Source organism: Mytilus edulis, chromosome 10, assembly GCF_963676685.1.
Source record: "Mytilus edulis chromosome 10, xbMytEdul2.2, whole genome shotgun sequence".
In the NCBI taxonomy this organism is placed as follows: Eukaryota; Metazoa; Mollusca; class Bivalvia; order Mytilida; family Mytilidae; genus Mytilus; species Mytilus edulis.
Genome location: NC_092353.1, coordinates 24,537,889 through 24,682,067, shown reverse-complemented (window position 1 = coordinate 24,682,067; position 144,179 = coordinate 24,537,889). Strand labels below are relative to the sequence as shown.

General features: G+C 32.7%; 3 protein-coding genes and 1 long non-coding RNA gene across 6 annotated transcripts; 1 reads left to right on the top strand and 3 right to left on the bottom strand.

Moving 5' to 3' along the window:
- The first annotated feature begins 40,037 nt into the window (after positions 1 to 40,037).
- On the top strand, positions 40,038 to 43,611 carry LOC139490701 (uncharacterized). Its single transcript, XR_011656378.1, has 3 exons — positions 40,038 to 40,277; positions 42,020 to 42,181; positions 42,687 to 43,611. It is a non-coding gene; the product is annotated as an uncharacterized lncRNA (long non-coding RNA).
- A 3,876-nt stretch (positions 43,612 to 47,487) lies between these two features.
- On the bottom strand, positions 47,488 to 65,839 carry LOC139490700 (organic cation transporter protein-like). Its single transcript, XM_071277627.1, has 9 exons — positions 65,222 to 65,839; positions 60,743 to 60,846; positions 59,347 to 59,501; positions 57,525 to 57,693; positions 53,904 to 54,131; positions 51,774 to 51,982; positions 50,982 to 51,090; positions 49,180 to 49,393; positions 47,488 to 47,806 (listed from the first exon to the last, which is right to left on the bottom strand). The coding sequence occupies exons 1-8, from the start codon at positions 65,609 to 65,611 to the stop codon at positions 49,225 to 49,227; spliced, it is 1,533 nt and encodes a 510-aa protein (XP_071133728.1). The 5' UTR covers positions 65,612 to 65,839; the 3' UTR covers positions 47,488 to 47,806; positions 49,180 to 49,224.
- Positions 65,840 to 91,001: 25,162 nt separating this feature from the next.
- On the bottom strand, positions 91,002 to 101,769 carry LOC139490699 (organic cation transporter protein-like). The gene is made up of 10 exons (XM_071277626.1): positions 101,644 to 101,769; positions 99,425 to 99,861; positions 98,251 to 98,354; positions 97,693 to 97,847; positions 96,953 to 97,121; positions 95,862 to 96,095; positions 95,344 to 95,552; positions 93,706 to 93,814; positions 91,951 to 92,163; positions 91,002 to 91,272 (listed from the first exon to the last, which is right to left on the bottom strand). Exons 2-10 carry the CDS (start codon positions 99,812 to 99,814, stop codon positions 91,230 to 91,232), a joined length of 1,626 nt encoding a protein of 541 aa, XP_071133727.1. The 5' UTR covers positions 99,815 to 99,861; positions 101,644 to 101,769; the 3' UTR covers positions 91,002 to 91,229.
- Positions 101,770 to 106,849: 5,080 nt separating this feature from the next.
- Positions 106,850 to 131,852, bottom strand: LOC139490697 (organic cation transporter protein-like). Of its 3 annotated transcripts, none has more exons than XM_071277623.1 (11): positions 131,771 to 131,852; positions 121,982 to 122,411; positions 118,421 to 118,524; positions 117,801 to 117,955; positions 116,780 to 116,948; positions 115,680 to 115,913; positions 113,694 to 113,902; positions 111,284 to 111,392; positions 109,606 to 109,818; positions 108,589 to 108,682; positions 106,850 to 107,268 (listed from the first exon to the last, which is right to left on the bottom strand). In XM_071277623.1, exons 1-10 carry the CDS (start codon positions 131,776 to 131,778, stop codon positions 108,601 to 108,603), a joined length of 1,713 nt encoding a protein of 570 aa, XP_071133724.1. In that variant the 5' UTR covers positions 131,779 to 131,852; the 3' UTR covers positions 106,850 to 107,268; positions 108,589 to 108,600. The 3 variants fall into 3 exon arrangements, with proteins under 3 accessions (XP_071133724.1, XP_071133725.1, XP_071133726.1); XM_071277624.1 differs by lacking the exon at positions 131,771 to 131,852 and adding an exon at positions 126,910 to 127,024; XM_071277625.1 differs by lacking the exon at positions 131,771 to 131,852 and adding an exon at positions 123,104 to 123,153.
- Positions 131,853 to 144,179: the final 12,327 nt, after the last annotated feature.

Genomic DNA, 144,179 nt, shown 5'->3' with positions numbered 1-144,179 from the left:
GCACAATCCTTCCGGTTAGGGGTTTAGTATCATACCATCATAACATATATGAGAAGAACATAACCCGTGTATTAATTCCCATATATATTACGCGTCTAGCGTACCAGATTAAGTCTGGTATCTTTCAAGAGCTTTGATGAGTTTCACAATGATATCACAACACACCTATACCCCGTCCAATACCTTCAATTTCACCCATTTAAATTATCTTTTCAAATCAGGTTTGGGTCTTTATTTTATTTTTGGGGAATTCTTGTTACCAATTTACTTCTATGTCTGATTTAGGGAACAACCAATAAAAATTAAAAAGTAGGAGGAAGAAATAAACCTGGTTTGAAGGTTAGTGGTACATGAAATTAGCTGTTCAGTGGGAAAAGGGATGAGTCGAGAACACTAGAACGTGTAACAATTAATGTGACAAATACTAGACTTTGGCCAAGTTGGAGGTCAAACTGATGAACGCTATTTTAAAACAATAATTATCTGTTGATCGTTGTTAGAAGAAATATCCATGCAAATACGTAATGTTTTATTCTTTGTAAACCGAGAAACATATATTCAACCCCCCTCTTTGTATATCTATATCTGAAACAAAACAAAAAAAACACATAAAAGATGTTAGTACATAATTTATTAGGTAGTGAACGTTCAAATGAAAATAATTTTTTTTACTATTTTAAAAGGAAATAATAACCATAGATGAAAGCTCTGTTATCATTTTTTGCTTTCATCATTGTTTTTACAAGAACTTTTATCAAATGAATATATATTTTTTTTTTACTTCTCACAATCGATTTATGACTTTCGAACAGGGGTATACTTCTGTTACCTTTATTTATTTAGAACGTGTCAAATATAAGAGATTTCCAATTCTATGCTGAAAAGAACGATATTTTGTCGCAGGATTTCCATTGGTTGGATTTGCTTATTCTATTTGTGCTTCAGTTTTGGCTTTCTTAGATAAGTATTTTAGTAAAAGGAGGGACGAAAGATACCAAAGGGACAGTCAAACTCATAAATCTTAAACAAACTGACAACGCCATGGCTAAAAATGAAAAAGACAAACAGAAAAACAATAGTACACATGACACAACATAGAAAACTAAAGAATGAACAACACGAACCCCACCAAAAACTAGGGGTGATCTCAGGTGCTCCGGAAGGGTAAGCAGATCCTGCTCCACATGTGGCACTCGTCGTGTTGCTTATGTGATTACAAATCCGGTAAATAGTCTAATTCGGTAGGTCACATTCATGAAAGGGAAGGGGATTGTAGTTACGACGTAAGGAAAATATCCGATATCATTTGTGAAACGGTTATTCCATAACGGTCAACCAACTCGTGATGGCGTCCGTAAAATTTACGAAGGGATGATTTCAACTTCACCATTTGGAACTTTTGGTTGAATAGCTTCCTTGTGAGCAGTAACCCTCTATCAAGAAAATCATGATAGGAAATGCAAGCACGGGAATATCGTATCAATTGGGAGATATATACCCCGTATGCAGGTGCTGCTGGAATGTTGCTACTTAGAAATGGAAAGTTCACAATTGGAAAGCTGAAATCATCTCTTTTGTCGTAAAGTTTTGTTTTCAACCGACCCTCATTGTCAATTTCTAGATGTAAGTCAATATATGAAGCCGGCTTAACTGTATCTGTTGTATCCTTTATCTCCAATTCGACGGGATAGATGCGTTCCACATAGTCATCAAATTTTGAATTGTTTAGTGAAAGAACGTCATCTATATAGCGGAAAGTAGAGTTAAAGGATATTGCTAACTTCTTATCTTTCTTCCTAAGAAGTTCCTGCATGAAGTCAGCCTTATAATAATAAAAAAACAAGTCGGCAAGTAGAGGGGCACAGTTTGTTCCCATTGGGATGCCGACAGTCTGTTGAAAAACACGTCCTCCGAACGTTACAAATATGTTGTCAATCAAGAAATCAAGCATCTTGATAATATCGGTTTCAGAGAATTTTTTGTTTGAATCAGAGTGATTCTTTACAAAGTATGATTTATCCCTCCCTAAGACAAGATACTTGTATCTACGTTGGCCATTCTTTTTTATGAAGCAAAGTAATACCAACTCGTTCAATTTGTCTTTTAGTTTGGAATGTGGAATACTTGTGTACAGAGTAGAAAAGTCAAATGTTTTAATACTGTTACAAGATGAAAGAGAGTTAGATTGTATGTACTCTAAAAGATCTTTGGAATTTTTAAGTATCCACATCTGATTCATGCCACCTCTAGAATAGGCAGTTTCACAATAACAGTAGTGTTTGGAATGTATTTCAATATGCCTGTGCTGTCATATATCATGTCTGCATGTTGTGTGTATTCATGTTGTGGTTATGTTATTTTTATATTCGGTAAAAAGCTCTTAAGAGCTTATGTTTGTGTTGTAATATGTGAACCGACTCAAAATCAAACTTTCGGAATTGTATTCGCATTCATTATGAATATTTATTTTTGATTTAAGGATACCCTTGTATATGAAGTGCAACGCAACGCAACTCACAACCGATTTATCAACTATTTAAACAATATTTACTTATAGTCTTCAAACATCACCTCATACTTAATGTCTGATTCACAAGATCAAAGTACATCCAGGGTACGTTCCCATGTTTGTGTGTTATGTCTTCTGATAATAATGACCTCCATTCGGTTACCGACAAGGGTTGTTGTGATTTTTGACATATTTGTTTGATACAATTATGATGAAAAAAAAACACTCCTGAGAGATTGAAAACATTTACAAATACATTTCAATGTCTCAAATGTTCTTTTAAGAGAATAACACGCACGCCAAATTGATTGGTACTCCAAAACTAAAGCCAACCAAACATGTATGAAAGTATCCCCACGTTACTAGTGCAACTTTTTTATAATAAAAAAAAACCGACTGCATGTGCATGAAAAAAACCTAAAAAATACCGATTATATCTTACATTGACAATTAGTAATACATAAAAAAAATGTAAAATGTCTTTTTATGATTAACAGAAATTAGTGACGTATCTATGCCAAAGTTTGTCATCTTATTTTAAATTAAATAGACGAGAAAATGCTTTATACTGAAAATAATGTAACATATAAACTTGTTAAATAACATACTTATTTTCTATATTGTTTTAATATCATAGTCTCCTACAATACTGTAGATATATATTTATATCACACTAAATATAATATTTTATTATTCATTATTAAGAGATGAAACTTAAATGAATATTGAACTGAATCGAATGAATTTGTCAATCAAATTAAAATATGTACAATATTAAATAAATCCGATATAAATAAACATGCACTTAACGATTCAAGGCATGCATCACTCATGTAACATGCATCTAAAAATAGTATTTGGGACTGTTTATCTATTATGATATAAATAATATTTATATTTTTCTATTTACCTGTATTATATGATCTACATTTATCATCACAAAATGTAAGTTGAAATGTTTATACTTTCAAACTCGTATAAATATAAATAATTTAAGAAACCTTCCATGTTTGGAATTTACTTGCAAGATGGAGTGAAAAAAACTCGAATGTCAGAGCTTTTCCAGGCATAGAATACCGTAGCTCTATTTGGCACAACTGTTTGGAATTTTGGGTCCTCAATGCTCTTTAACTTTGTACTTGTTTGGCTTCCAACAATATAACTATTTTGATCAGAGCGTCACTGATGAGTCTTATATAGACGAAACGTACGTCTGGCGTATTAAATTGAAAGTCTTGTACCTTTGATAAATGTTGACACCACTGGTTCGATGCCACTGCTGGTGGGTGTTTAGTCAACGAGGGTATCACCAGCCCAGTAGTTAGCACTTCGGTGTTGACATGACTATTTATTATATGGTCATGTTCATAAATTTCCTGTTTTTAACTGTTTGAAAATTGAGATGGTTTAAGAATCATACAAAACAGTCCCAAATTTATCATCTACTGTTGATTTCCTTATTTTCGTGGGTATCAATTTTCGTGGATTAAGAAAAATTTACATGTTCGTGGTTATCTTATTTCGTGGTTTCACTGAAGTCCGCATACAAGCTTATACGAAATGTGTTATTCGTTGGATATTTAATTTCGTGGTTCATCTATACCCCCGAAATCCACGAAAATTGGTATCCCACGAATAATTTTGAATTCATAGTATTTTATATTTGAATGTTCAAAACGCAATCAAATTCTTAATAAAGATGTTTCAAAACTGGTGTAAAGTTGTTTAGAAACTGACGACTCCGGGTGCGAGAATTTCTCGCTGCATTGAAGAACTGTTGGTGACCTTCTGCTGTTGTCTGTTCTATGGTCGAGTTGTTGTCTCTTTGACACATTCCCCATTGCCATTCTCAATTTTATGGTGTACAAAATGTTTCGAAACTGGTATAAAGTTGATATATAAATACCTGTTGATGTATATGATATAAAATTCAGAATGGAAATGGGGAATGTGCCAAAGAGACAACAACCTGACCATAGAAAAAAACAACAGCAGATGGTCACCAACAGGTCTTCAATGTAGCGAGAAATTCCCGCACCCGGAGGCGTCCTTCAGCTGGCCCCTAAACAAATATATACTAGTTCAGTGATAATGAACGCCATACTAATTTCCAAATTGTACACAAGAAACTAAAATTAAAATAACACAAGACTAACAAAGGCCAGAGGCTCCTGACTTGGGACAGGCGCAAAAATGCGGCGGGGTTAAACATGTTCATGAGATCTCAACCCCCCCCCTATACCTCTAGCCAATGTAGAAAAGTAAACGCATAACAATACGCACATTAAAATTCAGTCCAAGAGAAGTCCGAGTCTGATGTCAGAAGATGTAACCAAAGATAGTGTACTTGTTAATGGTCAATTTCTATCTGACGCAGCAGCTCACATGCAGATAGCATAGATATATTAAAAAATAACAATTATCTAAATGATGAAATGTCTTCTTTACAGCTGTAACATAACAGTTCCATCAACATCTATATAAAACAACGAAGAAAATAAATAGTGCATATACATGGATGAATAAATGTCATTGCTATAGTTGCCCATAGCGATAGTTGTATGAAAATGAGGAGGTGGGGTTATAATGATTATAAGTGAGACAATTGTCCCCAGAAGTAAAACGAAGTGTAAGTAATTAAATAAAGGTCATTATTTGATTAAAAAGAGGAGAAAGGGGAAGCAAAATGTAAAAGGAAGTTATTTTAGATAAATTAGCTTCCTTCATATGTCAACATTTATATATATATATAAATGTTGTAAACAATAACATCTTCATGCCTAATATATCATGTACTGTAGTACGCCGCTAGATTAAAACTGACGTGGAAAGGTAACACATGCCCACCGAAAGCTCTTTTTTTAGAGCCCAGGTGGTCGTGTGGTCTAGCGGGACGGCTGCAGTGCAGGCGATTTGGTGTTACGATATCACAGTAGCATGGGTTCGAATCCCGGCGAGGGAAGAACCAAAAATTTGCGAAAGCAAATTTACAGATCTAACATTGTTGGGTTGATGTTTAGACGAGTTGTATATACATTATGTACACAGCCATGTATCACCATCATTGATGGCGATCCGATGGATACATCTGTTGTAGGGTTGTCACTGACTCAGACGTATTTATGAATATAATTATTTTCTGTGACTGTATCTTACATTAATTTGTAGGATCCTTTACTATAGATAATTTAGCTGATCTGTAAACAATAACATCTTCATGCCTAATATATCATGTACTGTAGTACGCCGCTATATTAAAACTGACGTGGAAAGGTAACACATGCCCACCGAAAGCTCTTTTTTTAGAGCCCAGGTGGTCGTGTGGTCTAGCGGGACGGCTGCAGTGCAGGCGATTTGGTGTCACGATATCACAGTAGCATGGGTTCGAATCCCGGCGAGGGAAGAACCAAAAATTTGCGAAAGCAAATTTACAGATCTAACATTGTTGGGTTGATGTTTAGACGAGTTGTATATACATTATGTACACAGCCATGTATCACCATCATTGATGGCGATCCGATGGATACATCTGTTGTAGGGTTGTCACTGACTCAGACGTACTTATGAATATAATTATTTTCTGTGACTGTATCTTACATTAATTTGTAGGATCCTTTACTATAGATAATTTAGCTGATCTGTAAACAAAAACATCTTCATGCCTAATATATCATGTACTGTAGTACGCCGCTAGATTAAAACTGACGTGGAAAGGTAACACATGCCCACCGAAAGCTCTTTTTTTAGAGCCCAGGTGGTCGTGTGGTCTAGCGGGACGGCTGCAGTGCAGGAGATTTGGTGTCACGATATCACAGTAGCATGGGTTCGAATCCCGGCGAGGGAAGAACCAAAAATTTGCGAAAGCAAATTTACAGATCTAACATTGTTGGGTTGATGTTTAGACGAGTTGTATATATATATATATATATATATATATATATATATATATATATATATATATATATATATATATATATAAAGTCTCTGAATGATTGTATAATAAAAACTATAACACAAATTTCCATACGTTACGGCCTTCTTCGTTGGAATAAATCACAATATATATGAGCCCAGGTGGTCGTGTGGTCTAGCGGGACGGCTGCAGTGCAGGCGATTTGGTGTCACGATATCACAGTAGCATGGGTTCGAATCCCGGCGAGGGAAGAACCAAAAATTTGCGAAAGCAAATTTACAGATCTAACATTGTTGGGTTGATGTTTAGACGAGTTGTATATACATTATGTACACAGCCATGTATCACCATCATTGATGGCGATCCGATGGATACATCTGTTGTAGAGTGTCACTGTCTCAGACGTACTTATATATATACAAAAAAAGTGTTTTTTCAAGCGGTGTACAGAATTATATATTAAAAATCAAATACACAAAAAGAGTTTTAAAAGCAGCATTGTCTAGCTCTTTCATCCATCTTGGGACTTTTCAAGACTATGAACGTCGTTATTGGGAACACATTAGTATTGCGACGTAACGTCATTTTTCGTAACATATTAGTAGTATGACGCAACGTTATTGTTCATGTAACTACTAAGCATTAAGCTTGGCGTCAAACACTTTTATGAATTTTCTTTCTAGTTCTTTACGGTATGCTTCTGTTGGTTCCGTACATTTGAACAACGGGAAAAAATTGAATTTTCCTCCCGCACAAATGTCTAAATGTTCGCTCAATGGAATTTGTCTGTACTCGGGTTGCCGTATTTGCTGAGTAAATTTTCGATTTGCAAGTCATATTTGCGTTTACTGTAAATTTTTTACCGTTTTTGAAATATTTCGTATTGCCGATTTCTAAGTAATTATAATTGTCTCTGGAAAATACTCCACGAACGTGAATCGCCACAAATTTGTACGGATGATATGTTTTTCAACTATTTCAAATCGTGCTTTTGTAAGTTGGCGTTTCAAATTTTTCGCTTGTCTTCTACTATATATGATCGATTCTTCTTTTTACCAATTTTTGCATTGTTTCACTTTGATGTAAAATCGGAAAAATCGATTTTAGAAACTTGAAGGCATTTGGTAATGACGGATCATGAGTAGTCACAAACGGGAGGACATCATCATCGGTTGTCTGTTCCTTCGTTGTTCTAAGTTGATTTGTAGACATTTTATTTGTCCTCTCGATACTGTCATCCAGAAGTTTTAATGGATATTTACGTCATAATACTAATGTGTTCCCCATAACTACGTTCATAGTCTTGAAAAGTCCCAAGATGGATGAAAGCGTTAGACAATGATGCTTTTAAAACTCTTTTTGTGTATTTAATTTTTAATATATGTATATATATATGTGTGCACTAAAAATATAGATAAAGACGTTTAAAATCAAATTATTAAGAAACTATTATCAATGCAGCATTTTTTTGCTTTTTGATACTATGTCTTTTCATGTGAAAAATACGAAATATGGTTTTCCAAAGGACTTCGTTTATGAAAATGATTGCTAATTGATCGGACACTTTCGTTCTCTTTTCGGCCTGCTCAATATGGACAGTTGTTACTTTTATATAAAAAAGCACTTTTAAAATAAATATCTTTATCACCAAGTTCACTTAACTCGTCATTAAGAATACCACAGACAAATTAGTCTACTTTATACTTAAAATTGAGAAAGGAAATGGTGAATATGTCAAAGCGACAACCACCCGACCATAGAGTAAACAACAGCCGAAGGCAACCAATGGGTCTTCAATGTAGCGAGAATTCCCGCACCCGTAGGTGTCCTTCAGCTGGCCCCTAAAATATGCATAATAGTACAGTGATAATGGACGTCATACTAAACTCCGAATTATACACAAGAAACTAAAATTTAAAATCATACAAGACTAACAAAGGCCAGAGGCTCCTGACTTGGGACAGGCGCAAAATTGCGGCGGGGTTAAACATGTTTATGAGATCTCAACCCTCCCCCTATACCTCTAGCCAATGTAGAAAAGTAAAAGAATAACAATACGCACATTAAAATTCAGTTCAAGAGAAGTCCGAGTCTGATGTCAAAAGATGTAACAAAAGAAAATAAATAAAATGACAATAATACATAAATAACAACAGACTACTAGCAGTTAACTGACATGCCAGCTCCAGACCTCAATTAAACTGATTGAAAGATTATGTCTTTATCATATGAATATCAGGTACAATCCCTCCCGTTAGGGGTTTAGTATCATACTATCATAAAATATATGAGAAGAACATAACCTGTGTCATGCCAACAACTGTTTTTTTAAGAAATAAATGTGTTTAGTTCCGATGCAAAGACCCTATCAGTGAATCAATGTTAAAGCCAAAATATGCAATCTTTAATGACCTGACAACAGTATCGTAACTATATCCCCTTTTAATAAGTCTATTTAAAGGTTTTGTTAGTTTCTGAGGAGAATACTGACATTTTTGTGCTTTATAAAGAATATTTCCATAAAATTTTGGATGTGAAATACCTGAACGTATAAGATGTCTGCATGTTGAGTTATATTTACGAATTATTTCCTTATACCGGTGATAAAATTTAGTAAATGTTTTGACCAGTTTGTGATATCGAAAACCCTGGTGTAAATTTAGCCGTATACTTATTATCAATTTTAAAAAAAACCAACATTATATGTAAAAAAAAATGTAAGGATTTTATTTTTAATGACGAATTACCCTTTCAAGGGAGGTAACTTATTTCCATTGTTTAATCATGATATTTTTATGCACACCTCTGACAATTTTTTTCTCTCTGTCTGTTGTCTAAATTCTAACACATTTGACAATAAGTGACAATTTTAAATTGGTCCAAAACCAAATATGTGTGTGATGTCATAATCAAACAACATCAAAATAACGCCAATACAATTTTGATTTTAAAAGATATTAGCAAAACCTTTATAATTACTTCTGCAATGAAACACTTTTTGTTTCAGTATTTGAAACCTGGTTTGTTCTTGCAAGCTATGCAGTATTTGTTAGCACTTTTAATCATTATCACTATTTTGACAGTCATGGGCTTACGATGACTTTGTTCAATTTTCAAAATTTCTCATAGTGTCATTTTATCATGGTATATATGGCAATTTCGAAATAAACCTTCAAAATATATATAAACACGTAAGGAATATTACAAAAGGTTTACTTAGAGACATGCTGATACTTATTCATTTGTGTACTATGATACCAGCCAAACAACTGTCATCAAAATAAGCCAACATTATAGTTAGAGTACAGTATTATCACCTAACAATATATTTTTAGACCACATTAATCTAGTCGACAGCTACATGTAGCGATAACCTTGCATAAATTCATGCTTTGCATAAAGTACACCAGCATTTATTCTGTCCTTGTTATTTGAATAAGCGATAGTGGTTTATATACTTTAAAAAAAATGCAAACTCAGCAAAAGAAAACATTAAGCATGTTAACTTACTTTAAAACGCAAGTTGTCGCTCTTATACTAATTTTATTAACTTACAAAAGATAATCAAAATGCATTTTACAATAACATTGAAGTTACGAATTTTACTGTACCAGATGCTCCAGGCCAATATTTGATTAGACTAAATGAAGAGCTGATTAAACATATAATAACCCTAAAATTTCTTTTTTGAATGGTTTTACACTAGTCATTTAGGGGGCCTTTCATAGCTTGCTGTTCGGTGTGAGCCAATGCTCTGATTTGGAGAACGTACTTTGACCTATAATGGTTTATTTTTTACAATTTGTGACTTGGATGGAGAGATTTTTCATTGACGCTCATACACATTCTTTGTAAGGGTGCACTTTTAAGTTTCTTTGAAATTTATATCAACAATCAAGTAATGAGTTTGAAAACAAGTATCAATCGATTGTTTTTACAGCCTCGGAGTTATGTCCCTTTGAAGTAACATTTTTATGGAAAATTGAGCTGTGCCTTCATTTGTTGTCGAGATTTTATCAAACCTAATTTAATATGTTCAAGGGTATATATCAGTTACTGCCATTTCTTGGACGATTTTGATAATAATTGCTGATCAAATTCTTTTACAGTAATGACATATTTGAATTTGTGGTGGATAGTATCATACGCTGACGTTGGAATAATGATTTCTTCATATATTCATATATTTCTTATAATTGACTCTCTTTATTTCATATTTCCTGATATATCAAACAGTTTTTGTCAGTTTACTCCAATTTAAAATAACAAGAGTTGATTGTACATTATTTGCATTTTCTTCTTATAGATTCATCCGACATAACTCATGTTTGTCTACGTACTAATTAGTGACACGCAAATCAAAGAGAGATCAAATACCGTTGGAGAGCATTGAGTACCAGACAAATACCGAAAGGTATTGCGAAATTCAGCTATACAATATAATATGCTTTCTCATATTCAAGCCAATTAAAAATAAAATTACTGGATTCGCCCCTGACATCAATGATATTTTGTGTCAACACAGAAGTGCAGACTGTTTGGCTCGTGATACTTCAGTTTTAAAATTTCTAAATGACAAATAAAATATCTGTCAACATTTGAAGGAAGCAGCATATGACACATGGGGACATCAATGCCAGGTTTTACATTTTCATTTGTTTTATTTGCAAGTTTATATGAATTTAAAAAAAATTCAAGCAGTAATTGAATGGAGATTTCACTTCGTTACGAGACATACACATGGAAGAGGAATAACGTTCTAAATAAATTGACACACATTTGTCAAATGTTTAAATCCATGTTTTATTCCTTTATATCTCATACGATTTTCATTTGGAAAACATTTAAAAAAACATCTATTTATCATCCAATTTCTCAAAAACATACGTTTATCTTAAGATTTCTCGAAAACAAATGTTTATCATATCTTTTTCAAATGAAGTTCATGTCATCATAACATATCTTTATTATGAAGTTCATATTATAACAAACCATTTCTTATGATTTTTATGTCATAAAAACTATATGTTTTGATACAACCTGGACCTATCCATAAAGTTATCGAAGGAACCAGGATTATAATATGATACGCCATACGCGCGTTTCGACTTCATAAGTATCACCAGTGACGCTCAGAACAAAATAGTTAGAAAGTGAAACAAGTATGAGTTGAAGAACATTAAGGACCCACAATTCCAAAATGTTTTGCCAAATATGGTAATCTATGCCTGTGACAAGCAAATCCTTAGTATTTCAAAATACTCATCCTGTTGCAAACAGTTAATTTATGAAAAATGACCATATAATTAATATTCATGTCAGAGCCGAATTGCTGACTACTGGGCTGATGATACCCTCAGGGACGAAACGTCTAACAGCATGTCATCGACCATTGGTGTAAATAGTTATCAAAAGTAAATATATTCATAAGTGAGAGGTTTAGTGCTAAACAAACAGGTTCAATCCACCTTTTTCTACATTTGCAAATGCCTGTACCATGTCAGGAATATGACAGTTCTTGTCCATTCGTTTTTGGTGTGTTTTGTTATTTGATTTTGCCATGTGATTATGGACTTTTCGATTGGATTTTCCTACAAGTTCAGTATTTTTGTGATTTTACTTCTCTTTTAATAGTACAGGTAACATGCAGAAAAAAATTGAAAAGGAAAATATACGAAATATAGTTTTAAACATGAAATAATTCATTGATATCATTTAATATATCAGCAGAAGAATAGAAATTGCATCCAGCATATGTTTAGTTCAAATCTGATTCTCTTTGTTTCATTCAATTCTAAGATAATAGCAATAATCTAAAAAAAATTATATAAGTGGAATTGTATACTCAATCAATGATGTTTAGAAATCAGTTTAGACAATTCGTTAAATTCACATCGTATTTCATTGTCGGTCAATGAAATTGTCTTTATGTCGTCAATGTATGGTTTGTGATTTTCGCCTTTGTATGTACTCCATAATGTTTCAGTATAATTTGGAATTACTACTAATGAGGTGTTTTAATAGTCATTGATCATGGTGATAGACCATAACTTACCTGATCATTTTGTGTATATGTGAGCATTGGATTTGACAGATTATTTAAAACAATGTCCGCTTTCGACACTCTGGTACTGTCATATAAAATGTAATCTTTAATATATATGTATGCAATCCCTAACCTGACAAATCATATACCACAAATTTATCTATGTTAAAAATTAAAATCACAAAAAAACTAAACTCCGAGGAAAATTTAAACAGGAAAGTCCCTAATCAGATGGCAAAATCTAACGCTTAAACACATCAAACGAATGGACAACAACTGCCATATTCCATATTCATATGATGGATTAGACCTTTTTATAGCTAGCTGAACCTCTCAGATGTATGACAGTCGCATATAAATTCATTAAATTGACAAAGTTGTGTGAACAAATCAAACAGACACAATACAGAGTTTCCTGACATGAAGTATATTGACCATTGGTCCTTGAAAGTTTTGTTTTTGAAATTGGCCATACGTAACGATATTTTGAGGTATTTGTATGATATATTGACAATAGGTTTTCCTTGTAACATAATTGCTAATGTACTCTTACTATTTATAGATAAAAGAACTATGTATCTTGACAATTGAATTAAATGTATGTTAAAGGTACATTTTAGTTATATCTTTTAGACACATTTGATAACCTGAATAAATAGTTACCTTATCCATATTATTTAAAGATAAATGTTGTTTGGAGATTGTTTGGCCTTGGCCTCTGGTGACATTTCTTATGTTTAGACTTTGATGGTCCTGATTGCATTTTTTATTGTAAAAAGAAGGTTTAAAAACCTATTAACTTTTTTAGTTTTCATTATAAGGTTTTATCCCTTATCAAGTATATCGTATCGGATTTGAAAATTATTAATTTCTGTGTTTTCAGGTTTGTTGGACAAATTGAAGTTTTTGAATCCATGTGAAATTCACATGAAATCACAAAATTGTCAAATGTGTCTGAGGGAACTGCTAGTGAAATGCTGTTGTTTTAAATAAAAAGTCTAGTTATATCTCTCAATCTGCAATTCAACTCTTAGTAATACTGGGCGTATTGCCGTTTTTTTGTTTTGTTTCTATGGATAGAGGTATAGGGGGATGGTTGAGATCTCAAAATCATGGTTAACCTCGCCGCATTTTTGCGTCTTTCCCAAGTCAGGACCCTCTTGCCTTTGTTAGTCTTGTTTGATTTTGATTTTTAGTTTCTTTCATATACTTTGGAGTTTAATATGACGTCAAATATCACTTCACTACAGTAGTACATATTATTGTTTACTGGCCAGCTGAAGCACGGTTCCGGGTGCGTGATGTTTCTCGTTGAATTGAAGACCCATTGGTGGCCTTCAACGAATACAGAAAGTTGCTGTAAATTAAACAATATTTGAGTCATATTGGTACGCGTAGTAAATACAGTGAGGTTGTTACAATAATTTTAAAACCGATGAACAAGTGGTGCTTATATAAAAATATCAAGAAGTTCCACTTCTTTTGTCTTTTGTTTAAATTTTAAACTGTCATGAAGGAAAGTGTTATTTTGGCTTTCTAACTCTTTCCGCGAAAATAGCGAAAAATAAACCTGTATTTAAAACATCCATTTTTACGGTTACCTTAAGTGAACCAATATAGTTGACAGATATACTTTTAAGTACACCGGCCTTGATACTAGTATCATAGACCAAACATACAGATAGATAAAAATAGAATGAGTTAATACTATTTGTAAACATAATTGACTATTTATAAACCGTATAAATATGATCATCTTAAAAGATGACATCAATACAATTGCTCTCTGCAAAAGTTCAGACCATATAAAAATACAAAGATGTGGGTTGATTGTCAATAAAACAAGTAGAGTTTGTTTGTAATCAACCATGTACTTTACGACTTTCACTTATACAAAAAACACCTTCTAAATGTTAACAATTTTATGGCTATTTACTCGTGCTGACCGTTATTAAGCCAAAGAAACATAATTACACCTTTTATAAATATAAGAATGCTGGATTATGTTTGGCTGGTAACAAGTGTATTTTCGCATATTTTAACTTTTTTTCTCATTGCCATTTTTGATATTACTCTTTTTTACCCTTGCGCCTCTTCCCACCAAAATTCGGTTATGACGTTAAATAACTACAGCCATTACGCATATAATACAATTCCAGTGGAATAAAAATAGGTTCTACTTATTCACAAAAATATGCATAAACATGTTTGTAGATTACAGATTACTTGTAAAACTCACATATTTTCCTCTACCATTACAGAGAGAATCAAAATCTATTCGGTGTTATTAAACAGATATAACACAGATAGTCGACGTTCCAATTAAATCAAATTTGAATAGTTGATACAGTTCCCTGTTTAAGAAATATAACCTCATCGGTTCAAACAACAAAAATACACCAGGGATGAAACATCAAAAAGCTGAATCTTTTTTTTTTTTTTTATAAAAAATTGGTAGTATTTGGTGGATTACTATTTCAATAGAAAATGGGACCCAATTGTATAATTTAAGCGCACTTGTATATGTATTCATATGAAGAAAAATCTTTTCAAAGACCAAAATAGAATTTTGAAATATTCTTTTACTTCACCTTCAGATATATTGAGGATGAACGTTAACTCAATAACCTTCATTACTGTCAGTGCTTACAGTTTACATATCCGAGTTATCGTGAGATTGAAAATACTACCGAGATATCTACTTCATGTCTTCTTCGTGCCCTCGACATCGACAGAGATGATTTTTTCAATATGTTATATATAACAACTAAGTTTACTCCGCCTTTGTGTAAGTTAACTGAAGATGGTTATTTATTTTATGAAGCTATCATCCTATTCTATACTTTCCTCATTTGATAACCGTCATTGGCTGACCCTTGGCTATAAACACTCATAATGAAGAGAGAGTTATTAAGTGCGTGGACATTAAATAGAATATAAATGTTAAGAACCATTGCTTGGATCAGGGAAATTTATACCTCTTTCGTAGGACTGATTCCAAGATTATAACCTTTTTATCCATTGTACAAAATAAGTGAATAGATATTTTTTGTGTATAAAATAAAGGCAACAGTAGAATACCGCTGTTCGAAAGTCATAAATTGAATGAGAGAAACAAATCCGGGTTATAAACTAAAACTGAGGCAAACACATCAACTATTATAAGAAGAAAACAACGAAACAACAGAAACACTGAAGTGCAACAAAAAAACAAAAACGAACTATAAAATAACAACTGCCATTTTCCTGACTTGGTAAAGGACATTTTAAGAAAAAAACAAATCTCCTTATAACCTTTTCAAAAGTTAAAGTATGCGTCGGCAGATGTTCTTTTTTTTGGTTGTCTAGTTTAATCAGGAACGATTAAACTTTAATATTTTAAATTTCTTGTATACTTTAGGAGCAAAACTATAAGTAAAAGCTGTAGGGAGATCAAATAATGTGAAATAATATCCTTATCAAATTGGATGTTGATTCCGTTTTTTTTTCATTTCTTTAAAGCGTAATGATTTACTTAAATATTGGGAAACCTATCTTAATACAAACTCCAATACAATAAAACATATAAATATTGCCAAGAAATTTTTCATTTTCAAAGGCATTTATTTATTTCACGTCTAAAAGAAAGCAATATATCCAAAGGTATTAAACATTTTGGTACTAAAATGTACCTTATACTTAACAAAATGTTTTTTAAAAATACTTTATATGTTTGAATCTGATCATTTTCAAAGGTTCAACTCCCTCACTTAAATATGACCTTGGACGATTTTGGCTATGCTATTTATGTTCCTATAGGTCTTACATCTCCCAAATTTCACACGATCTCGTTTCTTTTGGAAATGATAGGATGCCCCAGTTTTGTTTGTTATCTTAGTATGGTTGTTTTTAGGAAAGCAACACTTGTTAAATACATTTATTTGTCCACCATAATCATTCACAAATTAACTGTATGCATTGACTCCACTTTGATATATGATTCAATTATCTTCATTTAGATTTTTGCCGTAAATATGCCGATATTGTTCTTTGTCTCTGACGAACATGTTTTGTATTGGAAGCGAGTGTTTCGCTAAAGACTTCCGCAATTTTTTCGTATAACGAATGTTTTCGATCATATATTTTAAATCCCATTCCACGTCGATACAGAGCTTTTGTTTTCATACCTTGAAATGCTTCTTTTTCACTCTTGTCGAAATTAATAACAAGTATTTTGCAAAGTGTTTTGTCTGTAAGCATGTCCCATGCTAATTTATATTCCATCCGTTTTGTAAACGATTTACTTTTATCTAAATCATACATGTCAGAAGACTGCAGTATAAGGCAGTATTTGCAATTTTGCAAATTGTTAATGATGTTTTGCTCCTTTGTTCTACCAGGCAAAGAATCTCTATCAGGAATATAAGTGCTTATTTTCTTCCTCCGAAAGAAGGATTCTAATATTTGTAACACAAACAATCTGACATCATCGTTGTCTTCGTCAAATGAAATATATACATCAATTTTCCATCTTCTTTGTATATTTTCGTCAATTTGTTGGAACTGACTTCTAATAATTTCAACGTCGTAACGACGATGTCGGAGTTTCCACATCAGAATAAGAGAAAGAATCAGGGGTATTAATGAATATAAAGGCAACAGAGAAACTTGTTTTGAATCACAGTCTGTTTTTAGACTTACAAAATCTTCTATGGAAACATTCTTATCATTCGAGCAATATAGAGGATACAGTGCCTTTTTGAACTTTCTCCATTCACCGATCCATCGATTATCACAATTACAAGGTATACCTTTTTGACCAAACACAAAGACATTAGGATCGAGAGATTGAACTGATCTAGGGAGTGAATCAAGTAAGTGGTCTGTAAGTTTTATTTCTACAGCATTTGTAAAATTTCCGATACTTTCGTCAAAACTCTGTACAGGATTTCCGGCTAAATTTAAAATTTTCACAGCATTAAAATAGTATTTTGAACTTACACTCTGTATTTGATTACCTGTCATTGATAAAACAATTTTATGTTCTGTCACTGGCACAACATGTGGAAGATCTGTGCAATTTTGGTTAGAACACTCTATTATAAGACTGTCTGTGCTTGGTTGGGATGTACAGACGCATTTACATCGTCCAATGTTTGGACATCCATCCTGAACGTCACATACCATAAGGTGATGCAGACTTTCGTTATAAAAAAGTTCTGTAACTGATATACCTCGTAAAGGCTCTGGATTCTGACAAGTACTTTTAAATAATAAAGCTCCGAACAATCGATTGAAGTCATTATATTTCAAAGGGAGAAATTCGGCAAATGTACAATCGCAGTCATAAGTTGCTCCATGGTACTCAAGTTTACCGCATTTTACAAACTTATACAGATCTACCGGGTTGGTAACTATTGTCATAAAAGGGTGAATATTTAACCTTACGTTGGAGAAATCAATGTCACCACATAAATAAGAGTTTGATTCTGCAAGATTAAAATGTTTACTATTGGAAATCTTAATCGGATGTTTGTTATCTTTGTAGCTTAACATGCAAAAAGTATTATTCGGAACAATAATATTTCCAATATCTAGCGTATGTAAATGATTTTCATCAAGATGAATATAAAGAATATTAGTTCTTGGATAATTCAGTATATTAAAGTCAAGTTTTGTGATCTTATTACCAGACAGATCAATATATCTCAGCTTTGGCATTTCTGCAAATGTCTTATTGGAAACAAAAGTGAGTCTATTCTTATTCATTTTCAGTGTATCTAAAATTCGTAAACAGGAAATATTTCCGATTTCTTCAAATAGATTATAACTTACATCAATAAATACAACATAAAACTGGCATATATTCCTGGGTAGTTTTGTAAGGTATCCATGTGCGTATTCAAATCTGAAATAAGTTGAATTGTTGAATGCTTGATCAGTCATTAACAGACTTTCTGTTCCAAATACGTTTTCCATTTCAACGTCTAAAGGAAGATATGTGACATTAGGCAGTGGAATTGCCCATTCCGGAATCGCTTCACATGCTAGACACTGGTTTATAAAGTAAAATCCGAACTTTGAATGGTAATTGGTGTAACAGCTACTAGTGTTTTTACACCACAAATTTTTCATTCCATCGGGACTGCAATATGTGTATGATCCGATAACATATTGGAACGACACATATAGCACAATTGCGGCATAGAAATATATATCCATTTTATTTTTATATAAACATATTTGAAACATTATGAAGTGTTTTCCATTCTTATATTGGTCAGGATCTATTCTTTTTTTCAATATGTAAAGGGGGAATTCAGTCTGACATATTTGTGATTGTACATTTTTTTGTCACTAGAAACATAGATTGAATTTTAGATAACAGTAAAGGAATATTAACGTAAATTCTATATTTATATCTGTTTTTTTTAAATGATTTATTAGTTTACATTGGTAATGATACAACGCTTCCTTAAGGCGGTTCTAAATTTGTTTTAAAAGGTTAGATTAGAAGCAAACTTTGGGTACATGTAACCAAAACGCAAGACGTAAGAAATAACCAAAAACATCTATTTTTTTACATCATTAGTCTGAAACAGTAGTCACGTTTCTGTACAATAAATCGACGAAATCGTAAAAAATGTACAAATGTTGTGAAGGAATTTTGAAAAACAGAAATCAACAATTATACACCTTTCTAAATCTATAATCAACAACCAAATACTCATGATACCTATCATATTGCCGAAACACACAAAACTGGGTTGCTATAGTGACGAAACAAAGTCGGTGACACCAAAATTTTTACTTTTTCCTAAATTCATGAAATACCTTCAGTCAAAATTTAAGAAAAAATCACTGGTAGTATAGACAATAAGTAGCTGTTTGGTCTTTAACAGTTTTGAAATAATTGAATAGTCCGTGATATCTTATGTTGTATATAACTAATAAATAAATCATCTCAATTAGACATTATGTTTAGTTATTATTTAACCAGAGAAATTTTTCAACGTCACGTTAGTTTCTACGGTTGACATAGATTCTCATAATCTTAGATCTTTGGATAGAAGAATAGTTGTTTGATCTGTGTTTTTACCGATTGTAACATTTTGATTGAGCGTGTACATGTTCTGGACCATATGAGTATATACTCGTTTAGTTATTAACGGGCCTGACCATATGAGTATAATTATACTCGTTTGGTTATTAACGGGCCTGACCATATGAGTATTTGGACCATACGCGTATGGTCATGACCATTTGCGTATACTCATATGGTCCGACCATACACGTTTGGTCTGACCGTATGGGTATTGTCGGACCACATGAGTATATACTCGTTTGGTTATGAACAGGCCGGACCATATGAGTATTTGGACCATACAGGTATTTTTTTTAATATGCTTTAGAAACGTTTCAATAATACAATAAGCTTTATTTTAAAAAAAAGATGATGGTTACATAGAAATGTACACATTTTGCTTGCGAATGAAAAGCTAGACTTCTTTTCAGCTGCGTGCAGTGATACCGAGGTCTCGGACCTTTTCGATTTGTCTATGGTGTTTTAAAGAATCTCTAGATCTCCAATATCGTAAAATGAATGCATCACACCATATTCACAGGACTACATAAATAAAACATGGTCCTTGTCGGTGATGTCATCTACTTTACACAACAAACGTGGTAAAACACCAGACGCCCAGTCAACCACCGGTTTACGTTATGTTACAAAACTTCCTTTTACAATATATGCATTTGATTTTGACACCTTCCTATTCGTACAAATAGTGATTAAAATTAACTGTGTGAAACTGCTTATTTTCATTCATTTAATCTTTTTTTATCAAAATGTAATGCAATACGTTTAATGACGTGACAACTAGAATGGTCATACCTTATGAAGAGTTCAAAAAGTATTTAAAGTAAACGTGTTAATTATCCCGACCACATCAGTATCTACCCATATTGTCATGACCATACGCGTATGGTCCAAGTACTCATATGGTCCGAAACATATATATGAGGTGGAAAATACATGCATAGCATTAGACACCAAACTTTTCAACGCTACCGGTCTCGATCCTTTTACGGTTAATGTCAGTTCTTTATATTTTGATTGTTACCATTTTTGATTTCTTCTTAGAAGTTATTTTAGATTTCATCAATGGTAAACTATTTTTGCCAAATTCAATATAAATACATTCATGACAAAACATGTGTTTAGTTGTGTGTATGAGAAAGAGAGAGTCGGAGATATTCAGCGAAGTTTGATTGGCCGCCTTATTTAATAGTTGTCTTCACCCCTTTGCATGGATAGATTTTAGCCAATCCGTCAACAGACATAATTATTAATTCCGGTTTGTCATTTAAATCTATAATAACATGATCATGATTGAGTTCTTTCAATCTACTTAAGTAAGTAAGTAGTTTGGCAGGTCGGTTACTTGAACTTTTTTTCTCACTAGTTACTTTGGCTTTTTTGTTTAAAGTTGAAGTTTTCCGTTTTTTATAAAATAAAAATGTGTCTGTATAGTTATTAAATCTGTTTCCCTTTCAATTTTAAATCTGGAGATGTGTGTTTGGACATCGATTAAATCTTCACCAAAAAAACTGATACCATTACGATGTTGCCTTTAATACGTGAACTAACTGTTTACATAATATATATATAACATAAATTACACCAGCCTTGACACTTTTATCGGATATCATATGTAGTTCACAGCAGTGCTGTCCTTGTATTTAATTGTTGTGTTTTTGTACTTCTCTTTTTTCTAGTTATATTACTTTTATTTGATTTCTGCTCTTGTTTCTGTCTAATTATTCAATCCTTCTCTCTATCGATTTCAATCCTCAATGTGTGTTCGGATACCGATAAAATCTGCACAAAACTGATACCACTTCGTCGTTACCTTAAATGAACTTACTTTTGGCGCATATACCCGTATGTGTCACATTAAGTATACCGGCCTTGACTCTTTTATCGAAGATCAAACATAGTGATGTCCTTGTATTAATGAATGGTACGATGTATGTTTATTTTCAAATTGAAAATGTTCAAGTTAAAACATTCATGGCCAGAAATAATTTGATATGGTGTTTGTTTTAGTTAGTGTATGTGACCGGGTCACAAGAGAGAGAGAAAAGACATGAAAGCGATACTCTTTTTTTCTCAGTATTGCAGTTACCTAATACGGATAATACATCGAACGAGCAGATATCATTATGATCTCATGTTTACTGTAAAATAAATAAGGATAAAGCCGCTAATATTAACCAGAGATTGACGATTATGAAATATCTGTTTTACAGATGATAGCAAATATGTTCCTTATGTGGTAAATACATTCTCGCTCCCTTTTTCCAAATGTGACCTAGCGCATTAGACGGAGTGTACTAACATTAGGAACACTACAGGTTTCACATGCGGGGATGAATCTGCTATCCCTTCTGGAGCACTTTGATTTTCTAAGTTACGTTTTGTTTACTTTTGTTTGTGTGTTTTTTTTTCTTTTCTTTTTTAGCCATGACTTCGTCAGATTTTTTCTACTTATGAGTTTGAATATCCCCAGTGGCGGATCCAGAGATTTTTGTAAGGGGTTCGCTCCAGTCACACTTCAGTGATTACCTATATAATCAACCAAATTTTTCCAACGAAAGGGGGGTGCCCGGACCCTCCGGGCCCCCTGGATCCGCCTTTGGTCACTTTGATGTATTTCGCTCTATCACTTTTTTTACCTAACATTATTAAAAACTGGTAACACTATCAGCGTCAGGCATTATTTAGTTTTTAATTATTTGTTTTAAAAATGAAGATAAAATATTTCGAAAGCTGCATAAATACTTGGTTTTCTAGCATTGACATGCAAAATTGGCTGATACATAGCTCAGAACCCCTTTAGTCAATACTGCCGATGCTCGTTCGTTTGCTTGTTACGAACATGGAGTGCTAAAAGTATTGATATGTATAGATTATCGGGTTTTCTACACACTGATATATTGTAAAATATCAGCCGCGAACCACAATGTTAACCTTTTTGGCGAGTGAGCGCAGATAACGAGCTAAAAAGTTTCACATTATATCGAGCGGTTGATATTTTACAATATCTGTAAGAAGAAAATCCGATTATCTTGTTATCGTTCTATTACTGGTCTTTTCTCTCATCCTTTTATCGTTCTATTACTGGTCTTTTCTCTCATCCTAGACAGTTTTACGCTTGACGCATTGTGACGTCGCTGATAACTTCTCCTCTTACATTGTGACGTCTCTAATAATGCCTGGTCTCGTTTTGAAGCCTAGATACGAGAATTACGGAGCGACAGAGCAGGGTGATATAGGCGTAGGGAAGGACGATAAATTTGTTGATCGTTTTCAAAAATCAATTTTTTTCAACTACATTGACTGTCCGTCTTTGTTCTTGTTCTTGTTCTTTTGGTTTATAATTTTTTTTTATAAGATAAAGTATGTTGAAGAGCATCTGAATACATGTATCCTTTATAAATTTAGAAATTCAGTCGATTAAAATATTGTTAAAAAAGGTAGAATTCAAATGAATGCAAGTCAAAATTGGTAATTGAGTTTTAATAATAATGTCTCATTGCAATACATATTTCCGTTTTCATAATGTCAAAACTTAACATGGTCACCGATTTTGTCTCGCTGTCTATATTATTAAGGTGTGAGTGATGTGTGACAACATAAAAATATAATTGACAGTATATGACGCCAGCCGTCTCGCCGTTATGCTTATTCTATTAATTCTACACTTTTTACAATGCTTATCGAGACCAATATGCTGACCCCATATAAACTCTTTGTAGCCAAACAGATATCTTTTATAGCAATTATAACGCCGGAAGATCAAATATATATGCACCAGCTACGTATTTCAACAGTAGGTGTCTTCGAAAATGTAACTCGATGCGAAATAATGGAATACCTAAACGTTTCATCACCAATTATGACAATAAGTTAAACCAAAGCCGGACAAGGAATCAGAGCTTTGCATGAGGGATATATATAATTCCTTAATTTCGAAATAATTAAAAAATTATAAAATAGAAAGCTTAAATAAGCGAATATCCGTATCCCCATGCCAATACCGAAGCACTACCGGCTAGTTGACTGATGAAACCTTCTAGCAATTAGCAGTTCACTAGCAGAGGTATCCACCCAGTGTTAGTAAAAACAGCCATGATCCCAATTTGTCTGCACCAGAAACGCATTTTCATGAGTGCAGCTTTGGATAGCGATTAATTGTAAATAAAAAACACTTAAAAAATAACGAGCATATTACTTGAAAAAAACCAACAAATACAAGTTTTTTTTTAAACATGATTATTTGAACTGTTCTTCATTTTAAATTTAAAAAAATAAACCTTTTGGTAGGTGCAATAAGAGATTTATGGTGTAAATTGATAATTTCAAAGTCGATATAGTACAAAGTGCTACATGTCTAAAAAAAATCTCGATATTCAGAGGCATCTCAAAGATTTCTAAATAAAATTTCCTACACAATTCATAAAAGTACTAACTTAAATATCATGAACCGTCGGAAATAAATTTGGAAGAGTGTCGCCGGATTATTAAAGATGCTCTTTTGTACTATTGTAAAAACTGAATTGTATCCTTGACATCATTTATGTATTTTTCGGCAATAAAAGTCATTGACAAATTATAGATATTCCTATGGACACCAATTGTGCCCCTTTAATAGCAGAATTGTTCGTCAACTGTTATGAATCACAATTTATTGCCAAACTCAGGAAAGAATAGTCAATTTCAGCTATTTGATAAATTCAACAACACTTACCGTTATCTTGATGATATTTGTTCGTTAAATTATCAAGAACTCTCTAGCTATACTGCCAAAAGAACTTACTGTGAATAAATCTAATACAAACAGCAATAACTACAAATGGACTACCCTTTCCTAATTTTAGATATTTCTGTAGTACACCAGAAACTCTACACAAACATGTAGGACAAAACTATCAAAAGAGATGATTTTTCTTTCCTTATTGTCAATATTTTGACTTTTTGGACGCTGGTATTCTTTTGGTACCGTCTAGCGGTGTTTGAATATCCCCACTTGTTCGATATTCTCGTGTTTGTAGTGACGTTTTGGATTTTAATGTGCGGAATCTATATATTTCTAGTAAATTCTTAATTTATTTGTATTGTAGTCCTGTCATCTAATGTTGTCATTTTAATGTTATATTTAAAATTGCCATAAATAAAGGCAACAGTAGTATATCGCTGATCGAAATTCATAAATCGATTGAGAAAAAAAAAACAATTACTACTGTTGCCTTTTTTTACTTAAGCCAAGGATTTCGTTACCACAAATAACTTTAAAAAAACTTTACTAAAGTATTTACTAAATTCTTCCATAGATATAACGTTTTGGTATTGAAGTTTGGTTGTACCTGAAGAAAACATATTTCGAACAGGATAGCGTATCCTCATTTTACGTAGATATTGTTAACGATCCTGGTTAACTTATCGATCCTTGAAATTAACTTATTCTAAAAGGTAACCAATTCCACACTGTAATTAATTCTTGGAATATTGTTTTAATTGTTGTAAATATTGATTTCGTTATCAGAAAAATTAAAACTATACTATATGTTACTCATATGTACTTTCACAGTACTACAATCTGTCGATACTTGTAGTTTGGCATTGCACAAGATCATGTTTTTCTTTGACTATTAAAAAATACATGATGTTTTTCATAAGTTGTAATTGGCTTTGAACAAGCCGTCAGTAATTGCGAGTACTCTTATATCTGTATTTTGCGTGTTTTTGTTTTTGGGATGTACACATACGAGTCGACATCCACTTTTGGTTTTTGTTAGATGTATTTCTATGTGCATCCATCTGATGAGTTGAGCCTTTTTCAACTGATTTTTATAGCGAGTTCTTATGTTGTACCGTTACATCAATGGCCCAGGTTAAGGTGGTGAGCGCTCACAAACATGTTAGCCCATCACATTCTTTATGTGCTGTCCCAAGTTAGGAGCTTATATTTCAGCGTTTGTCGTTGGTTCATGTTTGTCATATTGTGTAAATTATGTGTTATTGTAAATTAAAACATAGCCAACCACACGGTATGTTTTTTTCCTTATTGTTGAAAGCCGTATTGTTTCCTATAATTGCTAACTTCCACTTCAATTGATCTAAGAATTAACCACTTAAGAACACTAAGAGAATCAACTTATCAAAGAGTCATAATGTGGTATATGTGAAAACCACATATAGTAGAACTACATATATGCATTGAATGGAGCAGCCCACTACTCCCATGTCCTCAACTTAAAAATGGCGTTTGACACAATCTATCAAGCAACTTTTTAACATGTGCGGCATCACAATCACCAGGAGTTGGATAGGTCACATCCTGAGTGTGGATGCATGGATTGATTGTCGAATTGCCTTGTAGAAAGACAAAAGACAACTTGGAGATGAATGGTAGACAAAGAAGTAACATAATTTTGATGAAGGACATGGGGAGAAGCAAAACAACAAGCAGCAGACATACTAAGATGGAAGGCTTCCATTCGCGCTCTATGCGACACATGGCGCTTACGAGAGTTAATATTAATAATACATGAATTAAGTGTTTGCATAAACTGATGGTTAAATTTTTAAATGTGTAATCACAATTATATTACAAAACACTTAATTAAAATGTGTTTCCATAGTGAATACCAGATTCGAGCCTTGTTATAATCGATTATCATACGTGTTGATAGTAAACTCATTATAAACTTCAGGACAAAATTGTGTACGCCAGACTTATCCGTGACTCTCCAATCAAAAATGATAAAAAGTAATTATCAAAGAATACTTGCAGTAACATGTACAAGACTTGGTGCTTGATCTAATAATCTGTACATTATATACTAATTTGTTTTTCTAAGAACTGATCAATGGGTGTATGTGTTTGAAAGAAATATAAACTATTTGTTTACTTTTTAGTTAATCTTGATATATATTCATTTGTTGGTTCGCATTAGAAATGCTTTCCAAATTGTAGTGTCTTTTTCCAGTAAAGGCATAATAGAATGTATTTAAATTGTTATCGTGCAGCGTTTTTGTAAAAAGGCCTACCTTTTCAATTTTAAAATGACCATTACAAGGACGTTTTGTATATAAAATACACACTTAAAACATACGATACACTTTGACTGTGATAATGGACAAGAGAGCCGGGGTCATTGAATTCGGATGGAGGACATAGGAAGAAGCACAACAAGCAGAAGACAGACTTAGATGAAAGACTTACATTTGCACCCTACGCGACACATGGCCCTAAAGGGTGTTGTAAGTTGCAATTTGTAATATTAATAATAAATAAAGTGGTTTGTTTCCATGTACTGATGTTTTTGTAATGTGTAATCACAATTATATATAAAAAAAAACGCTTCATCAAAATGTGTGTCCATATTTAATACCTGATTTCAGGCTCGTGATTATTAAATATCATACGTGTTGATAGTAAACCCTTTTATAAATATTAGGACTAAAATTGTATACGCAAGACTTATTAGTGACTCGAGAATAAAAAAAAATAAAAAAAATCCCTTGATGTTTTTGCGTTAGAAATGTTTTCCAAATTGTAGTGTCTTTTTCGAGTAAAGACATGATAGAATGTAGTTAAATTGTTATCGTGCAGGTTTTTAGCACTTGTAAAAAGGCCTACCTTTTCAATTTTTAAAATGACCATTCAAAGGACGTTTCGTACATCAAATATACTCTAACAACATACGATACACTTTGACTGTGATAATGGACAAGAGAGCCGGGGTCATTGACCAGTATTAATACTGGACAAATCAAACAAGTGTTATTGTCCCCATTTTATTGAAACAATAATGTATAAATATATAATAATAACTCCAGTAACTTGAAAGAACTTTTGTGCAAAAAAAACAAGCCGACCAACCATGAAAAACGATGCCATAGAACAGGTCTTGATAAGAGTTATAAAATAGAGAAAATGTAGTTGGATATATCACATCTTGATGATGGACCAATGGAATTATTGTCGAATCCACTGCACGTGGACACCACCAGGAAAGAGAAATGTGGGAAGACCAAAGTAAACTTGTAGACGAATGGTAAATACAGAATTCGGATGGAGGACATGGGAAGAAGCACAACAAGCAGAAGACAGACTTAGATGAAAGACTTACATTTGCACCCTACGCGACACATGGCCCTAAAGGGTGTTGTAAGTTGCAAGTTGTAATATTAATAATAAATAAAGTGGTTTGTTTGCATGTACTGATGTTTTTGTAATGTGTAATCACAATTATATAAAAATAAAACGCTTCATCAAAATGCGTGTCCATATTTAATACCTGATTTCAGGCTCGTGATTATTAAATATCATACGTGTTGATAGTAAACTCATTATAAATATTAGGACTAAAATTTATACGTAAGACTTATTAGTGACTCGAGAATAAAAAAAAAATAAAAAAACATCCCTTGATGTTTTTGCGTTAGAAATGTTGTTTGCAAATTGTAGTGTCTTTTTCGAGTAAAGACATGATAGAATGTAGTTAAATTGTTATCGTACAGGTTTTTAGCACTTGTAAAAAGGCCTACCTTTTCAATTTTACAAGACCATTTCAAGGACGTTATGTACATCAAATATACTCTAACAACATACGATACACTTTGACTGTGTTAATGGACAAGAGAGGGTCATTGACCATCCGTAATATTGGACAAATCAAACAAGTGTAATTGTCCCCATTTTATTGAAACAATAATCTATAAATATATAACAATAAGTCAAGTTACAAATGAAAGAGCTTTTGTGCAAAACAAACAACCTGACCAAAAATGAAAAAAGATAACATATGACAGGGTCGTGAGAAAAGTGTCCACAAAATATAGAATAGGTAATGTTTGGTTGTTAAAATATAAACAATTACAAACTATGGGCAAACAAGGAAATAAGGAAAAGGTGGCATTAAAAATAAATAGACATGCAAAACAATCCCCCGCCCATAAAAGTAGACCAATAGGTAACCAGTTGCAAATTAAGATTCTAAATCTATAGCATGCTTCTATGAAGATGACAGTCAAGGAACCAATCCATCTCACTGTCTATCTGCGTTTGATATCAATGCTCCATTTGAATATTTGTCCTCTTGTTAAGTATATGTTTAATATTTACCATGAGAGAATCGGCATCCTTCAATCAATAAACGAAAATAGAACAAAGGTTAAATTGGGAATGGAAATGGGGAATGTGTCAGAGAGACAACAACCCGACCATAGAACAGGTAGTAAGTTTGACCCTAAAACATCTGAGTTCGCTCTGTGTTGATGGATATTTTGTGTTCCTAAATCTTCAGTTTGATGGTGTTTTGAATGTTAGTCCTTTTTGGGAGGAGGAAAAGGGGGAGGGGGGCATAGTGTTGTATGTTTTTCTTCCAATGATGGTGTTTATGTTGATGCCTTTGAACTTTTGCAATGAAGGTCGAATGAACTCTTGTTTTCTAATTTTTTTAATTCTGATGAGACCAGGAACAAACACAACGGCGGATCCATGCATGTTTTTTTTCTACAATTAGTAAAGAACGAAAGTAAAGAACAGACTATGAATGATCATCTGCGAGACAGATTTCCGTAAAGATTTAATTTATAATGATTGCTATCGGTAATAAAATATAGTTGGTTAACTCTCACAACGCTATCTTAGTTCACTTAGCTAGTACCATTAGGAACAATATTTCCCTGTAAACAGTGACACTCTTGGGTGAAATCCTGATCAGAGCGCAAACTTTAATATTTACTAACAGAGACAAATAGGCAAATGAATGTACAATTACTGCAATTATTAATTTGATCGTTAAATCAAACTTGGGCAGTACTTTAGAATCTAATCAAATGGACTATGTTTATGGTAAAAAAAAAACAGAAGAGTAAAACTCCGAGCAAAATTCAAAACGGAAAATCCCTAATCAAACGGCAACATCAAAAGCTCAAACAAATCAAACGAATGGATAACAACTGTGATATTCCTGACTTGGTACAGGCATTTCCGTATGTATACAATGGTGAATTAAACCTGGTTTATAGCTAGCTAAACCTATCACCGTTATGGCAGTAGCATCAAATTTCTGTATATTGACAAACAGATATAATAGGTGAAAATGTCAAAAATATTGGTATAGCCGTCAACAATGTGTAATAATCCTAATCACTATAAAAACAAACAACAATGTAACAAGAAGCACAAAAAGGCATATAGACAAGCACATTAGCAAAATTGAAAGACAAGAATACAAAAATTATCATAGAACAATAACACAATGACGAGATGTATAAGTACAGAGCCACGTCATATGTATGTACCAAAGAAACTCAAAAAAGCATATAGACAAAGCACATTAGCAAAAATGAAAGACATGAATACAATAATAATTATAGAACAATAACACAATGACAGAATGTATATGTACAGAGCTAAGTCATGTGTATGTACCAAAGAAACTCAAAAAAGCATATAGACAAAGCACATTAGCAAAAATGAAAGACATGAATACAATAATAATTATAGAACAATAACACAATGACAGAATGTATATGTACAGAGCCACGTCATATGTATGTACCAAAGAAACTCAAAAAAGCATATAGACAAAGCACATTAGCAAAAATGAAAGACATGAATACAATAATAATTATAGAACAATAACACAATGACAGAATGTATATGTACAGAGCTAAGTCATGTGTATCTAAGAAACACAAAAAGGCATATAGACAAAGCGCATTAGCTAAAATGAAAGACAGGAATACAAAAAATATTAGAACAATAACACGATGAGGGATAAATAAGTACATACAAGAATTTTTTTACTCATGCCGGATAATGGTCCACAAAATAGCTTTAAATGTACTTATATATAAGCTATGTATGAGTGCTAATATGTTTAAGACTAACGTATGTAGTCATGAAAATATTGAATCGATAAGAGAAATTTAACCAAAGACAATTTTTTTATTTCATTCAATTTATATGTAAAGAGGTTCACCAAAACAGTTCTGTACAAATTATAATTTCGAATTCTTCAACATATCAATTTGTATTAACAACATATATATATATATAACTCGTCTAAACATCAACCCAACAATGTAAGATCTGTAAATTTGCTTTCGCAAATTTTTGTTTCTTCCCTCGCTGGGATTCGAACCCATGCTACTGTGATTTCGTGACACCAAATCGTCTGCACTGCAGCCGTCCCGCTAGACCACACGACCACCTGGGCTCTTAAAAATAGAGCTTTTGCTGGCCGTGTGTTACTTTTCCACGTCAGTTTTAATCTAGCGGCGTACTGCAGTACATGATATATAAGGCATGAAGATGTTATTGCTACAGATCAGCTAAATTATCTATAGTAAAGGATCCTACAAATTAATGTAAGATACAGTCACAGAAAATAATTATATTTATAAGTACGTCTGAGTCAGTGACAACCCTACAACATGATGGTGATACATGGCTGTGTACATAATGTATATACAACTCGTCTAAACATCAACCCAACAATGTTAGATCTGTATATATATTGACTTTAAAGTTGTTAGCTCGTCTAGATCAACAGTACAAATTCCATTATAAGAGGAACAACAATACCTACTATTATATTTGAAGCATTTTGAATGATCTTATTTAGGTTGAATGATCTCCATTATTTGCATTTGTTTACGGAAAATTAAGTATTATTACTGTATTATATAGGGCAATGTTTAATCAATGAGATATGTAACTTTCCTATGAATTTATTATCTTAGAACATTTCCATTTCATTGTTAATACGAACGTCGTTCTTATACTTATATAAGATTAATACAGTTAATAAAATACCGTAACACTTAAAAATAACGTGATGGATAATATAACTCAGCTACATAAGAAAATGTGAGTACCAAGTCAGTAATATGACAGTTGTTATACATTCGTTTGGTGCGTTTGAGCTTTTGATTTTGCCATTGGATTAGGGACTTTCCTTTTTGAATTTTCCTCTGAGTTCAGTATTTTTGTGATTTTACTTTCTATCACCGCTCAAATGTTAACAACGCACAACTTCTCCTCTCTGGGAGATGTTGAAACTTCTGTTAAACTTGCTACTGTGCAAAAAATGTATGTTACTTCAGTGATGTCTTTCTCAGAATAAAGTGAACTCAAAGGAGATACGATATATAATCAAAAGGTTGGTCTAAATAGTAAATACCTGAATGTAAACATTAGTAACTATATAATATGACCAAAATGAGAAATAACAAAAATACCGATCTTCGAAGAAAATAAAAAAAAATGGAAAGTCCATAATTAAATGGCAAAATCAAACGCTCATCATACCCCTTTTTTGGACATTTTTATATCTATTACATGTATGTCTGTTTGTTTTGTTCATGTATTACTGGTTTTATAGCTAGCTAAACATGTCACAGTCGCATAAAAACAATTGACAACAATGCATGATAAAAACAAAATAAATTTGTCGTTCAAAGTATGAACAGAATATAGTCTATAGTTCTTTTAGGTATATCCTCTGTGGAATCTAAATCAAAAGTTCCCCTTGTCCTTCTTGCAGCTTTTCTATATGCTTATTGTGAATTTCTTCTTAAAAGGAGCCACGTCATTATGTTTTAAAGAAACACAAAAGGGCATATAGACAAAGCACATTAGCAGAAATGAAAGACAACAATACAAAAATTATCATAGAACAATAACACAATGGTGGGATGTATAAGCACAGAGCCACGTCATATGTATCAAAGTAACACAAAAAGTCGTATAGACAAAGCACATTACCAAAAAGGATGGATAGGAATACAAAAATTATAAAACAATAACACAATGACGGGATGCATAAAATCAGAGTCACGTCAAATTGATGTCACCAAAAACAGACCAAACAGTACACGTTATATTCTTAAAAACAAATAAAAGAATTCAATAACCCGTTATTAAGATGATAAACAACGTCAGTACGAAAAATCTATACTTCAAGACCATCGTGTATTATTTGTGATGATGACACAGAATATTTACCAACAAGATATTGGCACCTTCTACTGAACTTTTTTTTTAGAAAAAGGACGAGGCCGTTCTTTGATATACCTCTTGTTCATCAACGTTCTGTTCTGTTAATGGATACGTTTTACAAAGTCCGAATTGGAGCTGCAAGCTCTAGAATACCGAATAAGTTGGTAAATGTATATCCCATATGCAAGTGGAGTTGGTATATTGGTACTATGGTAGGGAAAATTGATAGTTACAAAATTAAAATCGTCTCGTTTGTCATAGATTTTGGTTCTGAAATGACTTTGTATGTCGAATTTGAGGTACAAGTCTAAAAAATTAGGCGGAGGAAGCCGTGTGTGTTGTTTCTTTAATTACTAGTTCTGGTAGATATATTAATGGAACCCAATCAGAAAAGGTCGGAGTTACTAAAAAGAACATCGTCAATATATCTGAAAGTGAAATTAAATAACCAGGCTTCTTTGATCTTCTTGTTTTTGACAAGTTTCTGAAGGAACTCTGATTCATATGAAAATAAGAAGAGGTCGGTGAGGTGAGCCGCACAGTTCGCTCCCATATGAATGTCGACAATTTGTTGAAAAAGGTCTACATAATTCAACAAATATGTTGTCAATACGAAACTCCAGCATACTGATCACTTGTTCCTCTGTGTAGCATATTTTATCCTTTTGTTCTCTATTAACAAAATTATACCTTATGGTATTACAAAGTAATAAATGTATAACGTATGCTACTAAATCTACTGAATGATAGCATTTGTCATTGGATTTTTCTTAATGAAGAATAAATTAAAATACTGATGGTATTTGTTTGTATCAGATTTTTGTGTGTGACTTTTGTTATTGTTTTAATTTCGGCAAATCGTCGTTCTTGTGTTTTCTTTACGTTAGTGATGGTACAGGGGCCGGTAACAAGAAGCATTCGTATGTCTTACGAACGTCTAAAGGGCGTCTTAAAATTTAAGAATGTAACAAGACCCTACCTCAGACTTATCTTAGAATGATTGACAGCCCTTAATGTTTTGAAAAAGTGCATGATTTAAGAACGACTCTTACGTCTTCCTTAAAGCATTCTTACTAATTCCGGTAACACAAAATCATTCTTAAATTTTGGTCGGTTATTAAGTGTTCTTAAAACAAACTTAGCAACTTAGGGGTGTACCAAGAACAATTCGCAATAGCTTCACTTGACATTTTTTGTAAGAGTGGTCCCGACTACTCTTAGCTGTACATTCACTTGTTAATATTAGAACAAATTCCTTTAAAAAGTTAATACGTCAACCTTAGAACTTTTGTATTCTATTTATTAATTCATCTAAATAGGAAGGTATATATCAGTGTTTTCTTGGCCATGTATGAGGAGGATGGTAGTTTCTCTTTTTTGTAAATCATTACAATTTTTGCTTGTTGAGAGAAGTGTTAAATATAAAGCAAGGAGAAATTTGTGACTATTTTCAATTTTAAACCAAGAGTTCCAAATGATGAATTTCAAATCATCACTTCTTAAATTTAACGGAAGCCATCATGAGTTGGTTGACCAATTATTTACCGGCTTTGTAATATAATGAGCAACACGATGGGCGCCACACGTGGAGCAGGATTTGCTCACCCTTCTGAATCATCTAAAATCATCTTCAGTTTTTAGAGGATTGGGTGTTGTTGCTGTATACCTTTTTTTTTTTTACATGCCAATTGTGTCTTTTTGTTCACGCATCGTTATCAATATCATGGAATTTGACAAGACTGTCATACAAGTGAGAGGTTCAACTCTTTAAACCAGGTTCAATCCATCATTTGTTTACACTTTGAAAATGCCGGCAACAAGTCAGGAATATGACAAGTGTCGTCCATTCGTTTGATGTGTTTAATCATTTGATTTTGCCATTTGGTTAAGGACTTATAATTTCCGTTTTGAGTTTTCCTCGGCGTTAAGTATTTTTGTGATTTTTAAAGAAGGCTTTTAAAATGTGAAAAAGAATATTGTTTAAAGTAAAAAAATATTAGAAGGTGTGGTATGAGTGCCAATGAGACAACTCTCCATCCAAATTACTTATTATAAAAGTAAACCATTATAACTTAGTGATTTGACCGAAATGTACGGTAGGATAGAGAAATAAGCCAACGTCATTTGAGACTCGTCATTTATAATCGATTCAAATCCTACCAATGGCCTGGTGAATAATAGGGCCCTCTAAAGGATTGTCCTGAGACAAGCATATTTTTATTAAAATAATAATGTTCTATAAGCAGTTACAATAATTTCATGTTTGAAGCGGTGCAAATTTTTTAATTCAATTTTACTTTTATCAAATAAAGGACCGGAAATAATAATGGTGGTCTGCGGCAAGAATTGCAATCGTAACTACTCGGCCATTCTCGCTATGCAGTACAATTTCTTCGTGCAACCAGAAAGGCCGAGTAGTTCCGATTGACAAGAATTGTTTCCCTTAGGTTAAATGGGTAGTTGATTGTTATGCGCATTTCATCGTTCATTAAAACGTTTCTATGAGTCATTGAAGGTGATTCTAATTTCTTTGCGAGGAACCAAAAACGGAGACACCAGAAAATTATTAAGAACTCGTAACTTAAAAACTATTACGATGCAACTTAAGGGAGAAATAAGAGCGATCTACGAACAACCTGAGGGAGCTTTGATTTACACTCTTTGAGTGATCTTAGAATTATCTTATCTTCCCCTTAATTCAATACTTACGACCTCTCTTAATAAAATTTCTTGTTACCGGCCCCAGGTTGATAAGATGTATTCAATTGATTTATGAGTTGTTTACAAAAACAACATTTGCATATTTACGTGCGATATTCGATTTTTGTATTTGTAAATAGACCTACCTTTTTCGAAAGTTTAATAGGACCAATTCCAAGGACGTTTCGTACATATAAAGTTTAATCATATAACATCATACGATACACTTTGACTGTGATGATAGACAAAATAGGGTCATTGACCAGAGCCAATACCGGACAAATAAAAAAGATTTACTGTCCACATATTATTCAAATAATTATTTAAAAGGATAAAACAAATAGGGGCAGCCTTCTAACATCAAAGGGGATAATGGTTGTTTGTCCTAGCTAGAAGATTTTTTTTTCTCAACGCTATCAATCATATAATTTATTTCAAAATTTTATTTAAGGTATGTGAACAAACAGATTTGGATTCATTACAATTTTTTGTCATCTTCTTGGCCATTATATTTTTTTTTTTTATCAAATTGGGGATCAGAATAAATTTTGTTTAGGAAAAAACATAACCCCTCCCTTTTCGTTGAAGTTAAACGGTTGTTCTCGTACTCCAGTTACAAATGAAAAACATAACTATGTGTATTAAACAACCCTTTCAACTATGACAAAGGTATATACGATCACATAAAGGCGAACATGTAAGTCGTGATGGGGTTACTAAATGTAACACAAAACAGAGAAAGTTTGTACGCTAAAATATAAGCAAATATAACATAGTAAAAGATTGGGAAATAAAGAATAAAAGCGAACACCTGTTCAAATTGGTGTCTAGTAGCAAAGTAAAATTTTAAACCCATACAATGCCTTCTACAACGATTGTCTATCGACTCCTTCCTAAAACCATCGTATTTGTCTTCTATTTGTATATGTGTAATATTTACCACGATAGACTTTAAGCATCATTCAATAAGTCAACGGAATAAAACTTCAATTTTCCCCTGGAACCATTAAAATTATGCCTGATGAAAGTGCACAGTCAATTTATACAATTTTGATATATTTGTTATGTATTCATTAAATCAAAATGTAAAAGCTATTATCGCCAAGTTGTTATTCTTACTGACAGTGCACAACTTTTCAGAAAGGGTAAACATATTGACGTTTAAACCATTATGTCAGCACATGTTTAGTGTATGTATAGTTCGTGATACCACAATAACAAAATTTAAGACGTGTTTTAGATAACATATAGCATTCAGAAGTCTCACGTTATTGTACGTGAGTTCAGTCAGTTACAATCGACACGCCGAACAAAGTGTGCTCGGATTCTATTTTAGAGAGCATATATATATAGTACAATTTCATAATATTTGAACCTCTTTAAAAATACTCTGAACATCTTATTGTATCAACGTTATATATTAAGAGGCTTTTGGTTTAAAGCATCATCCTAATATGACGACATGTGTGTGTGTTTAAATATGAAAGTATGCAATGGAAAATATACTAATAATAACCAACCCGAATATTTCACATGAATATATGTAAACCTACAAATTTAAAGCAAAATAAAACTGTCCTTACATATTTAATGGTTTTCACTGTGCTTGGCATTGCAATAAGAATACCACCACCTTTAATACTAAAAAGTAATTTTGATACACTTAAGAATAAAGAAATTATCATTCAAAAGGTGAAAGCTTTCCAGTCCAGTCTAATCCAGTCAAAACGTCCAGTCCAGTCAAGATGAGGTCAAGATAATACACTTTGCCGGTTTATTCTGGCTATTTCACCATATCTTATTTTTTCAAGTTCGGTTAAATATCAAGAAAATTTACTGTTTATTAAAGTTCCCAGAATTTTAGAGTAAACAAACGAAATTGGGTTGGATTATGTTGTAGCAACACATGACTAATTTTAAAACAAAGGTAAACCCGGGTACAAACTGTGGAAATTATAGAGATAGGTTTACATGAGAGTAGAATGTGATTCAGTTGAAAGACGTCAATCTTATTACAGAAAATTGTGTGTATTATAATTTTTACGACTGTATTTCACAAAAACAGGATATTTTTGTTTGATCAAGGATCTTATTATCTTACTACATACACTATAAAGCTTGTTTGGTTATTTTTTCAACTTTGCCATATATGGAGAGATAAATCATATAAAGTAACTTTGTTTATAAATGAATGTTTTATGCATAACCTATTTTATCATGTCACCTGGCCCCATCTATTTCTTTTCTTTTTTGAAGCATATCATAAAAGTTACCTTCAAATATCAAGTTATACGAAAATTCTAAACTATAGTTTCGTTTTTGCCACACATGAAGAATCTATACAAAATCTGACAATCATTTTGAACAACTTTGGCGTGAAAAAACTCCAAAAAATGATTGATTATATAGGGAATCACTAAAGCATGACCGGATCGGGCCCCCTCTTAGGCAGTCAGTGGGCCCTATTTAAGAACATATCTTGGTCCGCCACTGTTTACACTATTATGTTTACCTGAACCTGTTCTAGATACTAATAACTAAGTACCTACGCGCTCAGCTGCATGTACATTTGCATGTACTCGTTATGCATTGTACATACGTTCTTGTAAAATAGATATTATGAACCCAAAGTACTAAATAAAAACAACAGTGCAGAAAAACATGTATGCCCAATAAAAGCTCGTTTTTTTTATATGTCATTATGTCCATTTAACATGTAAATTTCTCCCTCGATTACTCACCAGGGTTAAGGTAAAAGCCACTGGTACATGAGGGTCTGTATGGCGGGTGGGGGGGGGGTCTGTTATTCTGTAAACATTTAATTTTCACCCTTTTTTCTCTAATCTTCAAAAAATTAGACCACGCATTTCTCTAATCTTCATTTTTTTTACCCGTTAATCTTTAATCTTCATTTTTTTAAGGGCATTATTCTTTAATCATTTAACCCCATCCACACCCTTGCACATGCGCGTAAATGGGCGATATCGCGGGTTTTATGGAATTTTACATGCCATAAGATTGATTTGATTGTTGTTTACTTAACGTCCAACTTGGTGGTATATATTTTATACATGTTCAGGACGAGAGAAAAAAAATAATAACAATGTGTAGGTTCTGAAAGAGGCCGTCGAAGAAATGTATACTGCAACTAGAACACTAGGTTGTTATTTGATAGAGACAGAATGTTTTGCTTGAAACAAGCCACCTACATGTATATGGACTCCTCAAAGAGATTGTAGCAATGGTTCTTGACTCTTCAAAGACAATTGAACATTATATGTCGATTGATTGATTGATTGTTGGTTGCTTAACGTCCAGTGGCAAATATTTCATGCATATTCAGGACGAGAACAAGTTCACAATAAATACAATAGGTAGGTTGATCCAATAGAGACCATCTGGGATGATGATCGGGGAAATTTGGACTGCCACTGGAAAATGAGGGTATATTGGATAGGCCTTTTTTTGCCTTGCAACAGGCCACCTACGGACCCCTCAAGAGTTGTTGCAAGGGTTCTTAACGTGCAAAGAGCGTAGCACTCTCCTTACACGAGGCATCGGATTTAACGTCCCCCATCTGAACGGACGTGACTGCGAACTTAATACATCCCACACAGCCAAACGGACGTCCCACTTCAGCAAGCGTTTTACTGCCGGTCGGGAGAAGAGCAAGTGACCATATTTCTATACCCCAGTCACCCTTGGGGTCATTATATGTTGAAGTAAGTACACTCGACCTATAAAGCTAAATATATATCGCAAAACAAATACTGGTTTTACTTTGAATTGCCTTTACTCGAAATCTGCTTCACCCAATTTGTAGAAGAAATAAAAAATATATGCAAATAAAATTTCCGTTTTATTGATAAAAACTGTCACCGAATTTTATTGATGCCAGTATATATATGCAAATAAAACAAATACAACATTATTTTCTGTTGATTTTGAGGTCACAGTATCCGCTGTATTGACTGGACTAACATGTATATCAGTCACGTCAATCTTACTTTTGACTTTAAAAGTCACCGAGTAAAAAAAAAAACGAAAAGTTTTCGTTTTTTTTTACTCGTTGACAACAAGGATTTGTATAATAGTAAAATCTTACTATACAAAAACATGGTGTCAAGAAGATTCTACAAAAAAAGCGAAATTGGCGGCGACCACCCGCTCTTCAAATTGTATAGGCCTATCAATAAATCAGAAATTTATTTAAAGAATTGATAGACGAAATTTCGAAAAAAAAAAAAAAATAATGTATAGTTTTTTGGGCCAATATTTATTTATATCCTATTACATTAATTTGTATTGCTATTTTTCGGACATTATTTTTGCAATATATTTGAACTTGAATTATAATAGCAGAGAAATACAATGTATATATATATATGCCTCTGATAATAATAAGAAAATATATTTTTCGAAAGTGAAATCGTCAATTTCTTTATCGCTTATATTTTCAATTATGTCTTATTTTTTAAATAGGTAATTATTAATCTTAAATGAAAGCTTAAATATAATTAACCGCCTTTACACCTTTATTTCACTGGTAATCAGCGTTGCTCAAATTAGGATAACAATCTAAGTTACACGAACTATAATCTATATTATGTCACAATGAATAATAAGTGATTTACAATGTTAGGCTTGCTATCTATACATTTATATTTGTTTGTTAATCTACGATAGGTAAACAAAAATGTCTGCCGCTAGCCGACATGTTGGAAAATCCCCATTCTTTATATATTATATCAAACTGTAAATGCGAACCAATCAAATAACAGGGTTTACTAGTTTCTTTTTCGTGGACTTTGGACTTATCACTTATCACGCATGCATGTTGTGGGATTTGTGTTCATGAATGAAAACATGATGAAATCACTTATTTTACAACTGTGTTCATTGCAGTTAAGGGTTATTGTTGTCATTATCAAAACCAAGATCGGTTCTGCTAGTTTGTTTATTATTGAAAAGACATTTGACGTGTGATGCTACAAATGCAGATGAAATAACTATTGGAGTTGATATTAGAGCAAAATATACCAGGTAATTTATCTAAATAATTAACAACTGAAAAATTGTGCATAATTTTTAAATGTATAATGCAGAAAAAAATCATACGTTTATATGTAAAAAGTGCTGTCTGTTTTGAAATTCGCAAGACAAGTATTCCATTTTTTTTTATGGCATTCTCAGAATATATCAAACTCATTGAAATACTCATAGATACGCATACAACCTTTTGATTGCTTTAACTATTTTTTTCAATCCACAAAAAATTGAAAATGGATGAGGAAAATCGGAAACAATGGGTTATACCAGAGACATATAAATATACATGTCTCTCGTTATACATACACGTGTTGATAATCACAATTATGATTTTATCATCCCCAGATCTGTATATTATATTTGGGAAAATATATGAATATAAATTAATTTACAGCGATATAAGACATCAAAGTTCAGTTCAGTTTAGTTTCTTGTATATTCCTCCATTAATTGTGGAGCACTACCCAAAGGGTATAGTTTCATCAAAACAACATTTACTTTGAAACATGTAAACCTGAAATCTATTTTATTGTTTACCATATCTTAATCATGCATTTACTTGTTAAATGTTCACGTGAACAGAAATGACCTTCCCCCTGTAGATATTTACTTATATTTATCGATATAATAAGATCATGAATATGCATTTCTGTTCTAAAAATAGTTTCAAGTTCAAGTTCAATATGTTATTGTCAAGCAAAACCGTCTTGCGCAGACAGAATCACTGTTGGTACAATGATTTTCTACCACTTGAATAAAACTCTTATTTAAAAAGAGGAGAAAGAGAGAATATATATTAATAAATATATAATTTGTAATTGACATTGAACGACTTTGTTCCAGGCTAGAATAAACAAACATATCTAGTGATCGATATTCGTCTTCTTTCCGGCTATTTTTGCCATTCATGTATTTATTTATTTCATATAAAAATTTAAGCATTTTATCATAGTTTTGTCATAAATTATTTTGAACAGTTTATTTTTTTTTACAATTTAATTTGGTTGAAATATAATAAGAATATAAAATAACAATGTACCACAATACCAATAAACAGAGTCTGATTAAAAAAAAAAATTATTAATAAAACAAACGTCGTTTTATAATATGAAATCCCAGAGACATATAATTCAATTATATGTCTCTGGAAATCCATGTGGTGAACAATCATTGTAAATACTTTTGGTCGTTTATTTTACTTGTGCCAAAAAAAATCACAATTCATTATTGTAACTTTAGAAAATCAAATTAATGTCATAAATGTACCTTTGTCAAATGTGTCTTATAATTGATACAATTAAAAAAAATGACTACGTTTTTAAAATCTATTTATCAAACAAAGCATGTGTTTAAGATTTAATATGATAAATTTTTCAAAAATGTAAACCTCAACCCTGACCTCGAGCTAACATTACACAATAGGTATTAATCATCTAACATGAATCGTCTACGTAACCAAGGACATAGATAAGCACAAGTTTGCAGTTACAAATATAGAATTATTCATGTACTTTTATGGTAATTTATGTTTTATTACAATGTTGATAGCAGTGTCCAAGGCCGGGAAATGACAGTTATATATGCATGGCCTTGAACGCAAATACAGCCAGTATCACGGCTGTATTTGCGTTCAAGGCCATGCAAATATGACTGCCGGTATCAGTATTCAAGGCCAATTTAAAGTGCAAGTGATTACGATTATAAATATATTGAAATGCCTGGTCTTTTCATTTCAGAAATGACTTCCCAGCAAAGAAGACCTGCTATGGTTAGTGAGTCTGAAATGGATGGCTGCATGAAGGGCGTAGTAATGCTTATCATTTGTGCATTTTATGCCATACTGTTATTTGTAACTGCTGCAGTGTGCTCATTGGTATACAGAGGAATTAAATCGGGATGTAAGTATAACATTGTAATTTAATTGATATTCAAGTACTGTTTTAAATGTATTTTGAAAGCACAAGATTGAAGAATTTTTTTTTTACAAAACTAATTATTTTGAAAATTAGAGACCGAATGTGTTCAATATATGTCCCAGATAATTGATTATTATAGGTTAAATACCAGTTGCAATGTATTCTGTGGTTATTCGTGTAGGTCACATAGTTCACGGAGTAATGCACGATAATAATTTACTAATTATGATGTTATGTCCGAAGATTACTGATAAATTGGTTGTTTGCTTAACGTCCAGTGGCAAATACTTCATGCATGGTCAGGACGATTTTATATGCTTATAGAAGTTAAAATAAACATACACATAATGTACTGTAGTTCTGTGCAGTGTTTTTGTTCTTTTTGGATATTATATTTTCTTTTTTTCTTAATGTAATGATTTTTTTCCCCTTTAATATACTTTGCTAAATAAAAAATAATTACAACAAACATTTATTTATATTTCAGTCTCCGAATTGTTGACACATACCCAGGTAGTTGAGGTGAAGAAAGAAGATAGATATGATTACAACCACAATAGTGTGCGACCATTAAAACATTTAAACATTGGGTCCAAGTGAGACTGTCAAATACTCATAAAGTTGAATCTCAGGGACCAATTTATGTGGTTGTTAAGTAATGGAAACATACTAACTCACTTTGACGGACCAGACATCAGAACTGCGTGTGTATACAGATTGGATGGGACCAACATCCGGAAAGATTGCAGAATAAACTGCACGCACGTGTTTAGCATGTACCATCCAGAGATGACAAGCCATGCATGAATATCTACATATGTTTTCATTACATACCCGGTAAAAATCTACATATGTTTTCGTTACATATCCGGTAAAAGACGCACAGTAGTTCCAGTAAATACATCGAAGTATTTATACTTATAGCTGAATGCATGTATGGTTGTTTGAATGGTTATTCATGTGAAGTATGTGCGCTTAACTGAACTGAACATATTGCATTTGTGCCAAACTCACCAACATTTCTGTTTAATGAATTTGACGGATAGGGCGATGCTTACATGGACTTCAATTTATACAATAGCATGGACAGTTTGAATAGCCCATTTGATTTCAATGTCAAATAAGAAAGATCAGAACGGTATAAGATTACAATGTTATTTTCTTATTTTATTTTATAGAAAAGAGGTTGCTTGTTTCTTGCTATGCAAGGTTTACTCTGCCTCACTTGTATAGATTGTGGCTTTGAGAGGTTAACACTGTCAAACTTTTATCGATTGTTGCTATGTGAGACTAACACTGCCACACTTGTATAGATTGAAAACATTGTAATGACATTTATTGTTATATTTTTTGTAATTGTTATCATTTTTTCTCGCAAAGCGAGTATTGTTATTTATTAAAAGTAAAACATATTTCTTTTTTTTATTTTTTGTTATACATGTGAAAACGTGAAAATATGAGGTACACATCAATAATCATCATTCTAGCAAGATAACAAAAACTAGTCTCTATAAGTGATCACAATATAATAGATATAAGAAGATGTGGTATGAGTATAAAAAAGAAGTTGTGGTATGATTGCCAATGAGACAACTATCCACAAAAGGCCAAAATGACACAGACATTAACAACTATAGGTCACCATACGGCCTTCAACAATGAGCAAAGCCCATACCGCATAGTCAGCTATAATAGGCCCCGATAAGACAATGTAAAACAATTCAAACGAGAAAACTAACGGCCTTATTTATGTAAAAAAATGAACGAAAAACAAATATGTAACACATAAACAAACGAAAACCACTGAATTACAGGCTCCTGAGTGCCCATGTGACAATAAATCACGCCACGATTTGTAAAAGTAGACCATTAAAGGTCAAAGTATGTTCCCCAACACTTAGCCTTGGCTAACACCGTACAGCAAGCTATAAAGGGGACCAAAATGACCAGTGTTAACCATTCGAACAGGAAAACCAACGGTCTAATCTATATAAAAAAAAACGAGAAACAAGAAACATTCATGAACCAAATCAGCTAACGACAACCACTGAACAACATAAAGCCTCGTTATTGTCAGCACAGTTGAAAAAGAAACCCTCAGTAATCTGTTATATCAAGGTAGTCAATTTTTCTTGGTGGTCAGAACACAGGCACTTGTCCGAAAACAAAAATTTCCTATATACCTTAATAATATAACAAAAGTATATAGGATTTTATTTTTGAGACAAGTGCCTGTGGAACTGAACCACCGATCTTCTCGGCAGGAACAGTGGCGGATCCAAAAATTACATAAAGGGGACAGGCACTGACTACTTAAGTTATGCTTCAGTGATTCCCTATAAAACCAATCAAATTTTTCCAACAAAAGCGGTGACTTGGGCACCCTGAACCCCCTTGCAAATCCGTCTCTGTAGTATTTAAGAAATCCTTAATATTGTTACGTAGAAAGACTTAGGATCAATAAGTTTCAAATTTGGTAACTAGTAATATGTAAATATCTTAATTAAAAAACACAATAGCAAAACTTAAATCCCCAATAATGCTAGTCTTTCAATCAATCGGTTTATAAGCAATTGGATATGTCAAAATTTCTTGTACGTGTTAGTAGATTTCCATTAAGGGCATACGATACAGTTTTCATCCCGTATTTTCATTTTAATAAAAATGTCCATATAGACTATTTTTTACCTGATTAAATCAAATATGTAATAAAAGATATACCTTCATGTGCTACTTCTTGAGCAAAATGAGGTCGAAATTTTGTAAATGTGCCAAAATTCGGATTTGTGGCCGTATTTTCCCTTTCGTAAGAAAACCATAACTTTTTTGTTTAAAAAGATAAATTATATACAAATTGTTTTTTGTTAAAAATTTGTAATTTCTGTATTTTATAAGTTTTCTAAAAATTTATACATTGTTTATTTAGAAATAACTCATATTTATCAAATGTTCTTGAATGTAGAAAAAAACATATTTTTTTTATGTTTATTTATCAAATTAAAAAAAAAATGCAACTGCTGTTGTTTTTTCTATGGTCGGGTTGTTGACTCTTTGGCAATTCCCAATTTCCATTCTCAATTTTACTATTTACGTTTTCATGAAAATTGGCACACATAATCTTCTCGCGTAATCAAACAAAATGGCATTTTAAAAAATGAACTCGTTTTCAAGAATTAGATAAATCAGTTTGAACGATAAAAATCCGTCGAAAACTGAATCTTTTCCCGATAAGTCATAGTTTGACGTCGCGAAAATAACAATTTACGTTAGCAACGTCATTACTTCCCCTGTAACTGTATCGTATGCAAAAAATAACATAATTCGATTACTTTTTCATTTTACTCAAGTACAACGAAAATCTTACTGTTATTCGCTGTGTAATGCCATGTAGCACTCTTTTAAAGCCTTAATTTAGCGACATATTTATATTTTAACAAGGAATATCGATATCCCGCTATTTCTTTACGGCAAATGCAATCATGGGAGCTTATACGGTGCCGCTTATACTATTATACGTTTGTACAAGATGGGCAAATATCGATGATATATTATATGCACATCCCTGCATGCCTCGGATCATATGTATGCATGCATAAATTAACCAACAAAATGAAATGAAGGAGCAAATGCAGAGGCGGATTTAGGGGTAATTCGCCGAACTATAACTGGAGCGGACCCTCTTAGACGGTCATTCCTCCACCCCACCCCCTTTTTAAAAATACTGGATCCGCCACTATAATGTCAGTTGGATGGAATCCACATGAGATTCCGTTTGAAACGAATTTCTTTATAATGGTCAATTACCAGGTAAAAGGGGGACAACTCTTAGTTTTAACTAACTTACATTCGACATCAAACCTGTATATATATATATAGAGAGAGAGAAGTCTATAAAAAGGACCAACCAGCAGATTTACTATGTACCGGATTGTCTAGAATAGACTAGAAAAGACGATACTATGCAGATCAGGAAAAAATTATATCAGTCTAAACATTTGCACAACGGTACTGATATATAAGATGTTATTATGCGAAAATGTTGTTATTACAAAAATCGTGTTGACAAATATTTCGGCTTAACAAATAGCCATCTTCAGTGTCAAAGGTCATGATTTTATATGTTCTATACATTCGAAATATATATGTTGGAGAATTGGTCTTTTAGCAATCATACCACATCTTAAATTTATATAAAGTAACTGCATCTAACTTAGAACAGTTTTCAAGTGCTAAGGCATGTTTCGGAAGATATCTACAATATGCATTAACTATTTGATATGCAATTACATTGGCATTCATATACTTCGATTTCCAGCATAATACGTACACATGCTCTTTCTTCTTCAGAATTTAATCTGTTTGTTGATTCCATGATTCATTTACGATAGATCATTCATATTTTGAATGCTTTTATTTCATCGTGTTGATTGCATTTGTTCACTTTATACTCTGTCCACTGTTAAGAGATCTGATATAGTCACATCTAATAGGACTATACTTGTACTTAACAAGGTATTAAAATATTTTTTGCAATGTTAAGTAAATAGGAGACACTATGGTCGTTTTTTTTAACACATATTAGTGAAAGGTGGATGATAAGGAGGTTTATCGATTGGCAGCAAAATTATTAAGGTATGTCAACTGCCATCATTCAAAATAAAACAGAGTTATCTTTCTTTGGTTGTTTACCTTTAAAAACGCCAACATTCTCATTGGAAACGTGATTTTATCACCAGCGACAGCGAGGGGAAACATATTCTTAATTTTGTATACTTTTGATCAGTGCAAACCAGCTCGGCTAGTGAAGTATACAAATTTTTCAAATAATTATTATAATTATTCTATAGAATATCCCCCTTTTTTAATTTGATACAATCACTTTTTTTTTAATTCTTTTTAATATTTTGTAATTCCATAAAAACATGAAAAAATGTATGAGTTAATTCTGTTTTTTAACTGCTAAAATTACTAAATAAACTTACTGAATTTGAAGATCTGTCAAATGAATGTATATTTATACATGTAATATTAGAAATACAATTAAGAAACGACTTTATATCAAGAATAAACCACCAAATATGCATAAATTCCAGAGTTTACTTATTGCCTAAAATTATGTTCGGCAATAGGATGAATAATTATCCTCAGATTTCAGGCAATAACTTTCTAAATGCCTTGGCGTTAGCTTATTTAATGCCTAATTTAACTTATTGCCGCTATCATATATATATGACATATATTCTGGTAAAGCATAATTATATGTGTATATGGTTAGTAATAAACACGACTTCTTTATAAAATATATTTTATTATTGGCTACCAATAAATTAAATAAAAACACATATTGCATAATATATGCAATACATATGATACAATAGAACTAATATATGAAATGCCACTTTGAGGTTTTAATTGCTACTACTACTAAGGGATGTTTAACGACATTGGCTTCGCGGAGGGTCAAGCACTGTCGGCAACTGAACACATAGAAACAGCTTCTGAAGAAAACGTGACTGCACTCGAAATCAAGCTTTCCCGTTAGTATACTTCTGGTCCCCTTCTTTTTCAAGAAAAACGTCCATCTCCGTGCCCTTTTTAAGATACCTCCTAATAAATATAAATGATATATGTTTTAGTAATTTGGTTGTAACAATATATTATATTTTCCCGATACAAGTATCTGTCTTATCATAAATACCATACATGTGTATTTGATAAGCAATTTTAATTTTTTTCTCTCACAGTTTTGAACAGCAACGCTTCCTTCACGGAGCAATCGAACACTCCTTGATTTTAGTTGTGACCATGTTACTTGAAATTTCGTAGTTCTTAATGCTCTTTTGCATTGTAATTTTGTCTGGCATCTCATTTGACCAAACTATTGCCTTAATTATTTCCCTAAATAATAACTTTTAAATTTAGAAATACCATGATTCCATCCGTGACATAATGAAATAATATATTGTGCTTATGAGATCTTTCTCTTATAATGATGGAAATGTTATAAAGAGATCAAAACCTTTGCCATATTCTTGAGGTACAGAGTTCTCATTCGCTGCTTCTTTATTTTTTCCAACCTTTTACAGAAACAAGAATTTAAAAAAAAGTATGGCGTTTTCGATGAGAACAACAAGTTTTTTTTCCTTTAATAATCTCCAGTATTTACAATCATGACGAACGTTTAGAAAGGTATACCCGTCTCGGATGTTTCTGCGTTTGGTAGCACCACATATAAGGTTATTTCCTATAGTTATAATATTCTTTTCAAGAGTGGCAGCAATAATTTTATCCGTCTAACTTATGAATATCAATATTGTTGTTTATTTTTATCTAATCTCGATAGCTCACATTAACTTACCTATTGACTTTCTCTTATTAGATTATCGTTGGTGTCCTTTTTAGGGAGCTACCATTTGATTTTTATGGGGGGGGGGGGGGGGGGGGGGGGGGCTAGGATGAAATTTGAAAAAAATAGGCAGGACAGGAGTTTTGAGTAAAAAAAAAAAGGCAGGATGAGACTCTTTGCAAAAAAAAAAAAGGCAGGATGACAATTTAGGTAAAAAAAGTCAGGATAAACTAATAAAAAAAAAGGCAGGACCGAATAGAGTGAAAAATAAAAAGACAGGACAGAGATTACAACTAAAAAAAAATGCAGGACAACATTTTTCATCCTAGCCCCCCCATAAAAATCAAATGGTAGCTCCCTTAGTACGGTTAGGGAGCAACCATTTAACTTCATTTTTTTTTCTTTGTCAGAATTTTTATCATCTGCTTGACTAGAACATTTTTTTCTCATCAAATTGGATATCAGAATATTTTTTTTGAAAAAACATTACCCCCCCCCCCCCCCCCTGGGAAGTTAAACGGTTGTTCCCCTTATAGTAAATCAAAATAACAAATAATATCAGAAAACGGTGACTATCATAGAGTTTTATAGCAGATACTTGTAACTATAACTATATAAAACACGTTTCACGTACTTTCTGTTTTCATCTGTTGCATCTTCAATAGTTTGAGGTAGAGGTTTACCGGCTGTTTCTGGTAAAAAACAATGCCAAACCTCCAGCTAAAATCGATAATCCACCAAAGAGAACTAAAGGCAGTGGTCCCCAAATAATGCTGAGTTCTAATATTTGTGGAGATAACATGCCACCTATTCGTGCACACATTGATGACACTCCCATACCAATATTTCTACAAGAAGAAAAGAAATCCTAAAATAGCGATTACGACATCAAATAAACATGACATTCTCCATTTCATAACAAGTAAGAAGCTTGAATCCTTCAAATGTAATTCAACGATATATCATTTTTTGTATCGCAGCAATCGATAGTAGGGACCAAATTGAAAACATAAGCTTCCAGACATTTCACATGAAAAAACTGCAATATAAGAATCGTTCATATGATGCATTATCACCTAATGGTTCGACATGTACTAAATGGAATTGTTGTCAGTTCATGTAAAATCAGTTTATGCAATTGTGTCGAACACGATTGTTAACAAAAGGTCGCATTAAAAAATTGAAAAAGTTACACGTAAGTCAATGCCCCGTCTACGCTAAATTTAGAGAGAACGAGTTATTGGGATGTTGGCAGGAGGAATGACTTAAGTGCAGGTTGCAAATCATTTTAATGTCTCTATAATGACTTTGGCAAGGCTTAAGACTCGTCTTAGATATACTGGCAGGCCACGTGAAACAACGTTACGTCAAGACAGGCACATCCGCATCATTCATCTCCGGAATTGATTTGTAAACGCGTCACAAACTGCACGACAAACCCACGGAAGACATAACAACAGAATATCTGCGCAAACAGTTCGTAACCGATTGCGTCAAGTTGGTCTAAGAGCTCGTCGTCCATTGAAGGGACCTATTTTTACGCAGCGTCACAGAATGGCGCGACTTCAATGGACTCGTGCACAGATTCGATGGATTAGGTAAACATGGAGACAGGTTCTTTTTACCAATGAATCTAAATTCAACTTGAAATTGAGCGACGGCAGAGCCAGGGTCTATCGGAGGCGCAATGAACGATTTTCTGATGCGAGCGTACAGGAAACAGATCGGTTTGGTGGTGGCGGAATTATAGTATGGGGCGGAAAAACCTACCAGGAACGCACCGAACTTAACATCATCGTTGGTAACCTAAATGCAACAAGGTATAGGGACGAAATTCTGGCTCCAGTTGTTCTCCCGTTTCTCCGAAGACATCGTTTTAAACCACGTTTTTAAGCAGGACAACGCCCGTTGTCACGTGGCACACATTTTGATGACCTTTTTGGAGAATAACAATAGTCGTGTGTTGCCTTGGCCAGCAATGTATCTATAATTATCGCCAATTGAACATCTTTGGGACGAACTTGGACGAAGTATTAGAAATAGCCAAAATCCACCGGAAACGCTCGCCCAGCTCCGAACAGCACTTTTCAGGGAATGGAACAACATTCCTCAAGACTTTATTCGACGTCTTATTAATTCCATGCGACGGAGGTGTCAGGCGGTAATAAATGCAAGAGGTGGTCGTACAAGGTATTGACATGTTGACCTGAATTCTGTACTCGTCATGTTAAAATTGTCCGAAAATGTGCTATATTGTTTTCAATAGAGAAAAAATGTTATTGTTCTCTTCAAAGTGATGATAGCTAACTATTCCATCAACTTATTGTTATCATTTTTTGTTATAAAAAATATAAATGATCTTAACGTTTCCTTTTTTACCTAGTATATTATGTTATAGAACGACATTTTTCTAATAATAGTTTGAACAATTCATACCTGACAACTGTAGGAAATACTTCAGCTGCCATAAGATATATTATGGCATATGATGCTGTGATACAAAACTTTCCTAGCATAGCTAGGATTATTTTCGGAGTTACTGAATCTGAAACAATATAATTTATAATTTGTAATATTGATGAATACAGAAGAATAAAACGTTTTACAATTTATGAGAATCAAATCAAACAAAGACTGTTCCGTTTTAAAGGCTGTCATCTTTAAAAATGTTGTGTATCTGTTCAAACAAAGTTGAATTTACCACATGGTTCTGGGTTGTTTCTTTGTTGTTGAGGATTTCAACTAACTTGACAATTCGGGTATGTAAGCTCAGAAAAATAAACGAATTCAACCCACACTACTGTGGATTCATTCATTTTCGTGGGTACCAATTTTCGTGGATTATGAAAAACTTGCCGAAGTCTGCATACAATCCTATAGAAAATTTGTTATTCGTTGAACATTTAATTTCATGGTTCACCTCTAACCACGAAATCCACGAAAATTGGTATCCAACGAATAATAATGATTCCAAAGTATATTTACGCACCAGGGGCTCTTTTCACAAAAATTCTTACGACAATAAATGACTGTAGATTATACTGAAATCTTTATCATGATTTTACCTGTAAGATTTGTTTGGGAAATGAGTCGTTCTCTTAATTCGGAACATTTGATCATTTAAATACATGTATATTATGAGAAAGCTAACAAAAGGCACACTAAGCACATATCTAGCTATCATCAATTAACAATTAATCAATTTAAAGAAGTTGCAGTTTTACTTACCTACAAAACCAGATGCTATACAAGCTCCTCCCCCTATGACCATTGATACAAATAAAGGTTTCTTTCTGCCAAGTCGGTTGAGAAGTAACATACAAAGAATATATGAAGGTATTTCTACAGCACCCGCGATACAAAAGTTAATGTACGGATCACCACCTAGATTGTCCGTTCCCAGTGTCAATCCATAATACACCATTGCGTTAATGAGCCTGCAAAGAACACATAAAATAACAATACGATTACAAAGAACACATACAATAATAATGAGCCTGCAAATTAAAGAACACATAAACTAATAATGAGTTGCCACGTATCTATGCTTAAACGGGGATGGGTGAATGATCGATTGATAGTTTTATTCTTAACATTCAGTGGCAAATAGGTCATACATTTTCACTAAGCGCTAATACTTCATTTCGAAAATCCACATTTTTTTCAGACATTTTTCAGGTAACATGCGGTTAATAGTTTTATTTTTTTCATGATATTTTATTTTAAGCGGAAACTTTTACGCCAATGGGGCACATGCATTAAGGAGATGCGATATTTACTTCAATGTCCTAAGGAGATGCGGTATGAACTTCAATGCATTAAGTAGATGCGGTATTTACTTCAATGCATTAAGGAGATGCGGTATGTACTTCTATGCATTAGGTAGATGCGGAATGAACTTCAATGCATTAAGGGGATGCGGTATGTACTTCAATGCATTTAGGAGATGCGGTATGTACTTCACTGTACTTAGGAGATACGATATGTACTTTAATGTAATAAGGAGATGCGGTATGTACTTCAATGCATTAATTAGGTAGATGCGGTATGAACTTCAATGCATTAAGGAGATGCGGTATGTACTTCAATGCATTAAGTAGATGCGGTATGAACTTCAATGCATTAAGGAGATGCGGTATGTACTTCAATGCACTAAGGAGATGCGGTATGTACTTCAATGTACTAAGGAGATGCGGTATGTACTTCAATGTACTAAGGAGATGCGGTATGTAATTCAATGTACTAATTTGGAGATGCGGTATATACTTCAATGTACTAAGGAGATGCGGTATGTACTTCAATGCATTAAGAAAATGCGGTATGTACTTCAATGCATTAAGAAAATGCGGTATGTACTTCAATGCATAAGGTAGATGCGGTATGTACTTCAATGCATTAGGTAGATGCAGTATGAACTTCAATGCATTAAGGAGATGCAGTATGTACTTCAATGCATTAAGTAGATGCAGTATGTACTTCAATGCATTAAGGAGATGCGGTAGGTACTTCAATGTACTAATGAGATACGGTATGTACTTTAATGTACTAAGGAGATACGGTATGTACTTCAATGTACTAATGAGATGCGGTATGTACTTCAATGTACTAAGGAGATGCGGTATGTACTTCAATGCATTAGGTAGATGCGGTATGAACTTCAATGCATAAGGTAGATGCGGTATGTACTTCAATGCATTAAGTAGATGCAGTATGAACTTCAATGCATTAAGGAGATGCGGTATGTACTTCAATGTACTAAGGAGATGCGGTATGTACTTCAATGTACTAAGGAGATGCGGTATGTACTTCAATGTACTAATTTGGAGATGCGGTATGTACTTCAATGTACTAAGGAGATGCGGTATGTACTTCAATGTACTAAGGAGTTGCGGTATGTACTTTGATGCATTAAGGAGATGCGGTATGTACTTCAATGTACTAAGGTGATGAAGTATGTACTTCAATGTACTCAGGAGATGCGGTATGTACTTCAATGCATTAAGGAGATGCGGTATGTACTTCAATCAGGAAACGGCTCAGTGACGCATACATGTACAAATACATTACGATTTCCATACAGCCTTTTAAAACAATTAGGCAAGTGTCTATATAGTAACACATGTCAGCATATATACAGCAACACGAGTCGAGCTTTCAAAGGTCTGAATGTAATTTTTATCTAGGGCTCACTCAAACGGGTTTGATTCATCTTAACATACGTCATATTTAGATAAGGCAAATAGAATGAAAAATACTTTTTCAATAGTTTTGAATTTACTATATGTTTAGTCATTGATATAAATACAATCTTAAGTCAACAAATGTTTTTTGGCTGCATGAATAGTTGAGACATCTTACCAATTAAACCATACGTTTAAAGACAGCAACAGCATCTTAGGTCGACACAGATCTAATATTGTATGTTTCTTATCAGTCTGAATCGTGTTATTTTGTTCTGATGTCATCTCCTCCAACATTTCCTCTTTTATCTCAACTTTGTTAATTTTAGCAACTTTTCTTATAATTTCTTGAGCTTTTTCTTTTTGATTCTTTGACAACAGCCATCTGATTGATTCTGGTAAAAGCCTGTAAAACAAAAACAAAAACAAAAAATACCATCATTTCAATCTCTTTATGTTGCACAACTCCAATGTACTGTAAGAGTCATATATCTGACCCCTGATACGGCCAGAATTATAATAGTTATCAACTCTTTCAAAATAAATTTGACATATAAATGTGGTATAAATTTAAAGTCGTAAAGTCTTCAACGATGAGCCGAACTTATACCGTGAAGTAAGAGATTACATTTTTTTTAAATAATGACATTTAGTTCACAAATTTTGGTTATGTCTTTGTGACATATAACATGCTGCAAATGACGTCATTGACCGGAAATTACTGTTTTACACCCAGTTCATGGAACTCAAAGTTATGAGTCAAAGCCAGATAAATAATTTACTCGAATTAACCTCTCTGTCCTGGTAAATGTTATGTTGTAGACAAATGTCTTTTTGGACATTTGAACATATTCAAATATTTATTAAGTTTGAATGTAGATTTGGTTTCGTTCGCCTTTCTTTCAATGGCAAACATTTACATGTAAAATTAGATTATTTAGAAAGTTTTGCATTGATGGTATTTTATAGTTTGACGCCCTTTACAATATGGAAGACACAGATCAAAAAATTAAAAAGAAATATTTGACAGACCAAAATTAATGTCTTTTGAACAATTGGAAGGTCACAGGTACAATTAAACGCTATCCGATTAAATTAAATATCCTGCCAAAGCAGTGCTTACAATGCAATTGAAAGTTCAACAAAGGATCTGATCGAAGTTAACAATAAAATGTATTTTAGTTAAAAATATCAACGGTGTAGTATTACACCACTGATAAAGATCTATCACCCAATTTGAATTGCCGATTACAGAAAATCTTTGAATGATCACCGACACTTTAAAATGCCAAAACAAAGCTAATTATTTTTAGCTTTGTTAAAAATATTAATTATAGACCAAGTCTTACAGCTTATTTCATTTTCCCCTTCATAAGTACCGGCTTAATGTATGCCTTTCAAGGTGAAAATCAAATCTTTGAGAGAACAAAGTAATTTTAACTATTATCTATAGGTGACACTTCTCTCGTGTCATCCACTGGGACATCTCGAGTTACATTTGACTTATTTTTTGTAAACATTTGGAGTGGGTTAAATTGTGACCTTAGTTGCTCTATACTAAACTTTTGTTGATTCAATTCCTCTAAAGATAAGCGTTATATACACATGGAAAAAAGTATTGCAACACCAAATTGAATTTCAAATTAAAAAAAATTTATTTTTTTGTGATATAATTTGTTGAAATAGAACTAGTGAAACATTATTTTAATATCACCTGAGTTTAATCAATAAATTTCGACTCGATAAGTTCCTATCTGCACATGCAGCTACTGTACTCGTAAACAGCAAAACAGATGTTTTTATCCTCATTGTTTTCAACACTTTAAATAACCAAGTTTATAAAATTATGTGATTGACACCTTTTAATAGGTCATCAACAACTCATAACTGCAGCAAGATGGCAGATAATCAGCATGAGAGAAGCAGATATGTCGCTGTGACAATTGCACGTATTGTTGGTCATCACCATTCCACTATAAGTTGTTTTGAGAATACAAATCAGGTAACAAACGATGTTAAAGACCTTCCGAGATCAAGAAGACCCCCTATAACATCTGCTAGGGAAAATCAAGCATAATGAAGGTTGGTCAGAAGGAAACCCATTACAAACAATACAATCCTAAAAAGGGAGTGATGACCATACATGAGCCCTTAAACAAGAACTGTTCGAGATCGGCTCATCGCTACTGGTTATCGTGCAATAAGACCAGTTCGGGGACCTTTGCCTACGAACAGACACACAGTTACCCGTATCCAATATAGTGTAGAGCTCGCCAAAGTTGGAAATAAGCATCGTGGAGGAAGATCCATTGTTCCAATGGAATTCTGTTTATCTGCCTTGGCCCGATCGTAGCCTGAATTTGAACCATCTCGGGCATATATGGGACACTATTGGGCGTAAAATGCACGAAAGGACACCCCAATTCAAACACGTCATGAAATAAACAATACCCTTCGTCAGGAATGTTTGCTGCTCCCTTAGCAACAAATTAGTCGACTTATGGCAGGTATCAGAAGACGTTAAGATGCGGTTATCCCTTTAAATTGAGGCTGCGCACAAAGTACTTATTATTTGGCCAATAACGATCAACCATGATGTGAACACTCATCTATAGATTAATTTTGAAATGTCTGACATTGTAAAGTTCGACTACAGTAAAAGTTGTAAAATGCATGTTTTTGTACAAAAACACTTCATTTTGTAATAAACATTTTGGTTCCATAAAACATATTTTTTCATACATTTTTTGTTTGTTTTAATGCCAATGTTATCATTAACTACGTTTCAATATAATTTTACAAATATTTTATCATATTCCATCCAAAATAAGAGGCTGATTTTTCAAGTTTTAAAAAATCAAGGTGTTGCAATACTTTTTTCCATGTGTATATATAATGACTTGATCTTGTATTGTGGTTAAGGTGTTAGCTTATTTTCATATTTTTTTCAAACAAGAAATGGACGATCTTGATGATATGATGAAGGCTCTAGTTTCAATATTTTAGAAATAATAAATCCTCCATCGTGTCGGTGAAATAAGCATTTTCTAATCCATATTTTCAAATCAATATAAAAAGTTAGTGAAACATTTAAAAAAAGTACTTTAGTGCTTTTCTAGATTTAGGAACTTAATCTGCAACTTTTTGAATTTGCAACATTAGTTTCTAAATAAAAACAATTTTGTTAATTTATCAAGAGAGAATAGTTATCAAATATGTTGTTGTTTCAATGATGAATAGCTAAGTTAGTATAATGTCTGAAACAAATGCTTTTTGTCCATTCTTCTATGTTCTTTTCAACATATTGTCTTGTGACTTATACGTTGTTTATATAATAATTTTGAAAGAAATCCATAAAAAGCTCTAAGCGAGGCAAATTGTGTATGCTTTAAAGAAAACTAACATAGCTTTGACCTCTACTTTGCCTGAGAAAATACATTTTATTTGTATCCAACTTACTGCTTTCTTTGCATTATAATTATAATCATACATGCTAAATGTACATGTAATATTAGTATGGAAACTAAAAGAGTAGAAAGCGAACACAAAATAAGCCTGGACACCCTTGTAGATAACCAAAAAGAGCATGTTAATGTCGCTACAAGGCAGCACTCGCACCCTCAAAGTGGAAAGGGATTAATATAAGTTGCAAAACTTGTTTCCCAATCCACTATTATATAAATATGTTTAAACTAAGCCTGGAAATTATTCAAACTTGAGAGCTCTATTTACATGATATGAATTTCAAGACTACGTTGTTTCTTTCATGATATATTTCGTAACAATTCAAACTACCTACCAATAATATGGAAGAAACAAAATAACAGGCAATGTTATGGCAAATTCGATATATCTCCAATCTCTTATGAGATAGGCAACAATTGATAATGTCATGAAACCAACACTATAGGCAGACTGCACCAAAAACCCTGCGTGTAAACGATAGGATGGTCCAACTAGTTCTGTACCTAAAAATATATTTCATATTATTACATACGTCCAACTTATTCAGTACCTAAAATAAATATCATATTTATACATTCGTATGTACGTACTGGATTTATATTCAAACACGCATTCTATAAGCGACTGTTCCGAGTAAGGAGCCTGTAATTGAGTGATTGTTGTTTTCTGCTGTTTCTCATATCTGTGTTTATGTATTTTTTGGCATAGTATGTCCTTATGTTGCGTTGTTACACAACTGTCTCATTTTAGGAGCTAGAGGGTTGAGCACCAACGAACCAGTTTAACTCCACCACATTCTACATGTTCCTGTTCAGAACCATATAATTGAGTGTTGGTGTTTTTTTACTGTTTCTCAATACGTATTGTGTTTTTCGTTTATTGTTGTGCATATAAAAAAGAAGATGTGGTATGATTGCCAATGAGACAACTGTCCACAAGAGACCAAAAATGACACAGACATTAACGACTATAGGTCACCGTACGGCCTTCATAGTTTGTTTTTATGTTGCTGTTACATCACTGCCCTATGTTAGGGGAGGGTTTGGTACCAACAAACAAGTTTAACTCTGCAACATTCTATATGTGTCTGTTCCAAGTCAGGATAATGTAATTTAGTGGTTGTCGTTTTTTGCTGTTTTTCATTTTTTTTTTTCGTTTATTGTTGTGCATAGTTTGTTCTTATGGTGTGTTGTTACACCACTGTTCCTGGTTCAGGCCAACAAACTAGTTTAACGCCGTCTCATTCTGTTTGTGCCGAGCCAATCAGGAGCCTGATTCAGTGTTTGTCATTTGTGTTTCTTATTTTTCCCCGTTCATTATTAACATATAAATAACTAAAGGTCGTTAGTTATTCTCGTTTGAATTGTTTAATTTTTGTCATTTCGGCGTCTTTTATAGCTGATTACGCAGTATGGGTTTACTCATTGTTGAAGGCTTTATAGTGACCTATATCAGTTGATAATGTCTGTGTCATGTAAGCCGGTATCCTGTGGTGATTTTCTTTCTTTAGAAATCATACCACATCTTCTTATTTTTATAAAGACTTTTCCGACTAGAATAGAAAGTGGTTAACATTTTATTTTGGTCACAATACATTACAACAATGTTAAACAACTATATGATTGAAGTGTTCCTAAGACTTTCCAGACTTTAAAATGAACATAATAATATAGTTTCAATTTCTAATCCATTTGTTGTATCAAGCTGCTTAATAATTTAAGGGCAAAATCTCTTGATTTTGGTGAATTTGGTAAAGATTTCTGGTAAACTTTCATGGGTAAAAAACTCAAATGACCGGTCAATTTGGTTCAGGTGTATCAAACTTTAACGTGCAACTCTGTGTATTGTTAAGCAAAATTATCCTTTTGTGTTATAGGTACACAAAAGAGCAAATGTCCGGCGCTAAATAATATATGCATAAAAGAGATAATACAATTTAAGAAAGATATTGAACAGTTCGACAGGTCACACTCACCATTTGAGAAATATCGACAATACCCGGTCAAAGTCAGGAATATGTTGGTGATTTTCAGACTGTTCAACAAATCTGTGCAAGGGAAAAAGACCCATTTGTGCGTTTTTTGTTCTTTGTGTCCTTAAATTGGGGTCATATACAATGTAGTTAATCAAAATATATTATATTTAGTTATATTTACCCATGGTATAGGCTACTAAGAATAGTCCAGTCTGAGAAGCACCTTGTAGTATATAGAATGGTATGAATACGAAAAAGCTTGGCGATGCTGATGCAACACATCCAGCAACTAACAACAGGAACAAATTAACGAACAACATAGGCTTTCTGCCGAATCTGAGGGAAAAAATAAAACAGGAAAGTTGAAGCTATTTTTCAGAAAGTTTATAATTCCATTTCGCAACCTCTTATTAATTTGTTTCGCTGTCTAGAAAAATAGATCTGTTGTTTCACCTTCATTCCTTCTTTCCATTAAATTTCTATATTTGTGGTAGATTGCTATTTCTTTATATTCATATTCATATAAGAATGATGAAATAATGGAAATTTTCTAGGCTTCCTATGTTGTGATGTTGCACTATTGTTTCATGTAAGGGTGAAGGTTGGTAACTATAATTATAACGTTTAAACCCGCTGCATTTGTTTTCACCTGTCCCTGTCAGGAACTTGCTGTTCAGTGGTTGTCGTTTGTTGATGTGGTTCATAAGTGTTACTCGTTTCTCGTCTTTTATACAGATTAGACCGTTGGATTTCCCGTTTGAATGGCTTTACACTAGTCATTTTTGGGGGCTTGTATAGCCTGCAGTTTGGTGTGAACCAAGGCTCTGTGTTGAAAACCGTACTTAGACCTATAATCGTTTACTTTTAAAATTTGTAACCAAGGCTCTGTGTTGAAAACCGTACTTAGACCTATAATCGTCTACTTTTAAAAACCGTGACTTGGATGGAGAGTTGTTTTATTGCACTCAAACCGCATCTTCTTATATCTAAGTACCAAGTTTTTGGATGATATACTAGTACAGCTGTTTGTACTTAATGTGCTTCACAAAATTTATTTGTACTAAATGAATATAAATCTCCTGCAAATTTTAAGAAATTTGAAAATGATGACAGTACAAGGTGCTTTTTGATTTTAACCATTGTCTTGTAGATTTTAATATATTTTATGTACTTTGCTGTTTGTTTGCAGTGGCAGTATTAGACATACCCAAACATTAGATTTTAATATCAAATCTGCATGTCAATCATACAAATTTCCTTAAAATAAGGCCTAGAAAAATGCATTACTTTTGACCATGGTATGACCTAATCTAAAATTGCTTTTCAGATCAAAAATGACACAAGAATTAATGTTTTAAAAATCTTAAAAGAAATTGGTTGAAGTTTTATAGGCTTTATCTATAATCACACATAAAAATATGGGCTTTCTGTAAGATATAATCTAACTTAATCCTTAGATTTATTATTCTTATTTCTTGAACTCGAAAATGCAGTTTTTTAAATTTATTTTGTATGAAAGTAAAGTTATTCTTATCAGTTTTATCCTTCATATCCTTTTTGAATTACGTCTTACTCACATGTCAGAAAGCTGACCAAATATGACAGCTCCAAGTAGACGCCCAAAAAAGTAGAGTGTCTTTGATGTACTTCGTAACCAATCATTATCACAAATAAGATCAAACTGCAACGAAATTAATATAATATATATTATATTTTTTTAGATTTATACTTTTGTTAATATGGTTGCACATAAACTTAATACTCGTCAGTCGTCACAGACAACGCCACCGTGTAATCAATGACGTTTTTCTACCTCCTATATGGTTGTTTTTAAAGCTTTCGATTTAGAAATACGAACAGTGTCACAGTTAATAAATGGGGATAACAATTCGTTTACCTTTACAAAGCTTTAAAACATTACAAAGTTTAACCAGAAGGGAACGTCTTGACGCATGTCTTTCAGTTTGAAACACTGGCTCATAAAGCCAAAGGAACCTGTACCGCTCTCCAGGATTTTTTTTACCATTGTTTTGTTAAAGAGAAGATAATATCTTAGGCTTCAATTGCGAAAGTAACCTGTACCGCTCTCCTCACCAATATATCCTTGTATTGTAAAAGAGAGGAAGATACCTTTCAATTCAAGCTTATTTTACACATACAGATGTTTTTAGAATTTTGATTTTGTCTTTGTGTTGAAAAAAACCATTTATTGATGGACAACTGTATGAAGCCAAATGACTGGAAATAAGTTATCTCAAAATATTTATTTTAAAAGGAAAACATGGTAGTGTTTCAAGTGGAGCAGGCAAGGCCTACCATTCCGAAGTAACTGACGTTTGACCCCAGATTTCGTCGAACTTCGCGTAACAGGTATTCAATATCGTCTTTGTCTTGTGAAGAGTGGTGTAATGCAGCAAAGACAGAGTATGGCCTTCAAATGTTTATACGAGCCCTTGAGTTGAGATGTAGTAAAAGTGTATTACATGTTTTTTTTTAAATCCTCCGTTAAGATTTACGTAATACCACTATCGTATTGGTGGTTGCTTTGTCGGTCAGTACGAACTTAAATTCGCTTTCAAAGTATTTAAACAGTGTCCTTATCTATAGGGTCAACATGTTCAACGGTATCAAATAAGTTCTTAAATACACAAAGTTTATAAATGTTACATATTTAGTATCTCTTTACCAGACGTATAGGAAAAACCCTGATTTATTCAAAACAAAGCCATCAGCAGATAACAAAACCGCTTTTTCTGGAAATAACAAAATATTCCGCGACAACTTTTTTCATCATTTCAATTAGTCAATGGTGTACTGAATGCAAAACTGAAGGCAGAGAAAAGGTGACATCAAAATGCATTTTTTTTTAATTTAGAAACTAGTGTACTTTTGATTACTATTTATTTTTTGTTAATACAGTGACAAACCATTTTTTTATAGAAAAATGTTAAGATAACATTAACAAGACATTTATGAAATTTCGATATAACATTTATTATGTTTTAGAATTATTTTAAGTAGCTCATAGTACGGAGGAAAACGAGTATATTACTTTGCTAGTTAGATTATGTTATGATCCTAAACATAATCTACTTTACTTTCCTTTAAAGATCAAATGAATTCTTAAGCTTTTTTCTGTATTTAAACATGTTGAATAGATGAAATATTTTGACTTGTGTTGGCTTGAATTTGCGTAGTTTCTTCTGTTATCTATTACACGTATATCTGACTCGTATTTCTTTTTAACATGAGTTTTATGTACTGACGTTGTTTATCATCTTAACAACGTGTTATTTTGTTCTTTCATTTGTCTTTGTTCTATTATTAATATTACTTTTACTGTTTGGATTGTTTTCTGTGATATCCATTTGACGTGGCTCGGTACTTATACATGTACATCCCGTCAATGTGTTTGTATTATCTTTCATTTTTGCTGGTGTGTTTTGTATATGCGACGTTTTGTGTTTCTTTGGTTCTTATAACGTGACTCTGTACTTTAAAAAATCCCGTCATTAAGTTATTGTTCAATTATATGTCATTATGTTATAAGTGTTCTATTATAAATTTAAAAATACTTTGAACGACAAACGACAAAATTATTTTACTCGTGTAATGGTATTAACCTTATGTGGTTCTTAAAAATTCTAAAGAACTTCTGCACAATTTTAAATCTCGGTCTAATTCTGAAATTGCTTCTAACAGAGGTTTTGATTTTTTTAACCCTGTATACCACCATTCCCAGTTTTTGTTTAATAAACACTAAACGACAAAATTTATTTCTTTGTGATGTTTACATTTTCTGGTGTCAGACACGCGAAGCAATGAATGTTTTTTTTTTAATTTGATAGATGCTATTGTGCTTTTTTGTAAATGTTTGTTTGTTTAGAGATTTTAACACAGTGATGACTGCTGTACCCATATTAATACTTTATTTATTATGTCTGTTTTGTTCACGCATCGTTGTAAATATAACAGAATTTGATGCGACTGTCATAGAAGGGAGAGGTTTAGCGCTATAAAACCAGGTTCAATCCACCATTGTCTACATTTGAAAATGCCTGTACCTGTTGTCCATTCGTTTGATGTGTTTTGTCATTTGATTTTGCCATTTGATTAGGGACTTTACGATTGAATTTTCCTCGGAATTCAGTATTTTTGTTTTATTCTAAATTGCCTTGAGGTATATGGGGAAGGTGGAGATCTCACAAAACATGCTTATGTTTGCCACATATTTGCGGCTGTCCCAAGTCAGGAGTCTGTGGCCTTTGTTAGTCTTGTATGTTTTTTCTTAATTGTAGTTTATTTATATGTTTCATAGTTTAATGTGACGTCCATTTTCAATGAACTAGAAAAATAAGTGAATCATAAGTATACATTTTTGTTGAGGGACCAGCTGAAGCCGCCTAGCTCCCGGTTTATGATTTTCTCGCTCTGTTGAAGACTAATTGTTTGACTTTGGCTGTTTTCTGCTCTTTGGTAGGGTTGTTGTCTCTCTGACACATTCCCCTTTTCCATTGTCAATTTTATTAATTGAATGCATTTTAAGAAATATTTACTAATGTTAAAACATGTCCGTCCATTAAATGTATGTGCTCAGTCACCAAGTTAACTGAAATCAAATAAAGTATTGATTGTATTTGAATTTAGTTTTTAACCTTTCTGTACTTGCGATAACCGTATAAACTGTAAGTGGGTAAATGTTTGGAATTAGATCGACTCTATAACGATTCAATTGATTGATTGGTCGGTGTTTCATTAACCTCCAGCACCCAACCAATCAATTTAGTTTGATTGCAGACTATCTAAAACTAAACAATACCCATGTGCAGATGCAATTAATTTAAACTGAGGAATAAGGTATGCGATCTGATGTTATTCGATCATAAGTTTTGTAAATTTTATCTAATATATAAAATAGTTTGGTCAATTTCTGTGACTCTTTTTGACAATTGGCTCACCATAACTGAAAATCAGCAAAATTGGTTGCAAAACGGAAAAAATAATATTGTGTTATCCAGACATCAAAATTTCACTTGAATTCAAAAGAAAGCGCTCACAGTGGAGGTTTCATGCCCGAGGGTAACACAAGCCTTCTGTGTTGACAATTATCTCCCCCATTCCCTCTCCTCATTGATATGGTCACAACAATAAATCAACTGTTTACAAAACTTTGATTTATGTTGAAATACTAACTTAATGGATTTTCTACCCTCAGAATAAGTAACATGAGAGGTATTTGTAAAAATCTTTCGGAAATTTGGGACCTTATTGCTCTTTTACTTATAACTTTTTTAAGCCTTAAAGTTTTCAACATGTTTTATTCGAGCGTCACTGTTGAGTCTTTCGTTAAAAAATATTTTTTTCCATCATTATTGGTCATTGAAATGAAATTGTGAAAATTAATAATAATTCGCTTTTTGAATTACTGAACGTTAACTTAACACCTTTTCGTGTTCTTTGACCGTCATGGTCTCTATGTTGTTTAAAAAAGGAATTATACATTCAATGTTTAACCTCAAATGAAAGCATATAAAGTTTATGTTTGAAATAATTGGGAGATATTTAAATCATTCTTGCTATTTTACGCTAGAACTATGTTTTTAAAGGGTGGCTACTGTATAACTGTTCGAATTTAATTCTCAACTTTCCAATGACCCTCAATCAGGTAAAATGCAAGCTTGCCTTTTGGAAGTATTTGCTCTCGTTTACAACCTTTAACAAAAATCAATGCAACGTATTGTTAGAAAAGGCTTGTCTTGTGAAATGATTGCTCTCATTAATGACCTTAGATACGATATTTGTTTACATGTATTGACATTAGAAACACGAGTAATTGTATAAAAAAGACACAGTATTAGGTCACTTTCTAATTATTTAGAAAATATAATTTTTTCTTGTAGCTATTTTACTATTTCTGCTTAATTGATGTATTTTGTTTTATTAAAGTACAAAAAATAAGAAAAACAAGAATGTAGCTAATTTCATTTGTATTTGGGTCTTCCTATACATGTTGTGCATATAAAATTGCAATGACAAATACCACAATATTTACAAACCTGTGTTACTATAGTTGGTCCATACACCTCTCGAGAGTAAATCCAGTTATCACATTTTTCTGTAGATATAGATATATTGTTTGATCTTATTTGGTCCAGAGTATAATTACCAGAACTCAACAGTTTGATAGTATCATCTGAACTGTAAATTTCACAGCTCCCTTGCTCTAGGAGAAAAGTGCGAATTTCTTTCTCAGTTATATTTCCGTATACAGAATCTGATAAATTAAAGTTTGACACTGAACACTTGTATTCCGGTTTAGCACCAACAAATACCATATTCATTGCATGAAATGCACAAACAGCACCAAAAAGACATATTAAGAAAAGTCGAATTTTCTGAAAGCGTCCAAATTCACCAACAATATTAAGTAGTTCATCGAAATGCATGTCGAATGCAGGTGCGTCTTTTTCGTTCTGCAAATACGACTTCTAGTTAATCACACGTGTCCGTTAAATCTTCTTTTGACTGTTGATTTAAATGAGTGGGAGAATTTTGCAGTAATCGAATATGACTTAAATATTAAAGGTCCAATCATTAACTTATTTATTCAAAAGTTCTAAAAATAACAGTTAATTTTAATGGGATATCTATCATTAATTCGGACGAGATGATATTGTAACAGAAAATTTGGTCCGGTAGTAAAATTTTTCTGCCAGACTTTTTTTCCTAGATAATCAAGTCCATAGCCATGATTTTACTAGCTAGTAAAATATATCTGGCACTTATTTTCCTAGGAAAAATTGTCCCTAGTAGTTTTTATTATGTTATAAAAAATATTGAAAATGAAAAGAAAACATATTTTGTTAGTTAAGATTAGAAAGTTTCATTATTGTTTTTCCGATTAAAATAAAGGATATGAATGTTATAACCTAGGCATGTTAATGACATGGATATGAAGTCCTTGGAAAATTATAAATTTTACTAAAATATTAATATACAACTCTTAAGCAATATTAAAACATAACAAACGGAATAGTGATCACTGACAGCATAACACTTACTTCTATATAATATGGTCTACATCGGTAGTATACATACGGTCTATGGTAGTTGCACATTTATCTGTTACTCTTGTTGGTTTGTGCACAATCTGTTGTAAAGCATACAAATTAATACAGTCCTTACATTTTTGATTTCCGACAACTGTATGCTCTATATGTGAATAGATACTACTGAAATCTCCTAAAAGTATAATTTCAATATTTTCTGCTGTCGCTTTTTCTATTTGTTTTTCTACTGAATAAATCCAAGATTGCAATGAACTCGGTGGACGATAAAAAAAAAATGCCTATTAAAATAGAGTTTGTGTTTGGAAATTTAATTTCAATCCATTAAGATTCAATACTACCTATTTCTAAATCGATTTTTCTTTGGTGACAAACACTATTTCGTATGTACTCAATCACACCTCCGCGATCATTAATAGCGTTTCTATCTTTTCTTTCAATTTTGAAACCTTCAATTTGTAATGTTTCGGTACCAATTTCATTATTTAAAAATGTTTCTACCATACCAAATATATCAAAAATTGTTCATATTTTAATTGGAATTTTATTTTGATATTTAAACAACCTAGTTTAAACCCTTTTTAAATAAGCAACTTGCTTCATTATTTCTACTTTTATTTCCAGAACTAGGTGTTTTATTTTGACTCTTTCTATTTCTCTTTTGATATTTTCCCCAACATTCAGGATAGGAATAGTTAAAGTAATATAATTCAAAATTAATATTCAGAATGAGAACATAATGAGGTCATATTCGGATGAGACCATTAGAATGTAATATAATAATTTAAAATCTTATTTCGTACCAATGGTTCCCGACAGATATAAGTCGGAAAATATGATTTATATAAATGAACAGATTAATATATATATTTTTGTATACGTTATTACTCTAGGGTTTAATTACTTATATCAAGATTGTAGTCGTCTGGAGGACTATTGTGTAGAGTTTTAAAGTATTTTGATCGTACTTTCTCCTTGTAACTTTATATAAAAATGAGGTGATACGATTAATTTACCCGATTGTTATAAACATGTGACCTTTTACCTTCTAAAGCAAAGACGTCTTGTGTTAAAAAATATTTATATCTGTTCTTTTTATGTCCTTTTAGGAATAATATCTAAATTACACATGCTTAGTAGTCACTGTTAATTTGGTTTTATGGTCTGGATAAGGTGCTATTAAGATCAGGATTTCCATATGCACTTAGTTGTAGTTTATAAATAACACATAACTGAGATGGTGATAGATCAGATTGTTACCCCGAGAAAACATTGTCAACTGAAGCTAAGCCGAGTTTGACAATGTCTTTTCGAGGGTAAACAATCTGCTCCTTCTGTGCCAAGCTTTTCTCCTATTTATTTATGTTTCCTACAATGTACATATATTGCTTTTATCTCTTTTACCCTGCAATTTACACCCGGTACATGAGCGTTACATGTAGTTGATATAATCCGAATAATCGCCTATGATTTTCAAAGAATTCAGCATAGTTGAAACGCGGAACGCGAAGAGGACCATAATATGAACTGTTACATAGAAAGAAAAATCCATATTACGCTTGCCCAATGTGGAACCGGGTAACAGGATACTTTTTTTTATGTACATTTACAAATAAAACCAAAATTTATTTGTGTTCCTGTTATCTGTACAATGGTTAGCCGATTGCAGGATAATGGTTTATATTTATCAAAGTTGAGGACCTAGAAACCTCATTTCTAGGATTATCTTCTGCAGTTTCCGTCTGAGTATGTCACATGTTCGTTGTCCTTTATTTTCATTTGATTGTTCAGCGACTGCTTCAAATTTCCACCTGCATAATCTATATGTAAAGCTTTCAGATATTTTGAGTAATAAGTCCAAATAAGGTGTTTTTACTAAAACTTCTCTTATTTCAACATGAAGCTGTGATAATGCTAGCAGTGCATGGTGTCCTATGGATACAAATTCTCGGTTTGCTTTAACCTCAGGATAAGATTTGTATATATCTTATAGGAAAATCTCTCAGAACACCCGACTAAAATAAAAAAAAAATCTATGTTAACAACTTATACATTTGACAAAGGTGACATTGACCCGGCCTTTTAATATAAAATTGAATGTCATTGGTATACAAACTGTAGTGAAAACAAATATTCCTATAATTGCTCTGTTCATTTAATGTTTAGAGGTTTCTGTGACACACACGGTTGACTTAAGCAAATATTGAAGTCAGCACATGTTAGTGTTTTTCACAAGGTCTATTCGTTGTATTATGCAAACGGTATCGTTTATTTTATATTGTCTATATGCGTGTACATGTACTTGGGGACGAAAGATACCAGAGGGACAGTCAAACTCATAAATCGAAAACAACCTGACAACACCATGGCCAAAAACGAAAAGGACAAACAGACAAACGATAGTACAAATGACACAACATAGAAAACTAAAGAATAAACAACACGAACCCCACCAAAAACTAGGGGTGATCTCAGGTGCTCCGAAAGGGTAAGCAGATCCTGCTCCACATGTGGCACCCGTCGTGTTGCTTATGAGATAACAAATCCGGTAAATAGTCTAATTCTGTAGGTCACATTTATGAAAGGGAAGGGGATTTTAGTTACGACGTAAGGAACATATCCGATATCATTTGTGAAACGGTTGTTCCATAACGGTCAACCAACTCGTGATGGCGTCCGTAAAATTTACGAAGAGATGATTTCAACTTCACCATGTGGAATTCTTGATTTAATAGCTTCCTTGTGAGCAATAACCCTCCAGGGGTCGAAATTAGCGCTGGTCCGGTGGTCCGAGACCAGTAGAAATTGCGCCGGACCAGTCCGAGACCAGTCGATTTTGTCAGCAGGTAGTCCGGCTAACCAGTAGAAATTTGTCGATAAAAATCACTAATTGCATCGTGCTTATGGTTACAAACAAAGGAGTAGGTCCAGTAAGACCCCTTTTTGGCCCCAACATATAGCAGTTTTACAAAATTGTTAAAATGTAAGCTTTCAGTTATTTATTGGAAAGTAGAATGCTTCTGCTACATAAATATGGGCTGTTTTTGGCAATACAATGCACATATATCGGGTATTAATTAGTATCATTAAGTCATGCTGTATTACTGAAATCTTCACAATTTTAGCATTTTAGTTAAATTTTAGACGGTTTCCTTCTTAAGGTAGTTCGGGGGTTTAAATTTTCGCGCCGTCTGCGCATAAAGTTGCGCATTGATATCGTAAGTCATGTACATTGTCGTAATTTTCCATAACAATAAAATATGATCATTTAAATAGTCTTTTTTATTCAAATACATTGAGAAAGAGTTGAATAACTTTTAAATGCAATTTTAAAACTTAATAAAGTTTATTGTTACAATTGTCATTGTCGAAATAGTACTTCCGTTCTAAAAATAAATATGGAGCATGTTTTTGACGTAGGAGAAGAATGAAGAGAGAATAATTCATATTAATCGGACACGTGAACTGCTTTTCATGAATACTGTTATGCAGATCGATATTAATTTATAGATAACGATCTTCATTTTGGTAGCTTATGAAGCAGTTTCACCCTTGTCTTACACTAGAAAAGGTCCGAAAAACATGAGATGGATGAAAAGGGGGAAATTTAAACTGAAAAGTTAGTACTAATTAATTGAATATACATGCTCAAAGAGCGATTCACGACCACCGAAAAAAATAATATGTAAGCGTCAAATTAGCGGAAATAATTTCAAAACAAGATCCGTGTCGAACAACAAAACAATGACCCCCCCCCCTTTTTCAGGCTGAAAATTAATTATACATGTAACCATAGGCATAGCTAATGGTATTTCTATCATGTAATTAATTTGAAAATTTGTGGACCTGATAAGTATGTCATCTGCATAGGGTTTAGACCATTTGGGTTTCTTGGAGAAAAGGTCGATCATGATTCATGAAAGTAGGCGGTTTATATAATTACATGTACATGCAAACAGAATTTTCTTGTTGTAAACCTGGAATATTCGAATGCGAATGCAGTTGATTTTGCTCGGATTCAAGTTGTAACATTTTTGGTTAAGCATGCACACCATATCCCATCTATATAAAAAAGAATGTGTGGTATGATTGCCAATGAGACAACCTCAATGTATCTACCAGAGACCAAAAATGACACAGACATCATACCTGTCAACTGACCCGTAATTAACACCAATCGCGTTTGCTTTTAGGCGAGTGTAATATTTGAAAAAGACGTCTAGTTAAGGACTTTAATGCACCCACCTAACACACGGCTAATTTCTTTTTTAAATGAAAGAATAATGATTTAACTTTGATTTTTGCCCGGTCGTCACAAAATCGTACGGTGCAGTTTTTGTAAAATTGACGTTTATTTCAGAAATTAGTTGAAAATTATAAAATTACGACATGTTTTTCAAGCAAAGGAAATTAGTTGTAAGTTTTCTTTTAGACAGAATAATTAAGTGAATTAGATTCTTAAAATAATGAAAAACAATATATACAACTGTAAGTCCGCATGCTTTTGCATTCCTTCTAAATATTTGACATTTTGTACGAAAATTTTCATAATCCTGACCTTTTCGGATCTACAATTAAATTTTTATCAAATGCTTTTGCATTCTATCCGTTTTAGAACACACCAAATTACTCATCAGTTATCGTTTTTTCATTCAAGATCAAGACTTTATCTCAACATTTCTTTAAAATCACGAATTTCTGTAATTTTATGATGTTGGGTAAAATCACTATAGTTTCCGGAATCCCTTATCTATTTCGTTATCGTTTTTTTACTGAATATATTAGTCGATTTCCGTGTACTTAATAGTGCTATTAGAGTACGATAAATCATATTTAAACGGTTCTATTTCTATCTTTAACTTCAGTGTAGCTTAAATATATATAAAATCGTCCGAAATTAAGATCAAATCAAAGTAAAACATAGTTTTTGAGGTCTGTAGAATTCACCCCTTTCTAAATAAGGAATCGTATCGGAAAATTGTAGAAAATCTTCCGAGTCGTGTCAAATTTTCACAGTCCAGTTCACAAGGAAACCATTCCTATGCTAAAAATCAAAAACTATCCATTGATTGACAAAGATATTCATAGTCTGTCATGCATTTACTACATAGAAACTATGTAGTTAAACACTAAAGTGAAGATACAGTTGTATTGCCGCAGTGGAAAAAACGAAAAGATGAAGTTTACAGAAGACTGGTCGATGAATATGAAAAAAAGGAAAACATCCCATTTGAAAATACAAAATATCATAAGAGTTGTTATAAATATTTTTTGTCTGTACAAAGATTTTGTACTACATGTACCAATTCTACCGACCAGTCTCTTCTTATATATCAACGAGGGCAGTAGATCTACAACTCATTCTGATTTGTCTGTTTGTATATTTTGCAAATGTATAAAGCCTATAAGCAAGTTACACAACTTCATAAGATATTCCCTGAGGAGCAAACTCAAGCTGTATTGAGTGTTACAACATATATATCTCCTACCATGATCTGATTTACAAAATAACTCATAACAATTTTACTATTAAATCTTTATACCATCGAGCTTGCATCGCTAAATATTTGATACAAAATTTGAAAGTAAAGTGCTATTCAATTCTGAACATAAAACAGCTTTTACTAACATTTCGACGATTAAAGATGACGTGCCTGTACACAAGAAAGTATTCTGGTTAACAACTTTAATTACTTGATCAGTTAACAGGGCGCAATTTCTGCCCGAGTATCGCCGCCAAGAAAACTACACAACATATTATCGGCTTCAACAAAAACTAAAAATATATGGTCAATTTATAGTTGCATGTATACAGCATCAACAAGGCCAAGGCACATCCAATATTGTATACAGTAGCTCTATAATTTTGTCTTATGCCGTAATGACAGAAAATAACTCGTTTAAAATGACTGTGATATACAGTCTGCCAAATTTAAAGATCTGAGCAGTGACTGCGAAACTGGTTACAAGCACTTTATACAGCTACTAGTATTTTACGGAAGCAGATATAGGGTAAAGTTGTAATCCAAAGATGAATATCCATTATCTAAAAACATTTCACTGGATTATTCAATTGAAATTATGCCACCTGCTTTAAAAACATTTCTGTATTGCCTTTTGGATGAAGGCGCATCTGCGGCAGTTAATAAAGCGTACGATATTCCTATTGACAAAGTTCTTAGATGTATGGCTTTAGTAGAATGTATATTATCTATAAATATCTTTTTTTACTCTTTTTCATTTAGGTTTATTATTACAAATGCACCGTATTTATGTACACACCTTTGAGATACTATTAACAAGTTTGACTGCTCAGGAGATTAGAAAATTTAAAATGGGGCATACATTCTACATGGCAGTATTTTTCTTCTGGGGGTCAACATTTTATCCAAGATTGATTGATTGATTGTTAGTTGCTTAACGTCCAGTGGCAAATATTTCATGCATATTCAGGACGAGAACAAGTTCACAACAAATACAATAGGCAGGTCTTTTCACAACAGAGGCCAAAAGGGACGATAGCCGGAGCAATTTCGACTGCCACCGGAAAATGAGGGCACATTGGATAGGGACAGAAATTTTGTTTTACAACAGGACACCTACCAGCCCTCAAAGAGTTGTTGTAAGGGTTCTTAACGTGCAAAGAGTGTGGCACTTTCTTTACACGAGACATCGGATTTAACGTCCCCATTCTGACCGGACGTGACTGCGAACTTAATACATCACGCACAGCTTAACGGACACCCCACTTCGGCAAGCGTTTTACTGCCGGTCGGGAGAAGACCAAGTGACCATATTTCTATTCCCCAGTCACCCTTGGGGGTTTTATCCAAGACAATGTCGACCTAACTACAGAAACAATAAAAGTTCTCCGTATGACTTTGGTTGGCTAAAAGGCAACATCGGTCCGGTATGATGTCATCCAACTTTCCACAAGATTTGAGCTGTTCACGCATTGGTATAGGTATAGGGGGAGGGTTGAGATTTCCAAAAAACATGTTAACCCCGCCGCAATTTTGAGCCTGTCCCAAATCAGGAGCCTCTGGCCTTTCTTTGTTTTGTATGATTTTTTATTGAAATTTTTTGAGTATATTTCGAAGCGTAGCATGACGTCCATTATCATTTCAAACTAGTACATTTTTGGGGCCAGCTGAAGAACGCCTCCGGGTTTGGGAGTTTCTTGCTGCATTGATGACCCATTGGTGGTCTTCGGCCGTTGTCTGCTTTTTGAACGGGTTGGTGTCTCTTTGACAAATCCCTCATGTCCATTCCCAATTTTTAATTCAATCGTATATAGTAGATCTTGTGTCCGCTTTGAGCAAAACCTCTGCTGTACTGTTATATGCCCAAGGAAGTTGTCTTTGTATGGATATATTGACCGATAAGAATGATGAGATTACAAGTTAAAATGAAGCTAAAATATTCCGATATCGCAATATTCCGACACCTAAATGGTCCAACATCCCATTGGTCCGACGTTTCGATCATTTAGGTTATAAGCTAACGGGATTTTAACATAAGAAAGCCAAATAAATATTGGGATAACCTTGTCCTCCGTTTGAAGCGGTGCCAAAGTAGCCGAACGTCATCACTAGCGTAATTTGAAAAAGTACAAACTACTTTGTCAAGTGTTGTTTAATTAATTAGATATCTCAAGATACACGGCGGCCGACTAAAGTAAAATCAAACACAGTTTGACGTACAATGAGTGATCATTTTTTCCTTGTGATGTTTTATATTAAAATTGTCACAATTTTGTTGATATAAATATACTAGTAGCACTTTACTCATTTCAGTAATGTTAGTTAGTACTCTTATCATATCTGATTTAGTGATGTAAATGAAATTGCGGTATGATCCAGACTCAACATATTGCACTACAATAATATAAAAAAAGCTGCCCTATTGTTGTCTGATCTTGAAGCGGTTGGCAGGCTTTCAAACTAACAGGAGACCATAGGCTTCCTCAATTTTATTGTTCAGCTCATCAAGGGACTTTTCTTATCAATTAAAAACACGTCATATGTTATATTTCCCCCTTGCTTCAAATATATTGTTTCGGATTATTTATATCAAATTTGCAGATATATGTTTGTAAATACGTGCAATCAAATGATATGGAGGTATTATAATATTTAGATAATGCAAGGGCGACTACAGATACATTTGTGTGACTTAATGGTTGATTTTCAAAGACTCCGAGAGAAAACGTTACGTAACATGCGTTATCGTTAACATCAACCAAAATTAATTAATAATATGATAGAAATATATTTTCCCAACAGTAATACAGCATTCCTGTAAAATTGTTTCGTTTTTGCATTTGTTTTAACTTGATTTTTCTACTGGAAGAATCTGTGAATTGAAATTGCACCCATGACCTTTGACCTCGATTTAAAAAAAAGTGCACCATAATTTCTTTTGACGACCGGGATATTTAGAAAGTACACATTCTTAGCTTTCCAGTGATATATAATTTAGCCGTGTGTTAGGTAGGTGCATTAAAAATGTAAATTTGGCTCTCATATCACTCGCCTATTTGGGTCGTAAATATTTTGTGCATCTCACTGTTGTTTTTACAATTTTACTGGAGCTACTTCCCCTTATTTGTCACCAATCAAAATTGTTTCTTATATTTACAGTTTTTCGGGTAAAAAAGATTAAATCTTAAACAAATTTAATGCAAATACATATTGGAATATTACTTTTCATTATCTTTTCCCTTTAAACAATTACAAAATAAATAGTTGAAAACTATTTTTTTCATCTATACTTCCTTTACCTGTTTAACTTTATTTTATTATTCTCTAATTTCAATGGACAACACTGTCAAAAATCATAAGGCTGTATAGTATATGAAATACCTCCAATTGCACGCCAGATAAACCATCTAATCTCAACCAAATGTTGAGACGGAAAAAAGTATTCTGGCACTTCCAGTTGAGATTTTCTGGTTCAAAATATTCAAAACAAACACAGGGTGGGTAGACTTTTCGTCAATTTACTGAAAATCAATGCGTTTTTTTGTAAAATCGGAGAATGTCATGCCATAGATATTGGAATTACGGTTTATCTCGTGTATAACACAAATGAATATGATTTAAAATGACATCGTAATGACTTTTCTACAGCAGTTAAATGTGGCAAGCACAGTCAGCTATTGACAAAATGACAGTGATATCATTGATAAACTAGCATATATATCAGTAAATTAGTATTTTTCTAAAACATTATAAACATAAAATTACTGTTTGTTCTTTTTCTTTACTAATATAATTTCATTAAGCTAAATATGTGTAACGTGTACACAGGGTAAGCGTGTCTGTTTCTATTTTAGAATGTGTCCGTTACCAGTTTGATACTGGATCCAAAATTGCTCTTTTTACAAAACATATAACAAATAATCTTTATTCAAATATTAACGTCAATGAACCAAAATATGTACAACTGCTCTTTGCAATATTTAATAAACTATCTATTAATACTCTACTCAAAATATATACACTGGTACAAATTTGTACTCTCTTACAATTTTGTCCTGGGTCAGGAACAAACTTGTCCTCCTGGTACAATAATGTACCCTACAAGTTTACACACTTGTCTTTGTTCCGTTGGTACAATTATGTACTTTACAAGGTGGTCACACAGACTCACACTTGTCCTATACGGTACAATACGGTTCAGCTTGTAAATGCACAAGTCCGTATTTATAACAGGCACCGACCTGTTCTTTATTACACTTAGTAATATTATCTATAATATCTTATATATACGAGACAGCGATCTCGAATATCGACGTACCGTAGCTTGGTCTTATGTCTCCGAAGACTTATGACAATCGACCCTGAGCTAGGATTCTCTCCTGCTTATATACCCCGATGGGAGCTGTACCATTCTTGAAGGAGGGGTGTTCTACCAAAGTGTCTCGTTACTCGTATCTGAGTTTCCTTTGGAACACCCCTTCACATTTGACCTGACCCAAAGTTTACCCGCGAAACATCTTACTCTTTTCTATGTTTTATTAAAGTATATACACAATGCATAAAATATGGCTTCTGCCGAACTGTAATCAATGTAAACAATTTAACCACAGATACAAAATCATCACATAACCCACGCCTCAAAAACACATGCGTCCCGCATGTCTAAAACTAACTTTACAACATAGAAATACTATATACACATTTTAATTCAGTTAAATGTATAAAATCTATTTAACAATGTAATCTGCCATCCAAGCTGGTTTTCGCCTTGGACGGCGCCCTTCATCACTAATTTCTTGCGTTTCTTCCTCAGGCAACGTTGACTCATGAACAGCAATGTCTTGTGAATAAGAGTCGTTTTCAGCTGTATCATTTTCAGTGTCTAATGGAACAAAAGTGTTATTATCTGATTCTGTCCTTAATGTCTGTTTGTTCTTTTTCTTAAGTCTATCGACATGTATGACTTGTGGTTTCCCTCTGTATCCACAGTCAACTTTATATGTAAGGTCACCATATTTGTCGAGAATTTTGAAAGGACCTTTCCAGAAACTAGTCAATTTTGAAGACATCCCAGGTTTCTTTACTGGGAAATAGACGTATACCTCATCATCTTTTCTGAAATTTTGATATGACAATTTGAGGTCGTGATAGTGTTTCTGTCTTCGCAATTGCCCTTTTATTTTACCTCTGACAAAACTGTGGGAGTGTTCTAACTTCTCTTTAAGCTCCCAAGCCAACTTGTGTGCAGGTATATCTTTAATAATCTCTTTTTGTAACATTTTGTCAAGGTTGTCATTTACTACCTTGTTCAAATGATATGGTGTACGACGAGGCGGTTCTTTAAATGGCCTTGCGTTTCCCGTATTGATTTCGTGTTTTACAAGATTGGTCCTTCCCAAGTCAACATCAGAAGAAGCAAACAAGTTCTGATTTTCTATCAACAAAGATTTTACTTTTTGTTTATCTTTCAAAGTCAATTCATCTGATGTCCTGTCTAACAGATCTCGTAAATCTGGTCTAAGTCCGTCATGTTTCTGTTCATTTGAACTAATATTACCATCTAGTACTTGTTCAACACCAGACATTTGGGCTATAGTTGTACCAGGATAAATTGTCTTAGTATCTAGTTCTGTGTTCATTAATCTAACAGGGACTTTTTCGCCTGACCTTACCAACGTTCTAGCAGTTAAAATGTAGTCTTTCCCTGCATGCTCATTTGCTTCTAACAAAGCATTGTCAGCAGGTAATTTCTGACCTTCTGCTAAGCAAACCGTGCCATTAATGACAATTTCTGACCTTGGCGGTATGACAACCGCTTCTGAAGCAACCACTCGGTAACAGCCTATTGATCCCTGAAAACACAAATCTACCTTAAAATCCCCAATACAAAAGTGTCCATTCTTAACATCAATTAAACAATTATGTCGTTTCATGAAGTCTAAACCAAGTATACCGTCAACTTGTAGATCAGTCACAACAGCTTCAGATTGCAACATATTTGGACCGAAATGCAGATTGAACCTGCCTTTTCCACGAAGCTCTAGCTTATTGCCACACACTGACCTAACAGTTGTCTTAACTTCGCTTAGATATGATTTATCTAATGGAGTCAACATATCGTATAACTTGGAAGATACCAATGTCAAAGTTGCTCCTGTATCAACCACAAACTTGGCTTCAATGTCTCCTAAATTTAGTTTGACATACATACCAGCATCTTCAGATGCTGTTGTAACCGCACCTTCCTTTGTCTTACGGTTATTTTGTTTCCTAGTTTTCATTAATGTTTTGACAGTCCCATCCCCCTTATTTTCATTATAATTGTTCTTATTTCTTCGGGGTAGGCGACAGTCCCTTGCTAAATGACCAAACTTGCCACAATTGTAACAGCCCTTATTTGTCCTCTTACTTTGGGTATATCTCTTTTTATTATTTGTACCACTAAGTTTTAATTTTGCCATTTCAGTCGTAAGAGTACTTAGACTTTTCTCCATTGTTTGCATCCATGATGCAATGTCGTTCGTACAAATGTAGGTGAGTCACTTTTTGTAATCTTTTCTTCCCTATCGAACTCGTCATCATTCATAGTCTGCCGTAAATAACCTCGTCCCTCTCTTACTTTATTTTCGGCTTTATTGTACGCCTCTAATTCAACAGCAAGTCTTACGGCATCATTTAAACCTTTCGGTCGCGATTGTTTTATGCTGAGTCGCATTTCCGAATCAACGAGCGCGTCAATAAACTGCTCTTTTCCGAGAGTTTCACGTACGTCCAATGGGGCAGTAGGATATGCTAAGTTGGACAATCTTCGAATTGACTGACCCAATTCGGGAAGTGATTCGCTGGCTCTCTGACGTCTCTCTTTAAATTGAACTCTATATAACTCAGTTTGACTAGAAGGTGCGAATCGCTCTTCAAGTGCGCTGACTAAATCGGAAAAGTTTTGTCTTTTCTCACTTGGTAAATCTCCAAGTACAGCTTGTGCTTGTCCCATTAACGATACCGCCAAATATAATCCTTTTTGGTTTTCCGACCAATTATTTACAAGTGCACACATTTCAAAATGGGACAAATAGTCCATCCATGATGTGCTACCGTTATAGTGACATGGTTTAATTTTTACACCAGAATTATCTGTGTTACCAGTATGTCGGTACTTTGATTTGTCAGTTTTGTCTATTTCCCTAATGTAACTATTATCTATGGGTAAAGGCAAAGTATCCCCTTCCTTTAAATCAATTTGGGAAAATTTTACAGTTTTGTGCGTATTCGGGTTGTTGAATGTTGGTAAATCAACTTTCACATTATCTCCCTTTCTTGACAATAAGGACCCTCTTGATTCCAGACCCGAATCATTTCTTTTTATAAAAGTATCTTTTGGACGAACACCCTGATCTTTAGGTGTAGACGAAACAAAACTGTGTCTATACCTTGTCTCTTCCATACCTTCAATTTGTTTTGTCAATTCGTCATCAAAAGACATTTTTGTACTTTAATTTGCGATATAACTATGCATTCACAATATAATAATATCAACACAATGTCATAAATGTACAACGTAATAAATGTCAATCAAAAAATTGCCTGCACCACTATCGCTTGTTAATCCCTAATGTAAATAATAATCGTAACTTAACCGTGGGAAATTTAAAACGTTAACAGGACAATTTTGATCTGTGCAAAAGTGAACAGTTTGGACAAAAACGATCTGTGCAAAAGTGAACAGTAAATTCTCACAAGACAGTTTGGGTATAAGTTTATAAGATGATCAAATTTGGATATATAATCTTTCACTATGGATTTAAAAATGAACTATTTGGATCCCAGCGCTAACCACCAAATTATGTAACGTGTACACAGGGTAAGCGTGTCTGTTTCTATTTTAGAATGTGTCCGTTACCAGTTTGATACTGGATCCAAAATTGCTCTTTTTACAAAACATATAACAAATAATCTTTATTCAAATATTAACGTCAATGAACCAAAATATGTACAACTGCTCTTTGCAATATTTAATAAACTATCTATTAATACTCTACTCAAAATATATACACTGGTACAAATTTGTACTCTCTTACAATTTTGTCCTGGGTCAGGAACAAACTTGTCCTCCTGGTACAATAATGTACCCTACAAGTTTACACACTTGTCTTTGTTCCGTTGGTACAATTATGTACTTTACAAGGTGGTCACACAGACTCACACTTGTCCTATACGGTACAATACGGTTCAGCTTGTAAATGCACAAGTCCGTATTTATAACAGGCACCGACCTGTTCTTTATTACACTTAGTAATATTATCTATAATATCTTATATATACGAGACAGCGATCTCGAATATCGACGTACCGTAGCTTGGTCTTATGTCTCCGAAGACTTATGACAATCGACCCTGAGCTAGGATTCTCTCCTGCTTATATACCCCGATGGGAGCTGTACCATTCTTGAAGGAGGGGTGTTCTACCAAAGTGTCTCGTTACTCGTATCTGAGTTTCCTTTGGAACACCCCTTCACATTTGACCTGACCCAAAGTTTACCCGCGAAACATCTTACTCTTTTCTATGTTTTATTAAAGTATATACACAATGCATAAAATATGGCTTCTGCCGAACTGTAATCAATGTAAACAATTTAACCACAGATACAAAATCATCACATATGTTATAAAGTATGTCATGTTGAGATTTTCTGGTATCGGTTGAGATATTCTGGAACAATGTTGAGATATTCTGGTGAATGAAATTTTCAACTATAAAAAAGAAGATGTGGTATGACTGCCAATGGGACAACTGTCCACAAGAGACCAACATGACACAGACATTAACAACTATAGGTCACCGTACGGTCTTCAACAATGAACAAAGCCCATACCGCATAGTCAGCTACAAAAGGCCCCGATATGACAATGTAAAACAATTTAAACGAGAAAACTAAAGGCCTTATTTATATATATATAAAAAAAAACAACAAATTAACGAAAAACAAATATGATTCAATATGTAACACATAAACCGGGTTCTTGAACATCATGACAAACATCCAATGAATTTAGTGTAAAGACGTCATAAACAGTAAGAGAAAAACATGACCTTGTGTAGCTTAGTATCAATTACATATACAACTGTCAAATTTCATAAACTTGCCGTATATTGTTTGACATTTCAACAGTCATTTTAATCTTGTTTGTAGTTATCACAGCAGCTTCTAAAGAGGACTTTGGTTGTAATAGAGTCTAAATAGTAAATAGCTGTGTTTTTTTAAGTACTAGTATTAAAGTTCTAACGCTGGAGATTTTAAGTCTAGCGATTGAGATGCAGTTTTGCACAGAAGCTTTAACGTCAATAATGTTGTAATTGACATCTCCATGGCTAGAATTTATTTATTTATTTATGTGTAACATATTTGTTTTTCGTTCATTTTATTTTATATTAATAAGGCCGTTAGTTTTCTCGTTACAATTGTTTTACATTGTCATTTCGGGGTCTTTTATAGCTGTCTATGCAGTATGGGCTTTGCTTATATTTGAAGGCCGTACGGCGACCTCTACTGAGTTGTTACTTTATGTGTCATTTTGGTCTCTTGTGGAGAGTTGTATCATTGGCAATCGTACCACAGAAAGAACATTGATAATAAAACGGATACATAAAAATTGAAAACAAAACGCGTAAGAAAAAGCAATTATTGGTATGTTAGTTTTCTTTAGTATCATGAATATTTTTGGCTCAACTTCTTAATCATGATCAGGCAAAATTATTGGCTTTTTAATCTGACATTTGTTTTTCTTATTCCTCTTCCACCCCATTTTTCGGCATATTACACGTCCGTTTTATTTGGTCATTACATCGCGGACTCCTAACGGATGCAAATTTTGTAAATGAAAAACTTTTGTTTATTCTTTCGGCGTTCGTTCGAGCTATCTGGTAAGGTGTGATCACAGTTTTTAGCAGATATCGCATGCTTAGCATAGACACACACAATTTTGTTTTTTAGAATTTAAGTTGACCAGGCCAGAGTTCAAACTAACTATCTCCCACAATTTAGCTACGTCGAATCCAGTTTTAAAATATTTAAAACGAAAACTGAATTAATATTCAGAAATGGATAATCATTAAATTCATTCATTTCATCATAAGTTATGTGGAACTATCTCCTGACACTTTTAAGACAGTTCTAGCTAGAACAGTTCTAACCAAGAACTGATTTGGTCATTGGTAAGTTCTCCCTAGAACTGATTTACACACTTCAACCTGGAACTGATCCTGACAGTTCCACGGCTAAAAAAATCTACGACTAGAACAGAACTGCGACCTGATTTCGCCACGAACGCATCACGATTGTTTTGAACATTTTTAAAGTTTGCTACTCTCAACACGATCACCAAGACCTCATCAAGACCGTAACACGACCATACTGGACTACGATCGTCAATACGGCATTATTTTAGAGATCGTAAGCCCATCGTAGTGCGATCACGGCCTAGTGTGACGGGGCCCGGGTTATAATATAAATGTTGCTGAATACTACCAAATATTAAGGATGTGCCCTGAATGCAATTGTGAACAAACATCTAAGTTTTAATTATTTCAATACAACATCTGTGATTACACTAAGTTGGACGTCACTTATAATACTTACAAAGCAATTTTAAAATCGAATCATATTTTTTTTGTGATAACTATTGTAATGACAAAAATGACATCTTTTACTCACATTTAAATTATCACCACCTGAAATAATGTGTACGAAAAAATAAACCTAGACAAGGGGTCCTGTTCGATTGTTTAGTTTTTAACTATTTTATTTCTTTATAAATGTATGCATTTTCGGCATTAAATAATGTCTGTTAGGAATCGAATTCATCCAAATCATATTAATAAATAACCATTGTAAAATAATCTTATTTATATTTGTAAGGCATGCATGTTTCTATCGGCAATGCTTAAAATTGTATCTGTATTTAGATTTTTATGTTACCACTGACAAAAAACATGAATCAGGTTAACCGTAAAAAAAGGTAAACTCGAATAGTACAGCGCAACCAGAAAGTCTCAACATTGTGACAGAAAGACTCAACCAATACCTTTATATCTCAACCATTTATATTTTTTTATTTTTCTGCTCAGAGTAGGCTTGACAAAGAAATATTTGTGCAATTTACAGACGTGGTTATCGTAAAGCCTTAAAAAAACACAAATAATTGACATATTTTCTTGCTAAGTCATTAATATCATAGCCGTTCTATCGGATTTAAAGAATGTAAACATTATAATCCGTAGGAGAAAAGTGATTGTGACTTCAATTTAAAATATTTTAAACCAAGAAGAGACATATTAGTTACAATTATTATTTATCTATGGCCTGACATTCTCCGATTTTACAAAAAAGTCATTGATTTTCAATAATCGACGAAAATTCTACCTACCCTGTGTTTATTTTGAATATTTTGAACCAGACAAGCTCAACAGGAAGTGCCAGAATACTTTTTTCCGTCTCAACCATTTGGTTGAGATTAGATGGTTTACCAGGCGTGAATTGTAGAATATAACCTGAGGAGAGATATTAGATGGTAAAGATGTTACCCTGCCTATAAATTAGAAAACCAATTGTAGTACGTTGTATGAAATGTATCAATAAGAAATGGAATTAAGGCAGTGTTTCACAATTTATCAAAAGCTTTAAGTGTAATGCAATAATAACTAAAACAGTTTTAAATTACTTAACCATGTGGACATGTTTCCCTTTTCATTGTCACAGGTTGACAGGTATGCAGACATTAACAGCTATAGGTCACAGTACGAACTTCAACAATGAGCAAAGCCCATAACACATAGTCAGCCATAAAGGGCCCCAATATGACAATGTAAAACAATTCAAACAAGAAAACTAACGGCCTTATTTGTATAAAAAAGTGAACGAAAAACAAATATGTAACACATAAACAAATGACAACCACTAAATTTGATGATAATACATAACATATATAAAGGTTGAGGATGAACACGGATGCGGCCACTTTCATTTTTGACAAAAAAAACATCTAAAAAGTGACATTTTGGGGCATATTTAATAGATTTTTCATATTTTAGCTTGAATCGGAGCGTTTTTAATGACTAAATCAGTTAAACTCTTTCACAGTAACTTATTGAATCCACTAAAATAGACGCATAAGTGTTTATAAAGTGTCCAAAATCTTTCGTCAGATGAACCTGAAACTTGAGGCGAAAATCGACCCTTACCGGACCTACTCCTTTACCTGCGAAATCAATTACCCGGTACTAGTGGGTACTAAATATTCCAATTAATCAAGTTTATTAAAATATCTCAGGGTGAGCGTCCTTCACAACAACACAAAATGTGTAAACTTTTAGAAGGAGTTCTTGAAAAAATATAAGTGACATTCAATAGGAAGATCGGAAAAAAGTTGATGAATTGAATAAAGGAAACGTTACTTTCAAAATTTTGGGAACAAGATATAGCATCTTTTGATCCGATCCCGGCTATTGCAATGAGAAACATTTCTGGACAGCGCTTTACACGACCCAGTTAGGCATCCTATGATCGTCGTGAAGATTGTGATGAAGTGGAAGGCAATGTTGACATTTTGTCTGTCCTTGATACTTATTTTGATAAAGATTAAAATCAGGATCAAGACTCTCTTTTTTAACATATGAAAAAGAATGCATGGAAATAAAAGTAAACATCTATCATTTATATTAATGTTTGACAAATGAATGTCATTATTGCTGGACTAGTAAATTTGGAGCCGGATCAGTAGATTTTCAGACCACTGGTCCAACTGGCCAGTACACAAAACACTTAGATTCGACCCCTGCAACCCTCTATCAAGAAAATCATGATATGAAATGCAAGTACGGGAATATCGTATCAATTGGGAGATATATACACCGTATGCAGGTGCTGCTGGAATGTTGCTACTTAGAAATGGAAAGTTCACAATTGGAAAGCTCAAATCATCTCTTTTGTCGTAAAGTTTTGTTTTCAATCGACCCTCATTGTCAATTTCTAGATGTACGTCAAGATATGAGGCCGACTTAACTGTAACTGTTGTATCCTTTATCTCTAGTTGATTTGGGATAGATGCGTTCGACAAAGTCACCAAATTTTTGAATTATTTAGTGAAAGAACATCATCTATATAGCGGAACGTAGAGTTAAAGGATATTGCTAACTTCTTATCTTTCTTCCTAAGAATTTCCTGTATGAAGTCAGTCTCATAAAAATAAAGAAACAAGTCGACAAGAAGAGGGGCACAATTCGTTCCCATTGGAATGCCGATAGTCTGTTTGAAAAACACGTTCTCCGAACGTAACAAATATGTTGTCAATCAAGAAATCAAGCATCTTGTTTATGTCAGTCTAATCTATACAAAAACGAGAAACATTTATGGACCACATCAACCACTGAACATCAGGTTCCCGACTTAGGAGCGTTTTAATATGTTCCAACCTTCACCCTTACCTGGAACAATAGTGTAACATCACAACATAGAAAGTATATGCCTTTTGTGTTCTTAATTGTGATTAACTATTAAAGCACAATGTTGACTGCTGTGCCCTATTTTTGACATTTTTATCTATTGTGTCTATATGTGTTATTCACACATCGTCGTCAATACAAAAGAATTTGATGCGACTGTCATACAAGTGACAGATTTAGCTAGCTATAAAACCAGGATTTATTCACAATTTTCTTCATAGGAAAATGTCTGTACTAAGTCAGAAATAGGACAGTTGTTATCCATTTGTTTTGGTGTGTTTGTGCTTATGATTTTGCCATTTGATTACGAACTTTCCGTTTTGAATTTTTCTCGGAGTTCGGTATTATTGTTATTTTACCTTTTATCACTATTTACAGCTGTTAAGGATGTTTGCTTCTCTATTTCATGAATTTTTGTCAGATTTTCGGAATCCTCTGGTTTTATCCATGTATTGCCTTTAAAAAAATGCCCACTAACCCCTATTTTTCTTTTCATAATTTTATTACATAAAGTTTAAAAAGCCATATTTCAAAATCTTTAAAAATCCTTGTTATTTTTTCATAGTTTTTTAAACAAAAAAGTGCTAATGATAAATGTAAGAAAAATCTAGAGAGAATTATTTCCTGCCAAACTTTCAATGGCTTATATCTCGAAAACAAGCACACGGACCCTCCATTTTTTCTTCTTTTTTAGTTTCTGTCTTTAATACTATCAATCCATAACAGTCTTTTAAAAAGCTTGTTATTTTTAAACAGAGTAGCGAACATCCTTAACAGTTTAATGGTCTTTTTTCTTTTTCAGTCCTCTGGAATTGTGAATATAGTGAAAAGTAAGCAACTTCTTTAAATCATTTCTCTGTTAAATTGTGCACATCCAATTTATCCTGCAAAAAACCCGCATGTTCTATAAACACAATTTTGTCTGGAAACGTACTTAGAAAGTTGCAAATGTGATGACTAGAACCTAGTATATAGTGAACTTACGTATCTCCATTGAGGAAAAGAAGAGATGCGTGTACATCAATGACGGCGATTATAAAATAATAACAGGAAGAGTAAGAAGATTTCAAATAAACAACACTTATCGAAAAAAGAGACAATGTCTTATATAAAAGAAAAAGTTGTAAAGAGAAACTAGTGAGTACAGTCTCAAGGTCGCTTAACAGAAAAAAATGGAGCCAAAAATCGAACAAAATTGGATGCAATCAAAAGTGCTTCAAAAGGGCAAACATTTCCTGTCCCGCTATAACTATCCACGAGTCTAAAGTCTTGAAATATTATGACTATATATATCAAAATCTTCCATCAACCTCAAATTTCAAAACGGTGAATTAGACAACCATCGTTAAGTTTTCTGACTTGAAACAGACACTTAAAGTTATGGTAGAATACAAAACCCTTCTCCATGTACATCTCAATCAGTCAAATAGTAATAGTTTCACAGATGTACATACTCTTCAAATAAACAGAATCTACAAAGACAAGTTTCAGGAAAGACCTAATTCTTATTTTATTTTTAGGAACGCATTGAACATATCCATAACACCAATTTTGGGAGATCACAATCTTACATTTATTGTTCCCACACCAACTTCCCCCGTCAAAGTAAAAGTATGAACATACATGTCTTTTGTTAATTGATATCGTTCGGTTGTTGCGTCATTTGAGTATATTATTCTCTCAGATTATAATCTCAAACCAAACTCAAACTTTGACTGATCTATTAAGATTGGATAGTTCCTGTCTTAAAACTTAGCATACATTATAAGAGACAGAACCATTGGTTGTATAACACTTCGTCTCTAAGATTAAAGGTGTAAATGTTGATTTAAAAAACATAAGGAGAAAACATATCTCTTCACTATATAAATATGCGTTAACTATTTGCTATGTTCATTTAAAGATTAGTTTCAATTATAGTATTAAATGGCGACATCTCTATGTTTACTGTTATTTGAAATCAATCCTTTAGAAAGTATTGTAAGTAGAATATCGAATTGTTTTATGTGCTATAACATTTTTTAAACATTTTTGTCGCAATCATAAGGTTAATGTGTACGTGCGTATTTAGTGTAGCAACTGTGATTGCTGAAAACTGCGCGAATTGATTGCTACTTATACAACTATGTGTCGACTATATTTAATGGCAGAATTCAAAACTGGTCACACTAGATGCTAACTTGTTAAAATTACATTTTTGTTTGTCATTATTGATGATATAAGGGATTCAATGAATACCGACTTTGATGTAAAATGGTACTTCTCACTCCATTCTTGTTTGCAACTTTTATAAGCTGGTATTTAGTTAAACCATTAGATTAATGATGTAAGCGGCATATGCAGTTAAAAATAAATGATATAAAACAGTCGCATAGCGCAATTTTTGCATTCTGACAATTTAAAATAAAAAATGTTAAGAAAAAGCAGTAAGGCAATAGCAGGCGATCTTCTAGATACTGTCATAGCATCATTGAAGGCCCCCTCTGTTGCAGAAAGGGTAATTTCTAGCCCATTGCCAGAGGCAGGTTCAGTCACCAACGGCAGGGATCGCCAACTGTAAAAGAGCATGGTCCAGAAAAGGCTATTGCCAAAATGTTAAAAGATTTACAGTCAAAATATGATTCACTTGAATAAGAAATTGAACGTCTTCGACTGGAAACGTACAGTTACCTCGCCATCTTCTGATGTGGTAGATCAAGTCCAAGAACATATAAATCACTCACAACTGCCAAATCGGGTGTAAGAGTTAAGAAAGCCCATAAGATAACAGACTTTGTTAGGCCAAATCCCCTAGACTTCTTAGACAGCAGGCACGTAATTGACATTGGCAATGGTAACCAAATTCGTACGGATTGGTTAACAATGGTTAACAAAGAATTTGAGACTTGGTCAGGTCTCCATTGAACAATATGGTTATGCTAGTATTGAGATCACGAATGACATGCTTCGTAGTGGGGATTTATTACATGGGGAACTGCCAGACTATCTGTTACATACAATCTTTTTTTTCGGTTACCAGCTAACAATGTTTGTGCTAGTGTTTTATTTTATGATATGGAGTACAGGGACCGCCTGGCACTTGAAGTATTCAAATGGGGTACTTATATATCTAATCTAAGGGAGTTTAACCTTGTTCAGAAACCAGATAGTGCTTCAGCAAAGGCTATTCAAATATCCAAAATGTGCCACGTAGTGCAAACAATGCTAATCATAAGGATCAAAATCCAGGCTTTAATAGTTACAACAAAAAGTGGAAAGGACCCTTTCTTCCTGATGGTCGCACTATTTGCAGGAGATTTAGCACACGTGATTGTTATCGAAAGGACTGTAAATTGGCACATCACTATGCAATATGTTATGCTAAAAATCACAATGCTTCTCAGCACTCAACTGCATTTCAATATCGTCAAGCCAACAGTGTTTCCAAACAACCGTCATCTCAACCAGAGTTCAATATGCATGGTTCAAAAAAAGGAAGGAACTATGGGTTATTAGACCCACACACATGGACCGAATTACTGCCATATCATATTTTGTGCAATGAGATAAAACTCCGAAACTTGTGCTGTTGGTGCAATACAAAAATCTAACGGTTCAGTAAGATTGATTCATGATGCAAGTTTACCAGAGGTTGGCGATATACACTATTATGCAAGTGATACATCATGTAAATATATGGACTTCAAAGATGCATGTAAAATTATTTATCAAGGTGATTTCCTTGCAAAAGTAGATTTGTCAAATGCATATATACATGTAGAAGTGTGAAAGTGCATTCTTCTAATTACCCTTATTCTGGGTTACACTGGAGATTTCAAGGTGATAATCAGGATACAATTTTCTATGACACTTAGTTACCTTTAAGAGCAGACCAAAGCCCAGGTATTTTTCAGAGACTTAGTAGTGCTATGTGTAGAATTATGAAATCTAACTATATTTTTTTGTGTGATAACATATTTAGATGATTTTTTGATTATAGAGTCTACTTATGATAGATGCTCTGCTGCTCTAACTTGTTCGATTAAGCTATTGCGTAAATTAGGTTTTTACATTAATTGGAATAAAGTTGAAGGACCTTCACAGCGTTTAATATATTTAGGTATTTTGATAGATACATGTAAATGTAAGCTAACACTGAGTTTACCTGGTGATATATTTACAGAATTTTTTAATTTGTTATGTGATTCTAAATATAAACATAGGGCTAGCAAAAAACAGGTTATAAAGGGGGTCGCACTTGTCTTAGGCGTCTACTAGACCTCAAGCATTTTTTGAAAGGAAGCCAACATAAAGTTATCTTGTCAGATGATTTTCAAAAATACTTAAATTGGTGGATTTGATTTATACGTGAATTTTATAAACAACAAACCAATAACCAACATTCAAACAGATGCGTGCAATTGTGATGGAGCTGCTTTCTTTAACAGTGATTACATTTATAGTAATTGGAAAATTGACATGTTAACAGTTGCAGATTTTCATATCTACATCAAAGTGACAATTACGCTTATTTTGGCCTTTTTTCATTGGCACGAACAGCTACGAGACAACTTATCATGGTATTCACCGATAATATGACAGCACGTTCTGTAATAAACAAAGCCACATGCAAATCATCATATGTTATGAATTTATTGCGACAACTTTTTTGGTTACAAGCGACTTTTAATTTCACCGTTCAAGCAATATTTCTTCCTGGAAAATTTAATGTATTAGCAAACTGTGAGTCAAGATTGCACGAAAAAGGACAATTATCTCAGTTGTGGAGTTTGAACTATATATACACAGCCTGTCACAGCTAATTTTATTATTAAGAGTAATCTAGGTTTCATTAATTCTGCACCTTTCTGTGCATCACCTATAATATAATGGTCTACCTCGAATACACATCTAGGAATACTTATAAAATCATGTATATCTATATTTGGATGCAGCGAAACAGTGCTACCATTTGAGAAGATTAACAACACTGAACATTTATATCCTAAGAGTCAAATTCAGGGTATATGACATAACTCATGAAAATTCCTTTTCATTTACTATAACTTTAATATACAAAATGTATGAAGGAAATAGTTACCAGCTGCCAACTCGTTGTTTTAACCCTACAAATCGAATAATAATTAATGATTGCGTATGAAAATTTCATCACTTATATTAACAATAAAGACGTTGCCGAGCGCAAATATTTTAGAAAAGTTTATGACGTCATTATTGTCCAATAAAAAATAAGTATGAAAAAGTACGGGAAATATGTTGATGGAACTATTAACCGGGGTAATAGTCTTCGAAACTATTGACTGGCATATAGTCTGTGGAATGAAATAGCACAACTATTCCGTTACTTTTTGTGTAGAAAAAACATACTGAGGTATAATTACATAACTTGTCAAACATACATGTATATAACTTTTATTGCCTCAGAGCAATGATGACGAAAAAGATGATCAAGAAGACTTTTTATCCAAATTTTGAGACATTATATATTTCATTATAATCTAGTACAATTACAATGATGGCATATATAATTACCTGTGTTATATAAACAGATAAAAGACCAGTTTATAATTTTTCCACTGTTATAATGGACTCAATAATTATATATAGCTATTACAAACAATACAATCGATTGCCTGTGTTAAGTTATATTTCATAACTAGGAATGGTATGTAATGATTCCTGTTCTGACATCTGAAACAGCTAAATACTAGCACAAATGAAACCTCATTAAAAAATCAGTGGTAGTGAGCAAAGGCCTGCTACCCACTTCCTGTAATTGATGACTCTTTGATGCCAGTATAATGGATAGCGTAACATCTTTCTCGTAATTAAATCCAAATAGACAACTGTTTTAATCCGTTTACTCGGTTCAAAAATGTAACCAAAGTAGTAATTTTCATTACATATATAATAAGATCACATATTTATGATAAAAGGTGAAACATTTTAAAACTATTGTCTGTTTTAACAGTTTGCAGACATTTTTCCGCTGTATTTTCTTCAATCATTTCAGTCTTCTAAGAACAATCTTTCATTTTTATTCCTCTATACTTAGCATTTCTGTAAAAACATATATAGTATATATTGTATCAACATTATTCATTATTAACCAACATTAAAACAATGTGACATGTACATTCAATAGTCAATATTGTACAAAATTGTATTGGATGAAACAGATATATGTTTTTGGAAAATAGTTTGATACGCCGATTTTTTAAGTCAAGTTTTATAAAAATATGAAAATGTAGTATAAGCGGCAGTGAGAGAATTCTCCTTCAAAAAATCAAATAACGTAGATGGTTAGCAAAGAGATATTCATCCAGTCTTCTATAATGAGCAAAACTCATACCACGTAGCAATCTATAAATGGCCCCGAAATTTATGTTTAGGATACGGAAATTTGATCAATCCGACATCTGGAACTAATATGTATCCAATGTCGTTGTTTACCAAATATTTGCACTAGAAACACCAAAGCCACATGGAACAAATGTTTTATTTATTTCCTTAGAGAGTGCTGGCCAAAGTTGTATTACAATATACATTTGAGTTGGTCAACTTGGCATATAATGCCGAAAACACTAACACACATTTAAAGATATAGCATTGCTGTGTATATATGACAGGGTATATGACTGTCCTTAATTATGTTAAACGCCAGGGTATCCGACGAGGATAACTAGTCGAAGAGTTATTAATTAAGTAACAAAACTAAAACCTAGTATAATGAATTACCTCTTTTCAGTACCAATAACATCTTCTAAAGTCTGAGGTAAAGGCTTTCCTGATGTTTCAGGCAGTAACAAGGCTAAAGCACCAGAGAAAATAGCCAAGCCCCCAAAAACTATTAAAGGTAGCGGTCCCCAAATTCTGTTGAGTTCTAGAATTTGTGGAGCTAACATTCCACCTATCCTGGCACACATTGAAGACACTCCAATACCAATGTTTCTACATTCAAAATGATTTAATAATAAATGATATAATTCGATTAATGCAATACATGCAATATATTTAAAACTTGTATGTCAATCTTAAAAAGGGGCACTTGCTATCAAATTCATGTTCACCGATGTGACTCAAATTCTCATATTTGATTAATAACATACTAAAACGTATATCCAAATAACATTCAGCCCGAAATTAACAGTTAACAATGAATGTGCTCGATAATATATGTCATAATTTCATGCGTATATCAGTGTAGACACCATCTAATCTGCCGATGTTACCTGACATAAACATAATCATACATATAGATAGATCGGCGACCTCGTGCAATTAGATTTTCTTGGTCTGTTTGATTTCATGTTATAGTCTAAAAACAAAAAATAATTATTGTTTTGACCTCTATCGAACTGTTTTTGGTGAATCGAGTCGGTCAATGAAATGATTCAACTTTTTTTTGTTTCACTTTCAATGTTGACATTATTTTATTTTTAATAACTGAACACGACTAATTCATGCATAACCAATCTATACAATCGAATTGCATGTCATATGAATTCGAATTCAATGAGGTCGAATAATTCACCAGGTATGTATTTAGACAAAATTGAACCAAATTTGCTGCTAAAAGACAATTATTGTTGCATTATTTCACTTTTATAAATGATTGAACCAAACAAAATCACGTTCTATTTTTTTCATATCTCGTCGCTGGTGCCCCTTTAAGTACATATACTTAAGTCAAAGCCAATAAGAGGACATTGGCCTAAAACATTAAATCTCATGCAAGGACAATATGAGGGAATGAGCAATTAAGTATTCTTCTTTTTTTCGATCATGCTCCGTAATGTTTAGCCAAACCACTTTCGCATGACAAAATGTCCTGCAATTGTAGGGTCACTCCTTTTTAAAACCTCATACCTGAACTATGATGAGCCACCTAGAAGTAACGAAGTTATTGACCAGGCTCTCTGCTTTAATACAATTAAGCGACTTTCATGTATATTCACGTCTTTTGTATGAATAGTTTTTTTTAATTGATAACCAGTATATTTCAAAGATTACTTAATTATCAAGTTTTCTTTGGTTACATCTTCTGACATCAGACTCGGACTTCTCTTGAACTGAATTTTAATGTGCGTATTGTTATGCGTTAACTTTTCTACATTGGCTAGGGGTATAGGGGGAGGGTTGAGATCTCAAACATGTTTAACCCCGCCGCATTTTTGCACCTGTCCCAAGTCAGGAGCCTCTGGCCTTTGTTAGTCTTGTATTATTTTAATTTTAGTTTCTTGTGTACAATTTGGAAATTAGTATGGCGTTCATTATCACTGAACTAGTATATATTTGTTTAGGGTCCAGCTGAAGGACGCCTCCGGGTTCGGGAATTTCTCGCTACATTGAAGACCTGTTGGTGACCTTCTGTTGTTGTTTTTTTTCTATGGTCGGGTTGTTGTCTCTTTGGCACATTCCCCATTTCCATTCTCAATTTTATTAAATTGATGTAGCATAAACATTGTGTAAGAAATTTGGAAAATTATTTACCTGACAACTGTGGGAAACACTTCTGCTGCCATCAAATATATGATAGTGTATGATGATGTTATACAAAACTTTCCTATCATCGCTAAGGTTATTTTCAGTGGAATCAATTCTGAAGTATAATTATTTCCAATTGTTCAAACTTTTTTTTAATGCGAGTTTACTATGATTGCTGCACTCGTTTAAGTGAATGACTTCTTTTGAATTCATTGTGTTTCCAATACAGGGACATATATGTATATCTGACGTTTGTATGACAAAAATATCTGCTATGCCAAAAATGTAACTTTTGTTCTTTTTGAGAGTTGGATGTGCAAGTTTATATTTATCAAACATAAAAGTTTATATAACAACAATCAGAGAAGTGTAATATTCTCAATGAATATTCATAACTCATAAATCAAAAAGAAACTGACAACGCCATTACGAAAGACGATAGACGTAGAAAAGACAAACAAGATAACAAAACGCTGCAAAGAAAACTAAAGACTATGCAACCCGAACCTGAGAATATCAGATGCCCAACAAGAGTTAGTAGATCCTGAACGAATACTGGCACCCGTGGTGTCGCCCATGTCACAACTCGGTAAACATTTTTGCATTGTAAATTTTACAAAAATTGTAAATGTACCGATCAGACTAAGGAAGTGACTAACTCATTTTTCAAACCGTGAGAACATGATTCTTGGGATTCAGGACACAGACAGAAAGATCGTGTTGTTAAACCAAGTCTTGTTTTGGCTGTTTAACTTGTGTTGCATCAATAAAAGCGATTTTTCCTCAATAGCCTTTTGAAGGAGTTTTTTTAAGTGATGAGATCATCAATGTTAATTTAGTTCGTATAAAGGGAACATGCACGCAAGTCAGACAACTTTGAGATACGATTTGGAAGAGTGTATTGAGAAATGACAAAACGACAATAAAAACCACTAACTTCCCAATTTGTGTCAAAAACTTAAATTTGAAGTATCCCATCAGTATAATTACCAGATTAAAACAGACCCTATTTAGGTTCGGTAGTATATGTTAATGTCAAAATCACCGGGATTATTCATATGTCCTCACTCTTAGATATGTCAGCTATTGAGTGACAGAACGTTATCAATACATAGTTCACAAATCTTCATCTTTTCTTCTTTTGTAGCATGTATAAATTGTTTGTAAGTCTTTTTCATTTTTAGCAATGGCGTTGTCAGTTTGTTTTAGATTTATGAGTTTGACTGTCCCTTTGGTATCTTTCGTCCCTCTTTTGTAACTATCTTTATGACGTTATTTTTAATTTTTTATCTACATTTAAAATTCCTAAAGTAGTATTGGTTGAATTTTTTATGTTAACGATCTCAACGTTGTAAACAATAAATAAGAGTTCATACAATGTCAACGTTATTGACGCGATATTTTGAATATGACGATACAACAATATTGATTAAACAGTGTGTACTTAAAAAATGGTTGTTTTTGTCTGGTTTTTGTTGAAAATTAGTTATTACGAATTCATGCATTTGTTGTTTCATCTACGTCCATTCACTGTATTTCTTTGCCTTTCTGATTGAATATTATCTAACGCACACTTAATTTAAGATCTGATATAGACTTATTATGGAATTTTAAACTACACTTAGTTATGACAAAATGACTTACCAATGAAACCGGTCGCTATACACGCAGCCCCTCCTATGACCATGATGACACATAATGGTCTCCTTCTCCCTAATGGATTTAATATTAAGATACACATAATGCAGGCAGGTATCTCTACTGCACCAGCTATACAAAAGTTAATGTAGGGATCACCTCCTAGATTACCTGTACCTAGAGACAGTCCATAGTACAGCATGGCATTTACAAGCCTGAAATCAAAGAAAATTTCTCTTTTTTATAATCTTAATCACACAATTTACTCTCATGTACTAAATATCCACCAACAGCAGTGTTGATTCAGTGGTAGTAGTTATTAATTTAAGACGTTGGATACACTTGTCTGTCACCTTGACCTTTAGAAATAACAAACAGATCTGTTGGTACACTTTAGACCAAAAATTAGAAAGGCATAAACACCAATCTATGCTGATTGCAATTTTAGTCGATAGAAAATATCTTTCCCAAAATACATGTGTCTTTACAAAATGATTATATGCATGCTGCAAATAGCAACTTACCAATTAAACCATACATTTAGAGATAAACATATAATCCCAGGTCGACATAAGTCGATAATAGTATATTGACGACCTTTCGTTTCTGTTTCTGACTTTTCATCTAGCTTTGTTAAGTCTTCTAGTAACTCCTCGCTTATCTCTACGTGATTTGCCGCAGCTACTTTTCGAATTATACGTTTTGCCTCTTCCTCTTTGTGGTTTGATAACAACCATCTAATTGACTCAGGTAACAGCCTTTAAAAAAGTATCATAATTTGCTGTAAATATACTTTAACATTTGGTGGTCAGTTCCCGATTATCCATACTGTAAACAACAGTTCTCGATCCTCAATATTGTATACATCAGTTCCTGATCATCATTAATGTCCACAGCAGTTCCTAATCATCAAAACTGTATACAGCATAACAGAACACCAATAATGTATACAGCATAACCGAACACCAATAATGTTTACAGCATAACCGAACACCAATAATGTATACAGCATAACCGAACACCAATAATGTAAACAGTTTATCACTTGTTTAGTTTATAAGAATACTGTTATTCTATTATTCTATTAATATACTTTTAAATATATTGTAATCAACACTTGTTTTCCCTCCCAATAAGCATGGATAGCTGAAATCTACAGCTCGCTACTAATAATTTTGGCAAAGCCTTTAAAATATTTTGATCCTCAATGCTCTTCAAATTCGTACTTTATTTTGCCTTTTTAACTTTTTTGGATTCGAGCGTCACTGATGAGTCTTTTGTAGACGAAACACGCGTCTGGTGTAAACACAAATTTTATCCTGATATCTATGATAAGTTTATTTACTACAATTGTATAGGTTTCTTTTTCTGGTCAATATGAAATCACAGAGCACACGTATTAAGTGTGATAAAATATATCAGTTACTTGCAGAAGATTACGTGGTAATTTTATAACTCGATCAACTAAGTTTACCAATAGTAATTGTAAACATGTAAATACTAGAAAAGGACTTTTACATTTTGTTATACTATCACACAGAATACATTTTAAACATTTCGAATGAAATGAAATTTCACTCAATCAAATTTGTTTTCGTTTCCGATAATATTTTACCAAATATAAGGCACAAATAACACCACCGGAATTGTTATAACCAATTCAATATATCTCCAATTGCCGATGCCATATGATAGACCTGCTAATGTCATATAACCAATAGCGTAAAAAGCGTGGATCACAAACCCTGCAAACATACGATAAGATGGACCAACCAACTCAGTACCTGTAAATGAATAGGAATAATTTAATGTTATATGCTAAATATCAATGAGTATTTCAGAATGATAAAAGTCAGCTCGGAAATGAGATTCGTCATCATAGAACTGACATACCACCAACAAGAATACAAAGTAAGTAAATAGCCATCTAGGTTCCATTTGATTGATCACTTTAATAAAGAATATCACAGTCTTAACGACATTGGTACTATAAATAAGCAAGAATTCGAAAGGATTGAATTTACCTTGAAGAAAGTGAATATTAAAACCAAACGTTGCCTTTTTCTAGATTGGTATTTCAGATTCGCACAGACATATTGTTGATACTAACATCGATATTGTTTTGGTACAATTAAAATATATATACTGTATTACTTAACATTTATATAAACCTCTAGTTCCAAGTCTATCCAGAAATACGTGATAGTGTTATTACGATCATGATCATGAAATGTGCATTAAACGAACATCAATAAATCAAACAGTGTCGGCATAGCTAATTCAAATTATTAAAGCCAATCTAATAAATTATATTGCTCTTGGTATACTTTGATTTCTCTTCAACAATTTTCTTACCCATTATGAATATCACAAGAAACAATCCGGTTTGTGCTGCACCTTGTAAAATATAGAACGGGATAAAGACGTAGAAATTCGGTGCTGCTGAGGCGACACAACCAACAATTAATAACATCAGAAGGCAGGCAAAAAAGGTTGGTTTTCTTCCAACTCTGAAATAATATTCAAGCAAATATATTTATTAATTGTTAGAAATTAGTAAGACCACACTTAGTTTTACCATCTGTTACTGCACAAATATATATGAACAAAGAGGCAAATGAAAGAACAGAGGTTTCCCATAATTTCTTAAAAACTTCTCGATGTTTTAATTTTTTTTATCTTTGTATTTTTCTGGAAAATGTTACAATCACGAATGCATAAAAAGTGCCATATATATTAATTGTTTTACGTAAATACAAAAGTATGATTTTTACAACATACATCTGCATGATCAGAGAGAAAACAAAGGTGCCCATATGTTCCTATTGTTCTTTCTTTTCATACATGTTTTATGTACCTTCAAAACAGAATAACGAACAATAATCTTGCAAAAAATTAAATGTGAGTTCTTACATGTCTGACAACTGACCAAAACATACAGCTCCAACCAATCGGCCGAAGAAATACAAAGTCTTAGATGTACTACGCAACCAGTCTTTGTCACATACCAAGTCAAACTGTAAATTAAATCAAAGCATATACCCATATATATCATATATGTATATGGTAGATTAAAATGTTCTATTTGAACGAGCGTATGAGCACAAATTAAAGACATAGAGTGTCTTTCAGATAATTATTTAAATATTTCTTAATGAGAATTTTTTTTAAGCTTGCAGCCAGAATAGTGCTGTTGTATCATTCATCGGAAATTTTAGTACTTATTTTAGCTAGTTAACCTCTGGATGATGTTTGATCCTGCTTTTTGGTTGATGTTTTATTGAATTATGTTAAATTTGGTTGATACTTTTATACATTCAGAATGATTCGGATCTGGACCTACTATATAGACAATAAAACAAATCAAAAATCTTTTACTGATAACTTGAGATGTCTTTTGGCTTTTTGTATCGTTTTGTTGCAGTTCCATTGTCGCAAAACCACTAAATTTTACCCGTATAAATCGAGATGACCGTAAATATATCAATGGAAATTTAGGCGATCCCAACTAATTATAGCGTTATCTTTTAACCGAAAATAGTAAAGTTAATATTATTATCGTAATTTATTTTGGCACAAAACGGATTTATCTTTATGTCATTATATACGCACAGACACAATATTCTTATATGGAAAATATCACTGCTTAATATTGAAAGAAGCCTATAGAGTTCATAATAAAGGCATGCGTACAACTAAAGGGAACACTGGTTTTTGGTGAGAACGTAAAATTCTGTTTTGATTTCAAAGAATAGCATCGTGAAAACATTCAGCGCTATTCAACTGTTTTGTTTTATTTTTTGCAATACATGATGAAAGTCCGAGGAAAATATGTTTTCACGTATGGTAAAAAAGACAAAAGAAACACAAGAGTTAACAGATATTGTAATAACTATATATACTAGTAGTATATATATATTTTGTTCAGTATGATGGTAATCGAATAAGATATACTATTAAAATTTTAACTTAAGTAGATGATTCACTTCCAAATTGGTATGTTTCTCAAAATACATACGTCATCCTACTGACTCTTGGTTGCCGATATGGTCAACACAAAAAAAATCATTTATTATCCTGTACATACCTGTGTAACAATAGTTGGTCCATACACTTCTCTTGAATAATCCCACTCTGTACATTTATTCTTTGGTACAGTGACATTCTTCGTTATGATATCATTTAACGTATACTTTCCAGATGAAATAAGTTTTGATACCATTTTTTCATCATAGATTTCACATTTTCCAGCGCTCTGTAGAAAGTCTTGAAAGTCTTTCTCTGTTGTATTACCGAAAATCCGATGAGAAACGTTCGCTTTTGAAACGTGGCATTTATAGTCTGGTTTGGCGCTGACAAATACCATATTCATGGCATGGAAGGCACATACTATAGCTACCAAATATATATAAAACAAACGAATCTGTTGGTATCGTCCAAGTTCTCCAAGGACTTTTAACAAATCATCAAAATGCATGACGGAGATTATACACAGTAGTCCAATCTGTTACACACAAGCTAAAACTTGGCCAAGATTAAAAAATATATTTCGAGTTCTTTGCCAAATTTCTAATCATAATACGGCAAAATAAATAAAACATTTACTGGCTATTGGTAAAACCATAAAACTATTTTCTTTGCATTCAACTTTTTCATGTTGACATGAATATTCATAATGTGGTCATTTTATTAAATTTCCTGTTTACAAAACTTTGAATTTTTCGAAAGGATTTTCTTATCCCAGGCATAGATTGATTACCTTAGCCGTATTTGGCACCACTTTTTGGAATTTTGGATTCTCAATGTTCTTCAACTTTGTACTTGTTTGGCTTTATAAATATTTTGATATGAGCGTCACTGATGAGTCTTATGTAGACGAAACGCGCGTCTGGCGTGCTAAATTATAATCCTGATACCTTTGATAACTAATTTCATACCACACATGCTCATGCAAAGCAAATGAAATAATGAAAATGAAACACAATGTTAGTTGCATATTTCAGAGCTATATAAATACTAACAGTTGGTTACAACGAACATATTAATTTTGATACGACGAAATTCAATGTCGTTATTCTTCGTTTTAAAATATAATAGTCTTGTTCGCAAGACGTGGGTTTCATCTACATTAGTGTCATCAGTGGCACTCAAATCGATACAGTTGGTTGACCAAATATGAAATAAAGAGTTTCACATAACGGAAATTCCTGAATGACAAGACAGACAGAGTGTTATTAGTGCATTTCTTTTTGGTATATAGATCATTCGAAAATAACGTGGGGAAATAGCCTTTAAAGTAGAGTTATGTCAAATCCACATTCAACTTACATGTACACACACTATGGTCAATCGTAATTACATTAACTTGATTGTGATCTAGTGCATCAACAGGATGAGAACACCCATCCCTGCAACCCAGACTTTTTTTTAAATGCTTTATACAAGCCTATCTCACAATAAAAACAGTAAATTCATAATATTTCAAGTGATTCATTAAAATTGAATGTTTATCTAAAATCTTTAAAAATAAGTTTTGTATTGGTATAAATTTTAGTCGGAAATAATTTAGTTCGAACCAAATTTTGAGGAGACAGTATTAAATGTTATATCGGCCAAGATGCAATTTTTAATGTTAAATATATATAATTTAATTTTGGATGTAACGCGTCTTCTGATTGGCTGACGTTATTTTGTTATGAGCCGATAGACATAATTTAGTCATGTGACCGTGACGTCATCAACGTTTTTTCATGGTTTTCTACGGTTTAAAATGGAATTTAGAATTAAATTATAAGAAATGACTGTAATATTTTTGCTGTCTATTCGAAATAACATAAAAAAAATGTGGTGCACACTGTTAAATAACCCGCTACGCGCGTTATTCAGTGTGCACCAAATATTTTATGTTATTTCTTCATAGACAGAAAAAATATTACAGTCATTCCTTAAATAAAGCATGACCAGCAAAACAAACGCCATATGACTTATTGCGGGTTTTTTGAAATCTACATCTACAATAGATATTTGATATTGTATTATAATATGTTTTATTTCATATTTACAACATTTAAGTTGACTTTAAAAAATGGACAACAATTTGTCCTCCTGCTATCTTGTGTCTTTTGTCGGTTTAAACTGTAGAAAGTCTAGGATTTCCTTATCATGTTTCAAGCACTACTGACGAGACATAAATTTTCGAAATATGCATATGATCGATAAAATATAATTTGGAATCATGTAATTTTGTATTTTTTTGGCAGAAGTCGATATGGTAACATTTGTAAAATTGTTGATCAGAATACTTACTTCTCTTCCAGTCAAATTTACCTAAGAATTAATCCGGTAAACTAATATTGAAAGTCATTTGTGGTAACTTTCCATCGTGTACATTCACATACAATCCACTTCCACCCGTGAATGAAAAGACTAAATATCATACTTATAAAAAAGATTTGTAAGTTATGATGTACCATGGTCTGAGTTGTAAGTTTTTTTTATTTATTCAGAACAGAGACGTGGCAGTACAAATTATTTCACTAATCAAGGTACATTTATATGTGTCATTTTTCTGAAGGTTGTTCTTACTAACATCCTATCTGAATATGTAGACCAACTTCACAGAAGCATTAATCTTTTGGGTTCTGAATTTCCTTTTACGTTTGTCTACTTTCAATTTGTAAATGTGTAAGGACATAAGCTATTAACTATTTTTCAATATTTTAACTAAAACATAAAAAATATACAAATTGCTTTCTTAAAAAAAAAAAACTTTAATGTTATGATTTATAAAGGTTTTTTTTTCAAAACATAGGTAGCATTAGACGTATTAAGATTTATAATTTTCTTGAACTATTTATCTCATTTTGCGTTTCAAATGTTTTGATTCCAGTATCAATTTACAATGTAACAATGGAATGTGATATCCGAACAGCTTTATCTATAGTATGACCACCTTTAGCAGCAATTCTCCATAGTCACCATTTATGTTATCTTTGTAATTTAATAAAGTTGTCATTTTTCCTGTATACTTAATCATGAAGATTAAAATTTCATTCCATGGACAGACATAGTATACATACATCATAATTTCCATACATGTCAGGCATGTAAGCAACTACTTGTTGCAAATGCAGTCGCATAAACATTTAAAGGCATGTATGGAGCGTGACGAAATTAAATGCACACGGCTGCTTTCGTTGTTTTATTTGAATGTTTTTTTTAATGTTTATGCGACTGCATTTGCAATATATCTCTATCTTCCTTGTTTTGCAGTGTTGTAATTGATTTGAGTGCTATTTAGTTCTTCTGTAGACAAAAAACCCGTCTAGCGTACCTTGTATTTTTTGAACTTTTTTTATAAAATCAAAAGACCGTTTAGTTAACCCTTACTTGTCATCTTCATAAGTAAAATAAAAAGTACAACTTCATTTCAGCCCGAAGAAATTTAGGATAATATTTACCAGCTTTTAATATATCGTTTCTTTAAAGTAGAAGTTTTGCATACAAGCAACAATTATTTAAAGAGTGTTTATTACATGAATTAAAAAGAAATAATCCTGTTCACAATATCAGTAAATGATCATGAGAGACAACTATGACTGACAATAGCGAATATACAGTTCATGATTTGGCACAAGCACATTCCTTTCCTGCCCTTTCCTGGATTTTAATACCTATATCATTAGGGATGACATAAAAAATTCAATGAAGGATAAAAAAAAACTTAATTCAAATAGTTTTGGGTGAGGTTGGAAAGGGGGGGGGGGTCAACATTCCTGCAAGTTTTGTTTAAAAAAAAAACAGTGAAAAAACTATATGAGTTTATATATCTCAACTTGTACGATTCGCTCGTGCTTGTAACACCGTTTTAGATTTTAGCAAAAGAAATTTATGAATAACTGAAAAATGATTACACCAGGTTTTTCGTTATCACAAACTAGTCAAAACATTTACTAAATTTTATAATCGGTAACAAGGACATTATTTGTAAATATAACTCAATATGTAGGCACCTTATACGTTCAGGTATTTCACATCCAATCTTTTATGGTGATATTCTTTACAAAGCACAAAAATGTCAGTATCCACCTCATAAACTAACAAAACCTTTGACCAGACTTATTAAGAGGGGATATAGTTACGATACTGTTGTCAGGTCTTAAAGATTGATTATTTTGGCTTTAATATTGATTCACTTATAGGGTCTTTGCATCTGAATTAAACATATTTATTCTAAAAGCAGTTGTTGGCATGACACGGATTATGTTCTTCTCATATATTTTATGATGGTATAATACTAAACCCCTAACGAGAGGGATTGTGCTTGATATTCATATGATGAAGACATAATCTTTAATCAGTTCAATTGAGGTCCGGAGCTGGCATGTCAGTAACTGCTAGTAGTTCTTTGTTAATATGTATTATTGTCATTTTGTGTAGTTTCTTTTGTTACCTATTCTGACATCGGACTTCTCGGGCTTCTCTTGAAATGAGTTTTACTATGCGTATAGTTGTGCGTTTGTTTTTTTTCTACATTGGCTAGGGGTATAGGAGGAGGGTTTGAGATCTCAAAAGCATATTTAACCCCCGGCCGCATTTTTGCGCCTTACCCAAGTCAGGAGCCTCTGGCCTTTGTTAGTCTTGTGTGATTTTTGATTTTAGTTTCTTGTGTATAATTCGGAGTTTAGTATGACGTCCATTATAACTGAATTAGTAACATATTTGTCTAGGGGTCAGCTGAAGGACTGCTCCGGGTGCGGGAGTTTCTCGCTGCATTGAAGACCGTCGGCTATTGTCAGCTCTATGGTCGGGTTGTTGTCTCTTTGACACATTCCCCATTTCCATTCTCAATTTTATATAGATTTAAGATGATGTGGTATGAGTGCCAATGAAACAACTCTCAATCAAAGCCAATATATGTAAAAGTACTATGGAATCATCAATATTCATTGGATACCAATGTGTTTCGATTTCATAATCACGGAACCGCGGAAACCACTACTTCTAATGTACAACCAACTATTAATCATATATAAGACTTTAGCAAAACGAATGAACCAACAGTAAAGCATTACAGATCAAAATACGGTCTTCAACACGGAGCCTACATTCACACCAAACAACAAGCTATAAAGGGTCCTTTCAAATGGCTAGTGTAAAACCATTCAAAAGGGAAAGCCAACGGTCGTATCTATATCAAAAACGAATAACGAGAAACATGTATGACCCACATCAACAAACGACAATCACTGAACATCAGGTTCCTGGATAAGGCAGGTGCAAACTATGCTAACGTTTAGTTACGTTTAGTTAAAAACGTCAAAGGGCAAATACACACCTACCCCAATACAAACATCTTATATCTTACATCGAATAGATTCATAATTCAAACATTAGTTATAATAAACAAAATCCTTATTGAAAATAATGACAGGTTTAGACGGAAAGAGCGTTAGGCGTGCTAAAGTATGACTCTGATAGCAATGATGAAGTGTTTTTTTTTTGTAATTGTAATTATCAATATATCTGTCTGAACAGTCAGAACAGAATACTCTATAAAAGTTTATTGCATTCTTAAAGACAATAATAATCAAAACCAAGGAGTAAACTCAGGGAAAGCGGTCCGGCGCACATACAAAATTTCAATCCTGGTATCTTTGATGAGTTTATTTACAAACACTGGGTCGATGCCACTGCTGGTGGAGTTATTATTCCCCGAGTGTTTCACCAGGACAGTAGTCAGCACTTCAGTGTTGATAGAAAAGAGGGACGAAAGATACCAGAGGGACAGTCAAACTTATAAATCGAAAACAAACTGACAACGTCTGGCTAAAAATGAAAGAAGACAAACAGACAAACAATAGAACACATGACACAACATGGGAAACTAAAGAATAACCAAAAACTAGGGGTGATCTCAGGTGCTCCAGAAGGGTAAGCAGACCCCGCTCCACAAGTGGCACCCGTGTTGACATGAAATGGTCATAGTTATAAACTAACTGTTTACAAAACGTTGAATTTTTTTTAAATACTTAGGCTTTTCTACCTCAAGAATAGATTACCGTAGCAGAATTTGGAAACATTTTGAGGAAGTCCTCAATGCTTTTCAACTTCGTACTTTATTTGGCGTCACTGATGAGTCTTTTGTAGGAGAAACGAGCGTCTAGAGCATATACACATTTTAATTCTGGTATCTATGATGAGGGTTTTTTTTTTTATTATTAAAGGTTGTTTCATTTAGACCACGGATCCAATTGTGAAGACATTTGACAGTTAGAAGATTTGAAATTTTTTAATAAACTTAACTTTTAATGATTTCTCTGATTACGTTGCAGTGACAATTTCACCCTTAAATTTCATTATCAGTATATAAATAAAAGGCATCAGTAGTTTACTGATTATCAAATGTCAGAAATGCTCAAAGGTGATAAAAATCAAGTTAAAACAGCAAGAAATGAGCAGTTAAATAGAAAAAAAACTCGTTTTCTTCTGTTTTTGAAGGCACGTTCAAGATTGTTTGACCTACCTGCCAAATTGTGTGCCTATTCTCTAAACTGTCAAAGACCATAACAACTGAACGACAAACCTGATGATCGTCACATTGAAATTGATCTCTATGTTCTCATCAGTAACATCATACTAATCAGTTTTTAAAATTGGTTTGACCTTTCATAAATTATTTCTTGAATCGACTGAAAGTGCAATTTTAGACTACATCAAGGACCATAACTCCTGAACGACAATAGTAAAAAATGTTTATAATGATCTTCGACGCCATTACGTATTTAATAAATACATATTGAAATTTGAAAAGCATCGGTTGAACAAATTATACGTTACAGCACAGAAACGACGTAAAGTGCAATTTTCTTTATAATATGGCATAAATAACCAATCAACATTCAAGTTTACCAAAACTAAATGTCAGAGATAAGTCAGGAGTTTAAAATAAACCAAAACTAAATGTCAGAGATAAGTCAGGAGTTTAAAATAAACCAAAACTAAATGTCAGAGATAAGTCAGGAGTTTAAAATAAACCAAAACTAAATGTCACAGATAAGTCAGGAGTTTAAAATAAACCAAAACTAAATGTCAGAGATAAGTCAGGAGTTTAAAATAAACCAAAACTAAATGTCAGAGATAAGTCAGGAGTTTAAAATAAACCAAAACTAAATGTCAGAGATAAGTCAGGAGTTTAAAATAAACCAAAACTAAATGTCACAGATAAGTCAGGAGTTTAAAATAAACCAAAACTAAATGTCACAGATAAGTCAGGAGTTTAAAATAAACCAAAACTAAATGTCAGAGATAAGTCAGGAGTTTAAAATAAACCAAAACTAAATGTCAGAGATAAGTCAGGAGTTTAAAATAAACCAAACTAAATGTCACAGATAAGTCAGGAGTTTAAAATAAACCAAAACTAAATGTCAGAGATAAGTCAGGAGTTTAAAATAAACCAAAACTAAATGTCACAGATAAGTCAGGAGTTTAAAATAAACCAAAACCTGCTACATTTTATAATATATATCATTTTTTATTCAAATATAATTATATTTCTATAATACAAATTCATTCTTTATAGTCACACGTTCATATACAAGTTTAAAAGTGTAATACTGATAATTAATGGTCTAAGTACTTTATAATCATATTTTAAATGTCATTTATAAAATGACAGTTTATTCTTCAAATAATTTTTTTTTAAGTCTTATTTATTTTATCTTTCATTATTGGAAATGCATAGCAATATTTCAATAATTCTTTCTGAAATACATTTTTGGTGGTTTTACTAATGATGCACTATAGATCTTTTTGTTGTGTTGGGTACTTTCTCTACGATCCGCTTTAGAATGAAAATATTGCTGCCAAGTAAAAACATTCAGTTCTTTCATTTTCCGCTCTGTAGTTCATTTATGCACCTTTACAGTTTTCCTGTAAAATTAAAATGCATGAGCTATATTATGTGGATAACAATATGAAATAGTAAGTAAAATAAAAAAAAACGTTACCTATGGACAAAAGAAAAAAAACGAAAGGAAGAAGATGACAAACTAGTAGCTTTAACATAAGAGCGCCGTGTCGATTATAAAAAAATGGAATACAGCAATAAATTAATTCTGCATGAGTTAATAATATTTAATAGAAAGTTGAAATCAATATGAATTGAATCCTAGATATTGTAAAAATTTGAAAACATTTGATTGCTACAAGGAGTTCATGGCAATTGGGGTAAATTTTACCACTATGAATACAAGACGTATACTTGTATAACACAATTTATTGTTTTTTATCACATCAACTTAGTTAGAACACCTTCAATGAGATAGAAATAAAAATAACAGACAAGTCTGCATGTCAGGGGTCAATCTTCGTATAGAAAAACGCTCATCCAAAACAGAAAAATTAAACAAAAGTGATTTCTTTGTTATAATTCGAGCACCACCGATATGCCTTGTGTAGTCGAAAAGCGCATCTGATGCCATACAAAAAACAACAGTAAGACTGGTATATTAAATGAGTTGTGTTTCAAAGCAACTTGATGTCTTGCGTTCAGTATTTGTCAAACTATTGATTTTAAATTCACTGAGAACGCCATTAAAATATTTCGGGTACAAAACTTTATATTTATTAGGTAAACAATAGAAAAGGGTATTTCATGTAATTCATCAATGTTTCTTCTAATTTTATAAAGCTTGTCAATGACTTTTTTTATTGTACGTTTTGGGCGACAAATCTTAACGTTGACAAAGACGCTTAATATTCCATAAGACGGATGATTCCAGTTCCAAATGTATCCTGAAGTTAGAATAACAAATGTATGTTTCTTTCAAAACATGAAACAGTACAAAACAGGGGACACATTTTATTTTTCATTTAGGAATTCAGCGTAAACAGTGGTTTTTATACTTATTCATAACTTTTCATGAAAAAATTCTAAACAGTATTTAACCTCTGGTATTTTGTTGTTGTGTTTGTATGAAAAAATATAAAACACAGCTTTCTAAACAACATAAAATTGATATTCTTGATAACAAAAATATATCTTAGGTCCAACTTTACTAAGGTTCGAATTGCTTAGTCTTTAGTTTTCTATGTTGTGTCTTCTGTACTATTATTTGTCAATTTGTCTTTTTATTTTTAGCCATGGCGTTGTCAATTTATTTTGGATCTATGAGTTTGACCGTCCCTCTAGTATCTTTCGTCCCTCTTTAACTGACAAATTCATAAGAAAATCTTTTTAATTGATTTTACCTGTTCACATAGTTACTTCCCATTCAAAATATCCTCATCCTTATCTGTACCCGGAGAACAAACTGTCATGTCTATTCCTTTCTCAGCAACTTTTCTACAAAAATAAATCAAAACATATATCAAGATTAAGACATAGTCATGTATGATAATTCATTAGAATAACCTTTTAATCGATGTAACATGAAAACTTTGAAAATAATCTGAATACAATTAGTGCCCAGTCTGATCGCAAGTAAAGACATTTTTTGTGTATATATTTCCAAGATCAAGGTTGCGTTAAGGTATGGCAAGTCAAAACCGCGTATTATAGCTACATGGTAAAAACTTTGTGTTCATTGCAATAGTGAGTTAACACATTGAGCATATCTGACGAAAGTAAATTATGAAAAACGCTATGGACACAAGACATTTAATAGGTGTTGTTCTACAGTTTGATTCATATTTTATTACATACAAAACCTGGATAGTGCTCACCCAAATTGCTTTTTAAACCATTAACTATTTTCAACTCATTTGGTCCCCAGGACAGTAAAATGCTGCTTATTTTAAAACTAATACTAAAACTCATTTACTAATATATATTTAGTATTCCATTTATTATTTATTTTAAAATTATTTTGTATAAACATTGAAAAATATGTTAAACTGAATTCTACATTATAAACTTGTTAAAAACAAATATTTGCTATTTCATCTTAAAAGTAAATATTTGTGCATAATATGGATGACCCTATGATTTTGAAACGGGCATTAAAAACATCAGCTTCACCTTTCCCATAATAATCATTTCATAACACTGATCCCAATAACACAATACACTCACAATGTTTTAAAACAGGTGAAAATCATAGACATTTGAATGATTCATCATTATAAATTTAAATTCTACATTAACTACATGTAATTTTGCACAGTTGCAATATTTAAGAGTTATAATGTGAGAATAATTTTTAAATTGATTCGTCATACATTTTCACTAATTTGCTGCACCAATATTATATTAATGATATATATTACCTCTTTTCAGGATCTGTTACATCTTCCATTGTCTGAGGTAGAGGCTTCCCTGAAGTTTCTGGCAGCAACAAGGCTAAAGCACCAGAGAATATAGCTAATCCACCAAATAGAATTAAAGGTAGTGGTCCCCAAAATCTGTTAAGTTCTAGTATTTGTGGAGCTAACATTCCACCTATCCTGGCACACATTGAAGACACTCCCATGCCAATATTTCTAAATTTGTAATAATAAATTATAATATTTCAATGTGAGTAAAGTATATATATTATAATAAGATTTCTCACATTTGATATTTGTGTATTTGATGTATTTAAATTTGTATCTATATCTCCAATAGCCCTTTCAGTGTTGTTAAAATTATAGATTATTTGTGAAACATTTAATGACACATATTGTATGCATATGGCTTATTTTACAAAACAAAAAAAACGTATGACTAAAGTTGGTATTAAGATAAACATAAGAATGGCCTATGTGTATTTATATCATAAACAGTTTTATTTCTCTACAGAAAACAATCTCTTAACTACTTGATAAACAGAATATTGCTCTGACCGTGATCAAGGTTAAATTGAAACAAATGATTTCATATTTTACCCAACCTTTCGTCATACAATATGAATTTCCTCTATGCTTTATTCAAAGTGTGTATCAAATTGAACAAATGATTTCATATTTTACTCAACCTTTCGTCAACCCATATGAATTTCAAATTCAAATTGTGTATTAAAAATGAAAACAACACTTTATATATTGAATGCATTCGAGGCCATGAATGTATAAGAACCTAGACAGTTGAAGAGAGGCCATGAATGTATAAGAACATAGACAGTTGAAGAGCTTCACGTTCAAAATTAACCTGAAAATGATAGCTAACTCCAACTAAAGTCAATTTCGTATGATGGAGTTGAACCTTATTTTCTAAAGAATTTATAAAAAAAAATAGCTTTTGATTTTGTCATTTGATTATGGACTTTCCGTTTTAACTTTTCTTCGAAGTTTGGTATTTTTGTTATTTTACTTTATGTTATAAATCATGTCAATATCTGTAAATAAAATTGCGGATTGTTGACATGTACAACAGTTAAATAAAATTGCGGATTGTTAACATGTACAACAGTTAGAAGTTAATCATTTGCAAATTCAAGTGTTGAGTTTATTGTGTGATAGAGTATTATGTTTTATCACCAGAATAGGGTTTGGTGAACTTTTTAAAAACTTAATAGCAGTATAATTTTGAATATACAGGTTGTAATTAACATCATATACATGCCCAGTGACAGCCTTTCAGCAACAACAAAATATAGTGAAATCGATGGGCGTGAATTCGCCTGCGTCATGAAATCAATGCTTCCGACAAAGATTTGCAATCGACTCATATAGATTAGATTAAATATATTACGTAGGTTTATCTTTAAAAATATGGTCGGGAAATTTTCACACATACTGATAAAATATGTATGTTTGAGAACATATAGCATGCCTGTAGCAATCTAATTACTTGCCTGTATAGCTAAGTCGTGTGGTATTCACATTTACCAGCTAATACAAAAAAGAGAATCTCCCAGTTCAACCGAGTTATGCCATTTTCGTTTAAAGTCACAATATAGTGTAGAAATATGTTTTCAGTATTAACAAACAGATGAGCAATCATATTTATACATGCATGATTATTTACCTGACAACTGTAGGGAATACTTCAGCTGCCATCAGATATATTATGGCATATGATGCTGTTATACAAAACTTTCCTATCATTGCTAGGGTTATTTTCAGTGGAATCATTTCTGAAGATAAAAAGCATTGACAGTTGTTCAAGCATTTGCAAACAGTCGCCTATGTGCGATTATTGACAATTTGATCAAAGAGAAGCAACCACTATTAAATTCATTGTTTATACGATATGTACACGGATAAAATCATCTAATGATTTGTGTATGATGAATCAAGATATGTGTGAGATGGTTATAAGAGATTTATTCAATACAAAAACAAAATTAGATTGTCTAGGTTTTCATTCAGTAATATATTCTTCCGATACATGATACCTGATCCGTCAATCAATCATATGTAGATTATGTTTACAAGCCTATCAATACTTTAATGATGGTTTATAAATCGATCCATTCATTTGGCGATTTATTTGGTTATATACTTGACATATGTTTATCCAATTGATTGGTTTACATTACTTATTTGTGTTTTTAACTATATAGCTCTCGCACGGTCGGTCTGCAGTGTCTCTGATACGGTGTCCAGTTACACAAAACATTATACACATCAAATGATTTACTAGTAATACTGATCTTATATCTAACAAGCTAACAGACATGCACAAACACATAGATCGTATTACAACGAACATAAACAGTAAAATGTCAAAAAATAAAAGTAAGTCAGGTAATTGATATTATTTGGGGATCTAATTTCGGTAAGCAATGCAATCTATATCATATTGAGTAGGTATTTTAATAAAGCAAGACAACTCTATGATAGTCCAATCACATCGAAATACTTAAAAGTTTTGATTGTTCCTTATATGTACCAAGCTTTCTGTAATACTAGTAATTCTATTAGTTATCTTATGTCTTTATTCAGTTATGTTATGTGAATATATTTGACTGCAGTTTTTTTTTTCTCGAGTTATATTTGATTCGGATTTTTTTGCACGAATTTTGTCTTCACATGTTGTGTTGATCATATGGCATTGGATGGCTAACGGTTGAATGTGAAGTCCCAGGGGCGGATTTAGGCGGGGGCGTGGCGGGCGTGCGTTTAACAGAACCAATGTGATTACTAATATACTGACCTATGGTTTATCTATAAGTTCTATCATAAATATGGTATACTTCAAAGAAAGGTGTCAAACGCGGTACTGCGTTTGATGACACATATCATAGGCTTTAATTGGCAGTTAAAGTAAAACAATTTATAAATTATAAACAATTTCTTTGATAATCGAAACTCCAAAACATCACTAACTCAATTTCCAACGAAGTAGGTGAAAGTGCCCTACCCGCGGTTGGTTGGATATTTCATCATTGCACAGCGAAGAAAACAGTCAAGGTAACTGGTTAAATTCTTTCTTAATGAAAGATAAAATACTGGTTCAAGCGAAAGGCTAGTTTTCATTAATTTGTATCAATATTTAATGTATATGTATCAATATATGTTTCTCACTTAATTGCAACCTGTAAAGTTTGCCGAAGCATGCATAAACAATCAAGGCTCCAACTCGTATTTCCGTATTACATATAGGATCCCATGAAAATAAAGATCTCATTTTGAATTTAGTGGTTTGCTGTAAAAAAAATGTACATAAAAAGTTTGGCACGACCTCCGAAAACAACAAAAAATAATAATAATAAAAAATTGTGAAAAGACAATGAAAAATCGCTGGCAAAAGTAGACCGTTTTTTTTTTTAAATCTAATATTGGTCAGTTGAGCTATTGTTGAGTCAATGAATTGAAACTCGCACATTTCTTGTTAATTATGGTGATTGTAGATTGACAGGGGTGTATTTATGCGGGTTTAGCTTGAAACTTTAATTTCTCGCTTATTTTAACACAAAATATTCGCCACGTTTTGCTTGCCATGCAAGATATCTACATTGCACCCTCTTTAGAAGAATATTACAATAATTTCGATAATTATACCTCAAAATTTTTTTTAACATTGCGCCCCCCCCTAATCTGAAATCCTGGATCCGCCCCTGAGTCCATACCATATAATAGCCCCTCTTCATTTACTTTTCTTATAAATTATAATTGGTTATCCATTGTGAGTCTCACTCTTTCTAAATTTTGCCATTTATATTATCTAGTGTGTATATTGCCGAATGATAATGATCAAACGAACGAAAAGAAAACTTGCAGAAAGACCTCTGCATGTATTCACAATCCCAGGTAAAATTGCAGCAATAAAGACTACAAATGCAAATGGTGTTCATCAAACTTATCATGCAGTGCACATATCTGATTTTGGACCTTAAATTCATGCTGTTGGACTAAAAACGATCTGATGAACTTCTTCCAGTTTGGCGCAAATTTCAAACTACATTTCATTTTATAACGTTTTATTAACTAACCTATGAACCCCGATGCTATACATGCACCACCTCCTACGACCATGGTGGCAAATAATGGTCTCCTCCTTCCTAAAGGATTTAACATTAATATACACATAATATAGGCAGGTATCTCTACAGCACCAGCAATACAAAAGTTAATGTATGGATCACCTCCTAAGTTATCTGTTCCTAGTGACAATCCATAATACAACATGGCATTTACTAGCCTGAAATCAAATGCAAGACTCTCTTTATAATCCATATGTTACTTTTGTTTGTTTTTATAGTGATTAATATTGTAACACAATGCTGACTGCTGTCCCCCTTTTTTGACAACTTTACCTATTATCAATGTAATAGAATTTGTCATATAAGTGAGAGGTTTAGCTAGCTATAAATGAGAGGTTTAGCTAGCTATTAAACCATGTTTTATCCACCATTTTCAACATAACAAAATGCCTGTACCAAGTAAGAAATCTGAAAGTTGTTATCCATTCGTTTGATGTGTGTGAGCTTTTGATTTTGCCATTTTGATTAGGGACTTTCCGTTTCGAATTTTCCTTGGAGTTCAGTATCTTTTTGATTTTACCTTTTGGTATCTGTTCCAATCACCTAACAACATATCCTCATTAAATTTGGACACAAAATAGAAAAATGGATGTCGCTTCTATAAAGTAACGCTAAAAGTTCAAATCTTTCGGGATGTGAACCTGTACATCCTATTTTTTACTTCATGGCGTCACAATTTTTACCCTGGTATCTATGATGAGTTTATTTCATACAAAACCTGTCTTAACCGTTCGTTATTTGATTAAAACTAGAACACACCCGTGATATCGCGGGTCCGTGACTGAATTAAAGTATATAACTATGCGCAAGCCTTATTTTAGTATTAGTTCTGTCATCTGATAAAGTCATGCCGATTATAAGATACACAATGTTCTCTGCTTTCAAATCTTTCTGTTAGAACCCGTCGAACTGGAACTTATCAATTATTGGTAATAATAATTATTTGGAAAACAAAAGGTCCTGGAATGGAGTTTTTTTTAATCAACAGCATTGTCCTATATTAGTTATAAATAGATTTGAATTCTTTGATTCGCTATTTTACGTCATGCCCGCTTACAAATTGAAACTTATTTTTAGTCCAGATTTTTAGTATTCGTATTGTTATCTTAGAAAGTCTTACGGATTAAAATACTAACAATTTGACAATTAAGTAGTTTCAACCCTGTGATTATGACCCGTGTATATAGCATATTAATCCCGAATACACCGTTTGGTGGTGCGCCTGTCAGATGCGGAACGTACAGATAGGGTAATAGGTAACAGGTGATAATACTATTGGTATCGGTATCGGACTCGACCCGGAACTTCCTAATTATTGGCAATATTAATTACGTGGAAAACAAAAGGGCCTGGAGTGGTGTAATTTTTAATCTACACCTTTGCACTATTTTAGTTGTATACAAAGTTGAATTCTTTGATTCATCGTTTTTACGTGATGACGGCTGACAAATTGGACCTCGTAATTTTAGTATTATAGATATGTTATGTATGCTACTAAATAGTATTGCCTGATTGGAGGAATATAACAAACACACATAATTGACTGTTGTATAATATTATAGTCACCTACGCTAGTTCTGCAAAACAAATGCTTCATATCAGATTTGCAGGATGTATAATACACAGATACACCAGTTTACAATGGCAACAATAATTCCTAGAACACACCGTAAGATGTTGAGAGCGCAATGACTTTTACACAATGAAAAACGCAAGCAGCTTCTCTATGAACTGTTCATGTGTGACCTGTTCTAACTAGCTGTGCCCCTTCTTTCTAGTTTCAGTCTAAATGTCTAATATGTCTTCCAGGTATACACACTTTGTAGAACCTGCTTATTGGATATTTTTTTTTTTATTTTTCTAATTGTCCTGATGTAATATATTTTCTGATGTATGGTGCAATTATGCTACGAATACTACAATATAGCTACTCACCAATTAAACCAAACATTTAGAGATAAAAATATCATCCCAGGTCGACACAAGTCAATAAGTGTATATCTTCGTCCTGTAGTTTCTGTTTCAGATTTGTCGTCTGACTTTGTTAGGTCTTCAAGCATTTCCTCATTGATATCAACCTTGTTAGTGTCGGCTACTTTTCTGACTATATTTTTAACTTCCTCTTCTTTGTGTTTGGATAACAACCACCTAACCGACTCTGGTAACAACCTAAAATAAATATAATTATATAACATGGAATTTTACTCATTTTCAGTTGGTTATTTACAGCTAACAACTGTTTGTTGTGCATTAAAAAAACAAAAATCATAATATGTGTGAATATACACGAATTAAAATTTTATCGGGATATGATCCTCTCTTGATTTGTGTTTTACTTGGTGTTGCATACGAAGACGTGTGCTTTCGAGCCTCAACTAGTCGGTCATTATAAAATAAATTTGTCTGAATTCTCTCAATTCACTGCTACTCGTTGCTGGTACATCAATTAAAATTGGTACCGTTAATGTTATTACATAACTCGCAAATCTGACCATATAACGTTATATGAATGTATAAACACTAATATATGAAACAAACAAGTAAGCATTTATGTATACATAGAATTGTAGGTAAACGTCAACGAGACATCAATAAAACGACAAGAATAACCATAAGACAACTAAAGTAAAGTGCATATGGTCTCTCGTTGCTTACATCTTCGTCGTTTGTTTCTGGTGGATAGTTGTCTCATTAGCAATCATACCACATGTTTTCATGTTTATATTCAGATTACATTTAGGAAAAGATAAAGAAAACCGCGAATGATGAGTTAACTCGAAATACTTGTAATATTCTTATTGGAAATATTGTATGACAGTGGAATATAAATCTTTAGGAAATACCAAAGGGGGAATTAAAAACCACAAATGGTAGAAAGACAAACAACACAATGGCCAACAGAAAGACAAAGCGAACAATCAAACACACAACTGTTATCAAAACGCTACCTGATATCTCTAAATATAGACAATTTGTCCAAAGAGATAACAAACTTAAAGCAAAATACACTTAATCTGCTTCATACAAGTATTTACCAAATATAAGGGACAAATAACACAACCGGAAGTGTAATGGCCAATTCAATATATCTCCAGTCTCTGATTCCATATGCAAGGACAGACAAGGTCATATAACCAATACTGTAAAAAGACTGGACCAGGAATCCAGCTACTAGACGGTAGGATGGACCAACTAGCTCAGTACCTGTAAAAACATATTCGATAATAAAAAGTTTACACAAAAATACCGTAGCTTCCATTCAAGTCATGAATCAATTACTGCAACCGATTTAAAAAAAAAAAGAAAAGCATGAAAGAAAACCCATAATGTCCTATGACCCATTTATTTTATTTTATTATTCATTGGGGGGATGAACACCGATATCATTACTGGTAATGCACAAATTGCATGTTCCCTTACTAATCATTATACAAAACAAGTAGCTTTCTTTTTAAAAATAAAAGAAAAGAAATACGTGAACCTAAGATCGCTGGTCACCGAAAGAGAGTTGCTGAATTGGTGTTTGCTTTTGAACTGAAATAATTGACTGTGAATATAAGAAGATAATGATGATGTTAAATCACCTTTATTAAAACTATGTGATTGGATGTACATTCTTGCACAAGTCAGTTGAAAGCAATGCTGGATAGTTGTGATTATAAAAGTGTATAATACAGCTACTCTTGGAATATACATTTTAAAACTCGGCTATTTTATTCATTACCTTGGAATATACATAATTTTTTCATAACCCTTTTACAAATCCCAGTTTCTGAAAACAAGATGTCTTATGCAAATTGCACAAACCAATAGCAATATAAATTTAACCACTCAGTTTGCTTTATAACTTGGATGCATTTATTTTATCTGTCATATCTTTTGCATAGATGCCTTCAAATTCTCAACTCATTATTGAAGCTGTATGAACTCATGGTAGATGTATAATAGATAAATTTAATGCGAATTTGCAATGAGGATTAATGAACACAACTTTCTCGTGAATAATTAGAAATTAAACAAAACTATATATATTTGCTATTGCTTATACACAATTACCTAGTGTGAACGTCACCAGAAACAATCCTGTCTGTGCTGCACCTTGTAAAATGTAAAACGGAATGAATACATAGAAATTCGGTGCTGCTGCGGCTACACTTCCAACTATCAATAGCATCAAAAGGCATGTAAATAATGTTGGTTTCCTACCCAATCTGAAATAATATTTCAAGAAAAGACAAGATGTTTACGCACATTTATTTTGTTTAACAATGATTTATATGTTTGGTGTTATAAACAAACTTTCCAGTTTTTTGTCAACATAGGTTTTAAAAAGATTTCGTCAAAACGTGTACACATTTTTATATTAAAAAGGTTGAATTAGTATATAAAACATACACATACAAAAAATAAAAATGAGCTTTATTTAACGCTTTTATATAAATAGTCATCGCTATATGTCTTTTTGTTAATTTTGTCGTTGGATTGTTGCCTCATTCACTTTAACATTACACCTCTATTTGTGCATACATGTAGACAATTTGTGTAGTGCAAAATCATCAGATATAAAACTATTCCCTCTTTTTTTGCATGTGTGTGTGTTTGTGGCTCTGTATAATATTAAAGCTTAATAATTAAAGCACAGAGCAGACGTTTAAGCGATTAAAATGTATTCTTACATGTCTGACAACTGCCCAAAAACTACAGCCCCAACTAAGCGACCAAAGAAATACAGCGTCTTAGATGTACTACGCAACCAGTCTTTGTCACACACCAAGTCAAACTGAAAATATAGAGCATATTCAAATGTTTTGTACCAAGTATCTGTCAGGTGCAACTGACTCAAGGTCGAGCATGTCCGGATAATAACTGTTTACCATACGGAATTCGAATATATACCTAAAGACTTGAGAACATTATAGTTCAGTTTAAAAACCATGAGCAATAGTAATTAATCAAAAAAGAATAGAAAAGAATCATCGGTTCTGCAATGCATCTGTGTTTGAATGTCAAGTAAAGTTACGTATTGTTAATTGCTTGAAAATTAAAACTGGAGGTTCTCGCCTGTATCTACTGTAGTTTTCGAAATCATGTTTGGTTTAATTTGGTCCAATTGTTTAATTTAAAGCGGAATATTTTTGAAAAAAGATAACAAAGATTACCAAAAAATTGCAGAAAATGAATATATAGGGCAGTTACTCCTTAAAACTACCAATTCAGGGCAACAACCCAACAAGGGGTTGTATTTTGTCTAAATATTTAATGGACAGATAGATCTAAGCCTAATTAACATTTTACCCAAAGTCACATTTGCACTTAGCGCTTTATTTTCAGAGATATAAGCCCAAAACTGTTACAGTATTTTATCCCTATGTTATATTTGTATTCATGGCGGCCATGTTGGTTAGAAGGCGGTAGTCATCGGACACATTTTTTAAACTAGATACCCTATGATCATGATGATGATTGTGGCCAAGTATGGTAAAATTTGAATAGTTTCAGAGGAGAAGATCTTTGTAAGATTACAAAAATTTACGTAAAATTGTTAAAAATTTACTTCAAAGGGCAATAACTCCTTAAGGGATCAATTAACGATTTTGGTCATGTTGACTTATTTGTATATATATATCTTTATTCTCTTAAACCAAAGTACAATGGTACAGAGACATATATATACAAATAAATTAACACAGTATAAATTTTAAATACAAATGTAAAATAGAGACATAAAGTAATTAACCAGGAGATTCTAGGCATTTAATAATAATTTTTATAAACTTGCTCAGATTGTTTAGTTCAGACGGGTTGCTTCTATTCATGAGACCTTGAAATTTTAAAATATTTGGTCTGTTTATAAAATGTTTCTTAAGTAGCAATGGTCTACTATCGTCCATTGCCGAGCATTCTAAAATGTTATGGAACTCGTCGCCAATATCATCGTTATAGCACAAAGTACAAATACGATTTTCTCTCTGAATGTTTTGCCATCTACCAATTTCGATAGGAATTTTTGTGTTCAAAGTTCTAAATCTACAAAAAGAAGCAATGTTTTTGTCATCTAAAATATGAAAGTAAGTTTCGAAATTTATACTACTTTAGAATTATAATTATTTATAATTTAGAGCTTTTGGAGAATTCTATACAGTAGCATACCATGTCTGTCTGAACTGGTCAGTTAATCTTAATTTAACAGTATCATGCAACCAGTTTTTACTTATAAAATATTTAGCGTTCCATATATTTGATAGTCCACAATTATCAAGCACAGATATTACATTCTTAAACCAAGCTAAATTTCCATTATAACCACCAGTAACAAAATTGTATAGAATATAACAGGAAGTTTCTTATCTTCTCCAGTTACAAGCTTTTCCCAATAATTAATAGTACGTAATTTAATAAAAAAAAAATATCCAGTGGGAATCGGTCAAGTTTCCCATATATCATAAAATCAGGCGTGGACTTTTTAAGACTAAGCAGTAATTTACAAAATTTTAGATGAACACGTTCTATAACAGATGTGTTACCCATCCCCCAGTGTTCCCACCCGTATAATAATATAGCCTTAACTACTTTATCAAATAATTCTAGCTGACTTTTAATATCTAAATTATGTAATCTCCCCTTTTTTAGAATATCGTACATAGCCCTTGTTGCTTTATCAGCTTGTACCTTGTTTGCTTTTGTGAAACTTCCTGTTCTAGAAAATAATACACCAAGATATGTGAATTCTTTGTAGGTCTTACTTTGCTGAACATTATTGCTGTTTACAGTTTATATATGTCTATAATGATGTATAATAAGATAAAGATAAAAACAAAAACTTCAAAATTTTCTTAAAATTACCAATTCGGAGGCAGCAATCCAACAAAGGGTTGACTGATTTATATGAAAATTTCAGTGCAGATCGATCTAAATCTGATAAACATTTTTAACCGATATCAGATTTGCTCTAAAATGCTCCAGCTTCAGAGAAAAGAGATCAAAAACTACGGTTTAACCCTATGTTCTATTTTTAGCCATGTCGGCCATAATGGTTGGCTAGCAGGGTCATCGGGATTCGGACACATTTTTTAAACTAGATACCCTAATGATGAATGTGGCCAAGTTAATAAAATGTGTGTCAGTTGTTTCAGAGGAGAAGATTTTTGTTAAAGTTAACGACGATCAATAGTACAATTGAAATGGGTACCGTATTGAACGCAAATCTATACTAAGATATCGTCTTTTATTTGATAACATATGTTACCTATAGATAAAATCTTCTATAAGTCAACTCAATACATAAATATTAGATAAGTGACATATATAGAATTACTTGTGTCTCATCAATATCATTTAATTTCAGGTCTTTTTTTTACTTAACAATCCAAGTAAACAGGTGAAAAAACTTAATCATCAAGGCTTTTGTAATACTAAATCAAATGAAAGGTATAAAGAAAAAGAAAACAGGGTAGAGAAAATAAACATAGGAGATGTTATCCTAGGAGTATTGGCAGCATTTAAGTAAGAAGAAAGAGTGAATAATATAATATTACACTTATCATTGTTTTCTATCTCTCTTCACTTTTCTGTCTTTTGACATAAATCCATATATATATATATTAATCTATGATGAAGGATATCTGTTATCCGAAATATTTATAAATAATTACATTTATAGTTACCTTTTTTTGTATTTGGAGTTGCTGTGTACACTTTTTAGGCGTTTATATAATTTATTTATTGTGTACATGTATCGTTACTCGTAACGATCCAAGACTTCATAAGTCTGTTTGACTTGTGTCTTATCCAATTTGTACTTGAACAAATAAAATATGTTTAAACTAAACGAAAATGCTATTCCAATTAAGCTATAATCGTCTATGCTGTTGAAGACAATTTTGTCAAATAAAAATTACAATTTTTACACGATGTTGGAAAATCTTTGAACAAGCAATGGATCATATATATCGATAAAAACCATATACATGATATATGAATGCAAATAAGTGATCATAGATGTAGTTGTCTTCAATATAACACATATTTATATACATAACATAAAAAAGAAGATGCGGTATGATTGCCAATGAGACAACTCTCCACAAGACGATCCCAAATGACACAGAAATTAACAACTACCGTATGGCCTTCAACAATGAGCAAAACCCATACCGCAAAGTCAACCATAAAAGGCCCCGAAATCATAAATGTAAAACAATTCAAACGAGAAAACTAACGTCCTAATTTAAACAAACCTGTGTAACAATGGTTGGTCCGTAAACCTCTCTTGAATAATCCCATTCTGTACATTTACTCTTTGATACTGTGCCATTATTTCCTTTGATCCCATCTAATGTATAATTTCCAGATAATATAAGTTTTGACGCCTCTCTCGCGTCATATATCTCACATTTTCCAGCGCTCTGAAGAAAGTCTTGAAAATCTTTTTCTGTTGTATTGCCAAAAATCGGATCGGAAACGTTCACACTTGGAACATGACACTTGTAGTCTGGTTTGGCGCCAACAAATACCATATTCATAGCATGGAATGCACATACTATAGCTACCAAACATATCAAAAACAGACGAATCTGTTGGTATCGTCCAAATTCTCCAAGGATTTTAAGTAAATCGTCAAAATGCATGATTCTTTGAGACCTTTCGCCAGGGTATTTGTTCCGTTTACTGTAATCATATCAAAATCAATATTTACACAAATAAATCAAATTTTATCAGAAGTCTTTTGAAATTAATCTGAAATGAGATAAAGTTTAAAACCATTTCCTGTTAAAAGTGTATTACTATCAATCCTATACTTGTATACGTATACAAGTTTGACAATTGTGACATTGCATATATATATGAATAGATGAAATCTAAAAGGTAATAATAAGTAAAACTTTTCTGTAATAATACCTACTTCAGCTTTATATTATATTTTAATCAAATAGGAAAACTTATAATATTCGAACGTGTATTCACGAAAGATTCAACATAACCATAAATATCATATCCCAAGGGTAGAGTAGCTTCTCCGGGTTAACCGTAATATAGCCTAATGTCTAGGCATATTATTATTACAAATTAATTTTTGAGAAACCAGCAGCGGAACCAGAACTTTTTATAAGTTGACTGACCTAAGGGGCCAGCTTCAGTCATGCTTCAGTGATTCCCTAGATATAATCAACAAACAATTTCCCACAAAAGGGGGAGGCACCCGGGCCTCCTGGCTCTCTGCATCCGCCTATGGAAACGTACATATTTGGCGGGTATACGACATGTACGCCGCCATATTCCAGAAGCACTCCAGGATGTTTTCATTCAGCTAGTTGTGTATTTTTTTTTATAACGATGCATTGATATGACCTTCAATTTACCTGTTAACTTTGCTTTGTCTTTGCCCGTTGTTTTTCTCATCTACGTGTCCGACGGGAGACAACTCGCAGTAAGACGGCCGCCGGAAATAACTAAAGCGGTGACCACTTACCCCACGAGTCCAAATAATTATGACTTCTTGAAAGGCTATTATGTTTTTTTTTTCTTTGATGCCTTACATCGACGTAGAAAAGGGTCAAAGCAAAAATTTAAAATAGCCTTCTGAGACGTCAAATTATTTAGACTATTACCCTACATGTCCACTTACCCTACTCTCCCCTACAAAAAGGCTAAATCATCGTGTTCTACATGCCCAGTCTTCATTTTCTGTGTTGTTATTTCGTGTATTGTTATCTTGTCATTGTTTTTCATTTTAGTTTGGGCTGAATTTTAATATTTTGCTTTTCCAGTACTTTTACCTTGTCATTTCGATAGGGATATAGATTTATTTTTCAAATAGAATTATCCGATTTGATCATGTGAAGATGATAAGATAGATGCCAGGAGGCAGTGCCCAAAAGAAAACCTCCGACCTTTGGTAGGAAAACTGAAAATCCTTCTCAATAAAAGATGTATGTATTGTAATAAACGACCTACCACATGCAGGGGCGGATCCAGCCATTTACAAAAAAAGGTGTGTGTGTTCCTAACCAAGGACAAAAGGGGTTAGGGGGTGTTCCAACTACATGTCCCCATTCAAATGCATTGATCGTCCAAACAAAATGCGGGTTCCAACCCCAGGACCCCCCCCCCCCCCCCCCGGACCCGCCACTGCACATGTGCGATTTGACTAATATTATCAGCGTTGACAGTTTATAGTTAGTAATACAGTAGTTCGACTTTTTATACCACCAAGGCTTCCAGTTGTTTCGAGGTAGCGTATATACTTTAAATGCAGATGGCCAAGTCAAACCATTTAAAGCACTTTTAAATAAGTAGTTACTGTTTTTTCCGCGTACGCAGCATATTGGAATAAAAGCAATGACGCCGTGTCGTATAAGTCATTGTGTCTCTTGGTATTATGACATGTATTCTTGTTGACTGTTACATTATGAACTACATGTAGCTCGATAAAAGTCACTTTCAGAGGTATAGTCCGTACGAAGCTGGGTTCCAGTCATATCACATGGACATATCCCGTCCTGATATGCATGTAATACTTGTCACTGGACATTGAACACCAATCCATCATATATATATATATATATATATATATATAAATAACCGTTTATGTAATGTCTAAAAATAGCAACAATCAACATTCAATCTATTTAAGCGTGGATCAGTTTGTGAAAATAAACTGATACAGTTACTGAATTAAAATTATATAAATGTCTAAGAATATAACTCAAACACACTAGTTAAAACATTAAAAAGTTCTATTAGATCTTAAATAGAAATACGCAATATTTCGCTAAACAAATTAGCTTCATCAGCATGATCAGGCGTGTGCATCTTTCAAGGTGAAATCGGATGCATGACAAAAAAATATTTTTGTAGCTTAATCTATACAAGATTTGTGGAAGAGTAACATATTGATTGATGTTGCATAAAATATGTTTGTAGCTACAACTACATAATGTTGGAATAAAAGTTTAAATAGCACTCCATAGTTGGATTTTTCAAATATGAGAGCTAGTGTGCAATAAAATTCATTTTTGGATAGCTGAGTATTAAAATAGCCTTTGTATTGGGTTTATATGAACATCAAGGTTATTTAATGTATGTAATATAGGCTGTTTTCTGTATGACAGTCCGTATTTGCATGTCCCTACCATACATTGGTCCGGCAATTATTGTAATGGTTTTTTTTCGGTTTTTTCCAACTTCTTATCGCACGAACTTTGTGATTGGATTTTACGAAAAAATGAGGCGAAAGACACCCATTTTTTATTTGATCATTATGAAGATTTATGAAAACAGTTTCTAAAAAGGTATCACTCAAAGGCATTGAAATTCTAGTTTGATCCAAGTTTTGGGGGGATATGTGACATGTTCACCCCCCCTTTTTGCAATATTTTATGGTAAATAAATGCAGAATGTTGCCATAAATACGCATAAAAGGAATTAATTTTCACCCTTTTAACTTTTGAAAATCAAATCTATGGAGGATACTGATTACATACATATGCACATGTACAACACAAACAGTTAGGTTAATCCAGCAATAGGAGATGATAAAACATTTTGTGGCTCATTTTTAATTTTATTTTCTAACTGTGGAGTGCTACCTTTAAAACACATTTATAGATTTTCGATTAATTGTATGAATTTCTATAAATTAATTTGTATAATTTCAAGATAATTATGGTTTTGATTTGCTTTTAAATCTTTTTTCGTCTCTCTCATTGAGTCCATCAGGTCCAAGAGTTCGTAACTGGTGCATCCAAAATCTCTCTCTCTTTTGTCTTCCTTGTGTATCCCAATTTTGATTTTTCTCGATGATTTGAAATGTGACGTTTTCAAAATCATTATTCTCAATAAGACGACATAAATTACCGTTTATGTAACTATGTATATAAAACAAAACAATTAATACCAAAAACGCTATTCTATAAGAATAATTTATTCTAAAAATATTCAAGAAATTCATATAATTATATTGAATCATAATTGTTCATTTTCTCGTTTTCTTTCCTTAAAGTTATTCAAAAGCATTAAATTTTATGTGATGACCCTAGTATTTTATTTTTGTATTTAACTACCTGACAAATGTGTTTATTTTTTTTTAAGGATTTTACATAACTACATTTTTCAACAGCAAAAACATAATTATACAAAAGAGATACATGCACATATTTATACAGAAATGACAAATTAGATTTGCCATAAAATTGACAATATCATTAATTTTGTACACAGGTGTTATTATATGCGTCCGCAGTATTTTCTAGATTTACACTGATAGTACAGTCAGTGGCAGGCCGCTAATTAACATAGTAAGATGAAGACCCGGGGATGAAGATTGCTTTTAGAAATTGATAAGACTTGTATATTCTGATCTAGTGGCTACTAATGTCTTTCTACTTTGTTGTCGGGTTTTTGTGAGGGATGGTGTCTCTTTGACACATCCCCCCATTTCCGTTCTCAATTTTATTATTCAGCATCATCAACATAAATGTGATTTCTAATTTCATTTATAACTTGTAGTGACTGTACGACGAAAATAGACTCAGTGGTGTGTACTTTGTATAGATAAATAAATCAAAAGATAGCTGAAGAAATACACATGGTTTCACATTCATATCCGGAAACATTTAGTATTTTAAATACACCTAGATTTCATTGACTGTATCTGGCAATGTCTGGATATCCTGTATTTATCAAGCTTTTACATAACATAAAATCAAATTGCTGTAAGACTAGTTCTAACCTAAATCATCAACATACATGACATATATATCCTTATAAAATAACATCAACCTTATTTAAGACTTAATATTGGTATAAATATGAGACACAGCTAATAGGTTTAACAATCTCGTGTTGTATCCAACGCAGAAATGAATGGTTATGCCTCTAGAGTAATGCAGTTAAGCTTCCGTTTATAAACTCGTAAACTGCATCATGTGCATGGTCAGGTAGATCTGAACTTTCGAAATTAGAATTTGCAAATAAAAAGAAAACATTAGCAATTGCATATACCATGAATCATGATACGATACACAATGCTATCACGCTGGAACATGTGCTTTTCTAAATATAAATCTGTCAGACTGAAGTAAGATTTCCCCGTTCAAATAGCGTTCAATGGTTTGAAAAGATGCAAAACAAAGTATATATATACTATAATGTTACAAATACTTACAAAGTAGCGCAAATAGATCAAACAGTAGTGTTAGTGTACTACACAATAGAACGCATGTGCAGAAGAGAGATTAATTAATAATGTATTTACATGGCAACCGAATCATGCGATTAAAACTGTGTGAGTCAACCAGGCGGGATCGATCTGAACAATATATGATAATTTGATGGGACAAGATATTCAACTTTCAACCATTGACTCTATAAAGAATTTTAAACTTACCGGGAAAAATTGTATTAATTGAGGAATCATTAAATGGTTTTATCGGTCTCAAAAATAAAGTATAGTACCGTGGCTCAGAATAAAATAAGGGCCTGGTTAAGATTTTGTTATATCGGTTTTATTTCTATTGTGACTGCATACACTTCTGACATGCATTTTGTTGGAGATAATTGATGTGAAATGTAAATTACAGACTTCATTTTTAGTAAGGTATCATGGAACTGAAGTTGGAAAAAATCATACAAAAGGTGCTGTAATTAGTATTTTTAATAGAAAGCTATAATTCTTATATATATATATGCAAGCGTATATTATTTTCTGTAACAAAATTTGAATCATGATAGATGTATAAACCCTAAACCCTGTTCTTACATCTTTGGTTATACAATGCACCAGACCTTTAAAATGCTTTTATTCTAAAATATCCTGAATAAAATCCTTTTGATAAATACATTGTGTATACGAATTTAAGATTCACAAATAAATGAACATAATATTTGTTAACGTTTGACACAAATTTTTAGTTACGAAAATACGCGAATTTGATTCCTAAGTAAATTTTGAGCAGAAATTGATTTTATATTATATTTTTTTCTAGAACAGAATATATATTTTCAAGTAGAGTTCACGTTTTATCGAACACATGACCAATATTTATATTTATTAAAATGTAGTGGTTAAATATACAATACATACTTACGCTCAATTTCCGAGCTGTAACATATTTTATTGACGAAAAAAATTAATATCAACAAAAGTATATATCAAGCTTGAAATAGGTACAAATGAATTATATGTTTTCCGATAATGTAAAAAAAAAAATTAAACATTTTAATCACAAATTAATTGTCAGATTTACGGCTGTTATTCGGTATATAGAGAAAAATAATCGTGAAAGAATACCTAACGGTATAGCCAAGCATTGAGATCGGATCGTAAATGTAATTAAGTGAAAACATTAACTGTATTTTCAAAACGCGGGACAAATTCGAAGAAAAATACTATGTCTGTCAAAGTGATTCAACTTTCTCAATAATACTGTGTAATGAAATAAAGAAAATATGGAGTATTTTATGAGAAATCACAAAAGGCGCAAGACAAGTCTATTAGATTCGTTTAATAAAAACACACGTGGTCTATTGAACGTTCTGGTATAACGACTCTATACCAGAGCTTTCACTAACCAATTGCAATACTTGACCACCGTTAAGCTGGTTCTCGGCTGAATACCACACTTTTTTTTATCCCCTTTAATGCTGATAATAAAAAGTCAGCTGAGTTTTATTCACAGCTTATCTAGACTCGATGCTAGTCCTTCGCCAATCAGTACTGGATTTTATTTATTTTTAAAAGAGGTTTTTTTCTCGGTTCTTTCAAAATTTAATTCAAATATTACACTCTACTTAAACGTTCAACGTGTTATTTATTTGTTAAAAGATAATTTCCTGTGATACATTGTAAACAAAAAATGTTTAACTTCCTTGAGACTGTATATTTTAAGATTAAATCATTAGGATATAGCAGATGTTGAGTATAAAATTAAGAATGGAATGAAAACGGTGAGTGTGTCAAAGAGACAACAACCCTACCAAATAGCAGAAAACAGCCGAAGGCCACCAATAGGTCTTCAACACTGCGAGAAAATCCTGCACCCGGAGGCGCGCTTTAGCTGGCCCCCTAAAAATGTATATATCTGTGATGTGGAATGAAATGTAATACACAGCAATACGCACAGTAAAACACAATAAAAGAAGTCCGATTCCAATGTTAGATAAGGTAACAGAAGAAGCTAACCAAAATGACAATGGTGACCATAATTCAACAAAAGACTTTAAGGAATTACTGATATGCCAGTTCCAGACCTCAATTTCACTTATATTAAGCACGAACCAGAAAAAAAAAAGAAAAAGTTTCTGGAGGCCAAGATAGTATAGTAAAAACAACTAAAAGGGGCCTTAACAATATCTATCAGTCTAAATATTTTGGGTGAAGATAGATATTCTTAGGAAACTATCATCAACATTAAATGCCACCAAAGACAAATATATCTAGATTTATAAATATTTATTTGAAAATTTTACAAGAGAAAGCAACTGCAAAGGCTTTGACTTTGCATCAGCATATGCATTTTAAGGTACACTCGGGTTGTCACGAAACACACATTGAAATTCGTCTCATAAATCTTATTCTACCAACAGTGATACTATCGTTTTGCTTTTTTTTTTTTAAATATGAACAACTGAAAAATATGTCTTTCGATTTTAAAAATATTCATTAGTTTCAAGGTTCAAATATTATTTTAAATATAATTTTATTTGTTACAAGAAGAACGTGGGTAATGAAGTCATATTAGTACGTGTATACCTACCGGTCTATAAAGATGCATACACATGGTCGCCAGTTACCGATACATGTCACACTTATAGTTTTTATGTACATGTATGTTTTATAGATGTATATAAAGTTGTTAATTTACTTGCCTTTGTAAGTTATTCTGATTTCAGTGTACACCGATTACAGTGTACTGTGTGTGAAACATACTAGGTTACAATGAAGAATGACCTCTATCTTTTAAAGGGGCATTAGCTACGAGATATATAAAAAATCTAAAGTTTGATTGTTTTCTGTTCAATCAATAATGAAAGTGAAATAGTGAAATAACAATTCGCTTTTTGTAGCCAAAAAGGTTTAATTTTGGTAAATTACGCTAAGAAACATTGATAATTAGTTATAGTTATTCACTTGCAAGTGAATGAGTCGACCTTTTAAATCCGTATTCATGTGAACTTCAATTTAACCCCTAGCTAGAGATTGACAACGCATGCATTGTACGTGTACTGGATACTTAAAGAAAAAGAATGTCAACAATGAAAGTGAAACTACGGTAAATCCTTTGATTACTAATTCGATGCTCATAAAAATGTAAAATCATTCGTATACGGTTAAAAACAATGAGAAACATCTATTTTTAATCTATAACATAAAATCAAACAGACCTATAAAAATCCAATTGCACGTGTTGGTTTAATCTATTCATATCTTTATTTATGTTTACATCGCTTATATGGTCATCTGAGGTCAAATCGATAGTTAATTAGATGGCGTCTGGACTAAAATACACACGAAACGAACCTATATATTATCTATCCCATGCTCTGTAATCTGTTTATTTTAGACTTTTGATAGTTTGGATAAATGTTTTACATTGTTATAAATCAAATTTGAGTCAAATCGGTGATCATGAATTTGACAGCTAGTGCCCCCTTAACATTGAAGTTATATAAAATAAATGCGACGTGGTTTGATTACAAAATCCATATACCTATCCATAAAAAGAGCAAATTCGAGTATTGAATGTCCCCTTTGTATCTTCCGCCTCCGTTTGTCATCATAATATTTCTGTAGAACATACTAATAGTTCATTTCCATTAGGAGAGTATACACCACTTTTCATGTTAATTTACTAACAACATTTTGGAAGCAATTGAGATTAACAGTTTATCACATGCCCTTTTCAAATGTTTTGATATGTAGACAAAACGTTCGCTTGACGTTTAAATTATGATACGGTTTAAACCATAAGGTCGGTGCTACATCTGGTGGATTTTAGTGGCATTATCCCTGTATTTAGAACTTCATCAAATACCACTGATATGTGAGTATCTACTAATGTTCTGTTTATAAATGTTGAAACACTTAATTTTCTATCACAGAAATATGTGCCATTAGCAAGAAGTGTTTCAACTTTTTGGAGAATTGTTGGTTTTCATGATCTTCAATGACGTATTTGATTCTTCCAATTATTACATGGCTTACCATTTTACAGTGATTCTCTCCAAAAAGTTTCATTATACCCGATTCAAATAGCGAAGTTATTAAAGGTTTCAGAGTCAAAATGTGGATAGACAAAGTGCAATGTACACAAACCTTTCTTTATTTAGTTTGATGGATTTATGTCTTATAATGATTGCACAATGAAACTTTCTTTACTAAATCAAATTTTCAAACAGGAAAATGGTCGTCTGCACTGTCAATAAAAAAATTAACGACACCATCATTGGTGGTAGATGAGGTGAATGTGAAGTGTCTCTTACTGTAGAATTGGAGCAGGCAAAGGAATACAGAATGAGAAGAGGTTAAAAATGTTATCGGAATCCTAACCTCCCCTAACCGGAGACAGTGGTGTAACAGTGCAAAATAAGAACGCACTATAAAATTCAGTTTAAAAACAGTGCAAAATAAGAACGCACTATAAAATTCAGTTTAAAAAGGCCTAACTCATCGATGGATATAAATATAAATATACACCTTACAAAAACACAGAGGGGACGTGGCCGGGTACTTGTACATCCCAGCAACAAAACTTCGGGGCACTGAATACAGATCTGAGAGTGCTAAATATAACAGTAACTGACAACTTGTTCAAAGCCACACTTAATTCAAGATTTATTCACAAGTGATGTGAGTGTTTTTCATTCGGAGAATATGGCATTTGGATATTATAAAACATTTATGTGAATGAACAATACATAATAAGGTTCACAGTATGATCACTTTATACTAAAGCTATAGCTTTATATATAAGTTATTGCAGGACAAACATGTATGATACATGTTATTTTTGTAAACATTTACCTACCTGTTCATGGTAAACTTGATGTATATGGTCGTCCTTTACCTTTAGACTTGTACATGTATGTATGTCTTATAAAATCGTATGTATTATAATAAATTATAAGTGTTTGTATCATATATATGTTTATGTGATACTGTCGTGAATTCAGTTCACAATTGATTGCAACATGTCATTTATACATTCAATGTTTAACCAGGAAAAAAAATTGGAAAAGGTAGAAATAGAAGTTCAAATAATTTCTGAGATCTTTCAATATGTAAATATAATATACAAATGAAAAGGTAACCATGCAAAGAAGAAATTGAAATCACAACAAAAAGTTTAAAAAGAAACGAAGCTGCAGGCATCTATGGAATATATCGGTCAAGGAACATGGGTGTTAAAGATTAACCTAATAAGTAACTAATAAGTTTATCTTTCAAGTTTACTGCATTGTTTATTAAGATTTACCTCAATTTTAGAAATTCATGGACAAGATTTAAAACAGTGAGAGATATAATAGAAAAAATATTGAAACTCAAAACCCCTGCTACAAAGTGGATTTACAGAAGACACCATAATGTAAGAACTTTTCATATATTAATATTAGACAGAAAATAATGACATAACACGACCAACATGTAATGCCATTATGGGTGGGAAGTCTTCGATTTATGTTGTGGTCTAGAAAAAAACTTGTCTTAAAGTCTATTCCAAATCTGGATTGAAGACAAATAACCACTACTGATAAAAAAAAAGCAAAAAAAAATATTTTGAAACTTGTTTTTTAGCACATTAACATAATTGTAATTTTTTATACATTTTCTACATAGTATAATATAAAGGCAAAATATATACCAAATATTAAAAAGAAGTAGCTGAAATAGTTTGATACATTGCAGAATATGTTTGGAAGACAAAGGCTGCTTGGATAGAGAATCCAATTATATTTTAATATAAATTAAGTAATATTACTTCCATGGTTGTAATGACAATACGTTAAATGTCCACGGTTCCAGCAGTTATCTGTTCAATTGGGTCTCTTTTATTTTTTGTTGAATATAAACTCATCATAGATAATAGGATTAAATTTTGTATTTACGCCAGACGCGCGTTTCTTTTTCAAAAGACTCATAAGTGATGATCGAATCCAAAAAAGTTAAAAAGGCCCAATAAAGTTGAAGTGCATTGAGGACAAAATTCCTAAAGGTATACATTTTAGTTTAATAAGTATTCTTTTGAATGATGTTTCAGCGCTACCATATTGGTTTGTTTCAATGATAATGTGTTTCTATAAATATAGAATTTTGTTAAGTTTCTTATGTCATTTAGAATACAAAATAAAACTAAATTTATATATAAATTAAGTACTATTTCTTATTCTTAAATATCCAGGAGAAGAGGCCTTCTCATAATTTTGATATATATATGGACAATTCCAGAATGTATGCCCTATTGTTTCGACCCCTCCACATCAAAAAGTACACTTACATGTATCTTTCACTTTTCTATTAAATAGAATGTCATTCGTGTCTAAATTTCGATGTATTATTTTGTATTGAAACCACTACAGTTTTGAATTTTTGGTAATAAGGCAATATATGGATATTTTTCAAATTGTAATTTTTTATTGAAAATTAAGGACCATGTTTGTTCTCATTTTTGTTCAAGGTTTGACTTTTTACTGTTTAAAATATTATACAAGTCTCTTGAACCTTTCGGGGATTTAAATTCTTTTTATAATATTTATAGAGTAAGTACGGTGTCTAAAAGTTAGCTCATGTTCAAAGCTAGCAAGATTCATCTTTCATTCGGATACAATTTTGTACAATTACAACGTTAGTTTTTCATGCAGATCGGAACAAAAATATATTTATATCTAAAAAGCACTATTCGAGTTCCTCACATGTACGTCATGTACATAGAAAAACGTTGAAAATGGTTTAAAATAAATCAGTTTCTTTCATTCAGCATTCACACATTTTAAGATAAGGATATGTTCCTACATTAAACAGTTTGTTTAAAAGTGGTATCTCTAAAATCTAAGAATGATTGCTGTTTGTTGGTTGGGAACCCAAATTGAACGATTTTGAGTTCATTAGTACAATGAAAAATTTCGGGAAATTTTCCCTATTTTTTTTATTTATTTTTTTATTGAATTTTCTACTGTAATAGGGTACTTCGTCCCCATAATATGAGGCAGGCATTACCTGTGAATGGAGACGAAGTCTGTATTAATTTTTTTTTTTATTCAAACATGTTGATAAACGGAAATACCGTAACGTTTCCGATATTGGTTCTGTTGTTAGGGATTTAATTATGACGTTATTTAAGTTATGACGTCATATTCAATGTAAACAAAGAAACGCTGTTATCAGGTAACGTTTTTTTCATATCAAACAATAATTAAAAATGATTGGGTGTTGAATTCTTTCCTATATTTGTTGATATGTTGATAAATAAACATTTTATTCAAAGTCTCATGCCAACAAGACCGGAACAGGAACCAACAAGACCGGAACAGGAAGTAGATCTGAAAAAAAAGTTAACGATTTTGAGTTCATTAGTAGAATGAAAAATTCGGGAAAATTTTCCCTTTTTTTTTTTTTTTTTTTTTTTAATTGATTTTTCTACCGTAATTGGGGACTACAGACCACGTAATGGAGATGTAGCAGTTTCTTTAATGTAACTGAATTTTGCTATGTTTGTTTCTAGTAGGTAGGTTGCTGTTGGTATAGGACAGTGATTGGTAGATCATTTCACCTCAGTGACTGATGACCCAATAGATTGCAAAATTTGATACGTTGTTTTCCAATTTCCACATGATCGACTTAGAGGTGTGTTAGTGTTGATTTATTAGCTGATTGGTTTTTATAGGCCTTTAACCAGAGGTTATTAATTGCCATCTGATATTGATGTTATCACTGTAATTTGTCAATTTGATTATTCTGTAAGGATTCTAGATTAGGTAGGTTATATAATTCAAAAGTTTTGGATACTGTGTTATAGAAACTTCCTGGATTGTTGATGTTGATGGAGATATATGACGTTGATTGAGTTGTTGTATACTTTCATTTTCGTTATTTAGGAGACTATACAAAAGGGCTGTTCTTTGAGACAGTGATTGGAATTTTCTTAGGCAGTTTTTGATCCATGAAGTCCAGTTAATTAATGAGTAGAATGTTCTGCGAGCTAGGGACAGTCTATCCTCCACATTTATGTCATTGTCTTTAATTTCAGCTCTTATTATTCCTAAATGATTAGTTTGGCTGGTTTGTGTTATACAAGTGGTGCCAAGATTCCACTGTAGTTTATTTCTTACAGCTTTGCCTTTGTTTAGGTCGATATCATTTGTTTTTGTTGGATGAGTTGTGACTCTGTCCTGTTCGTAGAACAGTATTTAGAATACTTTGTAGCTCTTCTACATCATCAGACATGGGTGCTATATCATCTGCACATGAGGGTGTGCATAGGTAAATATTGCCAAATTTCATTCCTATACGGCTTTTCTTTATTAATATTTATTTTACTGTTCATTCTGTTTTTGAAGATATTCATTTAACGTGACTCTACTTATCCCGTTATTGTTCTATAATTTTTGTATGTTTGTCTGTCATATCTGCTAATATGCTTAGTCTATATGGCGTTTTGTGTTTCTTTGCTTTATATCACGTGGCTCTGTACTAATAAAATTGAGAAAGGAAATGGTGAATATGTCAAAGCGACAACCACCCGACCATAGAGCAAACAACAGCCGAAGGCAACCAATGGGTCTTCAATGTAGCGAGAATTCCCGCACCCGTAGGTGTCCTTCAGCTGGCCCCTAAAATATGCATAATAGTACAGTGATAATGGACGTCATACTAAACTCCGAATTATACACAAGAAACTAAAATTTAAAATCATACAAGACTAACAAAGGCCAGAGGCTCCTGACTTGGGACAGGCGCAAAATTGCGGCGGGGTTAAACATGTTTATGAGATCTCAACCCTCCCCCTATACCTCTAGCCAATGTAGAAAAGTAAAAGAATAACAATACGCACATTAAAATTCAGTTCAAGAGAAGTCCGAGTCTGATGTCAAAAGATGTAACAAAAGAAAATAAATAAAATGACAATAATACATAAATAACAACAGACTTCTAGCAGTTAACTGACATGCCAGCTCCAGACCTCAATTAAACTGATTGAAAGATTATGTCTTCATCATATGAATATCAGGTACAATCCCTCCCGTTAGGGGTTTAGTATCATACTATCATAAAATATATGAGAAGAACATAACCCGTGTCATGCCAACAACTGTTTTTTTAGAAATAAATGTGTTTAGTTCCGATGCAAAGACCCTATCAGTGAATCAATGTTAAAGCCAAAATATGCAATCTTTAATGACCTGACAACAGTATCGTAACTATATCCCCTTTTAATAAGTCTATTTAAAGGTTTTGTTAGTTTCTGAGGAGAATACTGACATTTTTGTGCTTTATAAAGAATATTTCCATAAAATTTTGGATGTGAAATACCTGAACGTATAAGATGTCTGCATGTTGAGTTATATTTACGAATTATTTCCTTATACCGGTGATAAAATTTAGTAAATGTTTTGACCAGTTTGTGATATCGAAAACCCTGGTGTAATAATTTTTCAGTAATACATAAATTTCTCTCGCTAAAATCTAATACATTGTTACATACACGAGCGAATCGTACAAGTTGAGATATATAAACACCATAAGATGGTGACAAGGGAACGTCACCATCTAAAAATGGATAATTAACAATAGGAAATGAAAAATCATCTCTTTTATCATAAATTTTTGTATTAAGCTTCCCGTTTATGATATAGATATCAAGATCGAGGAAAGGGCAGTGGTCATTGTTATCATTAGCTTTATTTAAAGTAAGTTCTACAGGATAAATTTCTTTAGTATACATACTGAAGTCGTCATTATTTAGAGCCAATATATCATCCAAATATCTAAAAGTATTGTTAAATTTTTGTATCAAATGTTGTTTTGATGGGTCTTTGCTAATTTTAGTCATAAATTGTAACTCATAACAATACAAAAACAGGTCCGCAATAAGTGGTGCACAGTTAGTCCCCATTGGAATTCCAATAACTTGACGATATACGGAATCTCCAAAGCGAACAAAAATGTTATCAAGTAAAAATTCAAGTGCATAAATAGTATCAAAGCATGTCCAATTGACATAGTTCTTTTGTTTATTGCTACTAAAAAATGATCTAAAAGAGTTTGAACATATGTACTCGCATTCCGACTTTTTAAATGCCCAGTTAATTAGGGATGTGAATTTTTTCTTAATAAGAATATGAGGCAAAGTGGTATATAGGGTAGAAAAATCAAAACTTTGAACAGATTCAAAATCACCAATATATGCATGCAATTTATCAAGTACTTCCAACGAGTTTTTGACACTCCAAAAGTAATTAATTCCACTATTTTCAAAGGCCTTATTTGAACAATTTATTATCAGGTTTTTTATTGTACCAAGTGTACTAGTAAGTAAAACAGACAATTTAGTAGTTGAACAATGGCTGGAAGATGAAATAAATCTATATTTGTAAGGTTTTTTGTGCAGCTTCGGAAGCCAGTACATAGTTGGGACTTTCATTGTGTTTGGTTCTGCTTGTAAAGAAGTAGCTAAAAGTTTATGTTTGTTACAGATGTCGTTTTCTGAAAATGAAGTCAGTTGGAATGTTGGTGAATTCGTGATTTCCTTTTGCAGAACCTCTATATAAAATTTACGTCAAACAATAATGATATTATTAGCAGCTTTATCAGCCGGGACAAACACAAATTCCTTGGCTAGTTCTGTTAGTTTATTTTTGATACGCGAAATAGGGTTTTTATAGTTTTTGTTGAGGGTAAAATGTTCTTTAAAATGTTGTATTCGAATATCAACTATCTTCATTACTGAATTAAAAAAAGAGTCCAAAGATTTTCTGTCAGCTTTTTCCCGTTTTACCCATTTCAAACAGTAGGCGCGGAGTGAGTCGTTGATGATATTACGACACTCATTCCAGTTAATAGTTGACGGGGGACGATATTTAGGTCCTTTACTGAGGAATGATTTTAACTCTCGGTCGCGAACGATGTTAAGGTCTCCTGTTATAACATGGGAAATTGGTCCATAGGTGTATTCTGAATTACTGCAATTACACGACATAGGTGTATTTTCAGTGATATTTACATCTTTACACAATTGGCTATAATTAAACACATATTTTCGGGTAGATTTCTTGTAAATATAACAAATGAGAGGGAGTTCAGTATTATCAAAATATCCAGGAATTTGGTCTTTAACAGAATGGTCGTTAAAAATACCGGCAATATTTACAAAATCAAAACCTTTATTGACATACTTTATTTTAATAAAATGTTTTTTATGATCTTCAGGGCGATCAATTTTTGGAAACAGTTTAGAATAACAATATGCCATTATAATTTGGACAATTTCATACTTAGGACTGTAATATGAAATTGTGTTGCAATCCTCTAAAATTTTATTTAATTTATTTATAGGTAAAGAACAAAGCTTGGTTAACAGATAATGTCTGCCGTTGTTTTTTGAAATGGAAATTAGGTCCGAAATATTTGTATGGTTGGTCCGAAATTTTCTTTGATTGCGATTTTTTCTGCGTCCATGAGAACGATTTTTAACCGGATTTTTGTGACAAAAATGTCGGTTATTGATTTGGGGATGTACGGCGGGCGGCCGGGCGGTCGGGCGGCCGGGCGGTCGGGCGGTCGGGCGGGCGGGCGGGCGGGCGGCAATCAAATGTTGTCCGTGCATTAACTCATGAACCGTTCAACCAAAGCTTTTAAAATTTTAATATGTTATTACTGACAACTATACGAAGGTCAAGTTCAATAATGGCGATTTTGACTTTTACCGTTCAGGAGTTATGGTTCTTGAAAGGCGGCAATCAAATGTTGTCCGTGCATTAACTCATGAACCGTTCAACCAAAGCTTTTAAAATTTTAATATGTTATTACTGACAACTATACGGAGGTCAAGTTCAATAATGACGATTTTGACTTTTACCGTTCAGGAGTTATGGTTCTTGAAAGATTGAAAAATGGTGTTTCCCGTCGTGTCCGTGCATTTTCTCATGAACCATTCAACCAAAGCTTTTGAAATTTTAATATGTTGTTACTGATGACAAAATAGAGGTCAAGTTCCATAATGACGATTTTGACTTTTACTGTTCAGGAGTTATGGTTCTTGAAAGATCGTAAAATGGCGTTTCCATTCACGTTGTTGCATTTACTCATGAACCATTCAATCTAAGCTTTTCAAATATTATTATTTCAAAATGTTGATACTGATGACAAAATAGAGGTCAAATTTGATATTGATGATTTTCACTTTCACCATTCATCAGTAATGATATCATCTGATATTGCCAGGACACAAATAAATGTAAATAAATCCGGTTTGCTGTCGTTGTGACAGCCTCTTGTTACGAACAGTTTTAGAAACTATATCCAAAATGTTAACAGAATCGGTTCTTGATATATTGCCAATTCCCATGATATTATCATTAAGACCGAGAGGGTAGACTGTCTGTAATTTTTTAATCCAATTTAATTCATTTATTTTTCGTGATCGTACAAACTTGGAATGAGATTCACCAGGCTGCTTATTTACTACTTCTAAAGGTTGAACTGTTAAATATTTAATAGGATGACTGTGCTTCTTAAGATGTTGATAAATGATACTTTTGAATTTATTGGGTCTTTTAAAACGATACAGGTGTTCTTGCGTGCGTTTAGATAAATATCGCCCAGTTTCACCTACGTACTGAATACCGCATCCCGGTTTGTTTCATAGCCGTTTGGCTATTATTGCTACCATATATAATAGTTTTAAAGTTACATATTTGGATTCTGCTTTACATTCTAATTCAAGAAAGGCAGCTATGAGCATAGAGAGACCTTCTGTAAAATCAAATTACATGTCTGCCGGAATAAAGGTTTTAATACGGCGTGGTAATAAAACATATTCAAAAAGATTGGTGATTGTTTGTGTCACTGTTATACCTCTGTAACTTTCTACCAATTTGGATCTTTCAACATTTTTAATACTGGGTTGGTAATTCCAGTTTTAAAAAAGTATTTGTTTTGTAGCTATGGTTTGATTAAAGATAGAGATGAAAATTGGTAAAAGAATATTTCTAGCAGTTTTGAGATGTTCCGTGGAGTTGTAGTGGAGTGACCAAACCAACAATTATTCAACTTTAATGGACCACCCTAACTGCAGGCTAAATTATGACTTTTTAGAAAGAGAAATGTTTATTCTTTAATTTTTGCCTGGTCGTAGAATTGAAATATAGTGCAATTAGAAACTAAAATTTAAAATCATACAAGACTAACAAAGGCCAGAGGCTCCTGACTTGGGACAGGCGCAAAATTGCGGCGGGGTTAAACATGTTTATGAGATCTCAACCCTCCCCCTATACCTCTAGCCAATGTAGAAAAGTAAAAGAATAACAATACGCACATTAAAATTCAGTTCAAGAGAAGTCCGAGTCTGATGTCAAAAGATGTAACAAAAGAAAATAAATAAAATGACAATAATACATAAATAACAACAGACTTCTAGCAGTTAACTGACATGCCAGCTCCAGACCTCAATTAAACTGATTGAAAGATTATGTCTTCATCATATGAATATCAGGTACAATCCCTCCCGTTAGGGGTTTAGTATCATACTATCATAAAATATATGAGAAGAACATAACCCGTGTCATGCCAACAACTGTTTTTTTAGAAATAAATGTGTTTAGTTCCGATGCAAAGACCCTATCAGTGAATCAATGTTAAAGCCAAAATATGCAATCTTTAATGACCTGACAACAGTATCGTAACTATATCCCCTTTTAATAAGTCTATTTAAAGGTTTTGTTAGTTTCTGAGGAGAATACTGACATTTTTGTGCTTTATAAAGAATATTTCCATAAAATTTTGGATGTGAAATACCTGAACGTATAAGATGTCTGCATGTTGAGTTATATTTACGAATTATTTCCTTATACCGGTGATAAAATTTAGTAAATGTTTTGACCAGTTTGTGATATCGAAAACCCTGGTGTAATAATTTTTCAGTAATACATAAATTTCTCTCGCTAAAATCTAATACATTGTTACATACACGAGCGAATCGTACAAGTTGAGATATATAAACACCATAAGATGGTGACAAGGGAACGTCACCATCTAAAAATGGATAATTAACAATAGGAAATGAAAAATCATCTCTTTTATCATAAATTTTTGTATTAAGCTTCCCGTTTATGATATAGATATCAAGATCGAGGAAAGGGCAGTGGTCATTGTTATCATTAGCTTTATTTAAAGTAAGTTCTACAGGATAAATTTCTTTAGTATACATACTGAAGTCGTCATTATTTAGAGCCAATATATCATCCAAATATCTAAAAGTATTGTTAAATTTTTGTATCAAATGTTGTTTTGATGGGTCTTTGCTAATTTTAGTCATAAATTGTAACTCATAACAATACAAAAACAGGTCCGCAATAAGTGGTGCACAGTTAGTCCCCATTGGAATTCCAATAACTTGACGATATACGGAATCTCCAAAGCGAACAAAAATGTTATCAAGTAAAAATTCAAGTGCATAAATAGTATCAAAGCATGTCCAATTGACATAGTTCTTTTGTTTATTGCTACTAAAAAATGATCTAAAAGAGTTTGAACATATGTACTCGCATTCCGACTTTTTAAATGCCCAGTTAATTAGGGATGTGAATTTTTTCTTAATAAGAATATGAGGCAAAGTGGTATATAGGGTAGAAAAATCAAAACTTTGAACAGATTCAAAATCACCAATATATGCATGCAATTTATCAAGTACTTCCAACGAGTTTTTGACACTCCAAAAGTAATTAATTCCACTATTTTCAAAGGCCTTATTTGAACAATTTATTATCAGGTTTTTTATTGTACCAAGTGTACTAGTAAGTAAAACAGACAATTTAGTAGTTGAACAATGGCTGGAAGATGAAATAAATCTATATTTGTAAGGTTTTTTGTGCAGCTTCGGAAGCCAGTACATAGTTGGGACTTTCATTGTGTTTGGTTCTGCTTGTAAAGAAGTAGCTAAAAGTTTATGTTTGTTACAGATGTCGTTTTCTGAAAATGAAGTCAGTTGGAATGTTGGTGAATTCGTGATTTCCTTTTGCAGAACCTCTATATAAAATTTACGTCAAACAATAATGATATTATTAGCAGCTTTATCAGCCGGGACAAACACAAATTCCTTGGCTAGTTCTGTTAGTTTATTTTTGATACGCGAAATAGGGTTTTTATAGTTTTTGTTGAGGGTAAAATGTTCTTTAAAATGTTGTATTCGAATATCAACTATCTTCATTACTGAATTAAAAAAAGAGTCCAAAGATTTTCTGTCAGCTTTTTCCCGTTTTACCCATTTCAAACAGTAGGCGCGGAGTGAGTCGTTGATGATATTACGACACTCATTCCAGTTAATAGTTGACGGGGGACGATATTTAGGTCCTTTACTGAGGAATGATTTTAACTCTCGGTCGCGAACGATGTTAAGGTCTCCTGTTATAACATGGGAAATTGGTCCATAGGTGTATTCTGAATTACTGCAATTACACGACATAGGTGTATTTTCAGTGATATTTACATCTTTACACAATTGGCTATAATTAAACACATATTTTCGGGTAGATTTCTTGTAAATATAACAAATGAGAGGGAGTTCAGTATTATCAAAATATCCAGGAATTTGGTCTTTAACAGAATGGTCGTTAAAAATACCGGCAATATTTACAAAATCAAAACCTTTATTGACATACTTTATTTTAATAAAATGTTTTTTATGATCTTCAGGGCGATCATTTTTTGGAAACAGTTTAGAATAACAATATGCCATTATAATTTGGACAATTTCATACTTAGGACTGTAATATGAAATTGTGTTGCAATCCTCTAAAATTCTATTTAATTTATTTATAGGTAAAGAACAAAGCTTGGTTAACAGATAATGTCTGCCGTTGTTTTTTGAAATGGAAATTAGGTCCGAAATATTTGTATGGTTGGTCCGAAATTTTCTTTGATTGCGATTTTTTCTGCGTCCATGAGAACGATTTTTACGAACAGTTTTAGAAACTATATCCAAAATGTTAACAGAATCGGTTCTTGATATATTGCCAATTCCCATGATATTATCATTAAGACCGAGAGGGTAGACTGTCTGTAATTTTTTAATCCAATTTAATTCATTTATTTTTCGTGATCGTACAAACTTGGAATGAGATTCACCAGGCTGCTTATTTACTACTTCTAAAGGTTGAACTGTTAAATATTTAATAGGATGACTGTGCTTCTTAAGATGTTGATAAATGATACTTTTGAATTTATTGGGTCTTTTAAAACGATACAGGTGTTCTTGCGTGCGTTTAGATAAATATCGCCCAGTTTCACCTACGTACTGAATACCGCATCCCGGTTTGTTTCATGTGAGTAAATAAATAATACTGTTTGTTTTTCAAGTAATATCAGTTTCAAAATTTAGAGAAAATGTGCGACCATTAAATGTGGACCTTACTGTATTGTTGGTGGAAAGACGGGGACATGTAAGTCATTTTTTGGCATGACACTTATCGATAGAAGGGTAACCACGATTTTTATTGTTAAAAACGTTAGCTATAGTAGTATTTTTAGATAAGCGATTCTGAAGATTGAGACGTGTAGATACCCTTTGAACGAGTTTAGTATTTAATATTTTTCCATTTCTAAGCTTCATATTTGTTTTTTGGTATGTAGATTTATTATAAATATATGCCACCATTGTGTTATTGTTCTATGACAGTTTTTGTATTTTTGTCTTTCATTTTTGCTAATGTGCTTTGCCTATATGCCACTTTGGTGTTTCTTCGCTCTTTTTTTAGAAGAAATTCACAATATGCATATTGACAAGCGGCAAGAAGGACAAGGGAAACTTTTAATTAAGATTCTACAGAGGATATGCCTTAAAGAACTATTATAGACTATATTCTGTTCATACTTTGAACGTCAAAATTATGTTATCAACCTGCGAGACGTTTACAAGCTGAACAACTGGTGTACGTCAAACTCGCGATTCAAAGTCATGTTAATGTTAACTTAACCATGTGTCTGTCAGGGTTAGGATAAAAAACAATAAATAAAGTTGTTAAATTTGATATAAGCCCTGTTACACATTTGTTTGTTTTTATATATATTGAGATTGTAGCACAATGTTGACTGCTGTGTCCCTATTTTCGACGTTTTTGCCTGTTGTGTCTGTTTGTTTTGTTTACGAATCATTGCCATCATAATTGAATTTAATTCAACTGTCATGATAGTATGATACTAAACCCCTAACGGGAGGGATTGTACCT

Excerpts from the sequence above, each read along its gene's own strand:
- LOC139490700 (XM_071277627.1), bottom strand. The coding sequence starts at position 65,611 with ATGCATTTCGATGAACTACTTAATATTGTTGGTGAATTTGGACGCTTT. Across the intron at positions 54,132-57,524 it reads TTGTTTCTTCCATATTATTG|GCTTTTACCAGAATCAATCA; the intron begins GTAGGTAGTTTG and ends TTTGTTTTACAG. Across the intron at positions 49,394-50,981 it reads GTATTTCCTACAGTTGTCAG|AAATATTGGTATGGGAGTGT; the intron begins GTATGAATTGTT and ends TTCTTCTTGTAG.
- LOC139490697 (XM_071277623.1), bottom strand. Across the intron at positions 117,956-118,420 it reads TTTGGGCAGTTGTCAGACAT|ATTGGGTAGGAAACCAACAT; the intron begins GTAAGAATACAT and ends ATATTATTTCAG. Across the intron at positions 109,819-111,283 it reads GTATTCCCTACAGTTGTCAG|AAATATTGGCATGGGAGTGT; the intron begins GTAAATAATCAT and ends TTACAAATTTAG.
- LOC139490699 (XM_071277626.1), bottom strand. The coding sequence starts at position 99,814 with ATGCATTTTGATGATTTGTTAAAAGTCCTTGGAGAACTTGGACGATAC. Across the intron at positions 97,848-98,250 it reads TTTGGTCAGTTGTCAGACAT|AGTTGGAAGAAAACCAACCT; the intron begins GTAAGAACTCAC and ends ATATTATTTCAG. Across the intron at positions 95,553-95,861 it reads CTAAATGTATGGTTTAATTG|GCTTGTAAATGCCATGCTGT; the intron begins GTAAGTTGCTAT and ends CTTTGATTTCAG.